Source organism: Cricetulus griseus, chromosome 2 (assembly GCF_003668045.3).
Source record: "Cricetulus griseus strain 17A/GY chromosome 2, alternate assembly CriGri-PICRH-1.0, whole genome shotgun sequence".
Taxonomy (NCBI): Eukaryota; Metazoa; Chordata; class Mammalia; order Rodentia; family Cricetidae; genus Cricetulus; species Cricetulus griseus.
In genome coordinates this window covers 288239460-288383638 of record NC_048595.1, presented here as the reverse complement: position 1 = coordinate 288383638, position 144179 = coordinate 288239460, and the positions used below count along the sequence as shown (strand labels likewise).

Below are 144179 nucleotides of genomic sequence, written 5' to 3'. Positions count from 1 at the left end.
AACACCTCATTATCATCCTATGCTGGCAGCAAGGTTCACCTGCTGATGGAGAAGCAAATACTGAAACATCCACATTCTGGAACACTTTTCAGGAAAGAACAAGGCATTGACAAACATGTTGAGGCAAATACAGCTCATCATAACTAGTGACAGAAGCCAGACAAAGGGCCACATGTCGTGACTTTTATTTGCTGGTGGTCCAGATGAGGCAAACGTATGTGGACAGAATGAGGCTACAAGAGGACTGCTGTGAAGAAGCATGAAGAAACTTGGTGGCAACAATGGGAATATGCTCTGTTTCGGTTGTGCCAAGAGTTAAAGAGTAATATACATAAACAAACGTACATGTGCGTGCTATACATTGGTCACCCAAGCTCATCAAACCGTATTTTAGAAAAAGCCAATTTCACTCTGCATATGTGAGATTTTAAGAAAAAAAACAAAAACAAAAAACAAAACAAAACAAAAACAAACCCACCCAAGTGTAGACAGCAAAAATAAAAGAGATGTTGGTTGGACTGTATGAAAACTTAAAACTTCTGTTCATCAAGGAAGCAATCCAGAGTGGGAAAGCAGAGTTTGGAATGGAAGGTGATTACATACAAGTCCAGGATCTAATGAGGGGCTGATATGCAGAACATATCAAAAACCATAACCCAACAACCACAGAGCCAATCACAGGAAAGCTACCTAACTACCATTTCTCCAAAGACAAGAAACTGAGCCACCACCAGCGGGCCTTAGTCTGACCCCACTTGCTGTTTACTCTCCACTTCCTGGCTGCCAAGGCAGTGTGACCAGCCAGCCTCCTACTCCGGCAAGCCACGCCTTCCCCACGTTGATGAACTGTACCCCCTTGAACTGTGAGCCAGAGTAAACCTTCCCTTTCTTAAATCACTTTGGCGAGGTATTTTGTTGCAGCAACGAAAGGAACTATTACAGTGACCCACCCTTGGAAGCATCTTCCAGAAATGTCTTAGAAACACTGCTCTCTGCCTAGCTGTCCAGAGGCTATTCCAGTGTCCGTTGCCATTTGTGGCCTCACCTGATGAATGTAGGGTACAGCTCAGCATTCACCAGGCAGATCATCTGCAACACAATGGTAGCTCCCATTCGGCCCAGACAAGAGAGAGTGACATTCAACCAATGCAGCTCTAGGAAGAAACAGAAAGATGGTTGGAGCAAGTATGCTCCCTATGTGAGCTGGAGTCAACAGGAGAGAAGCTGGACTGGGCTGAGCTGGGACCAACAATGCCCTAGCTCTGATAGGCAGCAAAGGATGGTCTTAGCCCTCTGCACTCCTCCTCCTGCCATCAATGTCATGCTGTTCAAGAATCTTACTCAGGATTCTAGAAATAGGGAAATGGGGGAGATGAGAGGTCTTATTTTAGAGGTACCATAGGGTTCTCCCGCTGATTGTACACATACAGACATATACACACATACACTCACCACATACACTCACACACATATACACATACACATACACAGATACCCACACATACACACACACACATACACACACACATACACACACATATATACACACATACACTCACACACACATACACACAGATATACACACATATATACACACACATACTCACAAACACAGATACACACACATACATACACACACAGATACACACATACACAAACACAGATACACATACATATATACACACACAGATAGACACACACTCACACACACAAACACGACAGATACATATATATATATATATATATATATATATATACACACACACACATACACTCACACACACATACACACACACAAACACAGATATACACACATACATACACACAGAGACAGAATCCCACACACACAAACACAGACACACACAAGTGCGCACGCATGCACACACACACATACACACACACACACACACACACACACACACACACACACACACACTACCAATCATGTCCTGCCCAATATGACTCTTGAGAAAAGACAAATACCTTCTGGTCTTTTCTGTAACACCCGGCATGATAGACTACCAAAGTGGCTCCCCAGGTGCACAATGCAGGACACAGCAATAAAAAGGGTAAAGAGCAGCTCAGCCTTTATAGGAGTTACTGTTTACAACATGAAAAGCCATTTACGAACTTAAATTAAGATTTCCTTGAGTAACTCTGCCTGGACCCTCTCTGCAGGTGTTTGTCTCGGATTGTAAGAATTATGAAGCAATGCTCACACCCACCACCTGACTGCCATTGGAGGTGGGACTGCTTGGGGAAGCAGAAAGTGGCCTGGTCATCTTTGGAAAGCTGTCAGGTGTCCACTGAAGCTAAACTCGAGTGTCCCTACGGATTCTGACAGTATGTTCACAGACATGTCTCCAAGGGAACAAAGAACCCATGTCTACCCAGAACTATGTAGCACAGCTCTACTCCCAATGGGCAACAAACACCACAAGCAATATCAGTAGGGAAGACCACATGGTATGATGTCTCTATAAGGAGCAATACAATGCTAAGGGGGAAAAAACAGTCTACACAGTCAGTCATGTGACAACATAGACAAGCCCCACCCGTATAATGGACAGGTCAGCAGGGTACATTCTAGGTGCTCTGTTTATCTACCTGGGCTAATCTGTGGCAACAGAGGTCAGGAGAGGTGGTTGGCAAAGCACTGGTATTGATCCTGAGGACTGCAAGGGACACTAAAGACTGGAAGTATCCTCAGACTCTGAGTTCTGCTACCTGATGTCTGTATGTTTAACACATTGAGTCATTCACTTAGAATGTGCCTAGTATATGTTTGCTACACTTCAGTCTAAAACTGTTTCAAGTCCAGCCAAGGAAACCCCCTGCCTTTGTTCTCATTCCAGAAGCTTATCAGAGAGTTACAACACATCCCGAAATTCAATGACCCGGGAAGTGATATTAAGATGGACTTACCATGTGGGATAAAGATCATGATGAGGCAGGCTGCCCCTGCCACCAGATTTGAGATGGCCATCGGGTAGATGCGGCCAACGCGGTCAATGGTGACAAGGATGATGAAGGCCGCAGGGAATTCCACCAGAGAAGAGTACAAGAAGTCTAGGTAGAGGTTCCCACCCGAGGCCCCCACATGCAAGATGAGGCCCTGGTACACCACAGCACAAGAGAACCTGCAGAAGAGACCACAAGTCAAAAGCCATCCCTAAGGACCCCAGCCAGCTGGACAGAAGGACGTGTCACTTGCTACAAGATGTGCTAGGGTAACATGGAAAGTGTCCTACGAGGGTCTCTGATAGGAAGCTGTGTCCCTGCCGATGTGACAGTGTATCTTACATATATCCCCAAGACACCTACTGTTAAAACTTCCCCCCCAGGATATCTGACACAGGAAGGGAGGGGGAGATTTCAGCTGGATACTCCTGCTTGCTACAAGCTCAGGTGTCTGGAACTGTGCTGAGCCCCACACAGAGTGACCTGGAACACTCCTGCAGGCCCACAAAGTAGAAAGCAGGTGCAGACAGCAAGTGAGTGTGTAGGGCCTGGTGTTGGGTCTCTTTATAAGCTGTGTGACTGTGGGGAAATTGAGTGACCAACAGCTCTTTGCTTCTCTTCTCGCCTGTGAGTAGGACAGTGCTGGCAGGTAGCATATCGCTCTGTTGTGACTATTTACTGAGATAACAGATAAAGGAGCCTAATATAGCTTCTGACACATAGCAAAGGTAGGAATATTGTCATGGGCACCAGCATAGTCCTTCCAAAGTCAAGGATCCACAGCTTGACTTGCTAGGTCTCTGGCTCCACAGCACTGTCTTTATCAGAAACATTCAGGTTCACCCACCATATCAGCTCCATCTATATTCAAGGAAAGGACAGCAACTCATGATCCATGTTGCATAGTCAATGAAGACATTAAATCAGGAGCTCAATCAAGTCCAAACTCGATGGATCTAGTATCACTAAGGGGAAATGATACTATTCTGGAAACTGACACCATTGCATCCAAATTGGCATTGCAATGGTAAGATTTTAATGCATAAGAAACTTGTTTTATCCCAGCCCCCGCCCCAAAAAATGGCTGTCAACCCCCACTGTCACATTTAAGAAAAAACTTGTCTAACTGGTCAACCAATCAGTGAATTAGTGCTGCCATCTTTTGGCAGACCCTGGAATTTAATATACATACATTAAAATGTGCTAAGAATTTCCAACAGCTATGTTCACCACTGTTCCAGGCCCTTTACACAGATCATCGCACTCATTTCCAGTTGCCTGTGATCTCCACATATTATTTCTCTTTTTTGTGTCTTTTTTTGTTTTTTGTTTTTTGTTTTTCGAGACAGGGTTTCTCTGTGTAGCTTTGGAGCCTATTCTGGCACTTGCTCTGGAGACCAGGCTGGCCTCGAACTCACAGAGATCCTCCTGCCATTGCCTCCCAAGTGCTGGGATTAAAGCTGTGTGCCACCAACATATTATTTCGCATGATAAGTTTCCTGTGTCACAGACTGGTGAAGGTACTCTCTTACGGCCACACAGCCAAGACGAGAGAGGTGAATGGCGCTAAGGCAGGCCTGGTGTCTAAAGGGATCAGCGGAATCCATGGAACTATAATTACTCACTCAGCATTCAGCAAACATTTGCCACAGGCCTACTATGTGCCAGGTAATACCCGACTACTCAGCTTTTTGTTCCACTAAAACAGCACAGAAAAGCAAATAGGTCAGCAGGGCAGTCCCTATGTAAGAGAGGGGGTCCAAAGCACAGCAGCTCAGCCATGGCTGCTCAGGGAGTAGCTTAAGATTCAAGTTGAAGGCCAGGTGGTAGTGGCACACCCCTTTAATCCCAGCACTCAGGAGGCAGAGGCAGGTGGATCTCTGTGAGTTCAAGGCCACCCTGGTCTACAGAGTGAGTTCCAGGACAGCCTCCAAAGCTACAGAGAAACCCTGTCTTGAAAAATCAAAATAATAATAATGAAGATTCAGGTTAAAGCAGGACTGTGTTGAAGATTGACTGATGTTCTGGGAGAACAGGTAGAATTCTTCCTCATGAAAACAATGAGGAGGCGCAAACTGCCATTGGTGGGCACAGGGACAAATACATCTATATGCTAAAAGGTCCTTGTCCATGAACCAAGTGTGCACAAGGACCCAGAGGTGGGCCACAAAGTTTTTAGATGTGAGGGAGGGTACTTCCTACTTAAAGGTGGCTCTGAGCTTTTGGAACCTTCTCCACTACCCCACACCAAGTCAACACTCAGCTGCCCCCAAGACATAAGACACTTAGACTGAGGTAGCCTCAGAAACCCTTCACGCTTCTTCACCCTTCTCGGCATTGACCTTGCACCCATTCTTTTTTGTTTGTTTGTTTGTTTGTTTGTTTGTTTGTTTGTTTGTTTTTTGGTTTTTCAAGACAGGGTTTCTCTTCGTAGCTTTGGAGCCTATCCTGGCACTCACTCTGGAGACCAGGCTGTCCTCGAACTCACAGAGATCTGCCTGCCTCTGCCTCCCAAGTGCTGGGATTAAAGGCATGCACCACCAACACCGGCTGCACCCATTCTTATTGAAACATGAGAAGACTCCAGCCCAATGACCACTCAGCTCCTCATCATGCTCTTTCTACAGGGTTATTGGTACCTGAATTTGGACAGCAACAGAGTAACCCCCCGGGGGGGGGGGGGTTAGGGGGGAGATGTGTAGGTAGAGCACTCACCACAAATACATCAGGATGAAGGTGTGCTTCCTCATGCTGGGAGTGCGAAACAGGTCTGCAAAGGAAGGACTCTGCTTTTCTGAGGCATCCTCCTTAACGCAGAGCATCTGGGAAGAGAGTCAGTCTTCACTACACTTGGTCTGTGTGCACACAACAGTCCCCCCGCAGGGAGGGGGTCCCATGTAGATCATGAGGCAGCCCCAAATCCACAAAGGGAAGAACCCCTTCTGAATTCCAGTACCTTCAGGTCAGCGGGGGGCACCTTCCCGTTCTTCTGAGCAATTTGCTCCATAACCCTTATGGCTTGTGTGGTTCTCTTCTGGGATAGCAGCCATCGAGGGGACTCTGGCACACACCTGCAGACACAGCTCATAACTGTAGTGCCTTCCCACAAGACCTCACCCCACCTTAGCCCTTGATGAGAGCGGTGCAGTGCATGACTCAGAGAGGCCAAGATCCTCAGGTAGAATAGTGATTCCCAGAGATGCTTGCAAAGGAAGGCCTGGGCTGTAGTGAGCAGTTGTGGCCCATGCCATGTGACCCTCTCTGGGTGGCCCATACATGATCTCTATAGGTCACTGTTACTTGGGGCCACTGGCTGAGATCCCCAAAGCTGAAGGGATCAAGGATGTCCTGCATCCTTCTTTTTTTGTGAAGTAGGGTCCCATCTCTCTTAGAAGTTGGGAGCCCTGTTCTACAGGCACTGAGTAGGTGCTTCACATACATATTACATGTATAGGTACAAGAACTGCTGACCAAGGCCCATGCTATTCCCAAACAAAGCTTTTACTCGCCCTAAAATCAAGTGAACAATGTACTATTTCTCCTTCCTTTCACGTTTACCTTTTTTCTTTTTTTTTTGTTTTTTTTTTGTTTTGAAACAGGGACTGTTGCTTCTGAGTTTTACGTTGAGATCGCGTGGAAACAGGGTCTTTGCATGTATTCCTGGACAGCTGGGTACTTCCTACATAGCCTGGATGGCCTTGAACCCCATGGCAATCCTCCTGCCTCAGCATCCTCCACGCCTACCCCCACCCTGAGAGCTGGGATTACAGGCATTCATCACCATATCCAGTTCAAGCCATTTCACACAGCACTGGGAAGTTGCAGCTCAGGGATTGAGACTGATGCGATGGCCTCCCATAACTTGGGTATGCCCTGGTTAAACATCCAAATGGAGCCAGGGTCGTTTCTCACAGAAAACCCCTTTTCACTCTGCAGAGAGAGGACAGGCTCCTCTCAGTCCCAACCACCCACCCAGGTACCAGCTTCCATGTAGAGGCTAAGCCTAGCCCAGTATCCCCTGAAGTAAGATTTGTCCTCAGTAAAACTGGCAAAAGCTGCATGGATGAGGTAGTTTCCCCTGCAGCGGCCTCTCCCCTGCACAATACTGCCTACCTCTGGGAGGTTGCTTATCCCTTGGACCTGCAAAGCACAGACAATAAGACTGACACTTCTGGCAGCAGCCAGCTGGGCCCTTCCATTCACTAACTCACTCGTAAGTTCTTTTAACGGAGATCAAGTGCCTGTGTAGTTAGATGAGAGGCAGGCAGAGCCTCTCTAATGGGCACATTGTGAAACATGAAGTGAGACAGAAGAGGAGGCAGGAGACTGAGGAAGGAAATCAGGCAACAAAGTGAGATGACCTGACTTGAAGTGATATCTCTAGAGGAACTCTGGGAACTGCAGGTTGTAGCGGCCATGGCAGTGAAGCGTCCACTCTCGTCTGTCTCCCCCATGCTACATACTGTATGAAGACTGTCTCCAAGTTTTCCCAGAGCCTCTGGGTAATAAGTGCTATTTGATACTGGCTCGGGGCTGACTCCTGAGGCCAGTCTCCCTGTGGCTGGCTTGCCTTGTGTTTCTAGAAGAAGGTGTACTTCCTTTGAGATGGGAAGGCAGCCTCTGGGCTTCCTTATAGTATCACCCCTGCCTATCTGAGGGTGAGGCAAATTTGGACATACTCTGTGTAAGGACAGCAGCCTACATTGTGAGGAGACCTGGGCACATCAGAAGAAAGACATGCATAGCATGCAAGCACCAGACCACAGAAGTGATAGCAAGGGCTCGTGCCTCTTGGAAGGTGACCTGTGTAGTAGCAGAGATCAGGACAGCCCTCCGTGCCCCCAGAGCCTAGCAGACACAGCATGAAGCAGGAATGTCACCTTGTCTCTGGCAGGGGGTGCATTACCAGTAATACAGCAAGAAGAAGAAGGTGGGCAGGGAGACCGCCAGCTGGAGCCAGCGCCAGTGTGGAATGGCATAGGCTATCCCGGGAAGCCCCACTAGCCCCACTGTGAAGGCCGTCTGGTACAGGATTGCCGTTGTTCTTCTGTAGCCAGAGCCGACAAACTCTGTGACTGAAACAGAGATGGTGGTCATGGGCAGTTTCCAGAGAAGAGAGCCCTAGAGGTGGGCTTGCTCCTGACTCTTGCTTCTTGCCAGCCACAGACCTCGCCTCACCACCCCTCCCCCCAGCTTTTTTCTGCATCTATACATTTTCCACCTCTCCTTCTCCTAAGCCCAGTCTTTATTGTCTGGCCTCTCGCTGGCCGAATGCCACTCTACCTGGTCCTACAGGTTTACCAGGCCAGTTTGTCACCAGGCTTTCTCTTGGTGCTCCTCTTTTGCCTTCTTCCTCACTGTATATATCTCCCTTGCCTTGCTTCAAGGCTCAAGTCTCTCCTCCCCAAATACTCATGGAATCTCCCAGCTGAGCTGGAAAGTCTCCTAGGGTTCTGGCACACTCACTAATTCTACAAGTATCTTAGCATGCCTTCTGTGAACCTGGTATGCAGTTCTTGGGGTTGGAAGGTAAATGAAGTCTCTTGTTCCCAGATGGAAGGCATTCTCTTTCCGAATAGGAGATAAATAAGTCAAACACAATTATATAAGCCAGTTGCTCACTTGAGGCTGCAAGTGCAGAGGGACTTCCGCTTTACACAAGATTGGTGGGCAGGTAAGTGGATGGGACAAAGTCACTGGGGAAGGGATTGGCTCAGCCTCTCAGATACTGGAGGAGCGCGTCCTGGGGGCAAAGGTACCATAAGGTGTGGTGAAGGAACTGTGTGGAGATCTAGGTGGGAAGAAGGGTGGGGTACAAAGGCAAAGGAGTAAGGCTGTGTTAGGGGTGCAACAAGAAACCCTGGGGGCTTGCAGGGCACTAAGGTGTGGTCACATTGACAGCAGAGTGCCACGAGTTTATGCCCACAAAGGCTTCCTCTGCTAAGGCGTTGAGAACCGAATATGCATGCAGTCAGGAAATATACATGGAGATGAGGTGATGGTAAGGCTAGGAGTAGTCAAGGCTGTGAAACCAGTGGGTTCCTATGGGCATATTTCAAAACTAAAGCTGATAACAGATTCATTGAGGGAATATGGGGATACAAGGCAGTGGTGGAATGGTCGGGTGGATAGTCTGAGCAGCTGGCAGGAGACTACTGTGTGTGACTAAGAAAGGTCTACAGCTGAAACAGTCTTGGGGTTGCAGCAGTACAATGTCCTGAGGTCCTCCATTCTAGGTAGTCAAGAAAGGAGACTGAGAAAGCCACTAGTGAGCAGGAGGGGGTGGAGCAGCGTGTCCCGGAGCCAACAGAATCACCAGGTGACAGAAGTCCTCTGAGACTCCTCCCACATCCAGCTAAACCCGAATTGGCATCTGTCAGTAGGCCCATCTCTAGCATTGAGATCTAAGCAGGCAAATCTACTGTGGCAAGCAAAGGGGACATCTTATCTACTGTGGAGCCCCTACACCCTACCACAGTGCCCACAGCAGCACCAGCCATCTTCACAGAGTTGGTTACATGCCCACCACTGCTCTGGGACCAATTGGATGCCCAGTGACATACCTATTTCTCACAACCCACAGGATGAAAGCAACAGTCATCCTCATTTCTAAAACACTAAGGCACAGAGAATGAATTAACATGCCTAAAATCCCACAACTGCTCAGACCTGGAATGTAGATTCAACCCTGAATCGCCCTTCTTAACCACTCATTACCACCGTACAGGTGTTTCAGGCTATCCTGCACTACCTGAACCTCAATAGTGAGTCACTACTTCTCAAGGCAGAACCTCTTTTTGTCTCTATATCTAGCTGTCAAATATCATCCTAGGTTTTCATTCAAGTCAGTAGTGTCTGTAGTCTGGCTTGGGGGGAGTTGTTGGTTCTTCTACAACATTAAAATATTCTTCTACGTACCTCACTTCCTGCACATCCCCCTACTACCCTCACCAATAGGACTGCTGAGAGAAAAGGAGCTCACACCTATACAATATCAGCCTCAGTCTCTGTCTCTGCCTCTCTCTCTCTCTCTCTCTCTCAACTAACTGCCTCCCTTTCCCTAGAGCCCACAAACATCCCCTGCTCTCTCACCCCTATCTTTCAGGGACCCAGGTACCCCCCAGCCCTGTGTAATTACTCAAGGTGTAGCCAGACACCCAGCTGCCCTTGCTGACCATGCCCTGAAGCAGGCGAAAGAGCAGCATGGATATGTAGTCTGGGGCCACAGCTGTCAGCACGCCCGACAGGGAAGTGACCAAAGTAGTCGCCAGGAGGCACAGCTTACGACCAAACCTGCAGAGACAGAAGGGTGCATGGGAGGGATTAGGAATCCGGGGTCAGGTATGCGTATACCCCACATGCCTACCTGACAGCCTTTATGAGTATCTCCTAGACCATTTAAACACACTTCCAAATTCCATGCATCTAAGTTAGAACATCTAACTCTGGCAGTAGTGCAGACCCATAAACAGCTGAGACTTGGCCATGGCCACCTCCCTGCTCAAAGCATAACATTCTATTTCTCTCAGCCATACTTCTCTTTCCCTTTTGCACACCCGTTCCACAACTGCCTGGCTTCTCTGCCATCAGTCCCAGCAGCCTGAAGCCCCTACTGTAACATTCTTTCTGCAGAACTCTTCACGATAGATTCTGACCAACAATACTCTCACCCTTGCCCACTCACCAAAGGCTGGCTCAAATGGACTGCCTTCACATACCTGTCTGCAATGTAACCCACAACCAGGGAGCCGAGGAAGAAGCCCAGGTTCACACAGGACTGAAAAAGGTCTACCTTCCAGGCGTCTCCACATACCAGGTTAAACTGCAGCAGTGGAAAGAGAAGGAAACTGAGACTCCTGGGAAAGCCAGAGCCCCACTCCCATCCTCTACCAGAGGAAACAAGCTAGCTGATCCACAGAAGTTGATCCCCTCAGGCTGGATCAGTTGTGCTTAACACACTTTTCCAAGATGCAGGAAACATCAACATAGGTCTAGCACCGCCATGCCCAGCTTCTTCTTGACGTCTTTGTGAAAGTGAAGGTGGTTGTTTTTGGCTTTGCCATTGGTTGTTGGCTTTGCCATTGGTAGTTGGCTGTTGATGGCTGTGCCATTGGTTGTTGGCTACCATTGGACAAAGTGTCGTTCTAAAAGGAGCAAGAGCAGTTAAACATCCTCAGAGGAGTTTGTAGCTGCCAAGAAAGTTCTACATAGAGAAATACAACCAAGAGCCAGGGTTGTGGCTCAGTGGGTAAGGTGGGCAAGTATGAAGACCAGAGTTCAGATCCCCAGCACCCATATAAAACAGCTGGGCACATGCTGGGCAGTGATGGCATGTGCCTTTAATCCCAGCACTGGGGAGGCAGAGGCAGGAAGATCTCAGACCTCAGAGTCCAAGGCCAGCCTGGTCTATCGAATGAGTTCCAGGACAGCCAGGGCTACACAGAGAAAAACAGGCTGTGACATCACTACTGGGAGAGTATAGACAGGAAGGCAGAGTCGAAAGGATTAGGCATTCAAGGTTATCTGCAGCTATATAGTAAGTTCAAGGCCAGTCTGGACTCCATGAGACCCTGTCTCAAAAAAAAAAAAAAAAAAATCTTGTTTTTCAGAGCATGAAGATATTGTATACTTAATTTAACTCTATTGCTAAAGGAGCTGTGGGAAGCAATGGAACAGAAGGGCTCAGATAGAGTCAAGACAGTGGAGGTAGAGTCTGAGAGAGAGGGGCAGTCCTACATGTCAAGCTCTAGGGATAGAATTAAGTTGGAGACAGAAAAAAAGAACAGGCCTAGACGTGACCTGTTTAGAGGCCTAGACATGGAGAAAGGCAGGGTAAGGACATTCCTGGCCAAAGCACAGGGCAGCAGGGAACATCCTGAGCAGGGCTCAAGGCCTGTGTCCAGCAGGTCACGTTCTCTGCACAGCTGAGTGGGGCAGACAGGAGAGACCCTAGGAGGCTGAGCACTAGGACTGAATGGGACCTCTCCTCCCCAGAGCTGGCATAGCTCTTCTTACCCTCCTGAAATCTTTGTTCCACTCTGCTCTGTGATGTGCAGCCATGGCTCTAGCAGCCTAGAGCAACACATGGGGTATGACAGCAGCAAGTCACTTAGCAACTTGAGACCCTGGTTTCCTGAAACATTCATACTGTGTCCCTCCAGGGTTGCTGTGAGGTTGGGAGGTAAGAAATTAGTCAATGATGAGCCGTTTTAGTTTAAATGCTAAGATCGTATTAGCTATCCAGTGATTCTAAAATTGGCATATGAGCTATATCCTTTACCTGTCACAAGGTCAAACACTCTGAGTCAAGTCTTAGAGAGGCTATGCTCAGCTGGCAGAGATCTATTGACCTGCCTAGGCATTCTTTGACCCAGTCCCTCATTTTTCTGAAAGATACATGAGATCACACATTGCCACTCAATACCAGAAAGAAATGGCCACCTTGACATCCACCAACCTGTGCCCAGACACTGCTCTGGGAGGTGACAAGCTCCTGAACAGTGTTGCTCTAATTCTCTCCACCTACCCCAGCCTAACACACCTTGTGAGGTACATGTCTCGCAGACACTTCAGTGTGCCCCTCTGAAGTCCTGAGTTCTCCAGTGTATCTGAAGAGGATACACTGGGACAGATCACTCCTGGGTGTCACCTGGGCATCCAAGGCTCTATATCTTCATCCACCCAGCTGTGCCTTTGTAGTTCCACTCTGTGTCCCATGACAATGTTCTGTCAGTAAAGTCACGTGGCAGGAAAGGCCCATGGGACTACTGCCCCTAGGCATCAATTTGATCCCTTCTTGGCCACTGTTGGTTTTCTGTGGTGATATAGTTTATGATTTATTAAAGTGTGGAGGTCAAAATAGCAAAGCAGCCACACTAGTTAGCCATAGAAGCCAGGCAGTAGCGGTACACAGGACTCAGGAGACAAAGGCAGATGGATCTCTCTGAGTTCAAGGCCACCCAGGGCCACAGGAGACTGAATCAGTCTAAAAGAGTAAGTGGAGACAGGAGGATATGTCTAGGCAGAGAAAGGAATAAAAGAAGGAAGAGACACGAACTGAATGACAGCTTTTGTCTCTGAGGATTTGTGGATTGCCATTTCAGCTGGGTAGAGGTGAGATCTACTGGCTTGGCTGCTTTGCTTCTTTGATCTTCAGCTTGAAGCTTGAGCCCCAACATCAGTCTTTGGGTCTTTTATTTTTCACGCTACAATTCTCAATCTGATCTTTGCAAGTTAGTGATGCTGTAGGATATTCTGTCCCCTTCTTCAAAGGTTGAAGACGGCCACTCTACCCTGGAACTATGTGTGGAGCCAGACAGCTGCCATAGCAGAGGAAGTCCAGCTATCTTGATTCAGTCTCACCTGCCAAGACCACTGCTCTCTGAGGATCAACACTCCCCAGACTTGTCCAGCATCAGTGGCTAGATCTCCCACTCTTCAACTCCACTCATCCTTTTATGCCCCTACCTGGGCCTGCAGAAAGGCAAGGAAGGAGGGGGTGGGGGTTCCTGGGCCTATCTGCTATGCCCACTAGAGTTGCACCAGAGCTAGGCAACTTTTCCAGTATACAAAACAATCTTCATAGTTTGCCTCATCAGAGTCACCCAAGGCTCTTATTCAAACACCCTTCCTCAGTGGATCGTGTATGCAAGTAAGTTTGGGAAGTATCCACGTGGCCACCTCGGCTCACCTCTGTCCAAAGGCTGCTCGCTATTGCTCAATGCTCACAGCTAGTAGGACGAGTGGCTCTCTCTAGCCTGGTGTGTGGGCTGTGGTGAAACTGAGGCTCACAGAACAGGTAAGGGCAACAAAAGCTAAGGAACATCTTATCCCTTCCCCAGGGGTTATTATGATCCCAGTCCCTAGTGTTGGGGTAGGACCTAAACAAAGGTCACCCATCTACCTCCCTAAAGGAAGTTCCAATGTCCAAGGTAATGATGAGTTAAAAATTAGTTCTGCAGAAATGAGTAACTACACTTAGCTCCTGATCTCTGGTTTAGGATAAGTGGTGAGGCAAGGGCGGTTTGAAAGCAGCTGGAGGGGAGAAATAAATGGGAGAGAGCACCTGTCTCTACTGCCTTCCTGCCCTGACACAGCTCAGTTTCTTTCGTATGTGCGCAGCATGTGCATGTCATATGTGCATGTGCTCGTTTGTATGTGTGCACATTTGTGTGTGCCTGTACACAGAGGTCAGAGGTCAACATTAAATATCTTCCTCTGTCAATTTCCATCTTATTTTTTCGTGTGTGTGTGTGTGTGTGTGTGTGTGTGTGTGTGTGTGTGTGTGTGTATGTAATGAGTGTATATGTGCATGGTGTGTGTACACGTGTGTGTATGATGAGTATATACATGTGTGTGATGGAAGGTATGCACATACCATGGTGTACATGTGGAAGTCAGACACCACCTTGAGTATCAGTCCTTACCTTCCACCTTGTTTAGGGCAAGGCCTCTCTCTTTTTTTAATATATTTACTGTGTGATACACATGCATTTGTGGATATCAGAGCTTGCCTGAGGATTCAGAAAGCAAAGTCAGCCACAGATCATAGAAGCCAGGCACACACCTTTAATCCCAGCAGCCAGAAGCTAGGAGGTGGTGGTATACACCTTTAATCCTAGGGTTCAGGATTAAGAGATAGATGGATCTCTGTGAGTCCAAGGCCACCCAGATCTACACAAGAATGAATCAGTCTAAAAGAGAATTATAGCTCATACCTTTAACCCCAGGACTCATGAGAGGTATACAAGTCAATATCAGAATTGAGTATCAGGCATTCATTCTCCAGCCACTCTGAGGAGAGGTTACAGTCTGAGGCTTGGTGAGAGCTCATGACATAGAACCAGCCCATTCAGCCTGAGGTAGAGGTAAGAAGCTAGTGGCCAGCTGCTTTACTTTTCTGATATTCAGCTTGAAGTTTGAACCCCAATATCAGTCTCTGAGTCATTTATTAATTCATGTTACAAGTTAGTTGGTCCTCTCCTGCCATCATATGAGTTGCAAGGACTGAACTCAGGTAGTCATGCTTGGTGGTGAGGACCTTTGCCAGCCAAACCATCTCATCAGCCCTCTCTGTTGGTTTACCATTGCGTATACCAGGCTAGCTGGTCCACAAGGTTTGGGGGAACCTTCTATTTCCACTTCCCATCTCTCCCCGGGAGCAATGGGGTTACAGTTATGCGCTACCATACCTAGCTTTTAACAGGAGTTCTGGGCATCTGAACTCAAAGTCTAGGTTTACACAACGGTCCCCATGATTACACAGTAAGTGGCTCACCAAATAAGCTACCTATTTTCCCTCACATCTGTGCTTCTTATTACCCTGGAATGTTTCCAGATAGATACCACTGACTTTCAAACTCAGACCGGTACAGTGCTCTTTCTTCTAAAGTCATTGTCCCTCTGAATACCACTATACAATTCACCAAGCTCTAGTTTAGGGTCATGGAAGCCTCCCTGTGTGTGTGGACAGTCATCTCTTCCTAAAATAGTCTCTGTCCTCTTGCATCTGTCCCTGACACTGCAGGGCACCATCCCTTCCCATGTGGCCACATCCTCCAGATTCCCATCCAGGGCTCCATAGCTCCCTATCCTACTCCCTAAGCCAGGAACCTTAAATTAGACACTACTCATAGACCCCACACACAGTGTCTCTTACATCCTGTCTTTCTGTCCCATAACACCCATGTTCAATGATGCTTCTCAAGTCACTTTACCTTTTTTGTCTTTTTTTGTGGGTTGTTTGGTTTTTTAACACAGAGTCTCATGTCTCCAAGACACATGATATAGATGTTAGCCAGGTATGTCGATTCAGACCTTCATTCCCAACACTTGGAAGGCTGAAGCAAGGGGATCAGTGTGAGTTTGAGGCCAGTTTGTGCTACATAGAAGCAGTTGTTGTTTATCTCAAATTTTAACTGGGAATGCCCCACTTTTATTGCTAAACATAGCAACCCTACTCTAACACCAAATGGAAGAGTTTGGTCCATTTAGATAGAGGTCCATCTAGATAGAGTTCTATCTAGACCTGGTGGGTGGCTCAGAATCCAGATGGAGGTAGGGTTTAAGGCTTCACAAGAGGTGGGGGATGACAAGGAGGCCAAGAAAGGAACTCAGGTGGGCCTAGGGAATATAACGCAGTTGGTAGAGTATTTGCCTAGTAAACATGAGGTCCTGAGTTCTAGTCCCAGGACAGCATAAGCTATGTGGTGGTATATAAACACCTGTAACCCCACTACTCAGGAGGTAGAGACTGGAGGATGAGAAGTTCAAGACCATCCTTGACTATATAGCATGCTGGAAGCCAGTCTGAGTCCAAGCAGAGGGAAGCCTGGGACCAAGGAGACAGTGTTGGTCAGTCCCTAGATTTCCCAGCAGCCCATCCTTGCAAGGTAAGCCGTCTGACTTGGTGTCTGTCACTGGAAGATGCCCCAAGAGCTGATATCCACATCCAAGCACATACATTAAGGTGTCCAGCAGACATTCTGCAGGTGGCCAGAGGGAGCACTGAGCAGGCCGAGGGGAAGGGACTCCTCTCAGGAGCAGTCCTACCTGTATTGACATTAAAACACTAAGTAAAGGGGAGGAAAGGGGAAGAAACCCCAGCAGTCTATGTGAGGGTGCAAGACATGGGTGAGGAGGACAATGGCCTCAACCTTTCAGGTCAGGTAAGCTGTGCTCTGGCCACAGGCAAGATATTGCTAAAACAGCTTCCAAGCCTGGGCCTGAGGCCTCTCCATGGGACAAACTGGCCCACACTCTCAGAGCAATCTACAAAAGGGAAAAACATCTAGTGGCACTTTTTCCTAAACTATCTTTCTGAGTGTGGTGATGCGCACGGTTAATCCCAGCACTCGGGAGGCAGAGGTAGGAGGAACTCTATGAGTTCAAGTTCAGCCTGATCTACAAAGAGGCTAATCAGGCTAACCAGGGCTACATAGTGAGACCCTGTCTCAAAACAAATAAACAAAAATAAAGACTCTCAAAGTCAAGTCACACCATCTAACACCCACAAACAGTGTATTTATGTTTGTGACCATCTGCCCAGTCCCTAGCTGATCCTTATAGTGGATGAAATTATTATAATCCTGCTTGCCTGCAGGGAGATCAAGGCTCAGAGAAACTGAGGAACTTACCCAGATATATTCAGCTAATAAGAGCTGGTGTCACACAGTCTGACTTGAGCCAAGGCAATTCCCATACTATCCCAATGGTCCTTGTTTAGACCACTCATCACCACCTGAGGAGATGGGGACATTCCACAACACCAAGGACAGGGAAGCTGAAATCTGTATATTCTGAGATGTGTCAACAAGTTACAGAGATTTGGCGATTCTTGAGTCATGAGGTCCTCAAAAGATAAAGGGGCCTGCTGCCAAGCCCAATAACCTGAGTTCAATCCCTGGGACCCACAGGGTTGGAGGAGAGGACTCCTACAAGCTGTCTTCTGACCTTAAAACACACACATACACATATACATACACACACAGATACCAGGACACAACACATACACATATCCACATACATGGGTACATGTAAAATAAATTTTAAAAAGAACAGGCTCTCCACATAGCAACTGTGCCTCAGTGGCCTCTCTGGTCCTTTGTGGGAAGAACACAGAGACCAGGGCAGGGCCTGCTACTGTACAGAATACAGGAAATTAGACCTCTCCTTCCTCCCTAGAAAGACACTGACCCATCCAGGAATTGCTCTCAATCTCTACATTACCCAAAATGCAGAGCCCATTAGTACCTCGGTGACGATGGAGGAGCCAGGAGTGTCGTACACCCAGCCGTGCTGGCAGGGGCTCAGTGGCAAGTGGCTCCTATTGGCAACCAGGCTGGACAGGGGGTCCACACAGTCAAGGGTGCTCTGGTTCCAGTCCACCTCATATTGCATGCACTGGCTGAGGAAGGAGGCCTCACCCGAAGACCCCAAGCCCGGCACGGTGTAGTTCAGCTCCTCTGCCAGGCTCCAGCCACATCGCTGGCTCAGCTCTGCCACTCCAGGACTCCGGCAATAATGGCCAGGAGTGAAGGCCAGGAAGATGATACCCACATAGACCGGAGCTAAGGAAACTGAGATCAGGCACAATAACAGGAAGGCCTGCTTCTGGAACCAGCCAAACTCCCCAACCTGCTCCAGGACATCATCCACAGACAGCATGGCTGGATGGTGCCCTCAGCAACTTAGCCAGACCTGCTCTTGACTGCCACCAGGGCTTCATACAGCGTCTTATTTAAAGTTCTTGGAACTGGGGTGGTTTGAAATCAAGCTGCTGTCCAAGCACAATACATCTGGAAGGCAACCAACCAGAAACAACCTTTTATCCCATGATACCAGTGTGAGGGTCAGGGCAGGGAGTACATCAGTCTTTCCCCAAGCCTTGTTTGCTCTTCTGGGAAGTGAGCCAGGGCTCAGTCCTGGGAGGAGGGAGCAGGCAAACAGGTTTGAGCTCCCCCTATCTCTCAGGACCTTCTGAGGAGCGCATGTACTGATGAGCCTTCTGTGGCCTAGGTTTGTCAGTGGTCCGGTGCTTGCTGGCACATATGAAGCCTGGGTGCCATCCCCAGCAGCACATAAACCAGATACGGGAGTGCACACCTGTAATCCCGGCAGCCAGAGGATCAGAAATCCAAGGTTATTCTTGGCTACACAACCAAGTTTGGGATCAGTCTGGGCTACATGAGATCTTGTCTCAAAAGTTCAAAAGGGACCGTCATTTTGCAGGGACAGCAGGTCACTGTTAAGTAGCCTTGAGCAGAAGCACTGATTCACCTAGAATAGATCAAGTGGCCAATGCCATTGATGAGGACTCTGTGATCACATCACATAGGATTGGTATCCCACCTACTGGGCTTCTCTCTCCTTTGTGGGCCTCCTCATGAAGCAAGTGGACTTGTGGAGAAGCACATGCAGCAAGAAGGTAAGAACGAGGGCAAACAGATGATGATGGGTGAGCAACTGAGACCCTCAGCCCTCAACCACAGGACCCAAATCCTGCCAGCAGTCAGGCAGGCTCAGAGCCTCATCTCTCCTTAAATGTTCAAATGCTTAAAAATTCAGTCTCACTAAAATGTCCAGGCTCCATGCTGAGGTACAGGACCTGTGCTGACTCAGGAGACCACATGGAGTCCAAGTTCTCTCTCCCAATGACTGTAACGGGTAAGGAAGCTGCTTCTGCAGGGGTATCGAGGACTGAAGACTCACAGTTGAGAAAGAAGGGACAGAGAAGGCTTCTATAAGATTTCCTACCCCTACCCCTCACCACCCCATCCTACTCCCAAAAAGTAACAGCCTAGACAGGAAGCCATCAAAGAGAACTCTTAAACAGTGTGATAAGGATGCTGAAGTATGGCCGTCCGCAGCTGATGGCTTCCGGCAGGGGTGCCAGTTGGGGTGGACTCAGCTTTCTTTAGTGGGGTGGCCACTAGAAATTTGACCATGTACCAGTGAGTGTATGGGCAACACAAATTGGACTTGTTTTTTGTTTGTTTGTTTCTTCTTTTCAAAGGGTCACAAGGTTTGGGGGAAACCTGGGAGGACTGAGAAGTATGATCAGGGCTCATGATGTGAAATTCCAAAATAACCAATAAAAATATGTTAAACACTAAATATCCAGTCTCTTTTAAAATCCAATGCCTCTCAACTGTGGGCTCCTGTAAAATAAAGAAATAAGTTAAATACTTTCTTATTTCAAGAGGGAAAACACCAGGGCACAGTCACAAACTGAACAAAGCAAAACCGAACACTATCTGTAAACAACTCAATGTCTAGTGTCTGGGGTCCACTCACTATATTCTGGGCTTCTCCAAAGGGCTTGGGTCACTTCTGGCTCCACCCTCTGCAGCACACACAGCTTGTCTTCTAGGCTCCAGCTGGCTCCACTCCACTGCTGCTGCTGCTCTTGGTAATCATCTGATAACACTGGCATCTCCAAAACACTGGGGTCTTCTGCTGCAACAGGGCTGCACTTTCACAAACAGCCTCTTCTGTGCTCTTTTCATGATGCCAAGCCTCAACTTCTCTCCATGACCCTTTCAATCCTGGGGCTTCAGATGCAACTGAGGCTGCACCTTCACCAGTGATCTATCCTGGTCTCTCACAGTGACAAGCCTCAGCTCTTCTTCAGACCCCTTCAAACCCAGAAAACCAGTACCACCTGGGTAACACTTGGATTACCAAGTTCAACTGCCAGCAAAAGGTATAGCCTTGACCTCATCAGGAACACAGCTGATTCTAAGAAGCACTTCCCAGAAGATTTCACCTCAGTGACTCTGGCCTCTCCTTAATCACTGCTAACTCCAGCTGGCCAGCATCCATTTTCCCAGTAAAATAAAGGTTTTGCTTTAATGGTTCTGATGTCTTGTTAATCACAGCCAATTCTTCAGCTCCACATAACCACAACTACAAAAGGCCTGGTAGAGTCTTTGCTTCCCTCTGAACTTTCACAAGCCAGGCCTCTGTTGTCTGAACTGCCCACACACGCTTTATCTTCTAAGCTCCTACAAACCAGCCCACTGAGCTCTCAACACTCAATGGCTTTTCTACCCAAAAGCTTTAAAGTCCTCCCAAAAACATGGCCAGGTCTGTCACAGCAATACCCCACTCTCCTGGTACCAACTTGTCTTAGTTAGGGTTACTTTTGCTGTGATGAAACACCATGATCAAAAGAAAAGTTGGGGAGGAGAGGAAGCCTTATACTTCCCCATCCATAGTCCATCCCTGAAGAAGTCAGGATAGGAACTCAAAAAGGGCAGGAACCTGGAGGCAGGAGCTGATGCAGAGGCCATGAAGGGGAGCTGTTTACTTACTGGCTTGCTCATCATGGCTTGCTTAGCCTGAGTTCTTATAGGACCCAGGACTACCAGCCAGGGGTGGCCACACCCACAATGGACTGAACCCTCTGACATCAACTACTAATAAGAAAATTATGGATTGCCTGCAGCCTGAAAATACAGAGGCATTTTCTCAATTGAGGCTCCCTCTTTTCAGATGACTGTAGCCTGTATCAGCTTGACATAAAACCAGCAAGTATGCATTGCTTACATTATGTAATTTACAAAATTGAAGGACTGAGTAAAACTTAGGGCTGGGGATGTACCTCAGCGAGTAGAGGGCTTGCCAAGCAAGTATGGAGTCCTGGGTCCAATCCCCAGTACCTCATGAATCAAGAGTGGGCACCCACACCTATAATCCCAGACCTAAAGAGGTGGAGGCAGAAATGATCAGAATTTCAAGGTCACTGTCCACTCTCAGCGCATTTGAGGTCAACCTGAGGCCTTTTCTCAAAAAGGGAAAACATTAAACAAAGCTTAAAATGTAAGTGAAAATTTAAAATTGTGTGTCTGTGCATGCATATGTACATATATAACACCCATGTACACATACATTTTGGGCTCTAGGAGGGCACATGACAGTAGAGCAGGGTCTGTGGGAGTTTAAATGAGAAACATCACCAAAGGATCATGCATTTGAATACTTGGTCACAGGGCTTCAGCTGGACTGGTTCTTGCCCCAAGGTGCTTTTTTTTCCCTACTGTGTCCATCAGAGGAGGCCTTTCCTCAGTGGTGCTATCTCAGGGTTAGAGCACGGCCTCTTTCTCAGCCTTGGGCTTCACTGCAGTCTTAAACTTCTAGTTGCACTTTTCACCTTCAAACCGAACATTGTCATTTCCTTCAGCCTCGTTCGTTGCCCTTTGTGGAGCTACATACAGATCATCGGTAATAACCACACTATAGATTCAGTCAGTGCCATGCTACCCTGAAAACTTCCTCATCAAAGAAATTAGACCATCACTGTCTAAACCAGCCTCATGCCAGTTCTCAGAACATGGGTAGAATGCAGCCAGATTCCTCCACAAATTATCACAGCAATGGCCTCTAGATCAGTTGCTAACAGTCCTTGTTCCCCTCTGAAACCTCATGAGCTGGGCCTCCACTGTCTGTACTAATGCCTTCCATGCTCCAACTAGAAAGCAACTACTCGATGGTTGGAGGTAGCCACTGCAACTGTTTGTCTCTTCGAGGAGGCACCAAGAAGCCATTGCCTGAAGCTGTAAAGGTGAAGCCTGGGTTGTGGTGGAGACCCCAAGATGTTGAAGATGCCAGAGCCATGAGACATCTGCCAATCAGAACTTGGTACAAGAAGTGCAACCAGCCCAAGGGAGATGTTTATTACAGGCTGCTTAGGAAGGAGCCATGTAAGCCCTTTGAAACTGAAGCCCTAGATAGTAGACACAGATGTCCAGGACTTGGGCATCTTTTATATTTTAGCCCTTATGTATTTTTGGTTTGCTTTGCTTTGGTCCAATCTTTCCTCACTATGTCCCCATTTCTCTCTAGTGGGAATATACATACATGCCACTGTCTGTTGGAAGTATATGTGTTGTTGGGTCCCTGCCCCCTATTTTATAGGGGATCACTATTCAGAAATTGCCTAAAGTCTCAGAAGGGACTTTGGACTTTTGAAGTGTTGAGATTGCTAATGACTATGGGACTTTTGAAGACTACCTGTATTTTGCATTAGGATATGACCATGAACCCATGGATGTCAGAGGCTAAATGTGGTGGTGGCTTAAATGAGAACTGTCCCCGATAGGGGCATGTATTTGAACACTTGTTTCCCTGCTGGTAGTGCTGCTTGGGGAAGGGATGGGACTTTCAAGAGGTGGAGCATTGCTAGAGAGAGTATGTCACTGGGGGTGGGTTTTAAGGGTCTATAGTCTCAACCCACTTCCTGTGTGCTTGCTCTGTCTCCCTGTCTCTGTCTCTCTGTGTCTCTGTCTCTGTCTCTCTCTCCAGGACTCTATCTCTTTACAACCATAAGCCACAATAACTCTTGCTTCCTTAAGTGGCTTTTGGTCACAGTATTCTACCACAGCAACAGAGAAGTGATACAGCATGTACACGCGCACACACACACACACACACACACACACACACACACACACACACACACACACACACACACGAACAAACAGCCCCACAGACTACTCAGTGAATCCCAGGTTTCCAAGTCTCTATGTTCTATGGAACTCAGAGTTGGTCCATCTTGCCCAGGTATCCACTGGCTGGCCTACTTAGAGCATACTCCACATAGGGGAGTGCCAACACTCCTTCCTCTCCACCATCTTTCTTCATCTTCAGAGGCTCTGCTGGAAAGACTGAGCTCATCCTGGGAGAAGGGAGAAAGGCAGGAGGACAGGAAGGTAGGCATGAAGAGGGTGGGGTACATGAAAGTCCCACTGCAAAGAAAGATCAAGTGATTAACTCTGAGGAGGGTACTTGTCTTTCCTGAGCCCCCAAGATGTTCCCTTCCCTCAGAGGTGCCCGTATATGTCTATGGACCAACCAAGGTCACAGGTCCCACTTGGAGCACACACCAAAAGAGAACAGAAACCAGCAACTCTCACTGTCCCCACTTGCCCTTCCACCACTCTGGGCCCCGTGCCCACCTGTGACATTTCCATGCTTGTTAGTTGTCCTGGTCTGAAAAGGAGCTGTGCTTCCCATCCATTCTGCTGATTCAGGCCTTCTTCTTCTGTGTGGACCAGGAACCAGGGGTTCCTTCTCAGCCTGTGTGGTTCTCTTTATCTTTACCCAGGCCCATGGCTCCAGTCCACATGCAAATGTTCAGATATCCAGGCAATTTAAATTGTAAGTCCTTCCTGAGAGGGACCCATGCGCTGATGAATTTCCAGGGTAACCCAATGCGTAGATGAGAACCCAGAGCCAGAAGGGCACATGCTACGGTTTGGATGTGTTCTTCTGCCAAAGCTCAGACCAAATTTTAACTGTTAATGCAATGGTATTGAGATGGGGCAGGACCTTTAAGACACAGTGGGCATTGGCTCTCCACCCTCACGAAGGAATTAAGGCAATGGTTCTCAACCTTCCTAATGCTTTGACGCTTTACAGTTCTGCATGCTGTGGTAACCACCAACCATAAAACTGTTGTTGCTATTTCAGAACTGTTACGAATAGCAATCTGTTTTCCAAGAATCTTAGGTGACCCCTGTGAAAGGGTCATTTGATGCCCCCCAAAGGGGTCTCAACCCACACGTTGAGAACCACCGGATTAAGGTCATTCCCAAGTGACAGGCTTAGTTACTCCAAGAACAAGCTATTACACAGCATCCAATACCTTTGTCCCCCTTTTTCACATGTGTCCATTGGCTCTTCTTTCTGGCATGAGTGGACAGCATGGGGCCACACCAGCTCAATATTCTTGAACTTTTCAGCCTCTACTGTGAGCTCAAATTAACTTGTTTCCTTTAGAAATTACTAGTCTCCAGTGTTCTATGCAAACAGAGCAAGATCACAGGTCACCTGCCCTGAGTGATGTCATGTCTCAATAAATCAATTCACCAGACCCGTTTTCCAAAACAGTCTATGCATCAGCTCAACTCACCTAACGTGCACCTAGACACATATTCCATGTGGGTGCTTTTTCCACCTGTAGGAAAGTGGACCCCAGGTGATGGTACCTGCTGGAGCCAAGGAAGGGATGAGGGTTGAAGCTATTACAGGGACAAGAACAAAGACAGGGGTCACCAGGAGGGAGAAGCAAGGATAGAGGGCAAGCCTGGGTCCTATGAAGTACTGGCTTCCTAGGGTCCTCTAGATGTGACCTAGGGAATCCAGGCAACCTTCCTAGGTCAGCCCCTAGTAAAATGGGGATGACCTAGTCCTGCTGAAAGGACTGGTAATAGGATCTGGGGGACACCTACACTAGGAAAAAAAGTCAGCAATGACTCAGCAGAAAATGGCAAACGGACCTCACTTCGGGCCTACCCAGTGATCCCCGGGGTGTGAAACAGTTTCGCTTTATCCTGCCATTTCTCTCCACATTTTCTGAGACTTCCCCAGAGCCTGCTTGACACCCCCAGGGCTACGTGCAAAGGCAGCTCCATTTTATACAAATCAGTGTGCACTGTGCCTCTAGTGAACATCTTGCCTGTTCCCTCAAGCCATGTGACTATGTGGTCTTGATCAGGTGTAACTACAGCCAGAACCTACAGAAGGCTCAGGTTTAGGGTGAGATGTCAGCAGAGGAGCCCTGACCAGACAAGCATACAACAGGGCAGGGGCAGCATAAGATCTAGGGCTCTTCAGAGGCTGAAAGAGGGTTTCTACAAAGTCGGTGTACTCTATACCATGTTCCCAACTGAGTCTGAGAGCCATGATTCCCAAGGGGGGGGCAGAAGAGACCAGTGACCCTGGGTTCTTGATCATCATCTGCAGGTATTCTCATGGGTGACCGCAGCCCTTCCCAAGGGCTTGGCTGTATAATGCTGTTTAGTGGCTGAAACCGGGACTTTAAGCACTTTACAAAGTCCCTGATAACCCATTCCTGTTTCTCCATGACTTCCTCAGCAAGGGTTTGCCTGCATCATCTTTAAATTCCCACTCATTCCATCAGCATTCAACACTCAAAACAGAGGCTCAGAAAACCTTGCTAAAAGCAAAATATGAAGGCAGCATTCTGATTAATAAAACCCTTTCACTGAAAAGAGTTGACTTCCTCCTGTTTGCTGTCAGGCAGACTTTGCTAAAAGATCCTGTAGCAACAGCAGGCAAGGATCACTGATCTATATTCTCAGAGGCTGGAGGAAAGGGGAGGCAGAGCAAAAGTATTCATACCTCTTAGCACCCCCATTTCCCAGCTGAGGGCCAGAGCTAAGCCCACAGGCCAGGAGCCAGCAAAGCCAACACTGCTCTCTGCTCCTGAGCTTACCAAGGGGCAACAGGCCTCTGCAATGCCCCTGTATATGGAGAGGGAGGAGAAATGGTTAGAACACCCCCCAGATAGAATGCCTGAGCAATGGGCTGGAGATTCAGCTCAGGGGTAGATCTTGTCAAACACACAAAGCCCTGGGTTGATCCCTAACACCACAAGAAATGGGCATGGTAACACATCTATAATCCCAGCACTCAGGTGGAGGCAGATACCAAAGAATCCAAAGTCCAAGGTCATCTGTGGCTACAGAGCAAGTTCTGTGCTGCACTAGACAGGCTGCTGTCTCAAAAGGGGTGTGGGGAGCAGTCTGTAAGCATCACAGCATGGGAGGGCATTGACTACAATGTGGGTGAGTACCGTGCAGAGGGCACATACATGAACACAGATGCTTCACTCGAGTGGGACACACAGGATTTTTTCCCTTCACAAACATACTACTTAAAACATGTGAATTATGTCTAGCATCTTCAATGGGTCAACAGAAACTTCAGACAGCAAAACAGTGACTATGAGGGGACAACTTATGTCAACTTTCTGCTGCCAAGTCAACTCTCACTTAAGATAAAAACTCAGGACTGGACTGGGCCACACACAAACAGGCCTCACTGGTCACTGGAAATGAGCGGCAGTTTTGCTTTGGTAGGTGGCGGTGCAGAGGCTTATGTGGGAGAGTGGAGCCCTCAGATCCAGGTAAAGCATAGCATACAAGTGGGCCAGCTCCGGGGAAAGGTAAGTAGCTGCTTTACAGGACACTCAGGGAAAACACAAATGCAAATGCCTTTTGAAATTTAGACAGAATAAAAAACCAGGCAGTCAGAATGGCCACTAGCTCAGTAAGTTATCATAACCAAGGGTGGGGGGAATCATTTACACCTAGTTAATAATTTATTTTTTATTGAAATCGAATACTTTATATTACAGTACAGTTGATTGAAAAAAATGAAGAGAGAAAAATCAATTTTTAAAAATACACTCATGTTGAAATCAAATTAAGCCAGCCAAATAGGCATAAAACCAAGAAATCTGCAGGGCGGTTTGCTTTTCGCTATGTAGATACCACCTATGTACAGTTCTACAATGTGAGAAGTCATTGAACATGTCAAGAAAAGTCCACAGCCAGTGGAAGAACACCAGGCCTGCCTTTCCATCCTGGGACACTGCCCAGGCACAGGTCCACACACAACACTGGCCCACCGTGTTTCACACGATGTCTGTAAGTCACCCTGTGCAAATTAAGGCTTCTTATAGGTCAAATTCGTGATAAACACTTTTTCCCCTTAAAAAAAGAAAAAAGCACAGTAAAGGTGGTATCATGAGAACCTGAAGAGATGAGACCTACAGCCCAAACCTGAAGTACAGCTACTCTCCATGACGCCTCAACTCCAGTCACATGTCCACCTCTGGGTGAGCTGCTGGGACTCACCAGCTGGCAAAAGCAACACCCATGAGGATGCTTGCAAAGAGCTGCAGCTACGAGATGAGGCATGGAGCAGGCGGGCCTTCCCAAACCTAGGCACTCGGGGACCTGTAGGTGTATGCCCTTACAAAATGGAAAGCAAAGAGGAATACTGCAGCTCACTAATGTGTGTGTCAAGGACCAGTTCAGGAGCCACACACAGCAATGGCCCCAGCACACTGCCAGCTTCATTCACACCCTAGGTGGCAGAAGAAACTGGCTTCTTTCTGTTTTGTTTTTTCGTTTTTCGCAAACCTGAGTAGTAATTGTCAAAGTCAATAAATAGGGGGAGAGAATTACAATGCTAAAAATATAAATGGTCAAACACCCTATAGGGTCTAAAGCAGCAAGGGTTTTTTTCAAACACAGCCCTCTGGGGTGAGATGCACGTGGCCTTGGCACCTGTTGGAAGCACACTGCAGCTATGCTTTAAGTGAGGACTTGGGGCAAAACCCTGGCACAAAGTACCGCCCTTTGGCCAATTCAAGCAACACTTGTTCCACTGACTGTAAACGATCATGAAGGAGTGGTGCCTACCTCCTTCACCCTCTCCCCCATCACAAAAACTCTTCCCTTTGAAGCAGTTTTTGTTAAAGGCAAAATGATAGAAGCATCATCGAGTTGAAGTCTTATTTGGTTGGAGGTGCTTGGCTGTCCCATGGCTCCACGTTCTCCTGTAGGCACCGCGGAGTTAGATGTGTAAGAGGTCCTCGTCGCTGTCGTCATGGAAGGACACCAGCTTGGTAGAGGTTGGAGACTTATGCTGTCCAGGTCTGGGCTTCCCTTTTCTGGCCTTCTCTCCTGGGACCAGCCCCACCCTGTCGTCCTCCCTTTCCTTAAGGACCTTGCGCTGTGGGTTTCTCATGGGCTGTGAGCTTTCTACCTCGGCTCCTCTGCCCGAGTGAACTTTCACCTCTGGGATGGTCAGGACTTCATCCTCACTGTCCTGGTCATCCCCATGCAGGGAAGTGAGAGCATCTGCTTTCACGGCCTTGGTGGTAATGTGGCCGTTCTCCTGTCCCTCTTTGCCTAGTTTTGGGGTTGGCAGCTGGATCTCTTCCATCAGCCATTCCGTTTCATTCTCATCGGTCTCCTCTTCCTTGTTGACCTGCCGGGAAACAACAGCAGAGACCTGGTGAGAGCCAGCAAAGACGCTCGTCTGCTGCTTGTGAGCTCTCTAGATACAGCACACCTCAGGGCCTCACTATGCTGGCATGAGGTGAGAACCTGCAAAGCAGAGTGACTGGCAAGAGCCTCACAAGGAAATGAGCACGTCAGGCAGATGGGACTTGGTGTGGCCCATGAATGCTAAGTAGTGCTGGCAGAGAGGGGCTCTCCTGGGCAGCTATGTGCTGGGGAGAGGGCATCAGGCGTGCAAGGGAAGGACGTTCATCCGAGAACAGAATTTTTAAATTTTATTTATGTGTATGTTCCAATGTGCACAGGTGCACATGTATGCATGTGTGTGCACACACAGGAAAATCACAAGCTATCCACCTCGGTTCTTTTGTTTTACAACAAGGTCTCACATTGGACTAGAGCTCACCAAGTAGACTGGGCTGACTGGCCAGTGAGGTCAGAGCTCTCTTTCCAATTCCCCCTGTGCTGGCATTCTAGTATGTGTCACCATGCCTCAGGATTTTTTTGTTTTTTGTTTTTGTTTTTTTAAGGGGGGGTGGGGGAGGTTTCCAGAGGACTGAACTATGGTCCTCATGCTGACAAGGCAAGCATTGTACCAGCTGAGACATCTTCCTAGCCTCAATTGAATTTTAAAAGGGATTTGGCACTATGTCTGTGGAATATTCCTTTACACTGTGTGAACATATGTTACTGTGATTGGCTTAATAAAGAAGCTAAATGGCCAACAGCTAGGCAGGATTTTTGGGGCAGTCTGAGGAGTAGGGAGGAGATACAGAAAGAAGCAATATGAACATGATGCCACGTGCAGAGGGTAGATAAGAAATACAGGTTACACAGCTAAACACTGAGCCATACTCCTGGAATCCAGCTGTAGAGAGGGAGGAGGGAGGAGCAAAGGAGCCAAAACCATGCTAGAGAAACCTGCACTAACAGTTGACTTGACCTAATGAGAGCATGGAGACCTTAGTCGTACAACTGGGGAACCAGCATTGGACCGAACCAAGCCCTCTGAATGTGGGTGCCAGCTAGGAGGCCTGGGCAGTCTATGGGACCTCTAACAGTGGAGCCAGTGTTTATCCCTATTGCAGTCCAGATACGTGAAAGAGGGTCTAGGCCCTCCCCCAAAGGATATGACAGACATTGATGATTCCCCCATGGAAGGCCTCACTATCCTTGGGGAGTGGGTAGGGGATGGGCTGGGGGGCCAGTGAGGGCATGGGAGGATGGGAGGGAGAGGGAACTGGGATTGATATGTAAAATAAGACTGTTTCTAAAATAATAATAGTAATAATAATAATAATAATAATAATAATAATAATAATAATAATAAGAAGAAGAAGAAGAAGAAGAAGAAGAAATATGGGTTGATTTAAGTTATAAGAGCTAGTTAGTAACAAGCCTAAGTAGGGGCCGAGAATTTAAAATTAATAATAATTCTCGATGTGGTTTTTTGGGAGAGGCTGGCGGGACAGGAAACCTCTACCTATGCATGTCTGAGGGCTACATACTTATCTGTGACCTTTGGCTTCTTTTGAAAGTCTGAGAGATGCTTGGCATACAGAGACTTCATCACGGGGCTTTTTCTAAGAGTTCCCAAAAATCTGGGAACAGACTATCAAACACTGTGAGGAAAACCAGCCACAGCCATACTGAGAGAAACTTGAAGACAGGAAATCCACAGAACTGGTGCAAGAATGAGGTTTCCCTCCCAATGCCAAGCTGCCAAGACACTTCCCAATACACAGGAAGGCTCAGGCAGCACTGGGCAGTGCTTGGGGGGTGGGGGTGGGGGCAGCTGCCGCCCGCACTCAGGGGACAATACCTTTGAGTACTTGTAGGATATGCCTGAGCTTCTTCTGCAGCAATTGGTCAGCTTGTTTATCACCGTTTCCCTGTCAGAATAGAAGCCACAGTAAACGGACGGAAGCATGAGCAGAAACAGGTTACCCCGCCAGCTGGCCACAAGCCCATTCTATATGACTCCTAAGGGCTATGTCCTACACACATGTCAGGGCAAGGCATTTGGAATGACTAACAACTAGCTGTGACAGCAAAACTGGAACCACTGGGCTAGGCAACAGGCAGAGAAATGCCATTCTTGCTCCACCTTGAGATCCACAGGGTCAATGTCAGGAAAACACTTTCTGTGTGCCCAGACTACTCTGATGGTGGCATCCACAAATGCATGTCCATTGCTCTGCCTGAGCCCTGTCCCTCCAAGTTCACTTCTGAGCATGGCTCGCTCCAGTCTGTACACCCTTCCTCTTGCCCAGGGCCTCTCTAATGTGTGACATGAAAATCTGACTTTAAAAAAAAAAAAAAGAAAAGGCCTTCACCTAGCAAAGCAAGGCCAACACAAGAGTGCACCTGACACACAGCAGGCGGCTAATAAATGCCCACTTTGTGTGATGTGGGGAAGGAGAGTCAGCTGATCAGTATTAAAATCGGCTCGTGAAAGATTCTTAATTTCATGAGAGTCTGCAGACTTCACATAAGGCCCACGTATCTTGGACCCACATGCACCAGCTGAGAAGCCTGCAATGTGCATATCCAGTGTGAACCAGAACCTGCTATGTACATACAAGTGTGAACCAGAACCTGTGGTGTGCACACCCAGTGTAAACCAAAACCTGCAGTGTATACCTAGTATGAATGAGAACCTGTGGGGTGCACACCCAGTGTGAACTAGAACCTGAAATGTGCATACCCAGTGGGAACTAGAACCTGCAATGTGCATACCCAGTGTGAACCAGAACCTGCAGTGTGCATGCCCAGTGTGAACAAGAACCTGCAGTGTGCACACCCAGTGTGAACTAGAACCTGAAATGTGCATACCCAGTGTGAACTTGTACCACACTGGCACCTATGAACAATGCCAAAGTTCTGGGCAATCGCATGTCGTGTCATGGAAATAAAAACATTTAAAGGCAATGGTATCCACGGCTTAGAATTTTGAATCTAGATGTTTGCTGTTGCCAGGCTCAAAACTCAAACCCATATCCAAGATTTGATGAACTGTTGGCCCAACTGTAGTCCCTCCTACCTCACTGCCCACTTTACCTTCTCTCCTTCTTGTAGAGCAGCAAGGCCAGCAAACAGCAAGTCAGTGCCACCAGGAGAAGGCTTAGGATCGCCCCAACGGCCTGACTCCTCTCTGAGAGTCCTTTATACTCTGGCCCAGCATTCTCACCATCAAAGGCCACACTAGAAAGATACCACACAGATAGGAAGCTTTGTCAGGAACAATACTCCAAGGACACATGATCCACTAGGCTTAGAAAACAGCATCTAGAGTGCTCTGAGAATGCATTTCCAGAAGGAACAGGCCTAATGACAGAAATACTGCTGTAGGTTATCAGGAAGTACCAGGAGTTGAAGACTTCGACCAGCCATGGACATCATCTCCTTTTGGGTCTGCCTGTCACTGAAGAACCCTGCAGGCCAGGCAAAGACAGGGCTTCTCCTATATGGGCCATCTTATGATCTAGCCCTGGGGCTTCTAGGTAGAGGGGCTATCTAAGACAGACTGGCTTAGGTACGAACAATGTGGAGCCTGCTGGCTCTAGCACAGCTGGATCAAGAACACTACTACAGATGGAGTAATTCCACCATGCCCACTCAATGGTGCCAGTCCCAAGGGAGGAAGCAGGACTTCCAGGAAGTTCAACACACAAGGGAAGCAGTAGCTGTACATAATGGACATGAGCTGACCTTCTCTTCTGCTCAGGAAGACTTATCTCAGGAAGACTTAGCACGAAAACCTGACACTTCAGAGCTCTTGGTCTCCTGTCACTCAAGACCACCAAACAACACAACACAATGACACAACCAGATCTTCTCCCTCAGAGAAAGCTGGGACAGTGATGAAAAGAGTGATGAGAAGCATCTGAATTCATAATAAAAGAAGAACTGCCTCCCAGGCCACACAGCTGCAAAGACATGAGTTTTGGGGGCAAACAGGCTGTTCATATAAGAAAGCCAATTACCATGAAAATTTGGCTCCAAACTAATTCAAATTAACTGGATGAGAGTATAACCAAGCAACAGCTCTGAATGACATTGCATCTTAAGCCAAACAATCTTGTTCTAACATCAGGAAGACAGGAAATGAAGGGCCTTATGTTCAACCAGCCCTAGCCCACACCTCTTAACCTGTGCTGGGGTGGGAATGTCACATATTAATGGCAGTGTGAGAGCCTGCAGGCCTCTTCCTCAAAGCCAGAGCTAGCACAAGCCACTCAGACAGACATTAAGATACTCTGGGACATTTTCATGGTTGTTCACCTCTGAAAATTCTTCAAATTCTAACTTTGATTTTTCCTTTAAACCAAGGATTACTTATAAATAAATGGGTTTTAGTTTCCACATGCAAATAACTATAATGGCCCCTGGACATGAGACCACTGTGAGTTTCTTCCGTCCCTGGACTGGAGTCCTCAGAACAGCAGCACAGTCCCCCTCCTGCCCATAAGACCCCAGACTCTGGAGCATATCCTAAGGACCTGCAGAGTGAGTGCCTTTCTTCCACCCCAATACAGAAAATGCTCCACTCCAACTGAACTGAAGCCCGCCATGTGCCATACACTGGAGCACACAGAGAATGCTGAAGGAACCACAGCCAGCCAGCTGCTGAGGAAAGGGAGATGATATGCATGAAGGAAGCACACTCCATACTACTTGGGACAGGGCAGAGGTGACAATGTCACAGACCAACAATAACAGCAAGTTGATACTTCCCAGCATAATGCTAAGGGAAAACACAGCAGCTTAGTCCTGAATGGTGATGGGAAAGGACATGGGCTGCCACACTCACCCCAGAGGACACACAGCCGCAGTGTACCAGGAGAACAGGTACTGGCAGTCAGCAGTCTCGTGGCTGAACTCTGGGATCCCATCCTTCACCAGAGGGTCACAGTGGAAGAAGATGGTGGATGAGACAGATTTGGTCTTATCTTTCCCGCACTTGGAGGATGAGGCAAACACCACATCCAGATCGCCATCTGTCACCCAGAGAAGGAGACAACCATAGCATCATTACCACCCACGAAGTGGACCCTTCAATGTCCCATGTGCACTGTCTTCATGGCTTTAAAAAACAACTTGGCATCCTAAGCAAGCAAAGAGTGTAACCTCATCTACCATGAGGTCTGGCTCTTGTCCTTGTGTGGCAATAGGATTTATGGTGGGCTGACCAGGAGGTCTCATTCTACCTAGCAAGTGAGAGCAACCACCCAGGCACCAAGCAATTGTGCCTAGACAATGGAATCCAGCAGAGGTCCCAAGCTCCAAGGTTCAGGGAGCATGCCTAGCTAGCAATGCTCCATGAAAGATATCACACATTGCTGTGGGGATGACAGCAATACATCCTGGTTCCACGGAAGAGGCCAGGGGAGGACCTGCACCTGGCTCCCGATCCTTCCCCATGAGCGTCCTGTCATGGGTGACAACAATCTAAACCCTCCACTGTAATCAATTGCAATGAGGACAACAACTTCCAGTGAATTACGAGAGTCCTCAACCAATCTTCCAGATGAGAGTGAATTGTGGGAAGCCACTAACCTCGCCCTTGGCGAGGAAGACTGTGTGGCGCCTGCTTTAACCTCACTCTATCAGCTCACATTCTCTTGATCATCTGGAAACACCATTTTAAAAGTTAACATAGTCACATAAAAGTTAACATAGTCACAAAAGCAAATTACAAAAAGGACATGGTGAAAGATGAGTTATTTCAAACAAAAAAAACTACACGTGACCTTCAGGAACATACTTGCCTGATATCAAAAATGACTCTGGTACCAGTCTACAACCTTCCCCATCTATTCTCACTCTGCTTGGTGCCATTCCTCCACCATTCCCACTATTTAATCTTCTTTTTTGTTTTGTTTTGTTTTGTTTAACATTGCTTGCTAATTATGTGTGACAATGTGCCTACAATGGCAAATGTCTGCAGATAAGAAGACAACTTAGGGGAGTTTGTCTCTCCTAACATGTGGGTCCTAGTAATCAAATCTGGGTCCTCAGGCTTGGCAACAGGCACCCTTACCCACTGACCCAGCTCCCTGGTGAAACCTGCTCTTCTCTAACTACTTAGAGTTTCTGAATAAGGAAGCAGCATGTATAATGCCAGGTCATAGTTGCACTGTTTGTCCCTGCCTTCCTCTGTCTTTGGCCACCAGGGCTTTGGTTCTGGAATCACTCTGGGATTTCCACAGTGGGTTTGTGGGTGAGCATGCAAAACTCTCCCTCTGAAAAGCTGCACAGGCAGCAGTGAGTTACCTTGGACATAGTACTTGGTCCTGTCAGAGGTGCCCACTTTCCTGCTGAAGTGCTGATCATTGGGCTTCACCTGGCAGATGTTGGCACCAGAGCATGCAGGGTTGGTAGAGCTGGTGATGGAGGAGAGCTGTATCTCATACAGGTAGTTGTCCCCATTGGTTCGCATGTCCCCAGAGGCACTGAACAGCCTGAGGCAGAGGAGAGCACAGTGACTTACAAGCCTTCACAACTCTCCTGCATACTCCAGTCAGGCAAGGCCTCAGTCATCTTCCTGTCCCACAGTGTCACCTCCATACACACTGTAGATAGTACATGCAATGCACTCTGCCCCCTTACAACCAAAGGATCCCAGGACAGCCCAATGACACTGCCAAGAGATGGACCTTTACTTTATCCAACACGTTGGTGAGCCCAGAAGGTCCCTTGTTCCCTTACACTTCCCAAGATCCTTGGCTACAACCCCTGGGCTCCCTAGTGGTGAGGGGAGAAGGAGCTGCTTTTTATAAAGACTCACCATCTGTGGTGCTGAACCATGAGAAACAGAACTATTCTTTGTTTTAGGCAGTACTTGGTTACTCTAGCAACAGTAACGGAAGCACACAAACTACTTGCCTTGTAACACTCCTGCTAGGGAAAGCCTCGCATTTTTTGTTCACTTTTGACTTACGTGTAAATGCCAAAGAGGCAATCTTCCACTTACTTAAAGTAAATTTCCCCGAGGCTGAAGCTCCTGCCGGTCACAGGGTTGGTGAGCGTTCCATTCACCATGCTCACCTCCTGAGGCCTCACGGCACAGGCAGCCCTTGAATCCCAGCGAAAGTAGTAGGTACAACTGTCACTGTCAAACCTGGGAGGGAGTAGACACGGCCACCACTGAGCTATGCACAGAAAAGCTGCCAGACACACAGCTGGGGAGGCCTGTTTCAAGAAGCTCTAGGCTGGGTACTGAAGGGTCCTTGGGAGTCACAGTTGTTGGTCCCCACAGCATACAGTGTGAATGACAGCTCCTGGGTAGGACCATTACCTTAATCACCATACTTCAGCACAGTAATAAAGATAACATCAGCAATATGGAAAAGTGGACATGGATTTGGTGCCTGCTGGCTCTGGGATTCCAGCCATTCAGGAGGCAGAGGCAGAAGGTAATAAGTGCCTGTCACAGCTACACAACAAATATCCAAGGCCAGCCTGGGTACCTTAGTGACAGCTTGTCTCAAAAACAACGAAAGGGAGCTGGAAACACAGCAAGAAGGGAGCACTTGCTTAGCCTGCATGAGGCCCTGGGTTCAAGCCTCTCTCTATAGATAGAAATACAGCTCAACAAAAATGTCTTAATAAGGCTGGAAATTCTACACCTAGACCTCAAAATCTCACTTTTTCAAGCACCTGAATCTCAAGTTAAAAAGCCCTTTGATAGTTTTATGGTTGCATTTTCAAAAGCACAGCTTCCAAAGCAGCAGTTCACATGCTCCCCCTGCTGGCTACACTCCCCCTAGGCACCCAACACTGCCTGGAATACTATGTAATCATTCAAGAACATCCCAGAACCTGCTTACCCAGAACCTGGGTAGGTTCTAGACAGGCTGCTTGTAGTGGCCCCTAGTTTCACCATGAAATGCAAGGGGAGCAGCTAGCCCTATACTCTTAGGTTAGCAAAGGCATCTCCAAAGCCAATTTGAAAGCATGTTTCTTAAGGCAAACCATGCTAAGGAGCTGAAGTGGCCTGGTTATGCTGTATCTTTGCACTCAAGTAGGGGGTGCAGTGCCTCCTGTGGGAAGAAACACTGCACAGGACAAGACGATCTGCAGCTCTGGCCTCTAGGCCCTCAGTCTCAGCTGCCACCTCTGCCTACAGTGACAGCCCCAAATACCCTGTCATCTGTGTACACATTTCCCAACTCCATGTGGAAACAGTGGAGGCATCAAAGAGCCACAGTGTGCTTGCACAGAGCACTGTCTCACCTCTTGAATGTAGGCCTGCCCACAGTCTTCGCACAGGACAACTCGATTACAGAGGATGCAGTCTTATTACCACCGCAAGGATAGCCTTTTGAGTAAGTAACAATGACCTTGTCATCTGAAAAAGAAAGCAATGAACTGGTGTTATTTCTAGGGCATTATGAAAACATCAGGAGTTTAAAAATCTACTGTAAAGACAAGTGCCAGCTCTAAAGGTGTCTACCATGCTCAAAGACAGCTACTGGCCCACACCACCATTGCCATGGCAACAGTATGACCATGAGCTTCCTGGCTCCTCGGGAATGCTAAACCTTCACAGCCAAACCCATACGACTCCCATCCTACTCCAAAGGACTCCCAGGTTTTTGGGAATAGGATTCCTAAGACGTAAGTGTGCCCACCACAGTTCGTATGTTGGGAATTTAATTCCCAGAGTGAGGCACCTCTGAGGACACTCCTGTATGGTGACTCTACCAATCTGTCAAACCTGGGTTTATGAATAAAGGTCATGGTGATTCCTTCAGAATTCACTCTCCATTTCAAAATCCATGTCATCTCGTAGCTCAATCAGCATGACTCAGAACCCCACTCTAGCCTGACAGGCAGGGCAAAACGTCCAAACACCCAACACAGCCTAACCATTCTTAGCCAAGAAGTATGACAGTCCTTTAGTAAGTAGATATACTGTCTCCTCAGTGACCAATGAGGTTGTATTCAAACTACTGAAAAGAGTCATGATTACTGTCCAAGTACTGAGGAAAGACATGCTAATCTGTACCAAGTCCTGGGAAACTGGATTTCTTACATGTGAGCAGACATAGATTTAGAGGCCACAACACAATCATCAGAGGGGCTTTAAACAGACAGGCTAGCCAGGCCTCAGAACAAGCATGCAGAATAGCATATAATTTCATGTTCCGGGAAGTGGGAAGAAATGCTTCAATTAATGCCGGAGTGAAGTCTCTACCAAAGCTCGGGTACTTTCCCCATCACACCAGGGACAGCCTCTCCTTGCCAGTCTTGATGCAGCAACTGAATCAAGGATGAGGACCCCAGAGCCTTACCTATGACATCCAGCTTCTGTGTATGAACAAGCCCCAGAACCTGGACTTGGCCAGATGCGCTCTTCTTGCAAACGCTGGCCCTTTCCGAGCAGTCCAGGGGTCCTTTATATACTCTTTGACACAGATTGATAAAGTACCTAAAGAATGACACAAAGGGGTGGGGAGAAAGGGAGTGAAACCTCTACCCTGAGATCCTCCATGCTGCCTTGGAAGGTGGCTCCTAGAGCAGCCTTGTCAGTGCAGGAGCTCAGAGTAGTTACAGAAGGTAGCTGACTGGACAGGCTCACATGCAGATACATGTCCCCATGTAGTCCTGGCACAGTGCAGAGAGGGGAGAGAAAGCTGTGGAGGTATAGCAGACACTCTCCTAAGTCCTCCAATTCACAGTCCGGATCTGCAGCAGGACCTGCAGGGCTCAGGGTGCCTGGCAGAGCAAGCACTCCTCACATGGAGCAGTCAGAGTAATTAGCTCAAAAGGCAAAGACAGCGCTGAAGACCCGGCAAAAATCTTAGAAACCCCATACTGCCCTCAGCCCTGCGCATCAAGAAGCCCCTCACAACCACCAGGGCTCCAGTATCCATGTGAGTTCACTATAACTCCCCACACACTATGATGTCAGAGTCACTCGGTGATTATGTGATGATATTCCTATCTGCAAACTTGAGGGGCCATGAGCAGGGGGACACTCACGAGGTTCCTTCGTGGACAAAGTCCCAGGACCCTGTGAGGGATGAGAGCAACCGCAAGTCATAGGTTTTATGCTTCTGAACGAACTTGCACTCCATCTTCTTCGGAGGGCAGACAACTTTTGTTTTCCACTCAAACGTCACCTCACAGCCACGAACTTCACTGAAGACTTCTGGCCTCCCAATGTCCTCATTTTCATCACATGTAAATATGATGGCAGACATCCGGTAGCTGTTGGCTGTAGAGCAGTGGCATGCAATGGTCAGACCTACGGTGGGTGTACACCTGGACGTCTCCCACCTCCTATCCCAGCCATGGTTTGTCCTGCAGGTCTATCCCAAGTCTCAGTTCCCACAACACCTCTAAGACTCCTCCTGGGAAAGCACTCAACATTTGACCACATAACTGATGATGACAAGAATTTAAAACTTCAGTGTCACTCATGGGCCACAAGTATTATCTGTCAACACAAGCCTTGGAGCTATCTCTCATAAACCAAACACTTTTCCTTGGTCACTCAAATAATTCCAGAGATTTTCAGGCATCCGTGTCATTCTTCCTCCATCCCTAAGTTGCAAAGGAGCCAAGGTGCTAAGTTTGGCTCTCCATAAACACCACCACCCCACAAGTGGTGTGTTCAGTGACTCAACACTCACTAACCACACTGCAGACCCAGAGAGGAGTCTAGCAGAGGAGTGAATCTGAACCAGAGCCAAATGCTGGTATATGAGCAGTCACTCCGACTACTGCGTGGACCGAGCTGGCCACTTCGTATGACCATTCTCAGCACAGCTCACCATGATTTAGTATATACTTGTGCTGTAGCTAACACTTTCTGTAGCTAACAAGAACAAAACTTACATGATAAAATCACGGGCTTAATTAACTTGGCCATCCCTAGAACAGCTGCTCCCCCACCCCCAAACTCAGCCCCCACTCACTCTGTCTGCAGAAGCCCCATTCATGGTCACGATCGTAATTTGCAGTTTTGCTACACCATAGTTTTGCCCGTCCCTCCAAAGCACATTCCTCATAGGTCTTCTCTTCGTAGATGAAGGGGAAGACGCAGGGATCACCATCCTCTGTTTCTGGAAGGAAAGAAACAGATCATTTAGACATATCAACGCCTTACTAGATGCCATTGCCCAAGGACACCCAACAAGGAGTCCCTAAGAAGCTGCCTATCTGCCTGACAGCCAGGGTTCCCCCAAACAAACAAGCGACAGACAGCATGCATGCTCCAGGCTTAGGCATTCACACCAGGGAGAGTGCTGTGGCAAAGTGTGGTACTCACAGATTTGCAGCTTCACGCCTCAAATATTTCCCTTCTGAGTCTAATCTATTTACCAGAAGATTTACCTGCAGGGCACGGATCACCATTCACATAGCTCAAAATGACTGCTTCGTCCTGGTGCCTGTAATCCAGCTGCATCGATGCTAGGCGCCCAAAGGATGCCCCTCTGCTCCCAGATAGCAGACAGACGCCACTGTCCTTGCAGCCTCCCTGGTCTAAGCCAGCTGCTGTGGTGCACACCCCTATACTGTACGTGTGAGAGTCCCGGGTAACCTGTATAGACAAACAGCACATTTGGCTGTGGACAATGTGAACAGAGCAGGGCTCCAAGTAAGGACAGAAACATTACTGCAGTTCATTTTCCTGTACCTGGATAGCACCATGGCTCCCTTGCTGTCTTCCTGGGCCCAAGACCAACTCCAGTGACAACCAGGAATGCCCTGATAACACTCTAAGCAGTTCCCTCTGGCCACTAGAAGAGGTCAAAATTCCCTCACCCCAGACCAGTCTTGGTTCCCTCTTGTCTTCTCCCCTGGCCCAGGCAGCCAGTGGGTGCTGCCCAGCTGTCCTGAGCCAGACCCTGATGCTCACATTTCCCCGCTCTCACAGGTGCCAACTCCTGGAGACAAGTTCAGAATTCACCACTCACCAGCTGCCAGGCACAAGCAGGTGCTGAGGTGTGGTAGTCCAGTCCATACACTGCAATGTCTTGGCAATAACCACACAGACTCACTGACAGCCCCCACCACCACCTCCTCCTACCCATAGGATCATGGCTGAAGAGCTTTGCACAACACCAAGTCACTCACTGTCTCTGTGGTTGGTAAACTGTGATCTCTTTACATTGAGCTCAGGCCGGCAATTAAGCAATTCTCTGTGGATTTCTGTAACCATACTAATCTTGCCCTGGCACAAGGCTATGTGGTCCAATGCATGTCCCCAAGCCTGTAATCCACCTGTGCCACAGAATTTCCTGCCCGTCTCACTAGTCAGAGCCCCTGGCTATGGAAGGCAGTCTTGCCTTGAAAGTGCTCGTAGAGAGGCTGGTCAGGTTGAAGCTGTAAAGTAGCTGTTCATCTGTGACAGAACAGCCCTGCGTCTTCACTTCGTCGGGACAGACGATTGGAGTCTCCCATTCAAACACAAAGTCGCAGTCATTGGTCCTTATCAGCTTAGGAGTTCCCTGTGGCCAAGAAGAGCACGAGTCTTAGAAACCATGGGGTGTGAGTACAAGATCCACCACACTCTTGCCTAGGAGCAGGGAGGAACTACATCCCTACCACACAAGACACAAGCAAGCACAGCCAAACCAAAGCAGGTCTGCATTCTACCATATCTGGGCACCAGGGATACTTATGAGGGAAAATGTAACACAGCCACACAGGACACAGGCTAATGGGCTTTGAATCAGAGCATTCTCTCTCCCTTATCCAACAGCAGCAAAAGACAGAGCAGCCAGTTGTTTTGGAATTCTGTTTACACTTGCTGATGAGATCTCTTTTGGGTGAGTTGTATGGGAAAGCACTTCCACTACAGACGGGAAAGACACTGGGAAGGAAACCTTTCAAAACCTCTCCCAGCACATCAACTGCCCAGGGCACTGGGAATGGCATGAGTGCCCTCAAGTGCATCCATTGCAGGGGTCAGCAGTCAGGGCTGAGAACAGTCCACTTACTAATCTGGTCCTGACAGATGACAAAGCTACAGGATGGATGATGGCAGGTGCCCTAAAGCCTGACTTTCTAATCAAAAGATGTTTCAACCTTTTGATGCATTCGGAATTAGTTAACTAGAGCATCCATGAGTGACAGAAAGTATCCATGTTAACTCCTGTCTCAGGTAATGTTTGAAGTGGTTTCAAGATACCACAGAAGGTGCTGTGAGTGGAGGTTAACAGGTGGCAGGACACTTACCATGCTGACCCCTCTCTTGCAGTGAAAGGCGATGAGCGAGGTGTAGTTCATGTGCTTGTCCGCTAAACAAGGAGTACTGCTTTCAAAGTTCAAGTAGACTTCATTCGCCACAGGGTTGAATATCGGAGGACCTGTGACTCGGCCAATGTCCTACAACAGAAGGAAGCAGATGGCGCTTCATGAGCAGCCCAAGGCTGGCAGATTAGGAACTGAGTCATCAGCCTTTCAAGCAGCAACTCCTGCTGCTCGTGAGTGTCAAACAAGCAGATCGCCAGCGTGTGCAATCTGTGTGAGACTGGAGAAGCTTGGGTGGGCACCAAGGGCGTTTCTACTCATGATCAGCTTTCAGAGTCCAAGCCCTAGGGATTTCTTTCCTCATTCACAGCAAGAATGCTACCATCCCCAGCCCCAGGAGGAGGAAGGCAAGAGCCCTGGCAATGCTCCTGCTGGTGTCCTGAGACTGCCCCTTACTCAGCTAAGCAGTACCTACTGGATACATTCACACAGGGGACAACTCTTGTTCAATATATATCATTGCTTAGGACAGTGGCTGACACACAGCAGCTCTTCAATAGGTACCTTTAAGTAAGTGAATGAAAGGCAGATGGACTGGAAACATGCCTGTACATATGTGCAGAGTGTGTGTGTCTAAGTGTGGAAGTATGTCTACACCAGTTACGAGCATGAGTGTGTGTACATGAGCGCGTATATGTTGAGAGTGTGCGTTCTCTCGGGCTTTGCTCTCAGCTGCAAAGGTCTTCAATCACCACTGTGGGTTATGTTGAGATCACACAACATAATACCTTCACCAGTGAAAGAACCTGAGGCAAATTTTTAATCTTACAAAGAATGACCAAGCAGAAAAACTCATCAGACTAGACCTCTGGGAAATGATTCACAATCAGAATGGCTTGACAGGATGTTATTCAAGAACTTCCTAGTAAAATGTGGTTCATGCCTTAGTCATCCTCTACACAATACCACACTTCACTTTTAAAGGACATCTGATGTCCCACAACAGAACTTACAACTGAAGTGAATTTAGAGTTTAAAACAGTGAAAGGGCTTTAGCAAGCCATGAATACAATTTGAAACACCCAAATGTACACCAAAAAGCTTTCAAGGCCACGTATTTAGTTATTAGCATAATTGTTCTGCCCTTAATTGTAACTCATTACTAAGGAAAGAGCCTGCATTTCTTGGGTGTTTTAATTACACAGGTATTTGAAACAAAAACACAAGCTACGCTGGTGCTCTCTTGCCATTCTGTATAAACACCTCAGGTTCAACCCTGAGGCTCCTGACACAATACACAGAAAACTCATCAGGGAGGCTGGAGAGAAGGCCCAGTGGTTACGAGTGCCCATTGTTCTAGCATAGGACCTGGATTCAGTTCCCAGCACACACCCCAGGCCGCTCATAGCCACCCGTAACGCCAGCTTCAGGGATCCAATCTCTCTGCCTCTGCTGGACTCCCACACCTACTTACATATACCCATACATGGATGCATACACATAATCAAAATAAAAATCTTAGAAGAAAAAAGTGTCTGGGGTCTGGAGAGATGGCTCTGTGGTGAATAATGCTGTTCACACTCATCAAAAGCACCCTGTAACACTTTCACCAGCTGCCCCTGTCATGTGACCACCAACCTGTACCTTCTTCCAGAGGATGCTCAAATTCATAGTCTAGTGCCAACATCTGGGAGGTCACAACTGCTTAGAACTCCTCCCAAGGGATCAAAACCCTATTCTAGCTCCACAGCACCTAAATACACGTGGCATACACTTACTTTTAAAAAGCCTATCAAAGCAACTGTTCAGTCTTCATGCAGCTCAGACTTCCTAGCCAGCACTACTGGTTAGCAGCTCCATACTCTTTTGCACCCATCTTCCTTAGCCATCTGAGCATACACTTGCTATCCTTTCTGCCTGAACACTCCTCTGGGAGCACAAGGCACAGCACATAGGCTACAACTAGAAACTTGCAAAGATTCCTAACCTTTGGCCTTACGCACTTACTATAGGGGGCCCGTTCACGGGAACTTTGCATACTGCAGCACCTGCAGGGCAGGGCACTCCATGCATGGGATTCAGTGGCTGGCAGATGTTGATGTAGAAGTCAGGGGTGGTATCAGAGGTGCCATCCTCACTTTCATCATATGCTTCATAGCCACCAGTACGATGGATGAGAGGGGACAGATCAATAATGGAACTTCCATTCCGCACAGTACATTCAGTCTGGGGGAAAAAAAAGAAAAAGACTACATTTGAGTCTGCAAGTAATTCCTCTACAGTGACTCCATGGTTATCCAAAAGAAATTAAGACGCTAAACCCAAGTATGACAGAACTTGTCTACAGTCCCAGCACACAAGAGGCTAAGGCAGGAGGATTGACAAAAGGGGAAGGCTGGCCTGGACTACACAGTGAGTTGAAGGCCAGCTTAGGATATAGTGTGAGACCTCTACCCACAAGAGAAGAAAAAAGGAAGATTAGCTAAGACCACCTAGCCTTGGGACTGCTAGGAACCCAGAAACTGAAGACCCAGGTGCAGCTGTGTGACACAGGCATGCTCAGTCTTCACTCACCACTTGCTCACAAGCCAGGGGCGTGTGCCAGGAGAAGAAGAGTGTGCACGTCTGCTTGTCCAAAGAGATGAGCATGGGCCTGTTGGTAGGTCCTGCCTCAGGCCGGCACACGAAACTGATGACACTCTTATACCTCAGGCCTGATTTGGAGGGACACAGGGACCCTTCTTCATACACCAGCTGCAAGACCTGATCCACGTAGCTCAGTCTCTTGCTGGCCTTGCCCACGCTGATCCTGGTCTGTCCAAAGCAGGCCCCTGCACCACGTGGAAGGACAGGAAAACACTGGTAAGGGGCCAATGGCTAATTTCCTGGGAAACTTTCTGCAGACCCAGTTAAATCTAGCATCACTTGTCATGCAGCCCCGTATCTCCTAACTACTGCAAGGGGTGGTAGCATAGGTCTTGGAAGTGGTGACAGAGCTGAGGCCAGCCCTTGGGACAGCAGGGAGGGACAACCGTCAGGCAAAAGAGGCTATGGCACTCACCCACACCAGCGCCACAGTTCTCATTCTCCCCACAGATGCTCATGTAGACCAACCCCTTCTCACTGTAGGAGACGGTGACGCCAGCTTTGCCACTTAAGGAACTCAGGTCAAACAGGTGGCCTGCACAGTAGACAGGAGATGGGAGCTGAGACTTAGGAAGGTGTCACCAGCAAACTCAAATTGCATCAGCGAGGGTCATTTTCATTCTTCCATATCTCTTCTGCACACACTAACCAAGCACTCCAACCAGCAGCACCTGTCCCTTGACCAGCAGTCTCCAGATTTATAAGAAGGCCTCTGTGTCCCACAGCAACCACTGGGGTTCCTGAGGGCCTGATCCATCTCTCCAACCATCAGCAGTCTGCCAACCACGTTCCTCTTGGCACTGAGCGAACAGGAAGGGCAGAAGCCTTCTAGTAGCTGTACCATTGGCTCTGAAATGTACCCAGCATATCTATAGACCCTAGCACCGATATAGCCAGCGGTACCAGCAAAGTTAGCCAGGACAGTGAAAAAACAAGATGGGACTGGCAAGGGACACGTAGTAGCTTCCTCCTAGAATGAGCGCAGGCTCAGAGAAAAGGCCAAAGATGCCCAAACATCATCAAATGTGCTTCCTCGCCTGTCCCTCACCTGTGCTGGGGTTGGTGACTTGGCAGTCATCATGTGTGCTGTTCTTCACAGGGCAGGCGGCAGGTGTGGGCCAGGAGAAGGTGTACTCACAGTCCTGCACAGCACTGATGAACAGAGGCCTGGAGCTCTAGGGCAAGCAAAGAAACCCCACATTAGAGTAGCTGGTGCAGTAGGGGTACCACCCATGCCCCAGGAAGGTTTCTTGACAAAGCCAAGCCAGAATAAATCTTGGGGTATCTCTATAGGGTAAGCATAGGTCAGGAAAAGTAAAGGTTAGGTACCTATGGGCCTCACACAAGCAAGTCAGCAAAATACCAGGGGCAGAAGCAGAGCCAGACATGTCCTAGGGATAGCCCCAGGGAGCCCAGGCAAAGGGACTCTGTGAGCAAACACTAACCAAATGCTTAGCTAGAGAACTAGTACCTGTTCCAGTGAAAACAAAAGGAGCCACCAAGAGAGTGGGTCACTAAAACCAATGCTTCTGGGGCAGCAGCTACAGCTCACTCCTGGCCTCAGGCGCTTCCCACCGTTACGGAGCTGAGACCACTCACTCACTCTTTGACTACACCCTCCTTCCTGTGCGGCTCTTAGCACTGATGCATGGCAGCCCCACTACCCTCCAGTGTATTGTGGCCATAAGGCATCTGCTCCCTCGGAGATGAGAAGGAACCAAGCAGGAGGCCTGAAGATTGCCCAGACCTCCACTCCTCACTCCCTTTGCCTGTACACACAGAAGGGGCTTCTCTAGCCAGACCCTACTTCCCCAATGCAGATGTGCCCCACCACAGACAGAAGCATAGGGGTTTCCTCCACGTCAAAAATTAGCAACCATGCCATCCACACCTGCTGGACACCAACGCTGGAGGCAACCAGGGAAGGAGGCCATTCAGAAGGCCAGCCCAGCGAGGCATGCCAACCAGCTGTAGATGTGACACGGACATTTCTGGTCTCCTTTCTACATCTTGCCCACAAACACAGGACAGACAGCCAAGTGCTAGCTGCCCTTCTGATCTTTAAGGAACCAGACCAGACTAACCCTGTGCCTGAAACTATCCAGGTAATTGCCTAAGGAGTCAACAAGGGGAGGCGCATTCCCAGATCACAGACCTTCACAACCAGCATGCACCAGACCATGAGCTCTTGCTCCTGTGCCCAAAGGAAGCCTGCTAGTGTCACTAGCTCATGGTCACACATTTTTCTGGAAGCCATTAACTCACCACTTGACTCTCACTGCAGGTGAAACGAATAATGGTTGACCTTTTCCGAATCTGGTCTGGACACAAGTCGCCATCCACATACTTCAGGACTGTCACACCACCTGTCCACTGAGGGCCATCCCTCACCTTGCCGAGGTTCAGAGGCTTGGAGCCATCCAGCAAGCACACAGCTGCCTCTGGAGGGCATGGCTCTGCAACACAGGACCAATCAGAGCCTCCTGGGGCGACTGCAGTGGAGACTGCTCCAGAGCTGCTCACCATCGCCACCACTCCAAAACAGCCAGCTGTTCTCCACCAGTCACAACGGTTTGACACCCATCTTTGTGCTCATTTAAATGCTGTATAACCATAAATGGGCTGGGGCAAATGTGAGGTACAGAATATCCAAGACCAAGCCCCTCCCTCCCATCATGTCTGAACATGGTGTATGGTAAGGCTAGGAGTCCTCGATGCAGTGCAACATTGTTAGAGCCTACGTTCTCACTCTTTAGTCAAGATATTACTAAGAACTCTACTGACTTCTTTTCTCCAAGCACCTGTGTCATGTACCCTGAGGAAGGGCTGGCCCTGTACCAGAGTCACAGGCTGCCCAGAACAACACAGCCAGGGAAAGTGGGCCATGGCCTCCATCATGCTAAGGGTGCAGTTAAAAAAGCATCACCTGAGGTGATACCATTTGTGCCATGGGTAAGACTGTACCTCACTCCCCCAAATAGGTGACTTTCACCTTCAGCATTCCAAGGAACTGTTGGGGAACTGTTGGTCACACAGTGTCCTCTAATCTCCATTCTCACCCCAGGCCCTGGGAGAACTCACCCTAAATGGTTCAAGTCCCCTACAGGATCAACAGTGGCCACCTAAGATCTCTAGTCCCCTCCCATCTCCCATCCTGCTTTTTTCCACCCACAGCCATGTTCTCACAATCAGACAGGTTACTGTGTTCCCTGAAGAGTCCTCGGCATCAACAGAGGATCACATGGGGATCCTGTCACCAAGGCCCTCGGCTCCTCTCCCTCCCATGGAGGCCTCTCCTGCTCTGTCTTCTGTCCCACAAGGTCCACCCTGGCCCACCTCCCTACCCCCAAGGGGAAAGGACTGCTTACCACCACCGCCAGCCCGTGGTGACAGAGACTTGCATATGTTGATGAGGTAGTGCTCGGTGGCCCCTGTCCTGGTCACAGCCTCCCAGTTATCACTATATCTCGACAGTGAGGAGAGGTCAATGGAGTTGCCAGCCCCATCCCTGCAAGGAACAGAACGCCATGGCCAGGATTCAGTGAATGCCAAGGACATGCTTGGCACTTTCCTCAGAAAAGCTCAAGCATCATCCCTGATGCCCTGTGAATCAGATGTCCTGGAGGACAGGACTTTCTCTCCATATTTACACAGAGTAAGCAAAATACAGCCTTTCAGCTTTGGTGAGTAAAGGTTCGCTTCAACAAAATGAACTATCTGAAAAGCCAAGTCTGAAAAAGACTGTCCACACACAGGCCAGTGAGAGGTGGAAATCAGTGGCCAACAGAAGTCACCACTGGCACTCAAGAGTATATGCACCCATAGCCATTCCCAGGAGCTGCCCACCAAGGGCCATCTGCTATCTAGACCTGAGGCCACCAATGACTGGAAATGAGTATGAGTTCACGTAGACCTTTTGCTGGATGACAGACCAGCACTACACGCCTAGACAACAGAAAGGTATGGAAAACTGGCCATGTGCCAAATGCAATACCAATGTAAGCAAGATAGGGCACAGGTGCCACAAGACACCGGGTCTAGTTCAGGTGAGGGCAGGTGAGCACAAGCTCAGGGGCCTCCACATTCAAAGGAGAATTGAAATAAATAAATAAATAAATAAATAAATAAATAAATAAATAAAAGCCTAGTCATCCAAAAGTAAAGGCTGAGCCAGGAGAGGTGACCAAACAAAATAGATTTAAAGGGGCCACTCCCATGGAGTTCCATAGGTTATTAGAGGAAAGGGCCGCAGATAAGATCTATTCTTTAACTATTAGAGCTAAATGGGGGTGGGGAGCAAGGAGAAGGGATGGGATGTAAGTTTGGAGTTAGTTGAAAGTTTAGACAGGGCAGCCAGGCAATGCCTGGGGGTGGGAGAAGTATGCCTGTTCACCCATGTTTGTGTTCACATAAATGTTTGCATGTACATGGAGACCACGGATTGGTAGTGGATGTCTTCCTGACTGTTTTCCATGTTCTTGAAGCAGGTCCTCTTGCTGAACCAGAGCTTACCAATTTGTATAGTCTAGTTAGCCAGCTTGCTCTGGGGACCATGCCTCTGCCTCACAAGCCACACCCACTTGACATGTAGAAAGGTACTTAGGATTCTAACTCAAGTCCTCAGGCTTGCCTCCCCAGTCCCCAGAGAATACTCTCTCGAGAGGGCGATCTCTGAATAAACCTGAAGCACACAGAGCAAGCAGTATCCCAAAAGTGCATCACAGCAGAGATGCAGCCAGAGCAGAGGCCCTGCAGCACTGAGAGCCTGTCAAGGCTGAAGAATGGGAAAACAAAACAAAACAAAACAGTGTGGTTGAGCTGAGTGAGGGTGAGACGGGAAACCAAACAACAGAAGTTGCGGTTACCACCAAAGCAGTATCATTGGGTGGGTCCTAGAGTCCCAGTAGGAACTTCAGCCTGCAGCTCCTAGTGAGATGGGCTGACTGCACGGCAGGGCAACCTCAGCCACAAGTCTGGCTGATTCTGTCAAAGGACTCTCCTGTTCTATACAGAGCCTAAAAAATGGTGTGTGGCAAGGACAGAAGCAATGGGGACACGGGGTGACTACACAGAGCCACAGACAGGAGTGGAAAAGAGCAAGAGCCAGCTAGAAAGTGAAGGGACAGCCAAGGAAAAGAACCAGAAACAGACCTAGGTGCACAATCTAACAGAGGTGACACGCCTGAGGCAAAGGGTCAAGTCAGTGGGTTACAGTCAGCTCTGGAGATCCACGAGCTCAACTTGATGTGAATTCAAGACATTCAGAAAGCAACCCTGTGGTTAACGGATTATTCTTCTTGTCACCAACCCCTAAACAAGGCAGTGAAACTGTTAGGAGAGGAATGTTTTCTCTGAGAGGTTCTGCATAGCCCAGGTTAGCCTTGAACACAGGAGTCTCCTGCCATGGTTACTCATGTGCTCACCATGCTACTCTTTAGAGTATAACTATTACTTAGCCAACATTATACTGTATAGAGTATCCTAAGTGATCTAGACATGGCTTAATGTATACAGGAGAAGTACACAAGTCAGGTACAGACCACAGTACTTCATATGAGACTTAACACATCCCCAGACACCACAGGGGTCTTGGAACCAGCCCCTGCCTGCCACATACAGAGCAGTGGATCACTGTACATTCTTCACCTACCAACACCACTGGAGGCTGACAACAGAGGCAAACACAGCATTCAGAGTTAGAGAACGTTCCCAGACAAGGCTATAAGTAGAGCAGGGTGAAGCTGAGGGGACGGATCTCACCGCATCCATTTTTGTGCTGGATGAATTTACTACTCTACATATGAACTGCTATTTTAATTATTAATGGGATTTCTTCTAATTTCATTTCTACAGCAATACCTTTAGGAAGAGTTTCATGTGCTCAGAAAAGAAATCTAAATTTTACCCCTGGAAAACTAAAGCCAACTTCAAATGGCAGTAAGAGAACAGGACAGTTCACATCTGTCAGAATACAGTGTTCCAATTTGGTTCACATGAGAACATTTTGCCATTAGCATTGCTAAAACAATTATTTACAGTCATACACAAAATTACTGAATGTGTGCGTTTACATATACTCTAAAGCAAATTACTACCTACATAAAACAGATGATACCCAGGGCAGGCGAGGGAAGTAGAGAGAGAGTCAGCCTGTGCCCCAGCGTGTGGGGATGATGCAGATCTTTACAATGTAGAATGGGAAGGACCCAATGTGTTCCTGAGTGAGCCTATAGAAATCCAGTTATGGGGGGAAACTTCCCCAATCACATGCTGGGGTCACAAGAAACCATGTGATAGGGACCAAGATGGGCAGTAAGAGCCAGCAGGATAGGGCTTCACTATAGGACACTCCCTCACCCACCATGCACCAATTTGTGTGGTTCCCTCCATCCACGACTTTAAGAGTTGGGGAAAGAGCCCACTATCACTATGGCCCTGGCTGCTAACATAAGCAGTGTCCTGAGGAGTTAGTATACAAAGGGCAGTGGACCACTCCATTTCTTACAGCCCCCAGAACCAGGAAGGCTTTGGGGACCGGCTTCTGTCCCTGTCACCTCTCCATGTGCACCATCGGAAGCCAACCGCCCCAGTGTGAAAAGACGTGAATGGACTAACCTACGCACTAGCTGTAAAACCAAATTTGACCAACGTACGCCGACTCAAAGAGCCAACAGGCACATGAACTTACTGGGTAGAGCACTCCGTCACGTTGAAAGGTGGGCAAGCATACTGTGTTCGCCACTCGAACAAATAGGAGCAGTCTGTAGTCTCCCTCAGAAACACTGGCTGGAAAGGTTAAGGTGAACATATATAAACATGGGAGCACAAATGAAGGAGGGTATGCAAACAGGTGTTCTGTAAATGATGCATGTTATTAGGCAAGTAGACCGGCACTAAAAGAACAGCAGCTGGAGTGGGGCTGGGCGTGGAAATGGAAGGCAGGAGACTCCCACAGGCTCACCTTCTGAGTACTCCGGTCACAGTAGAAATAGATGGTGGTGGAGCGCTGATACACCTGGTGGCAGGTGTCTCCCCCAGTGTAGTTCATTTTCAGCAGTCCATTTTCGTAAGTCAGCTTCTGAGTAAGCAGCCCTGTTCAAGAAGAAGCACGTCCATGGGATTCGTGACAAGTGCTCCTGGCTGTCACATCACATCACATCACATCACATCACATCACATCACACACACACACACACCCATGGTGCTGGACTACTCATCCTGTCCACATTACAGGATGGTGGAAGATGGCTGCCCACAGGTGCAGCCTAAGAGAAACCATGGATAAAGTGGTATGTTGTTCTCTACAACCTGAGAGATGCCACCTTCACTATAGTTCCCGTGAGTTCTCATGTTGCCCACAGTAGCCATCTCTGCCCCTTTTAAATATCAAGCTGATTTAAATCTCATCTACCTGCTGAAATGGCTTAAGTGACTTATTTTGTCAAATGGGGGCTAGGGGATTGTTGTTAACTGAGACACGGTCTCACTATGGAGCATAAGCAGGCCTCCAACTCAAGATCCTCACATGTCAACTCGGAGTGCTGGAGCGACAATGGCAAGTAGGCACCACCACGCCAAATAACTCATATCAGTTTTAGATTTATTTTTCAAGAGTGTTTTCATGTATGTCTGTGCACCACACACGTATCTGGTGCCTTCAAAGGTCAGAAGAGGGTATCAGATGCCCTGGGACTGTTACAGATGGTTGTCCACCACCAATGTGGGTGCTCAGAATCGAATCCTGGTCCTCTGCAAAGGCAGCCAGTATCTCTGCAGTACAACATTGTCAGTTTTCTAGCTAAGCCTTGTACTATCCATATCCTCTTTGATGCAGCCCTAGGATATACTGCCTACAGCTATCCAGTGCTGTCTAGATCAATGTGTCCCATAGCTGGCATAAAGAAAAAACTATGGGCTCAGAGTTAGAAATACCCTGGGCAAGTCCCACACAGAGCCTCCTTGCAGTTCATAGCCCACTCATCTGAGTCCTAACTCAGAAAAGCCTAGCTTTTACTTCTCCTTTATCTTTCAGAAACAGCTAACCCCAGGCATGCTTTCCCTGACACTCTGGGCTTCCTCACTCCCACTTCTGCCAAATCTCAATACCTGAGTTCAATCCCCAGGAGATACATGGTGCAAGGAGGGAACCAACACCTACAAACTGTCCTGACATCCACTTGTGCTCAGTGGATGTCAGGCAGATACCCACCCTGCCTCCACATAAAATAAACAGAAGATGAAGGGGAATGAGAGAGGGAGGGAGGGAGGGAGGGAGGGAGGGAGGGAGGGAGGGAGGGAGGGAGGGAGGGAGGATTTTCTTGTGTTATTCAGCATGTGCTCTGGTTGGAGATGGCTTATTCCTCCCATATTAGAGAAATGTGACCTTTGGCATTATGTCTTGACATTTTACAACTCAAGAAGAAGAAAAAACAATAGTACCTGCCACTTTCTGAAATCCCTGTGATCCTTTCTTTTCCTGGCATGACGAGACTACCTTGGATCCATCACGGACATGACAGACATTTGAGGATAGCTTCCCACAGACCCGGAAGTAGTAGGTGTACTCGCCAGCAGTGATGATGGTGTCACTGAGTGCCAGGGGCTTCAGGTCATAAAAATTGCCATGCCTGGGGTCTTTTACCTGGCAGTTGTCTCCTTCAAGAACAAACAGGAAGCCAAGAGAAAATTCTATCACACATGCATTCCTATTTCCAAGGCGTCAGAATTTCTTTTTAATTAAATTTCTTATTTACTTTGCAGTACTGAGAACTGAACCTAGGACCTAGCACACCCTACGCAAACATTTTATGACTGTGCTACATTCTTAGCTCTATTTACTGATTTTAGACTGTGTCTCATTAAGTTACCTGCACTGGCCTCAAACTCACAGTCCAAGGAGGCAAGCCTTGAATTTATGGTCCTCCTACTTCAGCTTCCTGAGAAGCTGAGACTATAGAGTTTGCATCACCAGCAAATTTCAGCAGAAATTTTGCCAGCATCACTGGCAAATTTCAAAAGTGGGTTACCTCCATGCTGATTTGTTTATGTGTAAGACAGATGATAGACATTATCAAATTTCAAGAAGCCAAACCCATACTGACTGCTTTACTGGTTTCAAGAGAAACCAAAAATCCAACATAAGTTGAGGAAAGAAAGACCAGTGGTAAAAATTAACAAAATGGTTAGTAAGGAAGTCAAGGAGAAACAGTGACGTGCCCACCGGCATCTCCTGACCCCGCCAGCAGCCACCAGGATGGGGCTTCCTGAGACACCACGCATTAGTGTCTACTACACTGCACATTTATAGCAACTCAGCGGCAGGAGCCTGGGGCTCACCTTCCTCCCTGACCACAGGACAGGCCTCCACTGTTCTCCACACAAACATGTATTCACAGTCTTTCACGAACTGGAACACGGGTGACCCCTGCAACAGAAGCCAATGGTTTGCTTTGTTTTCTACTTATTTAACAAAAACAAGAAAGAGCCCAGATTAATATCCAACTTTTCACTTGCTTAAGCCAAGTATTGAGTATTTTATGTAGTATCTCAGGCTAGAGGAAAACAGTATATTCTAGTCAAACACTAACAATGCCACCAAATCTATAAAAACACAGACAAACTTTAAACAACATAGAAGATGCAGAGATCAGGGGGAAGTGGGAATAGAAGAAATGCTGCCAGGCACACTCACCAACGTCTGGGCACATTCGAATATTATCCTGGTGGAGAAGCGCTGGTTTCCACACTTGTCACCATTGACATATAGGATGCTGAGGGATCCGTTTGCATCGGCTTGAGGACTGATCTGTACCACACCCAAGTTCAAACCTCTGTCTTCTGCGGGAAGAACCATGCAGGACCCCACTGCACTGCCTGAACGAACAAGAGAGTGGTGAGTGAGCAGGGCTGATCTTGATGCAAGTCAGACTCCAGGGATGCAACAAAGGGAGGGCTCCAGCACACCATGACATCCAGGAATGTAAGGGAGAGGAGTACAGACGCTCAGATAGAAACTTCTTTTCTTCCCGTCCACTGAGGTGTCCACGGCAGTCCACGGTTTCCCAGCCATGCTCAAGGCACTGAGGTCATACTCGTTCCCAGCTGGGTCTGGAACAGAAGGAAACACCATGGAAAATGTTTTTCCTGTGTGTTCTGGACCTCTTTCCCCACCATGTAGAGACTGCCAGGGTGCAGATGGAGCACCTGGCAAGACCCAAGGAAATACACAAGAAGCCTGGCCTACAGAAACATACCAGTGTTCCTGCTGGAAAAGCCATCACAGGATAGCACAGAGATTGAGGAATCAGGGGACACAGACAGGTCAGGGCACAACTAAGGAACTCTTAGATCTTATGTCTTTTTTCTTCCGTATATGAACCTCTGATATAACATCTGAATTTGATTTTCTTTTTTACTTGCGTTTTCTTCTCAATTATCAGGAGCACCTGACCCCCAAATTGTAATTTAAACCCTTAACTTTATTGGGGAGATGCCTCTTTAAAAGACACATTTATACCACCAAGAAGCACTTACAAACAGGCAACAATCATCATACTAGCTATGAAGCAAAGCATACAGGCCCCATTTACAAATGGTTATCTTGCATTCAAGCATGTAGACACTCACAGACAATATAGACACACACGCGAGCACGCGCACGCCACGCATTCTTACTCAAACCAAGCCTGCAAACTCCTAGACCTCACCAGTTACTTGGCAATCTACTCGAGAAGGAACACAAGCCAATGCAGTTTCAAACTCAAAGAAAGTGTTCCGTATCCCCCGTGTAGAGTCGATGTCCTGATGCAGAAATTTGGCAGTTCCTGGGTAAATGTCATCGTTGCAAATGAAACGGATGATGAATGCTGTGCCTGTGGAAGAAGAAAGCCACTATTCAGCAGGCATCTCAGACTCAGGACAACAAGGGCAGCAGGAGACCTCACAGCCATCCCTAAGACCACACAGCAGGGTAGCCAGCTGCCGAGGGGTCTGACCCAAACACAGCAAAGACATGCTCCCAGCAATACTGACTGACATGACAGACTTAGGACAGGGAACCAGAAAGCCTTCATATCTCACATAAGTTATCAGTCCATCAGAAGACAAGCAACTCTGACTTCCTGATTTTTTTTTCCAGCAAACCCTATATACGTTCTTCTCCCCTACAAGACTAAGGAGCAGAAGGCCACCCTAAGTACCCATACCAGGACTAGCATAAGGGAGATACCACAGCAGGCCTGCATTTTGCAAAATCATACAGGACAACAAGACCAGGCAAAGTAACGAGCCCACTCAGAGCTCACCACTTCTACTCCAGGCATAACATGGAGCCACAGGAATACTCTAGCTGGGAAGGAACTCATCTAATCAAACATTTTAAAAACATCATTGCTGCACTGAATGCAAACTCTTCTGTGAAAACCAAAGAAGCTGCTATGTCACGGCAGGTAGGGCTCTCCTTCCAGCATTCCAGAGCTATCAATCAATGCACCAAGTTCCCACAAAACTCACTTCAGTGTCTGGGAGCATCACCACCTCCACTTTACGCGGCTGAAGAGGTAAGAACAAAACTAAGGAAGCCCAAGTAAGTGGACTGAACCCAAAGCATTAACCCAGGCCTACAGTCTCCCAACAGTCATTAGATGCCCCCAGTGTTAATACAGCTAGTTCAGGAATAGTATTTTCACAATCCAAGCCACAAAAGGACATGATAGAAAAATGACTAGCAGTATTATTGTAAACCAGTGGTCTGCAACTGGAGAGTGAAGTAACTACCAAATGAGCCACACAGTGGATTCGTGGATACTGATGAGAAACATGCTCACATTCTAACAGCTTTCAGAGACTTCCCACTCTGAAGAGAACCATGATCCCTCCATACTTGCCCACCTGCGCTTCCCTCCCAGAAAACTTCAGTTTTCTTGCGAGGCACCCTAAAGCAGTGCTCGCTGGGAAATCCTGTGCTCACGCAGCCCTTCAAAACACCCACATGGAGGACAGTGAAGGCTGGCCTCACCACCCGCAAGGCAGCACGCATATCCACATACTTGGTCTAATTCTTAGCCTTTGCAACGCCAGCCATCTCTAGTCAATTTCCTTCTCTGGTGGAACCCCTTCCAGGCCAGGCACTCTCCAAAGTTTATGTGAAACATTTTCAATTAGGTTTCAATTTATTTTTATTTCTAACTGCCACACAGTAACTACACATTCACTGGATACATGGTCGAATTTCAATCCACGGATATGGCAGGCAGTCATCAGATCAGAGCAAACGGAGCACTCATCTCCTCCTCAATGGGTGCTGTCAACTCTAACTCTCCTCTGTGCTATGGAGAACATCACTCCTCCTAACCTGCTGATCAGATTCTGCCCATACCTCCCTCCTCCAGACTCTGATAACTACTACTCCACTCCCTGCTTCAAGAACAAGTGTTTACCACAGCTTCCGCACACAGGTGAAAACAGCAGGATTTGTCTGTGTCTGACTGACTTCACTAACAAGATTTCTAGTGCCATGCCAACTGCTTCAAATGAGAGATTTTTCACTCGTTTTTAGTAATAGTCCACTGTATACCCATCATGTATATGTATATGCATACGTATATGTTATGTATATGTACATCTCCACCCATCTTTCCAGGAAAACCTAAGTTGATTCCATACATGGGCTGTTAATAAATGCAAGTACCGCTATCTGATGCACTGAGTTCAATACCCCAGGTGTGTGTGTATGTGTGTGTGTGTGTATCACGGTGGGGCTAAAAGATAATAGAGACGCTGCTTCTACCTAACATTTTTTCCTGATTTTTGGTCTTGAGTTTAATTATTTGAGTGTATCCATGTGGCTGTGTACACCTGTTACGGCGAACACAGGGAGGGCAGAGGGTAACTTCATGGCATCAGTTTCCCCTTCTAGCCATACGTAGACTCCAGGGATCAAACTCAAGACATCAGATCCACAATTAATTATCTAACTAACTGAGCTAGCCCTCTCATTGGCTCAAGGTATTGGGTTTTCAGAACAAGATCTTACATGTATTCCAGGCTGGCCTCAAACTCGCAATCCTCTCCTCTTTACCTACCGAATGCACTGCAACCATGCACGGTGCTCCATTTGCAGCTTCTCAGAGATGTCCATACCGTTTCCCTTAACACCTGGACCAATCTACCCTTCCCTTGCTTTTCTGTCATGAGTACCAGTCCTGGCTGATGAGAGAATCTATCACTGTGCCTTTTGATTTGCATCCCCCCATGCTTATTAACATTTCAATGTCCTATTCTGATCCTCAACCATTTTTAATCAGATTGATTTCTGCTGCTTAGTTACTTGTATATTCTGAAGCCCCCTTTGTAGAAGTGGATTGCAAGTGTTCCCCTGAACTCAACTGGTTCTCCTAGCTCTATTAACTGGCTTTGTTGCATAACAATCTTTAAGTCTGATGTAATGAATTTATAGATTTCCCTTTGTTGCCTAAACTTTAGGGTTTTATCCCCCACTCCAAAAAAATCTTTGCCTAGGCCTGTGTTCTAAAGTGTGTCTCCTCCATTTTTTCCTCTTAGGTTTATGTTTCCAATTTGACACTGAAGTTTTTAGCTCATTTATTCTTGTATATAGTTAAGACTGGGGCCCAGACTCCTTCTTTGTATACAAATTAATAAAGAGACTGCCTGGTTTCTCTAATGTCTATGCTCAAACTGTCTCAGTGTAAACTCGGTTGACCATAAACATGTGGCTTTATGTGTGGGCTCTCTGCACCACTACTCTGCATGCCCCATATGTCCTGGCCCTGCGCTACTCTGATGCAGGATTTGTCATGCCTCCTGCATTGTTCCTTTTGCTCGACAGCTCTGGTTATTTGGGGTCTTTTGTGATCCAACCCAGCCTCCTTTTAATGCATGTGCCCACCTGATTGCTTACATCTATGCAACACAAGAATGCAAGTGCCCATAGAGGCCGAGAGGACATCAGATCCCTTGGAACTAGAATTACAAGTTGTTGTGAGTTTAGTTGGGAACTAAACTCAGGTATCTTCAAGAACAGCCATTACTCTTGAACCACTGGGCTATCTCTCCAGCCCCTTTTCCTTTGTTAAAAACACTGGAAATTATCCTGGATCTGTGGATCACTGGATAGAATGGTGGTCTTTGGTATTTCTCCTCCCAAGCCATGCATGTGTGGTGTCTTCTCACTTGTGTGTGTCCTCAATCTCTTTCATTAGTGCTTACAACTTCCACTGTAGAGGCCATGCACTTGTTTGGTTAAACTTATTCCCAGGTTTGGTTTTGTCATTTCATTTTTGTGCTGCTTATGAATAAAATTGCTTCCTGGTTCATACTGTCTGGCTATTTCTTCCAAGACGAAACATTTCCTACTGGAAAGGGTGGGGGCTCTTGAAACTCACCTTTAAGTTACAAGCCTCACACAGCCCTAGCTGGGGTTATAGAAACAGTAGCAATTGCTGGCAGAAGGTTCTTCTGTAGAGCTTCCTGCAAGCTGCACAGCATCTCCATCGATACAGCCTTCCCAGGTCCTGAGTCCATTCCTCAATCCCAATAGTTTTTGACAGCTTAAGTTTTCCCTATATAAAGTCACCCAATGTGCACAGTAACCTCAGATCTGACAGGTGGAACTGAATGCCAATACTGGGTAGTGTTATCTGACCATCTGTCTTAACTCCTGATTTTAGAGTGACTATTTCTGTTTTCCCTGTTCCATATGGTGTAGGTCATGCACACCTACCTTTATTTCTACTTTTAGGGGTTTTTTATCATGAAGATATGCTGAACTTTGCCATACATTGTCCTTCACTGAGATAACCATGTGTTCTTACATGTTAATTAACAATGTATCATAGTTCTCAAATGTGCACTGTGTTGGGCTAGACTTGAATTGTGATAAGTACATTGTTTTTAGGTGTTACCAGATTTGACTTGCTATTATGTTGTTGGAAATGTCTACATCTCATTATTTGTAATAGCCATCACCTGGAAACAATCTAGATGCCTCTCACCTGAAGAATGGATAAGGAAAGTGGTGCATTTACTGAGTTCTACTCAGTGGTTAAAAAGAAAAAATGACCTCTTGAAATTTTCAGGCAAATGGATGGAACTAGGAGAAAAAATAAACATCCTGAGTGAGGTAACTAACCCAGACTCAGAAAGACAAACACGGTATATATTCACTCATAAGTGGATATTAGATGTAAAGCAAAGGACAACCAGACTAGAATCCACAGCTCCGAAGAACAACTGTGGAAACTCCAGGGGACCAAACTAGGCCCTCTGTATGTGGGAGACAGTTGAAGTTTCGACTATCAGAGGGGCTGCTGGCAGTAGAACCACGATACAAACCTGGTACATGAGCTAGCTTATTGGAGCCCATTCCTTAGGGTGAGATGCCATGCTCAGTAGCAGTAGGACCACGATATAATCCCAGTACTTGAGCTAGCTTGTTGGAGCACATCACCTATGGTGGGATGCCATGTTTAGTCTCAATGCATGGGAGAGGGGCCTGGCCCTGACACAACCTATTGTGCCAGACTATGTTGACTCCTCGTGGGAGACCTTAGCTGTGAGGAGGAGTGGACTGGGGATGGGCTGGGGGGTGGCATAAAAGGAGGAGTGGGAGGGAGAACTGTGGTTGGAATGGAAAATGAAATCAAAAAAAATTTTTAAACGAGAGAAAAAAAGAAAATGTCCACATCTATGTTCATTGGGGATACTGGTCTGTAGTTCTTCTGCCTTCTGTTATGGTCTCTCTGGCTTTGTTGTTACTGTCATCATTTTTTCACACTGGGGACGCTGGCCTGGTACAGTGAACAGCACAGTGTCCTCCCCTTTCACTGAAGTAGCTTTAAAGTTTTCACAGTTCGGTAACATTCAGGATGGAGCAATCTGGCCCTCGCCTCCTATTTTCCAGAGACGACTTCTTGTTGATTTGATCCTGTCACCCATTGCTCTATTCAGGTTTTGTGCCTCATGGTCCAGAGCATACCCATTCCATCTGGAGTTCTGATGCTGGCACACAATTGGTCACAGCAGTCCTTAATGACCATTTGTCTTCCATGGCATAAGCTGTTGTTAGAATGTTACATTTCCAACATCTATTAACTTGAGATGTGAAGTAGAAAAAAGTAAGAGGACAAGCTATAGTCTTCAGTGCAGACAATCTAGGACGGCATACTGCGCTCCTTCCTGGTGCCCACTAAGTTGGCTGCAGTGTGTTGAGCAACCCAGCATACAAACATCACCTCAGTCCACTCAGACTCCAGTGATGGAAAGGCACTCCCCTGGGACCCCTCTCTTCATCTCTACAACAGACACTCAACAGGTGACAGAGCCAAGAACAGAACCCAAGACCCTCGGATCTCACTCTGATGCTATCCCTCTCATGGACCACAGGCTCTGTCCCAGGCACAAGACTTTTCTGCCTTCCAGTACTGCAAAAAAAACCTAGCAGCAATTAAGCACAAAAGGAGGTTAGGCCAGATGTGGTAGCCCAGGCCTTTGATCCTAGCAAGGTAGATGAAAGTAGATCTGAGTTTGAGGACAACCTACTTTACATAGCCAGTGCCAGGAAAGTCAAGGCCACACAGCAAGAGCCTGGCTCAAAAGGAAAAAAGAGAAACAGGGATGACTAACGGAACTGGCAGAATTGACCAGACAACACACATACAGCATCACAACCAGGTCCTAGTACACATCACCTGCCAGAGTCATCCACTGACACAGCTGCTGTAATTATGGGGGGGGCTCAGAATTGACCTGCACTTAACTAACAAAAGATGGTGACAAATAAGTATTAACAAGCTTAACATACCCAGACTGTCACACAGTAACCACAATGCCCAAGAGAAGAAACAGGAGAAACTTAGAAAAGTGAGTAATTTATGATCGTCACCCATCACTTCTTTAGTACCTAAAGAAATGCAATTAACGCCCCACCTCTGAAGAACTGGGGTGCAAGATAAAAAGAAGAGGTGGGAAATATGTGTGTACAAGTGCCCGCCAAGGGAGGAAGTTGGCAAACACTCTAGGAGAGAGAATGACAACAGAGCATTCGGGGCACACACTCAGCAGGACATGAATCTGCTCATTACAAAACCACAAGCCTCGCTCACCTTTGTCTGAGGGGGAAGACCCTTTGTAGGTCAGAGTGAGGAAGCCCTCAGTAGACAACTGGAGGCTCTTTTCCATTCCAACTGGCCTTTCTGGTTTCAGGCTCTCCAATTCTGTCTGGGTTCCTGCCTCACAGCCAAAGGCTGGATTTCCTGCAATCGTCCCACACTCAGGCATTGCACCACAGATATTGAACTGGAAGTCAAACAGGAAAAAAATAAATCACCCATTTAGATTCCAAGACTCACCACAAACAAGAACCCTAGAATCCAGTGTACCACTGGGTTAAATATCTGGTTATCACTAGTCAGTTTATCAACTTTGGAGCAGCTAGGTCCTAAAACTCAGAAAGCAAAACCTCAAGTCCAAATAACAAAACCTACACAGATCCCTCTAAAGTTTAGTGCATAGTGCCTTTATGGTCTTTTTATACAGCACTATATTTGTAAATGTAATTATTGCAAGTAATTAGGAGCTATATATTAGAGAGTAATACAAACTACTTTATAGTATCTTTAATGACATGGGGAAAGTGTATACAGTTGAGTCGTAACTGAAAACAAAGCAATGCCCTGATTTTTTAGAAATGCTAATCTATTTAAAGAGAGATTATGTTTTCTGTAGTTATGTAAAGAAAGCAGCTCTGGGGGAGAGGACACCAAATGCTCAGGGGGCTCAGGGTAGCTAAACCCAGCAGGACCAGGGGTGTGTGGGAGGCGCGATAATAAAGGGCAGGAGTCTATAGCCCTGGATGGGTTGCCAAGTAACTGGCTGGTGGGCAGTGGTGGCCTCGGCAGACAGGAGGTTCTCCCACAACATGAGTTCCAGACAGCTACACTTCTACTTGTGTTATGCACTGATCTGTCACCTGCAACCCAGAGCCACGACAACACACATGCTCCTAATGGTGTGGTTAGTGCATGAGGCAGGGCCTCACTGGTTTGCTTCTGGTGCATTCTTTATGTAGCTCATGATCGTCTCTCTTAGCACAGCCTCTATGTGGTTCAGCACCTGCCTCTCACACTAACACAGGCTCTGACCTGGTGGAATCCGAATCAATGTACCACCTGGTACAAACCACACACTCTGCAGCAGCTGAAAAGCAGGCTACACTAGAGCTAACACTGAGACCCGTCCATGTTTCTTATCTGACTGAGAGCCCTGTGGAAACATGCAAGAGCATGGGGAAGAGGACAGAGCCTAAAGAAAAAATCCTGCCCGGTTTTCCAGCTGAGGACAGTTGTCAGAAACCCCCTGTACATTAAAATATTGCAGGGCACTCTCATTTTCACCTTCCTGTTCCCAGAGCTACTCTACTATTCCAAAGAGGACTGCCAGATGAACTTAAAGAGCAAATGTTTTAGGGGCGTTCGTCCTTCTAGCAGCAGTCTAAATGATGTCTCTGTGAAGACTTTCCATCTCACAGTTCTAGGCATCCTCAGAACAACCTGTAAAGGAAGAATCTAGAACATAGTCCTCCAGGTAGCTTCCCTTTTACAGGGTTCAGTAGGCACCAAAATCATCTGATGGGCCTCCTGAAGCAAACCCCAAGCCCATCACAGAACTGAGTCAGGAGGCCTGCAATGGGGCCAGGAAGCTAGATTTTAACAAGGTCCCAATTGTCACTCTGCTGCTGCTTCTCAGGAACTTGTGGACACACAGCAAGCAAGGACTGGAAACTGCTCCCATCTAACTGTATCAGGACCTCACCCACCCCCAGCCTGAATTTCTTTATGCCCTGGACAAGCACTAAGGATGTAGCTGAGTGCCTTGCTTGAGTGCAGTTTGCCTTATTTAAAGCAAACTAGAAATGTAGTGCATCACTCTTACCACGAAATTCTTTCCAATGCCAGGGACCACATATCCTTGAGATCTGTTGAGTGGGCTAAGATTGAACACAAATCCACTGTTGGGGTCCCTTATAGAACAAGCCTATAAGAAACAAGAAAGAGAGAGAAATACATTCAGACCAACTGCAGAAGCAAAGCAAACACATAGGCCCTCCAGGAGCCCACATCTAACACTTGGCAAGCTGTACTCGCCACTCACTTTAAATCCCTATGGGAGCAACAGTGTGCCTGTGCCAATGTGGGATGTGTGTGCAGAAGAATGGAGCTCACCCCATGAGTACTAATATACTACAATACCCAAGTAAGACCACTGTTAAGCCTAAGGTAGGTAGAGCTATAGTGACCCAGCAGTCATTTTTACATTTGAAAAACAAATAAAACTTAAGAATTCTCTCTCATTGCCATGAATGCGCCTCTGGAAGTATAACTGAGTTAACTCACGAACAACATCCTCCCTTCTTTTAAGTGTGCCCTCAGCCTCCAATGTCCAGCAATGTTCACTGCTAGTCCAGGCTAGCAGTCAGAGCCCTGACCATGGACAGGGTGCCTGAGATAACTGCTGGCCCTGAGCTGAGGTCATCACTGTGAGTATCAGTCCAGGTATCTGCTGCCAGACTCTGCAGTCTGGTTAAGAAATCAGAAGGATGGGGAGGGAAACATGTCCCATCATAAAAAATGCACACACAGTGCCATAAAAACAAACTACCGCAGCAGCCCAAGAGGGCAGCAAAGAACTCAGAGAGCAGTGTTCTACTACACTGCTCAGGACAAGAGCAGCTAGCAGGGAGACATGCTGGACACAAAAAGCTAGGGCTTTTTTCTGTCGGGGAGGTCCAGGAATTACTGAGCTCCACACTGTGTGCAAAGTCACAGCAGACACGTGTGCTAACTAAACTAAGATCCATGGAGCACTGGATTCCTCCTAGTAGGTAAGGTCACAGAAGACACATGGGCTTTCCTGTCAATGAGATCACATGAAACCCTGGGCTCCATTCAGTGGGCAAGGTCACAGACTTCATGGGTTTCACTGTATCAGATACTGAAATGTTCTAGAATGGAGTAATGGGAATCCATCAGACTCCTGCCAGTGATGGAGAGCCCACTAAGATGCACTGGCATGGGGAAGGGACAAGAGGGTTGTAATGAGCTGGGCAGCTGTGGCACACGCCTTTAATCCCAGCACATGGGAGACAGAGGCAGGTGGATCTCTGTGAGTTCAAAGCCAGACTGGTCTAAGAGCAAGTTCCAGGGATAGCCAAAGCTGTTATATAGAGAAAACCTTGTCTCAGAAAATCAACAGAGGAAGACAGAGAGAGAGACTGAGAGGGAGAGGAGGAGGGAGGGAGGAAGGGAGGGAGGGAGGGATGTAAGTAAAGCTGGAGGTCCTGGAGATCTAGGTGCCAATGGGAGGGAGGGTGTAGAGGGTGTTGATGTGCAAATCAGAAAGTGGGGTAGAAGGCAATGCAAAGCCAGCCTGAGAGTGGGCAAGATGACAACACACATACCTGATCTGTATCTGTGATCGTCTGGATAGGGCAGGCAGCCTCTGTGTTCCACAGGAAACTGACCACACATTCCCAGTTGTAAGTGAATATGGGGTGGGTATTCTGGAAGTCACAGGGCAGAGAGAAATCAACAGGACATCAACATAGCAGGTCAGCACCTAACACACATTTCTTCCATATAGCACATCACCCTCATGACCCCATAAGAGAGGCCATCTTGCATGCCTGGGCATTAGCACATATGAGTTCATGCCAGCAGCAAATGGGAAAACTGAGATCCAGACAGCTTGAATCCAAGCCTGTACACCCAGAGTTGAAGCAACCAGAAAGCAACTACACAGAGTAGTAGACAGCAGCTAGAATAAGACAAAACTGGCTGTGTGTCAGGAAAAGGGCTGAGAAGCAAAGAGAAGAGGCACAAGAACTTCTAGGTAGGGCACATATCACATTTTGTGACTGGAGTCCTGATTCCACAGATATGCCAACTTGTGGCTATTACTGGCTCATAATTTGTGGGTTTCAATGAGAAGTCTCCTCCATGAGAGCCAGGTTTCATTTCTTGAGTGCTAACTCTACCACAGGAAGCAGTGGCTCACTCATTAGTTAGTGGGACAGCAACCAGAGGCTACCTGGAGAACTGTCCTGGTACTGCATAACTGATCTCAGCCCACACCCCACATACCTACACTCTTTATCTGAAGGCCCCACCCACACTCTCCTTCCTCATCAGCCCTAAGAGCAAAGGAGAAGTCATCTGGCTCCCCACGGTTAGGAAAGACCCAGGCTTTAGTCTGTTGTCACTCTGTGAACCTGACCTCCTCTGATCTCCTTCAGTAGTCTTACCTGGGCCCATACACCGTACACCAGGCCAGTACACCAGGCTAGTACGGTGTACTAGCCTGCCCAGCTCAGCCACTGTGGGAAAGTATTTGGAAAACTAAGGGTCTGAAAGAGTTTTCTGGAACAAAATGGCATTATTTAAATGACAACAAAAGGGAAAACAAGTAGTCTATGACAGGGTCCCACACACCCAGGACACAGGCTGCCAGGAGCAGCTGGAAATGAAACCAGCAGCACCTGTCCACCTATGTGACCAGAATTGTGTAGGCCAAGGCAGTGCGTCTGCAGCCCATGGATGGACACTATCTTCAGGGACCACAGGCCCAGGCCCAGCCAGTCTTTTCATACCCTCAGACATCTGAACACAGGACTAATTTCCTGTATGTGGGGTACCTGGAGGGTACCTGGACACCAGGCCTCACATCCACGGGGCTGGGCCCCAGCAGAATCCAGGAACATCCAATTCCAGTCAGCAAGTCAAACTCAGGACTCACCTGATTGATAGTTTAAAAACAAAAACAAACCAACATACAAAAAACACATAACACTAAACTCTTGCTAAAAAGCAACTGGGCCAGAGAATGGTGGCACACGCCTTTAATCCCAGCTGAGTTTGAAGCCAACATACTCTACATAGTGAGTTTCAGGCCAGCCTGAAACTGTCGCCACCACCCCCACCCCGCCAGGGAGGAGCAACAAGGTTGAGAAAATAAAAGTTATAGATGTAAGATAGACACCACAGCCCTCAAGAGGCAGAGCTGCGGGAGTTCAAGGCCAGTCTGACTAGCCAGAGGCGCAAACAAACGAAAACTGACCCCCAAAAAGTTCTCAACATTTGGTGACAAGTGTGCAGCACTAATGATGGACATAATGTTCATGGTAACTCAAAAAGGCCTAAAATGACCAATTTTATATCCTAGATATTTTGCTGCAACTTTTTTTTACAATTACAAAGTTGCACACGCTGGCCCCTAGTGCTTTTCTTCAGCTCTTGCTACACTCCACACAGCACTTACCAAGCTGCCCCGACCACAGACAAGATGGATCCTGGTGCTGTAGGTGGTTAACCGTCCATCACTGGTAGTACAAGCAGAGCCGTTCACATATTCTAAGAGGAGACTGCCACTCTCCTCTACCACAGGGCCTGTCTTTGCAACTCCCAAGTTACTGATGGATACAGTCTCAGCCAAGGAGCCCTGCAACACAGTGTGGGTTAGGCTTCTCCTGGAAACAGCTGGCTTTATTCCCCAGGAAGTCAACTTGCTACTCATAGTAATGAGAGCCTATAAAGTCACCTCTGACAACTGTGTGAGCAGAAGGGACAGCTACACTCTGAGGCTGCTGTTCTGGTAAAGAACATACAGCCTCAAACACCTCTGAGGCACCAGAGCACACCATTGCTCTGTGCTAACAAAAGCAAATCCTCACACAGCTTCTGCAGAAGTCAACTTCTGAGTCCGTGTACAACTTTCATGGCCACCACATGTGAGGACCACAAGAAAATGCACCAGAGCCCTGCTAGCAGTGAGAACGATGAACCAGACGATGAAGTGTTCAGCAGTCAGAGCACTGACCTATAGATCTGGGTCACTCCCTGCAACTCTTTTCAATCCATGTTTTACCTAGGTCATCCTGGAGACCTCTGAGCAGCTGGGGCTCTGAGCTATGGATGTCAGGCACCTGAATTCAGGCCAGACGTAACCACTAAGAACTTCCTCTGATATGTACTGAATCAAAAGTGGCCAGTGGACATTTCAAGATGGAACCAAGACTCAAAGCCTTGTAGGAGGCTCAGTCTGCAGCCATTCTCTCTCCTTAGAGGTGTCACCTGGCAGCAGGACTACCCTGATCAAGGGCTACAAAACAACTACCTTCACACACCAACCCCCACAATCAAGGAAGAAAACATGAGAATAACAGACACACCTCACTGTTTTCATATCTCATCTGGCAAGCAGCTGCGTATCGATCACAGCCTGGCACAGGATTCAGGGGCCGACAAACATTGATGTAGTATTTCCTCCGTGTGACATGTTCCCGGGAGTTTTCCATGGCGTACCAGTTTCCTCCACTTCGGCCTTCAGACTTCACTAAACTAAAGTGGCAACACAAAGGTATGCTTTTAAAAATCCAAACCACTATTAATGCTTAGTCATTAGAGAAATAAAGATGAAATTCTCAATGGAGACACTTGAAGCAAGATACATACAAAGAGTGACTGACCCACAGGACATGTCATAAGATTGACATTTGAAGCTCCACATGCAGAGGACCCTTCAAAATTCCTTACACTGAGCTATTGTTTTAAACAAGGAAGCTACACACTGAGTCTTTGCTATTCAAAAGATCAGCTGCTGTCACAAGGTGAGGAGATCAGACCACACCTGCCTCCTTTCTGCTCGATCTCTCCTGGTCCTGCACCCTGAGGCCAACACAATGCCCATCACCATCAGCTAAGCCATGTGCTCACCAATGACCACACCTGAGGAAGGCCCAAGGTCAGCTGCTGGCTCTGCTCACCTGGAAAGATCATACTGTTCCATCATGGAGGGGTCTGTCACCATGCACTCCAAGGGCTCTTCTGGGCAGGCATAACTGGTATACCACCGGAAGTTGTAGGTAGAGTTGTCCTCTTCCTAGTCCCAGGACGAGAAACAAACATGAAAGGATAGTGCTGGCATCTGTAACTGGAGCAGCCCCAAAGACCACAAGGGAATCCTGGTCCCTAGCTTAACACTATGGAGAAAGATGAAATTTCCAAGCATGTGCAGCACAGAGAACCACCGGAGATGTGGCTCAATGCAAAGTTCCTCCTTACTGTCTTGTGCTTCCTGGCTGTGAAGTTAATGGTAGTGCCCCACCATGCATTGGTAGGCCCAAAGCAATGATCCAACCAATCATGGAGTGAAAGCTGCAAGGCTGGGTGGCAAAATAACCCCTTTCTAAACTGATTACCTTGTATATTTGTCCTAGTAACAGAAAGCTGAGAATGGAAAAAGAAAAGGAGATGTTATGCACAAAGCTGTTTAAAAAATGGCTTTAAAGCCAGGCGGTGGTGGCACATGCCTTTAATCCCAGCAATTGGGAGGCAGAGGCAGGCAGATCTCTGTGAGACCAGAGTGGTCTACAAGAGCTAGTTCCAGGACAGACTCCAAAACCACAGAGAAACCCTGTCTCGGAAAAAAAAAAAAAAAAAAAAGAAAGAAAGAAAGAAAGAAAGAAAGAAAGAAAGAAGAAGGCTTTAAGTAAAAGCTGCATGAAAGAAAGTTTGCTTTCTCCATCTCCTTTCAAGGTACTAAAAAGATGGCCTCATCAAAAACTATAATGGAATCTGGCCTTGGGTAAGGGAAATAGGAGGGTGATTATTTTTTTTTTTTAAGCTTTTGCATGTTTTCTAACAGAATAAACAGGACGGTAGACTAGTATTAAGAGAGATGGGCCTTTGAATAAATAGCTTAACAAGTGACTAAATACTGCCTAGGCACCCTGAAAACTGAAGAACTAATTACATGACGGTTTGGCCAGAAAACCAAACTAATAATAGCTCAGTTTCTATAAAAAGGGCAGGTAACTGGCCCAGGTCTGCCCAGGCAAACTGCCCAAGACCTTTCCCACCTGATATTCTGGGAAGCCCACTCCAGCATCTCGGTCACATAGAAAGGTGATCAGCGTGGCTCTCGGTGTATGCTTTTCATTGTTATAGGGCGTGCCACCCCTGTAGCTCAGCTGGATCATCCCATCATAGTAAGAAAGTCTAGTATTATTCAGTCCCAGGTTCCAAGACTTCTTATCACTAAAATGAAAACAGAAATGTCACTGGGGAAGTGCCATGGAGCAGGAGCTCTCCAAAGCTGCACAACTGGGGGCAAATGCATGGTCAGGACCAAGACACACTGCAGTCCCTGGGACTCTCATATGCAGCTCTCTTGACGTTAGGAGAAGCAACACACACACACACACACACACACACACACACACACACACACACACACACACACACGGGGGGGGGGAGCCACAAGCGCTCTCTTGACTGTAGGAGAAAAAAGCAACACACACACACAGAGTGCTCTCTTGACTGTAGAAAGAATAAGCAGTAAAGCAACACACACACACCCAGGAGCCCAACTTTCTCTCAGCACTACTGGCTTATAGTGCAACTCAATTCACTGCAACTAATACTACTCAATAAGGAGAAATACATACATAAATATGCATGAACTGCAAAGCTCAAAGTTCACACAAAGTGGGTATCGAGTGAGCCCAGACCTCTCTCCACCCCATAGGATAAGGCTTGTCCCTTCTCTGGGAAGTTCAGTGCCTGGCATCCTGCAATTTTTCTGACCAGGTCTCCTCATTATTTAAATGCTTGTCAAACAATGATGTCTGAGGGAAATCTAACTCTTCCTTAATGAACACTCATTAGCACAGAGAACCAAAGACAAAGCCACAATGACAGGCCACTTGCCTTTTTGCTACCTGGCAGGCCCCTGAATTGGGCTGACAAAGGTCCACAGATACAGGGCCACAAACATTTATGTAGAAGTCATATTTCTCTGTCCCAACTTTATATGCACCATTCTTCTTTGTGAGAGGTGACAAATCAAAAGAAAACCCTGAAACAAAAACAAGGGGAGCATATTAGGTCAGTCAGGACACCAGAGACAGGTGACTGCACATGCTCCTCAGAGAGCAATCACTCCAGGGCAAAAAGACGCTAAAGAAGAAAGGTCATCACTCTGCCTTTACGCTGCCATTCCTGCAGTGACTGCCGTCTACTCCGTTGGACACAGGTCCTCGCCATTGCCCTTTTTTGTTGTGAGAACCCTACAACCCTATTGAAACCTGCAACTCCAAGTCTCACAAACATGGCATATCCAAGCAAGATATCCAGACTTACAATGGCCTTCTTGTAAAGTCCCCTAACAAGGGGTTCTGGCCTAGGATTCCTACAAAAGCCTTTCAAATGTATATGTGTGGATCCCCATTTGCTCAAGTAAATCCAGTGGGGCCACAGATTCAAGATAGGCAGGACCACAAGGAAACAACAAAAGATGCCTGGAATTCTACTCAAGTGGCATTAACAGAGTTCTAAAACAAGTTACCTCTAACAGTCATATAAAGTGTTTAGCAAAAGCTATCTGTGGTCCCAAGTTACACTAGATAACAGAAGCATTGCTTAGGCACCCACCTGCCTGGGCATCAAAGACCGTGCAGTTCTCTCCTTCTGTCTTCGATAACACACAGGCAGCAGCTGTGTGCCACTCAAATTCATAGAAGCAACCATCAGGTCCAGCAGTTCTCAACACCGGAGCACTTTCTAGATCACCTGTCAATAGGGAACAGGAGGGAGGTAGGGGAAAGATCAACCGCTAATCCATTGGTTCTAATAATTTTCCCTGTTCTGGCTGTTTTAAAAGCCCTGGTAAAGACAAGGTTACAAAATGGCCCTCAGAGCCAGGGATGTGGCTGATTTATTAGAGTGTCTGTCTAGCATGCACATAGCCCTGTGTTCAATCCCCACCCTGCATAAAGCAGGCCTGGTAGCACACACACCTATCTGTAATGCCAATACTCAGAAGGTGGAAATGTGGTCTACCAAAATAAAACAAGAAACAAAATATTCCTGGCATGTGACCTTTTCCCGAAGCTGGGAAGTTATACAAAGGAAACTTTACAGGATGGATATAGAGAGGATGTAAAGCATCCAAACTCCCCACAGTGAAATGTTTTAAAATAGTAAGACTGCCACGTCAATAAGGAAATCCCTAGAAATTATAAATAGATCTGTGAAGCATGGAATGCACAAATAGAGCATTCTGAGAACACGAAAGTACATGTACAGATGCAGATCTTAGGAAAAAGATCAAAAATTTATCAGTTCAGTGAGAGATAACCACATTTGAGATGGTGAGATCAAGGAAACATTTGAAGGCATTTATGACCCCCTGTGGGAGAAGGTCAGCATTCCACACCCCTTATCCTCTCTCAGACCTTAAGAACAGGATGTCATGCAGAGAGACTCACGACTCCTTTGGAAAATGTCAACACAACTCCCTGAGGACAGCATATGATTTCTCCATTTCTAGGCTGAAATCTAATTGACTTGATTCCCCTTAGCAGAGACTAGAACTAGTGGTGCTCAGGACTGCCCCTTCCATCCCGCCCCACTGCAGAGATGATGGAGACTGTGAGCCCCCCTCTTGTGTGACAGTACCTGGTTTGCACACAAGAGTGATGTTAGTTGTTATTTTCTTATCACTACCACAGTCATCACCATCAGAATAAGAGAGCTGTATGTATCCTTTCTCACTTGTAGGAGAAGAGACAAATTTTCCAAGGTTTTTACTTCCATTCTTATCTGGAAAAAAAGAGAGAAGGAAACAGAAGGTATGCTGAAGTCTCCTCGTTAGAAATTATACCAAAACTCAGGTAAATGCCAGCAGGGTACCATGACCTCTCCTCAGCCCATCTGACCTGGCTGGGACGGGAGCAGGTTTTCTTGAAAGAAAAAATAAGCACAGTCACCTAAGGCCACCTCCTGCCTTAGCAGGGACATGATGGGACTGACTCACGGGATCCCCAAAGGCACTATATGGGCAGGTTGGTATGTGTATCGTCACTGTCTGTAGGAAACACTATTCCATGCTCAGGGTCTCAACTGCCCTGAGATACAGGCTGTTGGGGAGCACAGAAATGCCACAGGCTTTATTCACAACAAAGCGGAAGCTCACATGTGGCACCCACACTGAATCACTGGTTCAGCTGCTTTTCAAAAATGTTTATGCAGGAGTCTTTAGTAAGACAAGAACAGACTCCACTAACTTTGAGACACATCTCTTGTTCTCAACGCCAGGGGAATCCCCAAAATCCAACTAAGCTTCATACTCTCCTCCTGGCATTTTCAAATTGTGCCTAAACTGACACACACTGAACCTCAATGTCTCTTAGACAAACACCTCTGTGTGATACACAAGACCAACAGTGACAGCAAGAAGAACCCCAAGATATGTTGCTCATCTGGAAGCTCCAGCAGATATTTGGCTTCCCCTAAGTGTGTGATCAAGGGCTGCTAAAAATTCAAAATTAATTTTACAAGTACTGGCAATATTATTCTTCAGGTTACAGAATGAAGACAGAAAGTCGGGCATTTAACAGGGCTCTTCCTGTCTGCTTACACCTCTGCCGACCCCAGGACTTCAGGGTACACTGGTTCTGACACTGAAAGTGTAGAATGCTTTATCATCCTTAATATCACATCCAAAGGCAGGAGGCTTAAGCAAACCTCAGTCTAAGTCTCTTCCGTCTGACATGACTCACCCACAGCACACACAGCAGCATCTTCAGGACAGCTCCTGGCCTTGCCCTCCTGAAGCACTCGGTGACAGACGTTAATGAAGAAATACTTCTTTTCAGATTCAGCCTGGTCACCATCCACTGCTTCCCAGTTCTTCTCTGATTCTGCAACCAAACACAAAGTCCTTTAGTCCTTAGTGACTTTTTTCTTGCGATCACCTTTTAAAACAGTGACTAAGCCAAGGTCAGACAATCTAGGGATAGCACTCCACAAAGTCATGGCATCTCTACTTTCTCAAGTGAGTGTGTCAGGGACAGACCATTCCCCAACCTGCTTTCTGAAGAATGAAACCACAAACTTCTCCCACATGCTACAGTACACAACTGTGCTGAACCACAAAGACTGAACCACATCAGATGGTCAAGCTGCTGCCCTGTGCCTGGTCACATGTTGTACTTCAGTTTCCCACAAGGGCATGTGCAGCTAAGAGAGCTACTACGTCTTCTACTCAGGTTGACTACAGCACAAAAGGTTTAGCTCACTGAAGGTGAGGAGGATTCCACCAAATCCAAAACCCAAGTGAATGGATGCTGATGGGAAATGGGGGAGGAAGGGTGGGGCGGGGGTGGGTTTTAAGGACATTATGCAAAGAAAAGAGCAGCCATGAGAATGTTCCTACCACCCTATAAACTGGCACTGCAGGATACATGAGGGACACATTCTTATCTGAAGGCCACAGCTTGCCAGTGACAACACACAAAGCTTCTGGAAAGCTAGGTTCCCAAGTCCATAGCCTTGAAAGACAGTGTGTGTGCCCAAGTTTTCCCCACAACACTGGGCACTGGCTGGGGGGTGGGGGGTGGGGGTGTAGGCTACAGTCTCCAGGCTGAGACTTTCTGAGCAGCAGGGGAAGATTTCAACTCTCAGCTCACAGCATCTTCTAGTCTACCTGGCTACAAATGCTACAAAAACACTCCAGATTCTTCAAGAGCCAGGCTGTGGTACAAAGTCTGCTAAGTGAACTGATGCAGCATCCCTCAAGATCCCAGGATGTCTTGTAACACTGATACTTAAAACTGAAAAAAATAAATAAATCAATTGTGCTCCCCTCTCTGCTTCCTGACTGCAGGTACAGTGTGAGCAGCCATCTATGCTCCTGTTGTCAGGCCTTCCTGAGGAACTGTTGTCGCCATGAGGAACTGTATTCCTTCTCAAACTATAAGTCAATATACCCCCTTCCCTTTAAAAAAAAAAAAAAAAATAACAAACCCAGAAAAGTTCATGTCGCTACAGGTGACTCAGAAGTACAACACATGAGATGGAGGAAGGGGAGGAGTGTTGACAAGACACCTCCCACAACTCACGCTTCCTTTAAGATCCCAGAGCCTGGCAATCTTTCTGAAGTCCTCCTTGTTGGCTAGAGCTACACCAGTCTTATTAGGGTTCTACTCAGATATTAGAACTCTTTCCACATTGCAGAAACTCACCTTTTCATTAGCACTGTGGGATTCAACCACAGCTTCCTGCAGCTATTTTAACTCCTATAGAAATTTCCTGTGTTCCTACAGCTTCCAGGATGCTTAACTACTAAACCACGAAGATGACTTGCTGCTGAAGTAACACAGATCATTTACTGTGGACCCTGCATTCCTCCAACAGCACTTTTCAAACAGATGGGCCTCCAAAGACAATGGGACAGCAGCAGCTACAGCTGGTACTGATGCAAGTTAATTCTATCTTAGGAGATGCAAGGGTCCTACAAACCTACTCCAGAAATCCCCTAGAGAGGCCAGGTATTTCTGGGCATAAGCTCTCACCTACCTCATCCATTTTCAGCAAAATGCCACCCATGAAGGCAGTTGACATGTGGGGCTTCAACAGAGGTAAGTCACCTAGAACCTATCACGTAACATACACTCCACCAGTCTCTAGGATGAACACCCTCACACTGACACATAGTACCATCCATGCTGGACAACCCTCCCAGATCTAGGGACCATACGAAAGGGCAGAAGCACAGGGTGTAGACATGATAGAGACCCAGAACCACCAGCCCCCTCGGTCCCTGTGCTAAATGCAATTACTGCCCTTAAAGGATGCCGGAGAAAACCGTCTATAAGCATGGAGCACAAGGCCTGGCACAGTTGGTCCCTGGAAGTTCTAAGTGAACTGGTAAGGTGAGGCAAGACAACTCAACTAGAAAAAGTGGGACTGAGAAGAAGCAGTGTACTTCTTAATTCAATGTTCCTTACTAGTGTGTACTACTGCTAGAAGGGAAGAGGGTCATGACTCAGCTGGCAACTAAAAACGTTTCCCCAAACTACTGGGATCAACTGTTCTGTGGTCCCCAAGAAGGACAGAAATACCTGAGTGTCGAGCCAACACAGACAGGTCATAACGTTTTTTGCCGTCGCTGACCCCGCAGAGGAGATCTTCCTTCTCTTTGACACAGGCATATCTGGTGTCCCATGTGAAGAAGTAGGTACAGTCCACTTCACCTGTGAACACAGGCTCTCCTCTCCCGTCGTTACCTACACATACAATACCACAGGAAAGCATACAACTCAGTGGTGTGACCCAAACCCAGGAACTTCTTGAGAGCCAGTGAAGAGGCAGAAATCAAAACCAATGCCAGCTCTCCAGCTAGAGCAGAGATCAGAATAATTTCAGGAAAGCTGGCAGCCACGTCGGCCTCTCATCCTAGTGGAGTGGTCCTCTGCCGGCTTTGCAGGTTTTTGCTTTCACAGTTATCTATCTCAACGAGAGGGTAGAAAGAGAACTAATGAGGGCCGTGGCGCAGAGGACAGGGACCAGAGCCCCAGTCCCAAGAGTACGGGCTAATGATGAGCAAGACCTGAGGTTCCCCCAACGTCCACACCATGGAGGCAAAAGTAGAGATCCGATGCAGTGACTTGAGCTAAAGCATGGCAGGAGCTCGCATTACTCTCCCACAAAGTTAGAGACACCTCCCAGTGCTGTCAGAACATGTGCCTGTAAGCTCCCACCAGAGTCAACACCACCCCCTCCCTGACCCAGAGAGGCCCCATCGACTGCCCAGAACAGCACAGCCTTGGCTCTGCTCTTCACAAGCCACTTCTTCCAGTGGCTCTGCTCTGCCTAGGCTTGGGACTGGGCAAAGCACTGCCCCCGCTCTAGAAACCCTATCCCTTGGCCTTTCCCAGCTGGTGGGCCACTGGCACAAAGCTGCCCTTTTTCCACCCTTGGTGGTTTCACAATCCCAGCTGGTTGCACCTCCCACGCGTCTGCCTGTATCCTTCAGGTGTCTGGGCAGTCTCACATTCTAGGGAAAGGGGAAGTTAGGATTTATAGCCAGAAGCAAACGAGTCCTCAAGTGTAATTTCTAAAAAATCTTGTGTTAATTCAATAGGATTTGTAAGACCAAAAGCTAATCCATCTCAAATGCAATCTGAGCCAGGAACTATGTTAAAGCAAAACAAATTTGGAAAAACATTAATGATTGTTATAGAACAGTGGTTCTCAAACCTTCCTAATGCTGCAACCCTTTATTTAATACAGTTACTCATGTTGTGGTGACCCCCAACCATAAAATTATTTCATTGCTACTCCATTTGCTACTGTTATGAGTCGTAATGTAAATATCTGATATGTGACCCCTACTGGGGTCTCTGATCCATGGGTTGAGAATCATAGTTATAGAGGCAGCTATATAAAATTTCATTAAAATGTTCTTCCTACATGCACACCTGAAAACTTTTGTAATAAAAAGGAAAGATGAAAAAGAAATGGCTTTGGGCAATAAATTCCAATCTATATAGTCAGAACCTTAGAAGGAAGTCCAGGACCCCTCCATCCTCCTCTGTCCTATGCTGACTCCACCTTCCCAGCGTCCCACAGTGAACGCAGCCTGCGCCCTAAGACCTCTGTTCAGCTGTAGTGAGGGCCTGAGCAGGACTACAGGGGGAATCGGAGCACCTGATTTGGTATAATTCAAGCCAGAGAAGAGACCAGAGAAGCTAGTACCAGCTTGGTGTCTGCTGGCTGAGGACACAGAAGCAACAGCAGCCTTTGTGCCCCAAGGACCAGGGACAGAATAGGAGCGAGTTGGCTAAGGCCCATTCCAATGCAGACAGAGAGCAGAGGAGAATGGATATGGGTGTGGAGAGGCACCCAACAACCACTATTTCTGTCACTCGGCCAGAGACACATCACAGCCCTTCTGAGATTCTTCGTGACTTCACCTGCCTTCCCAGGCTCCTATTCAGCTCCCTAGTCCAAGTCTTTGAGACCCCACATCCTGGGTCCTGAAGCCATCCAGGCACCAGGCTCGCTGTCCTCATCCTGAAACCTTTCCTCTGGATGCCTATCCCTTAGTTGTCCCAGAAGCAACTATACCCGCTGCTGTACCCCTACTGGTGTGGACAAGCTGGAGCCTTCCTGAGGAAGGGCAGATAACAAGGCTCTACAGACAGTGGGTCAGCTCTAGCACTTTACCCTCTATTCAGCCATAAAAACCCTTATCTCTGTTTTTAGTCTGTGAACTCCCAGAAAACCATCTGTCACCCTCAGGCCCCTTGTGGAGAGAGCCTTGGCAAACAGGCATGGAAACATGCAAGCACTGTGAGTGATAAGAAAGAGTCAATGAAAGACTCCAGTGGAGGAAGAGTGCCCCAGTGAGCCACAGCCCTTAGGGCCCTTTACTAGCAAGTTTATGAGAACTTAACTCCAGGCACAGTGGTTGCTCCCAGATCCTACTGTGAATCATGCAGGAACTGGACCCAGATCAAACCACCCAAGACTGACCATAGAAACATACAAAACAAACACTCTCAAGGAGCAGCCATGAGAGCTTGGGCCAGCTGCACACAGATGAGAATGGAACCCAGGCCCAGGCTCAGGATGAGAGCCCACCGTGGAAGCAGGCCAGCCAGGGGTGCCCGGGGCATAGCCAGAGCTGCTTGAACAAGACAGATCTCTAATGATAGAACCTTATCGTCTCTCTACAGGAATGCCTGAAGCCAGGACATGAAGAGCAGACAAGCCATTGAGACTCAGGCTCCCTCTAGTCACCCTTCAGCTCATGCCTTCAGCTAGGACTCTTCCATTGGCATCCCAAAATTCCCAAATTCAAACTCTACCAATCTATCCTCTGTAAAAATTCTTATGACATGAAAGAAGTGGCACACACTTGAAGCTTCTGGGCCTGCTCTGTTGAGTATGCCTGAGAAAGAATTCAAGACACAAACTCTCTCCAGCCAGGCCAGCACTGGGCAGATTCCCAAAACAAACATGGAGTGCAGAGGAAGATGGAAACAGGATGTATGTATGCCTCCTAGAGGAGAGTGGGGGCAGGGAGGATAGACTGTAACAGAAAAACCTGGGGACTGGAAGTGAACATGCCCAAAGGTAGCCAACTCACTCCCTGATTCAGCACCCTGCTTTCCAGAAACATGTGTACACACGCAAGCTCCTTAACATGAAGCGGGCGTGGGCTGTGCATACTCACTCACCTGCGGTTTTGTTGCACTCAAAGTTGATAACACTCATTCGCTGGAAGCCGGAGCTGCATTCGTCACCTCCAGAATAGATCAGGGTGAGGTCTCCATCCGAGTAGCTAGTTTTTGTGAACACACAGTGTTTTACAGAAACTGAAGGTTTCAAAAACGGCTTTGTTAAGTCTCCTGCACACCACCCACAAATCACTACTGACATAAAACAACAGGCTCTCCAGCCAGCTGGGCAAGCGTCCTGAGGAAATGAGTTCCGAATGTTCAGGCTGGTGGCCTCTTGCTATATAGTAGTAAGGGACCAGAGGGAGGGAGGCCACTTTGCTGGCAGCAATGTTACTCCAGGACTTTATACACCATGAATAATGCCCACACATTAAACATCCTCGAGAGCAACTTCCAAAGGCATCATCTTTATCTACAAGTCCCAGTATAGGACTCAATTTCAAAAAACAGCCTCCTCTCACTGCTTTTAGGAAGCCAACTGCCAAGTTAAGATCCTGAGAATTACACCAAGGGAGGTTTTTAGCTATTTAAAACTTGTATATAATGCTAATGGTATTTCAGGTTCTCAAACTGCCAAAGGAAATTTAAAAAAAGAAAGGAAGAAAGGAAGGAAGGAGGGAAGAGAGAGGGGGGGGGAGGAGGAGGAGGAGGAGGGAGAGGAGGAGGAGGAGGAGGAGGAGGAGGAGGAGGAGGAGGAAGAAGAAGAAGAAGAAGAAGAAGAAGAAGAAGAAGAAGAAGAAGAAGAAGAAGAAGAAGACTTATCAGAAACACAATAGCCATATAAACTGCTAACTACCTAAATTCCTTACAATATGGTTCTTAGAAACAATACATTTACAAACCAATAGTTCTAACAGATGTACTCTTATCATAAAAGTCAGGAAGCTGCCCAACTGCTCAGGGACAAATGGCAACTTGCCCAAGTCCCTCAGGAAGGTACACTAGGCTCTGACTTTCTTGTTCTCAGAGCAAATGGGAAGGAGAAGGGGGAGGGTAGAGCCACAGCCCACAAGTACACACAATGCCCTTGACAATCACCCACCGGAGTGTCTGGTTCTGGTGTCTTCCTGCTATTTTGACTTGAGTAGAATCTGCCTTCTTCACTTGACAAACAGCAGACTCTTTAAGGTTACAGAGTGGGACCGTTGCGTTCCCACAGACATTTATATAAAATGTATACTCTCTTCCATCAGAAACATAAGAGGACCCTAGAGAAAGGACCAGCAAGAAGTGTGAGTGTTCACACCTGTTCTTTTAAGCAAACCCAAGCCCATCCATCTCTCCCCTCTCCCACTAGGCTCCCCCTGTGAAGCAAGACAGAAGAGAGAGAGGCACCCACACATACCTCCCTGTTGGGCCAAGGGACTGAGGTCAATGGCGATGTCATGCTGCTCACTGCTCAGTGAGCAGGTTTCACTCTCCAAGTAATCTCTGTGGCAGGCATACTCGGTGATCCACTCAACCTCGTAACGACAGTTGGAACTGGCAGTGAGTTTCGGGATGGTGCCCTATAGAGACCATCAGAGAGTTTTAGATGCAGTTCATATACACACTCCCATGTTCTAACAAAGCCCAGAGACAGGCTGCTGGAACTTTATTGTTTTCTGTTCCTTGTCCCTGGCACATTTTGATTGTCTAATTCTATTTACTCTTACTAAAACTCAGGGGTGTGTGTGTGTGTGTGTGTGTGTGTGTGTGTGTGTGAGAGAGAGAGAGAGAGAGAGAGAGACAGAGACAGACAGAGAGAGAGAGAGAGAGAGAGAGAGAGAGAGAGAGAGAGAGAGAGAAGAGAGAGAGAGGGAGAGAGACAGAGACAGACAGAGGAGAGAGGAGAGAGAGACAGACAGAGACAGTGAGGGAGGGAGGGAGGGAGGGAGGAGGGAGGAGGGAGGGAGGGAGGGAGGGAGGGGAAAGCCCGTGTGTGAGCAGATGTGCTCACCTGTGCATGTTTGGGAGGCCACAAGGTCAACTTCAGATGTCTTCCTCTATCTCCTCCCACCTTGCTTTCTGTGGGTTTTGCAGACAGCATATCAGATGCCCCTGGAGAGTGCTGCTGGGTAGAGTGGCTGCTCAATGAGACCCAGGGCCTGCCTGCCTCCTGGAACACCCAGCACTAAGGTCACAGGAACGGGTATCTGGGGTTCAAACTAAGATCCTTGTGCACAGAAAGCACTCTGCCCACTGGGCCACCTCAGTATAATCATCTAAGACTTCTTTTTAACCTTTTTTCTCCATTTGTACTCACTCATTACCCTACATCCTCTCTGATCACCGTGAGTGACACACAAGGTTCAGTTAGCAAGTCCACTCTAAAACTCTGTCATTGGAGAATCAGTAGAATCTGAAAAGCATTGTGGGTGGCTCCAAACCTGAAGGCATGCAAGAGCACCACTCTCCCTTGCCCTCAAAACTCCTGGGCCAGGGTGGTCACACACACCTGTTATGCCAGCACCTGAAAGGCTACAGCAGGAGCACTGCAGGTTCGAGGTCTTCCTGAGCTGACCTACATAGCGAGACTCTCACAAAAGATCAAAACATGGGCTGGGAAATTGCTAAGTCAGTGAAGTGTTTGCTGTACAAGCATGAAGACCCCAGGTGAATGCCCTGACCCATGTAACAAGTCATGTGTGATAGTACACACTCTAATCACAGTGCTGAGGAGGAAGCATGCCCAAGGCTCTATGGTTGGCTAACCTGGATGAATGTGGCAAGCCTCAGGTCCCAGTGAGACCCTTTCTCCAAATATCAGGGTAGACAGCTCCTGAAGAACAACACCCAGGGTCCTCTGGCCATCATACACAACCTGCACATCCATGCACATCACATGTATGCCAACACACACACACACACACAGAGAGAGAGAGAGAGAGAGAGAGAGAGAGAGAGAGAGAGAGAGAGAGAGAGAGAGAGAGAGCGCTCTCGAAATGTACACCTAAATAAAAAGTTCTTCTGGGGCAGGTGGGATGGCTCAGCAGGTAAAGGTGCCTGCTGCTAAGCTTGGCAGATGACCTGAGTTCCATCTCTAGGACACACATGGTAGAAGAGAATCAAGCTGTCCTCTGACCTCTTCCTGTGACCCTTACACATGCATGTATAATTAAACAAATGAAACTTTAAAAATTCTTTTACAAAGCTGCTCTGGATGAAGCTAGGGTTTTCCCAGCTGCAGCAAATGCTGTCTTGTGCTTTGATCTTTGGTGGGAACCACGGAGGGTGCTGGCAGGTCCCCAGCTCATGAGTCACACCTCCTTCTTACCCTTAGAGAAACTGGTCCTTGTACCAGAAGAACAATGATGCTCTAGGTACCTTAACTCCTCAGTGTTTTCTGCACACCTGCTGGAGGCCAGTCACAGTTCACACAGATCACACCATGAGCTGGCAGAACTGCAGCCACAACCCTCCTCTGCTTGACTACAACTTGATGTTTCTGCCCAGCATTGGGCAACCTGCCAAGGAGCTGCAGAGCTGAATGCTGAGGGTCAACACCAAAGACCTACATACTACACAGTTTCATTCATATCCAAAAAGGGCAAATCCGATGACAAAAAAGAAGACTCATATGGTTTGTATGTTGTGAGAAGACGAGGGAGAAAATAATTGACTGCTAACAGGCAAAAGCATTCCTGGAGAGGGGGGGTCTCTACAATTAGATTATGGTAAAGGATACACAATTATGCAAAAATGCTAGACCCATTGAACTGTATAACAAAACAGGTGAATTTTACAGTACATAAATTCAATGATCTTTTTTTTAAAGAACATAACAAGACAAATATTTATCAGATAACAGCTGCCAAAGCATACAACAAGTCAACAAAGATTACATAAACAAACTTCTCAAAGGCAACACAAGCACACACTCTGTCCAAGCAATAGATTGAAGAAGACCCCCAAAACCCACAAACAGCACCAAGAAATGTCTTAGATCTCTTGTGGTATGAAGGAGGCAAGCAGACTTCCAGTAGTTAGTCATTCTGGTGACACAGATGCCTGGAGAATCTCAGAAGAAGAGTCCATGTCTACAGACATGACCCTTTCTCAGCATGCTGCACTCAGAATGCCAGAAAGAGGTCCATCAAGCAGATAGCAGTATGAAAACTAGATAGAGGTGCTCAGTGGCAAGCTGACTCTCAATGGCTTGCTTGTATCCCTTTGACTACCACACATGTACCAAACAGGCCAGTGACTGGCCTAAAATCAGGGCAAACACCACGTCTGTTCAGCAACAGAATTCAGCCCTCTTATTTCTACTACAAAAGGGAAGAAAAATTCAAAGGAGGTCACACGTCTTTAATTCCAGCCCTCAGGAGGCAGAGGCAGGAGGATCTCTGTGAGTTTGAGGCCAGCCTAATCTACAGAATGAGTTCCTGTACAGCTAAGGCTGTTAGAAATCCTGTCTTGAGCCGGGCGGTGGTGGCACACACCTTTAATCCCAGCACTCGGGAGGCAGAGGCAGGAGGATCTCTGTGAGTTCAAGATCAGCCTGGTCTACAAGAGCTAGTAACAGGACAGCCTCCAAAGCCACAGAGAAATCCTGTCTCGGGAAAAAAAAAAAAAAAAAAAAAATCCTGTCTTGAAAAACAAACAAACAAACAGAAAACAAAGGAAAGCCCTGCTTTTCTCACTTGATTGGCAGACCAACCCAGACAGGCACCTGACTCACTGTCCTGACATCAGGATGTGCTGACAGCAACACCCTGGATCAGGTGACCCACACCAGTCAGGGCAGACGCCAAAAGGTCTACAAAGACAAGAAAAGCCTCGGGGCTGGAGAGATGGCTCAGAGGTTAAGAGCATTGACTGCTCTTCCAGAGGCCCTAAGTTCAATTCCCAGCAACCACATGGTGGCTCACAACCATTTACAATTCAATCTGGTGCCCTCTTCTGGCATGTAGGTAGAACAGTGTATATGAAATAACCAAATCTTAAAAAAAAAAAAAAAAAAGAAAAGAAAAAAGGAAGAAGAAAGAAAGAAAGAAAGAAAGAAAGAAAAGAAAGAAAGGCCTCAGAAGGCTCATAAAAACCCAGGCTCCAAGAGACTCAGCAGATGCTGGTCTCCAACGTACCTCAGCACACAAGAGCCATGCAGGTACCCTGTCAACAAGAGACCCTTCAGGTAACTACATCTCCCCAGATCTCTTGCGGATGTCCTGACTCTGATGCTATGGGTGCTGAATGTCTGGCACCCCAGCTGACCTGACTAAGCATAACTGAGGCTGTGTCAGTTAGTCTCCAACGCCCTCAAGGAACATCTGCAGTGGAGCCAGCATCCACTCACTGTCCTTCCCAAGGTAGGTGTGGGCATGGGGGTTTGTTGGGCACTGGGCCTTCAGACTTGTAACCTAATTGGTGCCACTACTTCTACCAACTTTCCATGAGTGAACTCTGCCTCTAGATATCGGTGTCATCACTTAGAGCTAAATTGTTAGGTTGTTAGATTTATTTCATGTGAATTGTTCCCCTCTTTTATGATATAGGACAATTAACTATGCATTGGGGAAAAGACACCTGACTGCCTCTCTCCAAGATTTAAAAGCATCTCACCAGTACAATAGCTGCTGGCATGCCCAAAGCCCTGGTTCTCAACCCCAGTCACAAGCAAGTAAATAAATAAAATGGAAATTAAATGCAGCCAAGAGACAGAGTTATAAATCTGCCTATGGCTGTGAGTGAGAGGCATGGCAAGCAGGAGACAAAGAAAGACGGAGACAGGAGGGACTTCCTCCCTTCAAGAATCTCAGGCTTCAGGGCTGGGAAGACAGCTCAGTATGTAAAGTTATTCCCATGTAATTTTGATCTCCAGAACCCACTTTTTAAAAAGCCAGACCCTGGTGCACACCTGCAACCCCAGCACTTGGGAAGCTGAGGGTCCACAAAGAGACCCTATCTCTAAACTAACACACACAAGGAGCTGAAGCTCTTAGAAGCTGTCTCCCAACCCAGAGCGCAAGGTCCTTTAGTTTGCCACCCTTGCATGCCTCAAACACAGACACATGATCATTTGGGCAAGTCTGCCTGAGGATCACATCTTTAAAGTAACTTAGAGACAAGTCACTCACCTCTCTCCGCTCAGACGGGCACACAAATGTTATCGTCACTGCAGGGCTGTGACCATTACAGAAGTCTGGCTTTTCTGCCTCTTCCTTCACGTAACTCAGAACAAGCCTGCAAAAGCCATGTGGAAAAACTGCATTACATAAGTGTAGATTACATTCAAATTGATGCACTGACCTGAGCAGTCAGTACATTTGGGGAGTGGACTAGCAGAGGAAAATAAAACAAGATTGTTATATTTCCATTTTTAAAAAAGTATAAAAGAGTATCTTCCTATCGAAAGTCAAGTAAATACGATCAGTATGCACACTAAAAATACTAACGGAGGCTTGTTGCAGAAAGAGAATTTGTAAGGACCTAATAAAACAAGCTCAACACAACTGAGTACACCTAATTCATTTTCCCCACAAGGTCACATGATCTTCCCCTAACATCCAAGTGCAAACCGAAGAGCTTTATATCAACCTGTCACCCTACCGCAGGCACAGCAGCCACAGGCTAGGGCTGCTGCACCCAAAGTCCAACACATGTCCCTGCCAGGAAGCACTCATACTAGTCAGCAGGCTCCTGCCTCACCTGTGGGACCTGCCCATACCTCCCATGCTCCACCAATCAAGCGCTAACAATAGACAAGCCACGGTCTCCATGGTACCCTACATTCACTGAGCCCTCAGCCACCAGCTGTGGTCTCCATCACCAACTTGTCCTCTGGACAATCCCTCCCAGCTCCCAAAGGTGCAGCCCTGACAGACATGCTCCATCAGTCACCTACTAGACCACAAGGACATTAAAGAGGTGAATAAACAGGACCTCACACAACAGTGCTACTGTTGAGAGGACATGAGAACACAGACCAGAGAAGACTGTGTCAAGACACAGAGGAAAGATGGCCTCTAACAAGACAAGGGGATAGGCCACACAAGAAACCAACCTGAATTCAAGGCCAGCCTGGTCTTCAGAACAAGTTCCAGGATAGCCAGAGCTGTTACACAGAGAAATCCTGTCTTGGGGACACCTGTCTGGAGCTCTGTCTTAGTCTCTGAAATTGTGGTTGAGGAAATAAATTTCTCCTGTTCGAAGGCCCCACTCTGGGTATTTGCTTATGGCAGTGTGAGCAAGTTAACACAGACACAGAAAACTCCCAGCCTCTTCCAGTTCAGGCCCTGCTCTAACGGTACAAGCTTACAGTCTAGTACTGCATCAGTTCCAACTTGAGGCCCATAGGCAATACAGGGACCTGTGTACACAAGAGAGTGGTTGGGAAGCGTGCGCACCATGTCCCAACTAGAAAGAAAATGCATGCCAGAAGACCACCAGCAAACTGCCCCGCCTCTCTCTCCAAAAGAAAGGCTAAAGAAAACCCGACAAGTGACACGAAATAAAAAACTGAGCAGGATCAAGGATTCCAAGCTACTCTGAGCTACACAGCAAGACTGTCTCACAGCCAAATGAATGTCACCTATAAATAAGTGAGCACCATGTACACCAGCATGACACAGGACAAGGACACAGCCTGCTGGAAAGGGCTGTGCTTCCCTGGCTTCTAGAAGTCAAATCCCTTCTTTTTCTCATCTTTTACCAGTATTAACTGTACAGAACAATGGATCTCACGATGACATTTTCACACATACACACAGCACACTTTGATGCTGCCATTCTCTTCTCTTCTCCATTAGTCCCCCTAAAGGGCAGACTCCCTTGCTGAGGACCTTACAAGCCACCAAGGTGGCCCCAGACTGACCTGTCCTTGCTCACTAGCTTCAGCCCTTCCTTAGGCCGTCCAACATCAAATGCCTGGTCTCCCTTCAGCAGACAGGCGGCAGTGCCAGCAGGACAGGCTCTCAGCTGTGTGCTTGGGTCCCGAAGGGAGTCTGCAAAACAACACAGATGACTTTAAAGTAAAGCAGGTGACACACAAGTAGAACTCATGCAAATCCTTGTGTCCGGGTCTCTATAAACAAATGGATTGTCACAATCCATCCATTAGATTCTGTGTGAGCCTCTCACCTTTCCACATAACATGTGGGCCAAGAAGCACTACTCTGCCCAGCACATAAGGGGCCCAAGTGACAGACATTCCTATGTCACAGGTGGTTACAAATGTTTATATCTGCCCTTAACTCTAACTAGCATTGTCCCTTTGAGTTTGAAACGCTAGAAAACGGGGCATTCTGGGGACAAGTTAAAAGACTCTCTGTCAATGGGAAGAAGCCCTAGACAGGTGTGGGCTCACATCCTAGAGAACGACTCCGTCCTTCCCTTCCTCCCTTCCTCTCTGTTTCCCTTGCCCTCTCTCCCCACTAGACCCTGGATCATACAGTGTCTAATCCTCCATTAGGTTCGTCCTCCTCCCCAGCCCTAAGCTCCAAGACAGAGACTTCAGGGTGATGAAGGCTACGCTCAAACCACTGAAGTAGCCAAGAGACAGTGTTAAACACCACTGCACATGTAAGGAACCAGCCACAGCTCCCTAAGATGCCAACGGCCACCTCAGTCACAGTGGGAGGGACACCCTGCCACCTGTCAGCCAGCCAGAAACCCAGATGACTAGACACTTCCATACACAGCAACTGCTGTGCTGGACTACTATATCACATGGGCTCAATGCTGGAGACTATGCCTCCTGCCAGCTCCCCAAACCCAACTGGAGTCCAAACAGTTGCCTGCTTCCACCCAAGGCAACTGCCATGAGCTTTGATGACAGGCAAAGCACCTGGTTCCCAAAGGAGAAGGAAAGGCAAGTCAGTAAACAGCAGCCACACGTAAAGCAGACATGAGGCTTTAGGGACCCTCAAAGTTAGTGCGGGGCAATTTCCTGCGGCTAAAGAAGGAACAGCAGAGGACACAGGACCACCTTTAAAGACAATAAAGGCTTATCTCTCCTAAACTGCCAGAAAATTGGAGAAAAAAACAAAATACTTACTGAATTAAAATAATACTCAAAAGGATTTGTTTTTAATGAACGTAATTTTGTTTTCCAAGTAGAACTTAAGGACTAGAAATTTCAATATTTTCCAAACCAAAACATCACACTTTTGCAGAAGTTTACGATCAAACTTAAGTTATTGTAATCTCACATGAAAAACCTTAAATCACCACTGATTACTGGCAGTCCTGGATGGAGTATAATTATTATTTTAAATTGTTAGTTAGAATATACAAATAAGATGGAATGTGTTTATATACAACTCACTAAGAGTCATATACTGAACTGCTTTTCCCCTCAATTTTTTTTAAATATTTATTTATTTATATTTATGTATGAGTGCCCTGCATGTATGCCTGCATGCCAGAAGAGGGCACCAGATCTCATTACAGATGGTTGTGAGCCACCATGTGGGTGCTGGGAATTGAACTCAGGACTTCTGAAAGAACAGCAGCAAGTGTTCTTATCCACTGAGCCATCTCTCCAGCCACCCCCCCCCAATTTTTTCTAACACCAACATCTCATATATATTAAGAAAGAAACATAAGGAAAACAGAGAACTATGGCCTCTTTCCTTCTTTCTTTGCTTTTTATTACTTGGCAGTACAATTTCTTTATTTATGGCACAACTGTAGCTAGCACAGCAGAGAGAGCAGTCCTGGTCTACAGGGCTCCAGTGCTGAGCCCATGAGGGAAGCATAAGCATGAAGGAGCTCAGCAAGTAATAAATAAGAACACAGTAAAACCAGACAGCCCTTCTGAGATAAAGGCCTTCATTTACAGCCTTTGGTTATCAAGGAAAGATATGCTGGCCTCTTCCAGTTCTACAAAGGAAGCTAGAGCCAGCCTCATCCCAAACACACAGCACAGTCATATTCTGAAAGCCTTTGTCATCCCTCAGTCCCTTTTACCCTCCACTCAAAGCCACAGGGTTGGGCAAACACAACAAACTGAAACAAACCTCACCATGGACCCCCAAATCCCAAAGTATCTGTCAGAGAAAACCAACACAAGCAAGAGCTAGAATAGAATGTGTTTGGGGTTGGCAGAGGGAAGGACTAGATTTGCTGAGACGGACAGATGCAGCTGTCCAGAGAACACCCTCAGGACAACACCTTTCTTAGAGAAGGAATGGCAATGTGCATGTCAAAAGGGCCAGGGCAAGTAATGACCACTCCCCACCCTTCCTCCTGAAAAGACGTACCTATGTCTCGACACACGTTGATGAACAGAGATGTTTCAGGGTCAGAATCATCTACCAGGTAGCCACCACTCAGCTTGATCAGTGGGTTTAAATCATGCTTCTTTAACTTGTCATCAAATGCATAGCATGGCACCTGGGGAAGCAGAACACAAGTGAGCCAGCCTTCCTGCATCCCACAGCGGGAGGCTGTGAGACAATAGACTTGTGATGGGTACCACACAACGATCATCTTCTATCCCTTAAGAACACCTGGTTCTATCAGGGATGGTGGCACACCCCTTTAATCCCCTTGAACTCCATGAATTCAAGGTCAACCTGGCCAGCTGAGACCTTGTCTCAAAAAAAAAAACAAAAAAAACAAAAAAAACAAAAAAAAAAAAACAAAAAAAACAGTTCAGTCTTCTATACCATTTCTAAGGTCTTTGTCTCCTTCTTAAGGCTGTGTGTCTGTAATCACTTCCTACTCTCACCTATCTCACTTATCTTTCACTGGTCCCGGACCAGTTCCTTCAGTATGCTACAAAATCCACTACCTTACAAGTATATTTCCTTATTCCCGAATCCCCCTCAGCTACCCTCGCATATCTGCAACTTAAGAGAAAAATTCCTGAACCGCCCCTGTCCTTTATCCCCTTTTCCTAAAACTGTTATATTGGGTGCCTGCCCCTCACCCCACCCAGAACCATACCTTCCAGATGAGTTTGCCTGTTGCCAGATCTGAAGCTCATTTCTTAGGCCTGTGATGGAATGGCCACAGCCTAAAGCCCTTCATTCCCCTTTCCCTTTGATTCCTGTCTGGAGGAACCTGTTTCCTGCTGCCCTGGTTGCATCCTGGAAACCTCACTATCTTCTGATTCTAAATGCAAACATCATTCTAGCAGGAAGGCTGAGCAGGTGAAGGTGCTACCACACCAGCCTGGTCAGAGACCTGTATTTAATTCCCAGAACCCTCATAAAGGTGGAAGGTGAGAACCAACTCCACAAAGTGTCCTCTCTGATCTCCGCAAGTGCAACCCACACATCATGCACATGCAATAAACAAAACTTAAAATAATCATAAATACAGAGGTGCTCCAAAATATACACCTGACCCTACTCTCCTGTGCCGGCTCATCCTTGTTGCCCTTGTGAATGGCTCAGATACCTGCCAGATCATCCAGATCTGAAGGATCCCCTGCTCTTACCACCACCATCACCACCACCACCCACACCTACAACCACTACCAACTCCCACCAACACCACCAACACCACAACCTGGCACACAAAACCATTTCACAATATTCAAGTGAGCATATGTTTTCTCCCAACAGCATGCTGTCCCCATCTCAGTCAATGGGGGGGAAGAACATAATCAGCAAGTGGCCTGGGGTCAAAACCATGACATCTGGCTATGGCCAAGTACCCACACATTCCACATCCAAATGCTGGGTCTGTTCAGTCAGTCCCTGAGTCACTTCCTGTCACCTTCACCATCACTTTTGTTCAAACTACCAGAACCCAACAGTCTCCGACAGGTTCCCCAATTCCAGCTTTGATCCCGCCTACACACACCCCTAGCCCATGACTTCACAACAACAGGATCCATAGCTCTAAAAGGTCCCTACTACTCAAGGAGCAGAAGCCAAATTCCACAAGGCTGCCAGCTGAAAGGGCAGGATAAAGAAGACCCCCTCAGCAGACAAAATAAGGCCTAGGACATAGGGTGGCTAGCCGGTTCAGCAACTCTGTTCCAGGAAAAGGCTAGCCATAAAAAGTTAGATTAGAATCTTACAAACGATCTTAAGGAATAGGAAGTAGCCAAACAGCCTCCCTGACACCGCTCCACCCAGCTCTCCATGCCACTCTGGTCTTCAATCAAACACCATGACTCTACGCCTTTCCTAAGGCCCCCAACTCTCTCCCAAGGACTAAGACACATGGCGCCAGACGTTGTTCCTGAGACAGGGCCCCAAGCAAAGAGTATGGAAGATCGACCAATACCCACTCAATAAAATAAGGAGGGGAGGTGTTGTGGTTTGAAAGAAAAATGGCCCCTAAAAGGAGTGGCACTATTAGGAGGTGTGGCTTTGTTAGAGCAGGTGTGGCCTTGTTGGAGGAAGTGTGTTACTGTGGAACAGGCTTTAAGGGTTGTTTTTTTTTTTTTTTTTTGCTCAAGCATCGCTCAGTGTCACACTGAGACCATTTCCTGTTGCCTTATGATCAAGAGATAGCCAGCACTATGTCTACCTGCAAGACACCATGCTCCCTGTCATAACAATAATGGTCTGAATCTTTGAAATTGTAAGCAAGCCACACCAATTAAATGTTTTCCTTATAAGTAAGAGATGCTATGGTCCTGGTGTCTCTGCACAGCAATAAAAACCCTAAGCCAGGAGGCTTGAAGGATCCTTACACCATTCTCATTTATGACCATTCTTTCATCTCTGTGAACTAATGGCTATTTATAATATTGTCAGCAAAATGCTGCGCTTTAGAGTTTTGACTCTTGCATAATCAAAAATATGCAAGTCCAAAGATGTACCCAGGAGTAAAAAGGCCCTCGTCACCAATGGAACAGTAGCTATTAATAAAATTTTACTTGAAATTGCACAATAAGAATGTATCTCGCTCTCTGCTTCCTCTCTTTATATCGCTTCTCTACTCTCTCTGTTTCTTCTTGGCTCTCTCTCACCTACGCGCTCTCTCTGACTCTCTATGGTGACCGGCTATGGCGGTCAGCCATTACCCCTGTTCCTCCTCTCTCTTAGTCTCCCTACTCTGCCAGGCCATATAATAAACTAGTTAACATGTCTTATCTTGCAGCTTTCTCTTTTCCTCCTTTTAAATAAAAACATAACATTGGCGCCTGACTTGGTTTAGGCTCTCTCCATAAACTCTCTCGCTGCTTGCTGGCGGGATAGGCTTTCTCTCTAACCTCTCCTGCCAGGGGCACAGGAAATTCCGTGGATCCTAAAATCTGAATTCATAACCCACTTCCATCTCGGCTTTTCCTGGCACTTCCTCCTGCCTGCAGCAGCCTGAGATGCCGGAACTCTGTACACTTCAACTCGCCACTTTTCAAACTAAGGATCCCTGGAACTCACTCATCTGCCTGTTCACTGCCATCCAGTAAGATATCCCTTTTCCCACGGGGCAGATCCAGCACTCCATTTTGGAGTTCACTGCCTTTTGGTCTACTGGGTACATTTTTTCCACATTTGGACTGCTGAGCCTCTTTCAGGCTTTCTGCCAGGTGCTCTCAGACAGAGCAACCTGTGCCATTTTTGGCCTCAACCACGAGAAATACAGTACCATCCGGTTACTGCCAGTGAGTAGGTAAATGAGCAGAGTTCTGCCTCCCAGTGGCCATGTGGTCTGAGCTGCCATCCTGACCATGTGACCTAGCTTATGCCTGCCCACTCAGTTCAGTGACTTGCACAGGCAAGCACTGCTGCCAGATTTTTTGTCTCTGATTTCTTTCACTTGTTGGGTGCATCTCCCATAGGTCAGGCTTGGGATTCCAGCCTTGGGAGCGGTGCTTTTTTGCTTTTTGCTTTTTCAGTTCGGACCACTGGGTCCTTTTTCGGTTTCGGGACAGCTGTGTCCCTCCGGGGCCAGGCCCCTGGCAACTCCCACGGGCAGACGTGCATCCGGAGAGGAGCTTTTTGCCGGTTTTCCAGTTGCCTTACCCATGGGAAATGCATAGAGGAACCTTTCTGGTTGCAGCCAACAAGCAGGTAAACAGACAAAAAAGTGGCTTATGGTCGCCGCCATCTTGGCCATATGGACTGACCTGGGGGCGGCCATCTTGGTCATGTGACCTACCTGTAGACACGCCCACTCCAGCTGTACCTGTAATTTAACTTTATACTTATCTAACTCTATATGGAACTTAAACTGTGCTAAGTCTCATATTTCTAAATTGCTATGTATCTTTAAATGATGGTAAACATTTAAATTCATAAAGGTCTAATTTAACTATACTTAAAATATAAGCTAAGTCTATACAACTTAAATTTAACTCATGAATCTTTAAATGATGATGAAAGTTTAAAATCACAAAGATCTATTTCAAATTAACAAAATATTTATACTACTCAGTTCATCCTGTAAGCTGTTTACAAAGGTACACCTTCTTTATTACAAAAAGGGATTTTTCTCTAACTAAAGGCAAACTTTTAACTGCTGAGATACTAAACAGACAGTCCTCAAATACTCAAAGATCTAGAGAATATGGCATTTAAAACGTTTTGTTAAAAAGCTTTTTATAACAGACAGAAGAGATAGGCCAGCTGCTGGCCTCACCCCTTTTCCTCAAAAAGACTGATGGGCACAGAAGAAACTTCATCTCAAGTCAGTGACAACACTAGTCACTGAGCAATCCTGCCCTTCACCTCAACTGCTACAAAGTACTCTAGACCGTGGACAAGATGACAGTGGAATCGACTTTCCCCGCGTTGCTTGGGTCAACGGTAGGCGAGTCTTCCTATAGTCTGTAATCCACAGGTCACATGCTATCAGCAAAAAAGCAGGTGTCCTGCAGCCCGCTATTATGGATGGAGGACCTTGCGGGTGGCTGTCCATGCACCCTGCTGGCAAGTCTTTGTTATTCTTTAATCACTGATTCAGGTAAAATATTATCCTTCTCAAGAACTCTGATGCTTTTGACAACTGGTAGTCTTGCCAGCTTAAAGCAAAACAGATTTCAGGAACAGGTATTTTAGGGTTTATCTATGTGAAGACAGGAAAGTGTAAGTTATGAAGGTCTGGGAATGTAGTTACAAAGGTCTGAGAATGTACTTACAAAGGTCTGAGGATGGAAAGGTCTAACATGGTGGATAAATGGAAGTTATGAAGGTCTGGGAATGTAGTTACGAAGGTCTGAGGATGGAAAGGTCTAACACGGTAGATAAATGCAAGTTATGAAGGTCTGAGAATGGAAGGTCTAAGATGGTAATGTAAAGTGTACGAATTAAAGTTATAAAAGTCCAAGGATAAAAAGGCTTAAGTGATGATAAAGTGAATTGAGACATTAAAAAGAATGAAGTATGTTCCTGATTTCTCTATTTCTCATGCTATTGTTCATCGTCAGTTCTATAATACGACTGTACAATCATAACTACTAGGTCAAGATTAAGATGCTTTTCATTGTCCTAAAAAAAAAAAATGTCAATTTTAAAATGTTAATGCTTTCAGCCAAGTTGCTTCTAACAAGAATATGCTGCTAATGTGTCTTGGAGCTGAATTGGATCCAAACAAACAGGTCTAAGAGGGGCCAGGGAGTTCCATACAGCCTGGACTGCAATGAAACAACCAGCTACCCCAGGACGTGGCAGCACCCCAACCTTCTCAGGTCCCCCAAAGATGGTCAACGCCCCCCACATCAGCAGGAAGCAGTCTTGAGAATTCGATGCCCTTATTACTTAACCTGCCATGTCTAACACCCCACCTTTTTTAATAATAAGTAGAGGTGCAAATAAAAGGTTCAGGCTTTGATGCTGATAGGCTCTACCTCTTTAAGAGACAGACCCTGCCCCCTGACAACAGTCAGGGAACGCACAAGAAAACGTGCTACGTCATCACCACGTCACCTGCCATGCATGAGGACTCTGAGCATGCGTGGAACCTCAGTGCGCATGCGCAGTCTTCCCTTTAAAAGCTCCAACTTTCCTGCTCCACGCTCTCTCTGCTTCCTCTCTTTATGCCACTTCTCTCTCACTCTCTGCTTCTTCTTGGCTCTCTCTCACTTATGCGTTCTCTCTGCTTCTCTATGGCAACCGGCTATGGTGGTCAGCCATTACCCGTTCCTCTTCTCTCTTAGTCTCCCTACTCTGCCAGGCCATATAATAAACTAGTTAACATGAAAAAGAAGAAGGAGGAGGAGGAGGAGGAGGAGGAAGAGGAGGAGGAGGAGGAGGAGGAGGAGGTATCTCAACTCTGCTATTAGTCACGGTGGCAAACTACCACACTGTCCAATAAAATATTCTTAGAATTCACATTCTCTACAACCATTTCAAAGTACCTTGCCTATAACAAAACTTTCTAAAACTTTATCTCTTAGATGACAGATGCAGGTACAATAGTTAATTGTGTAACTCAGGTCTCAAATGTCTCTTAGAAAGACACTATCAAACCTGCAGGAAGGTTCTGTCCACTGATCTTTTCCCTAGACTTGACTTCCGAGATTTCACAAAGAGCTAAGAGATCATATCAAACCCCACACTCCTCTACCTCACCTCGAAGAAGAGTGGCAAACTCTAGCCAAAGATATTCTTAAGCAGCCTCCCATAGCTGCCCTGCTTCTCAGACCCAGGACTCTGATAAAGGGATGGGGTGAAGAAGCCTGTGACAGGAAGGAACAGGCATAGGGGAACTCCAGCTGAACACCACATTCCCCTAGAAGAAATGGCAAGAAGTTGGACTAACTAACTGGGTTGCAGTCAAATGCAACCAAGGTGCTGACATCCCTGTGTTCAGAGGGCAGAGTCAAAAGAAGTACCGCAAATGTAAAGACGGCCTGAGCTATAGAATGAGCCAGAAAGAACAGCAATCCTAAGTGTTTCAAATCCCACAAATCAGTGTCACCACACAAGCAAGAGGACACAGAAACATTCACTCGGAGGGCAACAAGCCATCGGCTGTGCAACAGGAAACAAGCAGCAGCCCTCCAGCCAGGCGAAAGGAACAAGGTAGCAGTGAGAAGACTGAAAGGCAGAGGCCAAGCTGGGAAAACCTGTCCCCAGAAGCCTTGGGGGAGCTCTATTCAAGAGGCTCTCCAGGCTCCCATCAGGGGAGCCAGCTACCACTGCACCAAGGCAGAGAAGACAGCTAACAGTGCTCCCCAAAACTGGAGCATGGCCAGAAAAGCAGTCTGTTGAGGAACGTCTTCTACCTATTACTACACTGTGTGGAGTGACAGAGACATGCTAATGCTAATGCATGCAAAGTCATCACGCAACCCGGGAAAGAGATGGTTTGCAGGCTTAACACTGAGTTAACATGTTTGGTGTTGTTTTATGTCTAGTCACCTCTCTTTCCTAATGTTGGCCAGGTATCAACATGCCACCTCTGCAGTTTATATGTCTCCCAAGGTACTAGGATAGGGGACAGAGACACAGTACTTTAAAACTGTCTTAAAGCCCCTACCAGAACCTACTGGATTAAGCACTGGTTTAAAAGGCACCATTTGGACCAGCCACCCCCTGGCTGAGGAGATAGCTCTAACAATGAGAACACAGCCAGGCATAGTGACTCATATCTGCAATCCCAGCACTCATGAGATACAGTGTTTTAGTTACTTTCCTCACCTTTGAGGCAACTTAAAGAAGGGGGGATCTATTTGGCACTCATTTCATCACGGTAGAGAACAGGAGTGTGTGCCCATTGTCACATTTAATCCACAACAAGGAAGCAGAGGAAGAGAGATGCTGGCTCAGTTCACACTCTACTGTACGCTCACTCAGGACCTGAGTCTAAGATATGCTCCCGCTCACATTCACGTCTTTCCCACTTCAACTAATTCAATCTAGAAACCCCCAAGACATACCCATTAGGCTTGTTCCCATGGGAATTCTACATACATCAAGCAGACAATCACGTTTAGCCATCACATGAAGGCAAAAGGATTAGAAGGTTATGGTCATCCTCAGCCAGCCTGGGTTACAAGAGACTGACAATGAAAACTGGTAGGAAAGCAATCATTGACATGAGATCCACCATGGGAAGAGAGCAGGCGCAAAGGAAGATGAAGCAGTCAGATCCCCGAGGACTCCAGAGATGCAGGACAAAACCTAAACCCAAGCCTGACTCTGTGTGTGATGTATACCACCAGAAGCCAGCCTGGAAGATTACAATTAAATCTCATAGTGTCTCTATGCAAATGGACCCTGACATCCAAAAAATAGCTTTCACCCCAAGTATTTGAAATCTCTGGCAGCCCTAGTCACAACCTTCTATGAAGTTGTTTTTATTTTTTTTACTGAAAAAACATTTTTATGTTTGTGTGAAACATTCTGATTATGGTTTCCTGATGGGGAATGTACTTCTTTGTATGTTTATCTTATTGATTGTTGAATAAAATACTGTTTGGCCAATGGCAAGCAAGGACTAGGAGTCAAAGAGGATTCTGGGAAATGTAGTAGAGAAGTGATGATCCAGACAGGAAGTGACATGGCAAGGAGACTCATATCTAAGCGAGGAAACAGGAAGTATGCCCTCTTTCCCCTCCGCTCCTGCTCCTGTGGCACAATGTGATCCACCGACAAGGAGGGACGCCATTAAGGCGTCCGATAAGATAAGTCTTATAACATATATAGATTTATGATAATTAAGACTGAGCTAGCAGATGAGGAATCCTAGTCATTGGCCAAGCAGCATTGTACCTAATATGTCTCTGTATTATTTTGTCCATCCACGTGGCCGGCACAACTCGGGCTGCTGGTGGAGACCGCCCACATGGCGGTAGGGCTTGGGCAGCTTTTGGCAGAAAGATTTATCATAACAGTTTCCCCTCCCGCAACTCCTCCAAACTTCTCCCACCTCCTCTCCGAATTCACACCCTTTCTGTCTTCAAGGTCCACAGAGTAGATTTCATAACCAAATAGTCCCCGACCCCATTACCTCTTTGTCAGCCTTAAATATGTCTTTCTTGCAGGCCGCAGTAGTTCTCCACTCAAAGTAATGCACACAGTCTGTGGCCGTCACAAACTCAGGAGTCCCCTATTCAAAAAAAAAGTTACTGTACCACTTAATAATACAAGTTTGTTTCTAAACTTGCAACACTGTAAAATCTAGTGAAACTAAAGGTGTAACAAGAAGCATAACTGCTTTACATCAACAAGGTTACCAAGGACTTCCCCAAGAGAAAAAGTGGGAGCTGAGATCCTGTCTACTGACTGTCCAGCTGCCCCAAATCCACAAGCAGAGTAAACTCATAGGAAGTTAGCTTTCATCTTCCTCCCAAGAGCCCAATGTTCTCTAACCAAAAATCAGCAAAATCAAAGCCAGAAAGTGCAACCTCATACATCCTGTGAGGAGATGTGAGCCCACACATGAGACTCAGCAGACCCCACCCCAGGCAGCCAGGGATGACTCTAGACCAGTTTACTCTAGGTAACCCTGCAGGTCATTAATGGACTTCTACCTCCCCAACCCATGTACAAAACCCGAGGTTCACCTTCAAGCCTGTTTTTTGTACAGTGAACGCCAAACCCTTATGAGTAAGTCAGCAGCTAGCTCACCCTGCAACATTACTTCCGCGGTTTATGCTATCACACAGAGATTTTAAGATCTCAATGTGTACAACGAGCAGTCACGGGTTGGTCCAAAATTACGATTCACCCTAACTCATTTCACTTCAGGTCTAACAGTGTTTAAGATGGCTCTGGACGGTGGTGTGATGTGAGTGTGAACTGCAGTCTGTATGTTCATTTTGGCTGTTTATTCCTCCAGGATCACGACGTCTCTAACAAGAACACTCCCAAAAAGGAGCTCAGAGGGCCCCACTCACCAGGGTCTTCCCACACAGAAATGTAATACTGGTCTGGGTTCTATGCTGAGAATCTGAAGGCTGGCAGTCCGTAGTGGTGTTGAATTCCAGAAGGGATCTGGATGAACTTCTCAAAAGTGAATCACCTATTAGGAGAGGAAGAGGATGAACATACAGTGAACACACCAGTGGCATGTAGGGCCTCCTGCTCACAGATAAGCACTAAGCAAACCAGGAGCGCTAAACATGCAAGGTTGTCTCTTCAAATGGAGACATATAACCTGCTTCTGGCCCAGAAGGCTAGGTAGTTAATAGCTGACGACCTCTGCACTATCTTTATGGCCAGGCCACACCAGCTGCCCACACCCTTATCCTCAGCATTGTTTACCTGGAGCCTGCTTCCTTACCTTTATGGAGGATGCTATCTGCACTTTACAAGAGTTTCAGTAAAGCCATGTCTTAAGCTTTGTTGTACACACAGGACTGTGCACCAGGAAACTTTTTTTCCAAATTGTGCCTTGTTTAAATGTGCCTAAATTAACTGTAAGACTTTCCAAGTTGAACCAACACCAGCTTCTGCCTAAACTTTTCTGGTCTTTCCCCAAATCTTTCCTGACCAGCTCAGCAGGCAATTTACATAAATGCTTCCAAATGATGTGGGAAAGCCTTGGAAGTCCACCAACATTACCAGGCTCCAGGCCAGGGCAAGAGGTGTAGGGAAAAAGGGCCAGCCAAATAAACACACCCTGACCCTGAGACCAGAGCCAAAAGGTTAAAAAGGGCCAGTGAAAGAAACACACTTTGGCCCTGAGACCAGAGCCAAAGAAATACACTCTGCCCCTGACCAAGTCAGCACAAAAAAACAACCAATTCCTGAGCATGAAGTCCAGCCAATCTCTGAGTTTGTCTAAACTCAGGGATTGAAATCCAACCAATTTCCACCCTGAAAATCTCCACCTTGGAAAAACTCTGCCTCTAAAAAGCCCTATTTATAAGCTCTGTACCGGTTCAGTTGGCTGCTGCCTTTTCCACCATGGCAGAGACAGCCACTATCCTGGATTCTTTCCTCCTGAAAACTCTCTTGAATGAGGTTTGAGTGACCACCTTCATTTCGCCAGCAGAGAGAAGTAACAACTTTTATCTAGATGGAGGAGAAAAGTTTGGAGCAGAACTGTAACACTTTGGGGAACCCTTCCCCTGGTAGAGCAGAGCTGGTACATGGAGCAGGAATATATGCTGCTAAGCTTACAGTGACTTTGTGGTGTACCTTGGCTCCCAACTGCCAGGATCCCTCTCCATCTGAGCCTCAAGCTTACAGCTGGTATCGTGACACGCATAGGCTGTCCTGGTTCCTGGGCTCCTCATTGTGGTCTGAGCAACACTGGGAACCTGTCCTTCATCTCCAGTCTGCCTGCAACAAACTAACCTTCCAGATGGCTCACAGACTGCTCAGCAACCCATCGACTAGTGGCAAGTAAGTAAGTTTCCCCTTTGGTTGGTATATGTTTCCCTGAGTCCAAGGAAGTCACCATTGAGTGCACGGCACCCCCCAGTACTCTTGGAGGCAGAGGTAGCCCCAGCTATCGTCTTTAAGGCTATGGCTGGCCCCCTTCAACCTGACCCATCCCTCCAGTCTAAGAACTGCAACCCTGCAGTTTCGTTAGGTCCAACGGGGTTACTGCACCCCTTCCTGCCCTCTTCTCCCATCTCCCCTCAGGAGCTACCTGTAATCCCACAGCTCTTCTAGGCGCTTGTGGCTTTTGCAACCCCATTCCTGACCCTTTCCTGTGGATGAGACTTCTCTTACAGCTCGGTTTTCACCTTCACATTCTGGCTTCCACAAAAGCCCTGGTACCAGGCATAGAGTCTCTCTGGTGTAGCCAGACTAAGCCCCTGATGAACCACTCAATGACGTGTTCTTCGTTCGGTCCTCCCTGAGTCCTGGGGACACTCATGACACTTTCCTTCCCCTCTCTTATACATGGAAACTGTGTCTTCCATACCCTCCCATTCCCCCTTGGGATGCCTCTTAGAAAACCTCCAGCCTCTACACCTAGCACCCGACCTGAAGGGCCCTAAACCTATTCGCCGTTACAGTCAAATTTGGCCTCAATACCCCTTAGATAAGCCAGATGGCTATGTACCAACACCCTAGACCACATTATTATTCAGGACCTTTACAACTACTGTGAGCAATCAGGGAAATGGAAAGAGATTCCCCTTTTCCTACATTCAACCTTTCTCTTTTCTCCACTTCAAGACCAGTTTGGTTTTAATCTGGTGTGTATACACACACACACAGTAAACGTCCTGTCTTTCGCTGGGCGTTGGTGGCACATGCCTTTAATCCCAGCACTCGGGAGGCAGAGGCAGGCGAATCTCTGTGAGTTCGAGGCCAGCCTGGTCTCCACAGCGAGTGCCAGGATAGGCTCCAAAGCTACACAGAGAAACCCTGTCTCAAAAAACAAAAAAAAAAAAAAAAAGAAGTCCTGAAAGTAGACATACTTGCACACACTCCTCCCCTACTGGTCCATCTCTCAGCCCCTTCCTGGAGTGTCCTCTATCTGCATCTAGGGCTCAAAATTTTTCTATCTTTAAAGCCTTCCTTGTTCTTAGCTTACTGGATTCAGTTTTATAGGGCTTCAGATATCTTTTAGGTATGAATGGCATTGGCGATCTTACTGCGGAACCACACTGGAATAGCCACTCAGAGCTATGCTGTGCCAGAGCCGAGCTCTGGCGTGAGGGGTCCAAGTTGAGCTGCAGCCAAGACGAGCTTGAACTCACCGCACGAGGAGACTGGGCAAAGCCGAGCTGAGCCAAACAAAACAGAGCCATGCCTCAAGAACCCGCGGGAACCGGGAACCCAAAGCTGCACCACAGGAATTCACGCCACGGGAATTCGAACTGCGAGAATCCGAACCCGAAGCTGCACCGCGGGAATCTAAACCCGAAGCTGCGCCGATGCAGGAATCCGAACCCGAAGCTGCACTGCGGGAACCAGGAACCCGGAACCCAAAGCTGCGCCACGGGAATTCGAACCGCAAGAATCTGAACCTGAAGCTGCACCGCGGGAATCTAAACCGGAAGCTGCGCAGACGCAGGAATCCGAACCTGAAACTGTGCTGCGGGAACCGGGAACCCAAAGCTGCTGCGGAAACCGGGAACCCAAAGCTGCTCCGCTGAACCGAAAGAGAAGCCAGGGAACCGGAAACCCGAAGTCACGGAACCGGAATCCGAAGCCGTGGAACCAGAACCCAAAGCCAAGCCGGCAGGACCATGAACCCAACACTGATGCAAGAAACGAAGCCCCGGGAATCTGAAGCCAAGCAAGCGGTACTCCTGAACCCAAAGCACTGCTGTGAGATCCAAAGCCCAGAGAACCAGGAACCCGAAGCTGAGCCAGCAAGCCCCCACCCCTCCCCAAACCCAAAGGGCTGCAGTGAGAACCCGAAACGGCACAGCGAGAACCCAAACCCAAAGCTGCGGAAACAGGGAACCTGAACCACCTGAACCCGCGAACACATGGACAAAATAATCTTTTAGAAAATGCCAATTAGACATTATATTAACGATATATATTTTAAACATACAATTGTGTACACCGCTATAGCCTTATAATATGTTTACATTTAACAGAACTTTACTTACCCACTGATCGACAGGTTTTTGTCTTTACGTCGCACATACAAACGGCACTTGTTGGCCCACATCCGGGAAGATCCACATTTCCACAGATGTTGAATTTATAAATTCCATCGTTTCTGGAATTAACAGCCTCCCATGTGTAGCTAGAAAGGAAGAAAGACATTTGTCACTGTCGTTGATCTGACAATTAACTTCTCTCTGGTTTGACATTCTAACTATATTTGCTTCAACTACTATAAACAAGAAGGCATTTCCATTAACCAAAAACACCAAGTCAAATGTGGCAAATGTTTTAAAAGTCGCCAGGGCAGAATCCCCACTCCTACCCCCTGTGCCTACTACCTGGCCAAGTAAACTTTAGAATACTCAAGTCCATCCTTATTCTAAGAACACCAACTCCGGTGAGCAACTTCTTAGTCATACTGTGTGAGGTGGGGCCAAGCCAGTCACCCAGTCCAGAGTGCTGAAGACCCAAAGCCTGCCGTTTCATTTCGTTCTGAATTATTTTATGTGTATGGGTGTTTTACTAGCACATGTATCTGTGCATCACATATATACAGTGCCCAAGGAGGCCAGAAGAGGATGTCAGTTCCTCTGGAACTAGAGTTACAGACATTGGTGAGCTGCCATGGGGTGCTAGGGTCAAACCCAGGCCCTGTAGTTTTGGAAGCCTTTATCATTTATTACAGAAGTAGCAATTAATATTCTAGGTACCAACTCCAGAATATTTGTTACTATGAATTTAGTATATTGACTATATACTGGGTGCTTTCTCAAACAGGCCCCAGAGAAAGGCATTCCTTCTCACCAGTAAGAGCTGCAGCCTAGGGATCTCACACTACATAGCCTTACTTTTCCCTTTGATATAGCACTAAGAAGCCCCCTTTAATCAGTTAACAGCATTGCAAGTTACACCCCCACTGAAACTTAAGTTTGCCAGAATGATTTGCAAGTCACATGCAGGGGAGAGAGGCACCTGCTTTTCTCAAGATCCTACTACCCTCATAGTGCTGAGAGGTATGCATGCCCTATTGTCAGAGAGTTGTTAAATGAGCCTGTGGTATAAAAAGAAGAAGCCTTGTGGGATAGAAAAAGAAAGCCTCAGGAGAACTTTTAGAAGACCTTTTAGGTACTTTTTAAAATGACCTTTAGAGAATTTTTTTAAGAACTTTTATAAAGAAATCTTAAAGAGAGCTTTAGAAAGAGAACTTTTTTGGGAGGCTCCATCTTTGAAGAATAGAGAGCCATGAGGGAGGAATGTGTGTGAGAGCCAATTTATTTCCCTCTCACCCTCAGACTCCTTTTAGAAAACCCCTCCCAGCCTGCTGTCTAGCCCCTAGCCTAGACCCTGAGAGAGTATCAAGACTGGAACTTGAATGCTCTCATTACCCTAGAACAGCAGCCAGGCTCTTTAACTGCTGAACCATCTCTCCAGTCTCTCCAAGGGACTGTTTTAACTCCCAAACTTCTCACTTTTTTTTTTTTTTTTGAGCTATCTCCTGAGTGCTGAGATCACAGACTTGCACCACCACACCTAGACTTAAAGTGGGGGTGATGGGGGGACACAAACCCCAGGCCTTAGTTGCATATTAGGCAAGCACTCTACCAATTGAGCTCTATCCCAACCTCAAGTTTTTTATTGTTTTTTTTTTAAACTAGCTATGATATGTAAAGCAGGCCTGCTGCTTCTGGCACAGACTACTGTTTGGACCTGAACTGACTTGATAACTCTGCTAAGAGCTGTTGTCTGCTCCACAATGAGACCAGGTCTTCTGCAGGCTGATTGCTACCATCAACCTGAACACCTAGAACAAAATCACTGGGGTTTTTTGGTTCTGCCCCAAATAATTATCCTCAATCTTCTACTCTTCCCTGGGAGAATTTTTTGCCCATTTTATAATCTGGGGTTCATTTCCTCAGCAAGGGTAAAAAGAGAGTGGGTAAGAAGTTTCTTGAGAATGTGCTTTAAACACACACACACACACACCCTGGTTAACTCTCAACAGTTCTGATGAAAGGAGTGGGGGAAAAGCTAAATCAGACTTGCTGGGATAAGCCGACCCAGAGGTAGAAGAGGTTCAGAAGTGAGACAGCTCCCACCCATTTCCAGGTGATCATGTGACCCTATGAATGAATACTGCCCCAAGGGCTTCCCATCCCCAGGCACCAGGGCAAAGGCTACCCCAAAGCTACCAAATCCTGTCCGTGCCCTTCCCAGGCTAGAATTTACTGCCCAGGTGTCCCCACTAGCATCATAGGCAAGTAACTCACTGAATGTGGGTCAGGAGTCCAACCAGAGCCCCCTGCCCAAAAGCAAGGGTGTGTAAGCCTCTGGCAGGTGACAGAGTGTCCTGGGAATTTGTGGCTACTAAGCTACTACAAACCTGAAAAACTGGTTACTTGAGTGCCAGGCCTTTGGGGGTGACGTCAGGCTTTGAAGTAGTGACTATTCAACAGACAGATTAGTTACCCAGAGCCAGAAGGATCAAGCACTCAAGCATTCTACCTTGCCCAGAGAAAATCATCCATAAAGCCTGTTTCTTCTTCCTCTGGCCGGGGGGGGGGGGGGGGCTTAATTTGTTTCATAGTGCGTATTTTTTTTATTCTGGGGGGGGGGGGCGTTCCAAACTTGTAGGCATTCTTCTGCCCATGTGTCCCCTATCCCCAGTCCTGGGATTACAGAGGTCCAGCCACAGGGTTTCCTAAATACTCAATGAAAAAGGCAACAAGGTACAGAATGACAAAAGTTCCCAGGCCTCCTGGAGGACCCATTTCAGTAGGAAGGAAAATAAGTGAACAGTGCACAATACAAGCTCTGATAGAAACTGAGTCAGTGGGGACAAACAGTGGATCACTAAAGACTATATACACAGCTGTGTCAGGCTGGGGAATTACTCTGAACCCTGACTGACACAAACAGCAGCAACTTCAGGGGTGGAGAGCGGGGAAAGGAGAGCAACTTGGACAAAGCTGGAGATTAACAGGTCAGCACCAGGGGAGGCCACAGAGGCAGGGACAGCCACGCCTATCCTGCAGTTAGCAGTTTTGATTCTATTTGAAGAAAGTGAGGGCCACAGCACACTTTCTTTTTAGCTAGTAATTTGCAGGATGTTAATACATTTCTGTTATTATGGTGAGCTACAGCGAAAATGCTAATCTCTTGTTTGGGAGCTGTGATGTGTTTTTCCAAGGTGGCAAGCAGGAAGTTCACTGGAAACCTTAGCCTGACATCATTACAGCTCCTCACAGCTCAGTAACTGAAGTACCTATGGTAGGCACCACAGAAAAGAAGTCTGCAATGAGAATCAAATCTAAAGAAACCCAGACAGAGAGAAATGGAGAAGGTGACATGAGCTACACACGAGCAGAGGAAACGGCTTTCTGAAGGCACACATTTTTGTGTGTCTTACAATTTTATCAAGATGAAAGTGACGATGTAAGGGGGGGCAGACCCTATTACCTACTCCAGTCTTTAAACATAGTTTATCGGAATTGATTTACGGGCTAACAGGCGGTCCTCCCCAGGCAGAAGCCCTCACTCAGCCCACAGCTCCTGAGGGGGTGTGCTAGCTCAGCTCTTAGTCACATCACTTAAGAGCAAACAGGTCACAGTGTCTTCCAAACTGAACCCTAACGATCTGCAGGCTGTTAGCACTTGAGAAGGTCCAATCCCAATCCCAGTGAACATCACAGTTGCTTTAAAACAATCCAACAGGCCTGGCACCTGTGCACTGTTACTCACCTGAAATAACATGTCAGGAAACTCATAGGAGACTATGAGTTCTGCAGTGTAGTGAAAGTGAGCTAACATGAGGGAGGATACATACTTGTGCCCTGCTACTATTCAAAACTACTTTATAATAAGACCAAGAGTGGTAGAAATACATGGCAGCACTTTTAAAGAAATGCCATGTCTAACAAAGGGGGTTGGGGGCTGCATGTTTGAAGCCAAGTTTGATAATGGTGCAGTGATGCACACCAGGGCAGCCAAGGAAGGAGGAGCAATAGCTCAAGGACAAACTAGCTACATGGTGAAGCCAAGTCCAGCCTAGACTAGCTAAGAATCCGTTTCAAGCCCAGCATAGTGGTTTGTGCCTTTAATCCCAGTACTCAGGAGGCAGATCTCTGTTGAGTTTGAAACCAGCCTGGTCTACATTGAGAGTTCCAGGACAGCTTGGGCTATACAGTGAAACCTTGCATCAAGGAAGAAAAAGAGAAAGCAAAAACTAAACAGTACAAGTTCTCACATTTAAAATTATACACAAGATGACTGTAAATTTTCTGGCAGAACAAGCAGCTAAAATGGCCTAGGATGCAACCATTCTTAAAATGGATCTGTAAGAAGCTGAAAAGTCAGTGTGGTTGTATCTAACACCTGAGAATGAGGGCACTGGAGACTAAAGATGAAGTTGCATCTTTGAGGGACAACTAGAAAAAAATTCTCTATTGGAAACAAATCTGGGTAGCCAAAATTAAAATTCCATCCCACAGGAAGAGTTCACTGCTAAACAAGGAAGGTACCATCAGTTGAGAGGTCCTGAGCCCACCCTTTACCAAGTTTACAAAGGTGAAGACAGGGCAAAGGCAGGCAGGGCAGACAGTTCATTAGCTCAAAGGAAAAGCAAAGCCTTAACTCTAAATCTTTTAATGCTAACAAGAAGCCACGTTCTGAAGAAACCACCAGCAGTTGTGTGAATGTGATGTCTCTGCTCACACCTGAGTAGTATAGACTTGCTACAGCAGCGCATCTATAGCACAGGAGTGAAGTCCATTGGGCATGCTCACAACTCTGCTATTTACTCAAAGTCACTGGCTCCTGGTTGAGTTCCATCTCATTTGAGGGACTACAAGGGGCAGTGAGGAGGTGGGGTAGGAAGAAACAGCAAGGCCAGGGATGCAACTGGTTAACTTAAAACACAGCCTGACCATTGTCCCACCCTTGCAAAATTCAATCTCTCTCCTCATATGAGGACACCCAATTGTAAGGAGAACTGCCGTTTGGGGCACTAAACTACCTGGGAAAATGCTGATTTTGAAAATCAGCAACAGTGCCTGAAGTAGTGCACACCTATATCTCAGTACTCAGGAGGCGGAAGCAAGGGCACCACCACAATTGGAGGCTAGTCCCAGCTAAAGAGCAAGACACCAGCTCATAAAGAAAAAGAAGGCAAAAAGGTTAAGAAAAGCAAGCTAAATCCCAATTTCCCATCCCACTGTAAAACTAGTTCAGAGATTCACTCATCTCTGAAAGTTCCACCCCCAGATACCACAGTGGCAACGCTAAGCCATGGGATGTGAGTATGCTCCTTAGCACAGGTATGCAGTGTGGCCTGACACATGTCCTCTGGAATATAACTCCTGCCTCCACCATTCCAAATAGAGGAATACTCCCTGAGCCAAGACACACGGGGGTGGGCCTAGGCCCTATCCCAAAGGTCACAACAGACTCTGATGACACCCTATGGAAGGCCTCACCATCCAGGGGGAGCAGAAAGGATATGTGATAGGTAGGGTTTTAGTTGGGGAGGGGGATGGTAGGGGAGGACAGGAGAGAGAAGGGAACTGGGATTGTCATGTAAAACAATCTTGTTTCTAATTCAAATATGAAAATCTGCAAAAATAAAATAAAATGATATTAAAATGTGAAAAAAAGAAAATAAAACAAACAAACAAAAAAAAAAACTCCTGCCTCCAAAAGCCCAGCCAGTAGGGACACATAATCCCTTTTCCCAATGCAGTCAGTATTTATCTCTTGTACAGAGAAAAAAAAAGTCTCAGCTGAGGCCATCACTCAGAGGGTACAGCGCTCACCTAGCATACTTGATTGAGGCTGTGGTGGTTTGAATGAAAAATGTCCCCCACAGGCACATGCATTTGAACATGTGATTCCTAGTTAGTGGTGCTCTTGGGTGGGTTATGAAACACTAGGAGGTGGAGCCGTGCTGAAGGAAACATGTCACTGGGGGGAGCGGGGACAGGCTTTGACAGCCACACCCACCTTCCAGTTTGTTCTCAGAGCTCCCTGCCTGTGGATGGAAATGTCTCTCCGCTTTTTGCTCCAGCCGTCCACTGCCATCCTCTTCCACCATTACAGAGCATCCTCGAACTCTAAGCCAAATAAACTCTTCCTTCTCTAAGTTGCCTTGGTTCTTACAGCAACAGAAAGTAACTGGTTTAGAGGCCCTGAGTTTCATACCAAGTATCATATATAAACCTGTACACGACTGTTAACTCCAGTTCCATATATAAACCAGGAACAGTGCCTGTTAACCCAGCAAGTGGGAGAAAGAGTCAGGAATTCAAGGTCACCAATGGATACATTACAAAACAGGGGGATTCTGGGACACAAAAACTGCTCTCTTCAGCTAAGTTCTTCAGGCTAAGTCTACTTTTCTGGCCACTGTCACCTGAAGGTCACCTACACTTCAGTTCCAGGGAACTACTACTATTTACTACTACCAAAACCTTAGGAAGACCACCAGGGGCTGAGGAGATAGCTAAGGATGTTCCGTACTAGCATGAATGAGACCCTCATTCCAATCCTCAGTACCAGTGAACCATAGGGAGAGGAGGACACCAGGCCACTGGGATATGTGTGTCTCAGTACAAGGCTCCTCCCAGCATCAACCCCTAGGTGGCACCCACCCCAGCAACTGATCTATCTTCAACTCTGTCGAGTTCCTCAGCTTAGGAGGCAAAGCACCAAGGCTCAGAAAAAGTATAACTTTGCCCAGTGCCACCTAGCTATGAGGTGGCTAAGCCACCAGATCTAGTCCTCTCCTCCACCATGTCCTCACATTTGACCACGCCTGTTAGGTGCTACAGTGCTACAGATGTGGGCAGAGTGGATATCTCACTACAGAACGTGTCAATGGAAACACCTTCAACAGGAGTGGTTAACAAGCTAAGGGCTGAGTCCGCCCCTCACTAGAAAAACTGAGCACAGTTCAGACTGAGGGCAACAGCCCCCTCCTGAACTTGCCACCTGTGCCTCAGCGGTGGCTCTGAGGTTCCACTTCAATTTCAGAACAGCCTCAAAGATGTTGCCAACTTACAGACTGTTAAGCAAGGCAAAGACAGCAAAGTGCTCCTACTACTCTGACAAGTGCCACCCACAAAACCCACCAAATGGTGGCCAGGCAGCCAAAGGCACCAAATCTACCCAGTTGGCACTTGAACCAACTCCACATGCCTGCCCAAGGAGCAGGAGGGACACAAAGGCAAGTCTTGATGATGCTCTGAAACCCTGGTGGTAGGACCACGACAGGACACCAACAGATGCAACAACAGATGTTTTCGACAAATGCCTACAACTGGTAATGCCCTGCCAGACTTCGATAGTCTAAATAAAGATGCCCCCCATAGGTTCAGAGGGAGTGGCACTGTTAGGAGGTGTGACCTTCTTAGAGAAAGTGTGTCACTGAGTGTGAGCTCTGATGTTTCAGAAGTTCACGCCAGGCCCAGTGCCGCTCTCTCTTCCTGCTCCCTGCAGATCCATATGTACAACTCTCACCTACTTCTCCAGCACTTCTGCCTGTATGCCACCATGCTTCTGGCCATAATGACAATGGACTAAACCTCTGAATTGTAAGCCAGCCCCAATTAAATGTTTTCCTTTATAAGAGTTGCTGTAGTCATGGTGTCTCTTTCACATCAACAGAAACCCTAACCTGAGACACAGATATACCTGAAGGGTTTTCATTTTTAGAACATTAACGTCTGTGACACTGTATGAGGTCAGAACAGTGAGTGTGCATATGTTATCATCCCAGCACTGCAGAGGCGGAGGCAGGAGGATCAGGAGAATTCCAAGCAGCCTGGCCACATAGCCAAGATTCTGTCTCCAGGTGTTTTGTTTTGTTTTGTTTTGGGGGGGAGCATAAAGTGCATACAGTAGCACATCCTAATGTTTTGGGGGTAAGGAGGCACCTAAGACAGGAGGGTCATCACAAATTCAAAAGAAGAAAAGTAAAAGAGAAAAACAAAATGGAGCAGGTAGCAGGATGGCTCATTGGGCTAAAACGCTTGCTGTCAAGCCTGACACAGTGAGTTCCCTGGGATCCACATGGTAAAAAGAAGCAGTTTCTACATGTTATCATCTGACCTCCACACATGTGCCATGGTAAACACACATCACACACACAATAAACAATAATAAATTGTTTTATGTATTTTAAAAATTACACAGAAAACCACACACATATACTATTAGGAAAAAAATCCCAGAACCAACCTAACAGGCACACTCAGAAGTGTGTCAGTTCAGAGCCTCTACAATTATCAGAGGCCTAGTAGACACAACAGAGAAACACAAGAACACCGGGGGTCTCTCCTGAACTTCCCATTTACACGCCTTCACACACACACACACACACACACACACACACACACACACACACGCACGCACGCACGCACGCACGCACGCACGCACGCACGCACGCACGCACGCACGCACGCACGCACACGCACACACCGGGGTAGCTAGTATGCATGCACACAGATGCTTCTATAGTCAAGTTGTCTGAACACCAATGCCTTAATGAAAAATACCTTAGAAAACTATTGGGTCTCTTTCTGCCTTCTAACTGGTACCATCTCCATGAACTCAGTCTCTTTCTCATTCACAGTTGTGTATCCTCCTAGCTCCCCAACTGGCTATGAGTCTTGAGATGACAGTGACAGCTGACAGTCATGTAGCTGGTCACCAGCTTGTTAAGTATCAGCACATAAAGCAGATATGACAGAATCGGTCATAAAATTAACAAGCACATATGAATCTGTAATTAGTCTTCCTTTAAAAAAAAAGGGGGGGGGGCTGGAGAGATGGCTCAGCAATTAAGAGCCATTTGTTCTTCCAAAGGTCCTGAGTTCAATTCCCAGCAACCACATGGTGGCTCACAACCACCTTGAATGAGATCCGGTGCCCTCTGCTGGCATGCAGGCAGAAGACTGTATAGACTGTATTCATAATAAATAAATAAAATCTTAAAAAAAAAAAAAGTTGGTTATCCACACACAGCAAGATACACACCCAGTGCTCAGTGGGGGTGCTTTTTTTAATCCACAGTGGGCACAAGGCTGACTCATGGAGACAAAAAGAATAGTGAGTCTTTCCAACCTGAACTCCCAAGTGTGACTATGCTTTGGAGGCATGTACTCGAATCCTCCAACAGAGTGTGAAGATTGTCACCTGACTCACCATTCCTTAGCACCAGTGTCTCAGCTCACACATGGAGCACGCCAGCTCCAAAAGCCACACCAGTCTGTACTGAGAGATCAGGAAGACAGGGTCCCTAGTGGGCCTGCAGCAAGCAGCTAGCTACCTGTGGGCTGGGTACTAGAAGAGACAATATCTGGCCTGGCAGAATGACTCAACCCTGACCAGGGGATGAAACTGGGAAACACATGAGTTTGACACAGCAAGACCCAGGATTATATAGGAAGTACTTCACTTCCTATTCTAACTAACCACAAGACTGTGGATAAAGATATGAAGCCTGCTCAAAAAGAAAGAGAAGGTGCTCATGGAGTGTCAGCCATTAGCCAGCCTTCCCAGAGAGCTACACAGGATCTAGAAGCAGGAAATCAACTAGATAAGGAAGGAACCCCTAAGTCAACCCCTAAAGCCTCCATTTCAGAGGCTAAGGGACCAGTGCTGGCAGGCAACCAGGACCCAAGAGTGTCTTTGAACCATGTCGTAAGTGATTTATAGCAGAGGCAGGGTGGGAGAGAGGAGACTCTGAAAAGAAACCATGGTAACAGTAGAAGACCTCACAGACCGGGGATCAAATCGTGCCCCTGCGACCCAGCCTATAGGCAGAATGGAATTCATATACTCTCTGAACCCCAACTTCCTTGTCCACAAACCAAGCAAACTCAAAAGGTCACAAATAGGGAGGGACCTAGATGAGGAACACACTTGAGAGCTGTGACATAAGAGGAGCATTCAGATTGCTTAAGAACTGAGTTCACACGCACCAAGAAGGGCAACTGCCACATGACACTGGCAAGGAGCTAAAGAGGGAAGGGAAGGGAAGGGCAGACCCTTGTCTGGGCCACACCCACCATGGTGCTGAAGAATCTAAACCTCCAGACAGAACTCCATGGGTGCTGAGACATGGCAAATACACACATGCACACACAATACCAGTCAGCCTCGGCGTGGCTGTGACAAACATGAGAGGCAATTTTAGAGGAAAGATCTACTTTGGCTCTTAAGGTCTCAGTACATGGTCAGCTACCCCACTACTATGGCCTACACTGAGACCAAACATCACAGCCACAGGAATATGAGATGGGAGAAACCATTCACTCACCTCATGGCAGTCACAAAACACAGGGAGGGGAAGTGGGGAAGGGGGGGGAAACACAGGCAGGCCTGGGACCAGATGGCCTCCAAGTGTGTCACTAGAGACACACTTTCTCCAACTAGGCACCACCACTGAAAGTCCCAATCCTCCCCCAATCATGCAATGAAATTATGTGTGTGTCTGTGAATTAATCCTTTGATGGTGAGGTCAAAGCCCTAATGTAGGTGGAGTTTCTGTGTCCCAGAAGCCTCCCAAATAACCACTCAGAGACTTAATTATAAATGCTCAGTCGATAGCTCAGACTTATTACTAGCTAGCTCTTACAATTTAAATTAATCCATTTCTGTTCATCTATGTGCTCTGCCCTGAGACTCATGGCTTTTACCTCTCCAATGTATCCTGCTTCCTCTATCTGGCTCCTCTGACTCCACCCTTCTTCCCAGCAGTCTCTGCCTTGAAAATCCTGCCTAGCCATCAGCTAATCAGCTTTTTATTAATAATGAGAGTAACACATATTTACAGTGTACAAAGACTGGTCTACAGCACCCTGATGAACCAGCCACCTCTCAGTGACTTCATCTACCACTAGAGACCAAGGTTTCAAAAACGTAAGCCTTTGGGGTATGAAGTGTATCATACCCAAACCACACACACACACACACACACACACACACACACACACACACACACACACACACACACACACACACACACACTGCATTTGGCAGGAAGCAGGGCGCACATAGACAACAAGACACTAAGCCAGAGACAGACAGCTTCCCCCTAGTTGTCTCCTCAAGACAGACCAGCAGCTGAGCCTCCCAACCCTCCACTGTCTAAATCTAAGCACTAGCAGCTGCCACCACAGAGTGGCCAGCTAAACCTGAAATGGCCAGTAGCACAGGGACTAGAACTCTCATCCTCCAAAATTTCCCTACAGCAAATGACACCTGCCCTCCAAGACACAAAGTCACCAGGAATCACCCAGAACGTGGGTTTGCACAGCTCAACTCCACCATATCGGTTGCAGGCCAGGGTTTGAGTCCTCAGCCCTACTCCAAATGGGTGTCCTGTGTCTATAAATTGGTGGGTTCACCTGTAACCAGGATTACGTTCTCCTCAACAGTAAAAATCGGGATGCCCTCTTGCTTTACTCCTAACTTCAAGGAAGAAAGAAAAGTACACCAGAGCTGGATTAAAGCTCAGTGGTACAGTATTTCCCACAATGTGTGATAGCCTAGGTTCTTCCTCACTACCAAAAATAAAATAAAAGATCTGTGATGGGAAACAGTACACAGGACCCCAGTTCGAGAAAGAGTCTAGGGCTGTTGCTCAGTTGTCGGGTGCTTGACTACCAAGCTCAAAGCCCTGGGTTAGGTAATGCCCAGAACAGTATAAACAGGAGTAGTGGTGTGCTGCTGTAATTCTAGAATTGGGCAAGAGGGTCAGATGTTCAGGGTGACAACAGACTGTCCCAAAATGACACACCTGGGGCATGCCCTTCAAGGCTTCTGAACATAATCACTTAATCCCCACTGTCTCAAGGAGCACGAAATCTCCGCCACCTTAGAGACATGAAACTACAGAGCACGGATGTAAGCTGGCCTGCCGGCAGTCTCAGATCGGAAGGTGACCAACACCAGCAGGAACTTGCTATGTCCTCAGCCCCAAGCACAGGCTACTTCCCGCTGTATCCTGTCAGCGAAACTGTCACCAGCCTCAGGGACCTGATAGACAAGAAGCCACTCTGCACAAAAGCAAACCAATGAGAACTTTGGGGGCTTGAGGTTTGTTTTTGAGTCTCACTCCTTGAAAGGTTCAGGCATTATGCTGGCCTGCCTCTGTTACCTGGCAGAATGCACTCAGGCACTGCCCTGGTCAGACCAGGGTTCCATGAGTACTAGTCTGCACAGACCCCTTTAAAAGACAGACCCCCTGCCCACTTATGCTCTCTTCCTCTCTTGCTCCTCTCGCTCTCTCGCCCTTCGTCTCTCTCTCTTCTGCCCCTCTCGCTCTCTCTGCCTGTAATAAACTCTATGATTAATGTATCTCCTGTTCTCGTTCCATCTCCATAGCGCGACTTTCTTTTTAACTTAAACAAAAGAACACTCCTTTCAGTTCAGGCTGATCTGGAACTCAGGGCTATCCTCCTGCCTGAGCCTGCCAAGTGCTAGGACTACAAATATGAGCCACTGTGCCCAGCTTCTTAATTTCCACATGTTCTTGATCCCCCAATAGCTCCGAAGTCAATACAGTCACCTCTGGGACCCAGCCCCAGGTTAATTCTTGACCTCCCTCCTGTGCCCACCTACATGGGGGTGAGCAGGCTGCTCCCACCACACTGACCCCTTTGGTATAACAGGTGGAGTCCTGCAGGGCTCTTCCTGTTGGATGCAGAGTTTACCCCTCACTTCGTTCAGGCTCCCTTTACTTCATCACCTGACTGAAGAGCCTAGACCCTCGTCCTGAGCCCTGCCATCCTCTCTCACATTCCTAAGAAACGCCAAACCCCACAACACTACTGGCTCACACTGCCTCCTCTAAGAGTCAACAGGAAGAGATGTTGGCTTTCGCTTCAGAATGGAAAGTAACACATCTACAGCTGGTCAGGTGAGAGGAGGAGACCAGAGGAACAATGATGATGACTCAGTGGGTGCTGCCCTAGTCACTTCTAAGAAACCCTCTTCTGTGTCATTTCTGGTCTGGTGACTTGTTCTATTTGCAGGCCAGGCGGAGGAGTGGGGAGTTTTTCCACACAAAACATCTGCTTTAAAATGTGCAGCTGACAGCCAGGCCTGTTGGCACAGACTTGTAAGACCAACTGCAATGGAGGCTAAGGTAGGGAGATCACAAGCTGGAGGGTTGTCTTAGGCAACTCAGTGAGACCCTGTCTCATAGCTTTTTGTTGTTTTACTAGAGATACAGCTCAAGGGCACAGTTTTCCTACCTTATAAGCCAAGGACCTAACTTCAAACCCCAGTATTGCCCAAAACGCAGAGTGAAGACTGGTTTTGGAGTCAGCCGGAATTTGAACAACCTTACATCCGGTCAAACCTTAGTAACCACACAAAAGCTCTGTGACAGCTCATACACAAAGGTTCAGCCTAAAAGGCCACCTCTGAGACTTACCTCCCAGGCAAAGCAAGTTGGAGGCCACTGTTGACTGATTGCACACTGCCTAACTTTCCCTGGTGTCTCCTACCCTAAACCACAGCTAGGGTCAACTGCTCTACAACACCTACAGGACCAGTCAGGCCCTGAGGAACTTAGCCTTCAGCAACAACTCAGCAAGGGAAACTCCTGCCAATGGCCAATGGCTGGCTGATCTGGAGGGCAAGTTTCACACCCATGGGGACAGGACAGTGGGATTTTCCTCCACTGCGATGGCTATCAGAGACCAAAATAGAACATGACAGTCTTTGGAACCTCAAAACCCTTGCCAACAATAGCTGAGTTGCAGTTGTAGAGCAAGGTGCAGCGATCCAACATTTTCTCACTAAACTCTGAGGCTCTACCTACAGCAGACAATCCCAACCCCCAGGGAGCCAGGGAAGTCCTGCTGATGGCAGGAGCCACTGGTAGGCACCTGTGTGTCAGCTAGGCCTTCCTGCCTCCCACTAGAGATAAACAACTAGTTTACCTAGGAAAATCACAGCACTTGGGAAGCAGACGCAGGCTACCCTGGTCTACATAGAGAGACACTAATTAAAATAATAATAATAATAATAATAAAACCACCACCTCCTTCTGCTTCCAGGAAGTAGGATTGTAGAGCCACAGGGCCCAGCCCAACGTGGGGCACCTGGACCTGGCACCTTCCCAAACCCCACACCTACTGTGCCAGGGGAGATTATGTTGGAAGAAAAAAAAAAAAAAAAAAACTTGCAATTTGCTACTCAGAACTCGGAGTGTGAAATGGGACTGCAGAACCACAGACCCACAGCTTCAAACTTTTTCAGAAAAGACCCTTTCCTTCCACACAAGGAAATCTCAACCAGCATGCACTCACTGAGGCAGAAACTCCCAGTCCAACAAGGGGTAACAACGAGACAGTGATTTCTAAAAGTGGCTTCCAGTCAAGCATGGTAGCACCTGCCTGTAAGCCCAGCAAGACTCAGATGCTGAGGCAGGAGGACCACACATCTGGGATTACAGAGACAGCCAGTCTCAATGGTGTGGAAGAGGGAAAACCCGGAGACAGCTTGACACCAGCTCCATCATCCTGACCTGTCTCAGGCAGGACTTGCACAGACTGACGTCGGGCTGCACCAGTGCTCTGCCAACAACTGTCAACAGGGGCCAGCAGCTGCCTGCTGCAGGAACAGTGCTGCTGGCTGGTTATCCAATGGCAGAATAAGACAAGACCTCAGACTCAAAGACCAGCCTCTGGCATGTTCTCTACCCATCTCCCATCTCCCCCAAAGCAATTTATAGCCAAGTTCCAACAACAGCTTCCAGCCCTGCCCTGAGCAGCTGCACAGGGCAACAGATGTCCAGGGTAAGATTTACCACAAGGAGTGCAATCAGGGGCCACTGGGGTCAGGGCAACAGGGACACAAGATAACAACGAAAGAAAAGGCCCAGGGGAACAAAAAGATAGAGCTAGGCAAACCAGGCATGGTACTCCTTGCTTGTAACCCCAACATTCAAGAGCTGAGGTAGGAGGATCATGAGTTCAAGGACAGTATGAGTAAAACCAAGTCTCAACAAAAACAAAAATAGCTGAGTGATGGTGGCACACACCTTTAATGCCAACACTTGGAGGCAGAGATTTTTGAGTTCAAGGTCAATCTGACACACAGTGAAACCCTGTCTCAAAAATAATAATAATAATAATAAACAAATAAATAAATAGATAAATGGGACATTCAGGAGGCAGAAGCAAGTGGATCTCTGTAGGTTCGAGGCTAGCCTGACCTACACAGTGAATTCCAGGACAGCCAGGGCTATGTAAAGTGATCCTGTCTCAAAAGGCAGGGGAGGAGAATGAGGTGAGGGCAAAGATGGGGAAACAGCTAGGTTGGTACAGTACTCCCCCAGTGTGAGCAAAGCCCCAGGCGTCAACTCCAGCCCAGCTTAAAGCCATAAACTAGGTGTGGTGGCAAATGCCTATAGGTAGAGCCAAGACGATTAGAAGACTTTAGCTCATCCTTGCTACATACCAAGTTTAAAGCTAGACTGGGTACCCCAGACTTCATCAAGGACATGAAGCTGGGGTTCTACATCAGCAAGGAAGTTGCAGAGCCCATAGCAGACAGGCAAACACACCCCATCCAAATCCAGAGCCATGAATAAGATGTAAACAAGGATCAAGGGCTGGAATAACTGAGGGCAGAAGACGCTGGGCAGCACAACTAACAACTCTGACCAGCACTCACTGGCCCCAGTGGAAAAGATAGATAAACCCCCTAAAGTTTATCTATGGATTTGTCAGCACGGTTTACCATAAAGAAATGACAGAGACAAGCCATGTTCTGGCTCTCACTTCTGAAGACCTGAGGTCAGCGCACCCCAGGTGATGTTGGTTTCCAGGACATGTAGTGTCACTCATCAAGGTATGGGAATACAAGGGCACTTGTGTTGTGTCTGTGTCGACTGTGTGTGTTGGTCTCTGTGTTCCTGTAAAGCCTCTGGGACTCAGTCACAGGCTCCATACTAATGATCTCATCTAATCCTAATCACCTCCCAGAGCCCTCACCTCTGAACCCCAATTGGGATTAAATGTCCACCTTCCTACCCCTCACAATGGGGATTTAACTTCCAACAATGACGCTTTGGGGACCTCCACCATATACATCCATACCGAGGCACTTGGAAGACTGCATGCTTTAGTGGGTCCAGGAGGTTAGATACTAGAAAACACTAGAAAGTGGAATCATTAGTGTAAAGCCTTGTAAGAGCACTGGGAGCCTCAGAGGAAGGGGACACCAGACTTTAAAGACAGGTCTTTCTGTTGTTAACATGTTTTAAGTTTACTATTTAGCTGCATGTGGGCACACCTGCAAGTGCAGGTACAGGCGCAGATGCCACACTGGAACCCCTGGAACTGGAGATACAGAACTGGTTGTGAGTTTGCCTGCTGTGAATACTGGGTGCCAAACCCACATCCTCTGGGAGAGCAGCACGAGCCCTTAAACAGCGATCTCCGAAAAGCCTAAAGACATTCCTTAATACAATTTGCAAATTCATTTTAAAGGTTTAAGCTTTCAACACTGAAAAATTAGTAGTAAGTGGGTACAGTAAAACAGAAAAAGAAGGTGTAACAGTGGGGCCTCCAAAGACATTAAACACATGGTGTACAGACATATATGCAGGCAAGACACTCATACACATAAAACTTTTAAAAACATCTCAAAAAAAAAAAAGAAAGAAAGAAACCAAGTGTGATGATAAAAACCACTGACTGACAGTACTTGAAGTAAGCTTGAGAACATAATTTGGAGCTCCAGAGCCCACATTAAAAAGCCAGCAGAACATACTTATCATCCATAGATGAAGAGGTTGGGGGGGGGGGGGCGGCGCAGGCAGATCCCTGGACACAGAAGCCAGCAGTCTGGGTGAGTCCCTCTCAGTGAGAGATCTTGTCTCAGAGAAAAGGTGGTACATGAGGTTGCTCTCTGACAACACATATACACATAGACACCATAAAGAGGCACACATATACACACAATATAGACACACATACACACAGGCACCATAGACAGACACACAACACACACACAGGCACCATAGACACGACACAACACACACACACACACACACACACACACACCACAGAATCACAGAAACACACACACACATGCACACCTGCGCTCACTCTCCCTCTCCCTCCCCACCTCCTCCCTGAAAACAAAGATTATCAAAACTGGCTCAAGAAAAGACAGGAAATCTTTATAGACAAGAATGTAAACCTGAAACCTGAAATGTTGGGTAAGATGACAAATGCTTGTGACTACAGAGACTGAGGCAGAAGGACCCCAAGTTTAAGGCTTGCTACTCTATACAGGAGACCCTGTGTCAATATTGGATGGATGGATGGATGGATAGATAGATAGATAGATAGATAGATAGATGACACCATATTTAAGTTCCTCCCCCATTCTACCTCCTCCCGCCAAAGCACCAGGTTACTAGACCACTACTACTAAGTTCTACCAAAATATACTTAACAGAAAATATCTAGTTCACACAAAAACTGATCCCAATCATTTTTAAAAAAAAAAGTTGACTCATTCCACAAAACTGTCATATTACTGATAACAAAAATGAGTTGAGAAGACAGCAAAGAAAAATTACAGCATGGTACCAGTTAAAAACTCAGCTGCTGCCTGGCAGTGGTAGCACATGCTTTTAATCCCAGCACTTGGGAGGTAGAGGCAGACAGACCTCTGTGAGTTCGAGGCCAGCCTGGTCTACAAAGAGTTCCATGACAGCCAGGGCTGTTACATAGAAAATCCCTGCTGGGGGGGGGGGGGGGCGGGGCATGACACCCAGCAAGCCAACCACATCCAGGACAGCAAATAAAACATGTTCAGGGGGAAATGAGCCTCACAATACACAAAAAAAAATTAACTAAGAGGATAAAATCGCTGTGACCTTTGGGTACTCAGTGATTCCCAAAGGGAGAACTTTTCATGGTTGGGGGTTCATCTGAAATATCTGGGGACGTTTTCCTCTGTCACCCAGGTGAGGGGCATGCAGTGAAGAGCCTTGGCACTGCTGGGGGAAGACCAGGAGCGCTGCCTAACACCCTGCAATGCACAGGAAGGCCTTCCAACAATGAGATTCTGACACAAGCAAAAGATTTCTTAGATTTGTGATTAGAATAAGAATGGCTCCCACAGGCTCCCATAATTGAACACTTGGTCCCCAGCTGGTGGTGATATTTGGAAGGTTTAGAAGGCATGGCCTCCCTATGGCCTCGCTAGAGAAAGTAAGGCAGGCTTTCCTTCATGCTGCAGTTAAAGCTGCCACTTGCTACCATGCTAACCCAGCCAAGATAAACTCTTTCGGCTATAAACTGCCATAGCCAAGGTGTTTTATCACAGCAACAGAAATGGGAGGGAGGGAGAGAGGGAGGGAGGGAGGGAGGGAGGGAAACCATGGTACACATACCTAAGAAAGGACTTGACCCTGAAAACATTAGAAATTCATAAATTTCTGCAAGTATATAATAAAAAAAATTGCTAAAGGGTTAATAGACAAATTATTATTATTTACAAAAAAAAGGTGCTGTTTTAAGAGCTGACAGAAAGTAGAGACAAGAGGACCAAGAATTCAAGGTAACTCTCAACTACAATACAGTGAGCTATAGTGAGAGTATGAGAGACCCTGTCAAAAAAGAAAAACAAAAACCATAATGTTACCATAATTAACAATCCCAGGCTAACACACACTTAAGGTTAAAAGAAATGCATGCACACAAATGGATGTGATCCAGGCTAACATGTGGCCCAAATTAAGCATATAAGCATTGTTCTTTTGGAAAAACTGCAGGAGAAAAAAAAATCTCCCTAGAGATAGCAACTAAACTGACTGCAACTCCCAGCTGGCTTCATTATTCTCTTGTCCTCAATATAATAAAAACTCTCCAGCATTCATACCCAAACAATTTGGAGAAAACTTGTCCTGTATAAATTTCAAAGTAGTTAACCACCAGACCAAGCATTTTATAATCAGTTCCAACTGTTATGCCTTCCACCATGAAGGATAATGCAAACACCTAAAATCAAAGGTGGAAATATGCATTTAACATACGTAACATGACATTCTGCAAAGTTTAAAGTAGTAAGTTACTCCAGTGAATGACTATGCAAAAGCATCACTTAGCCCCTTCTGGTTCTGCATTGCCTGGCCTCTGCTCCTCTCTTGTTCTCACTTACCCTGCGCCACTGACCTTCACATGTTCCCTATCCAGGTCAGTGCCACCAACAGGCTCACAGCCTCACAAAGTAAGATCTTTACATGAGCTCTGTACTAGCACAGCACATCCTGAAAGACCTCTGAGTAACTTCTTCCACAGCACATTGTCCTCCAGACATTAGACAAATCAAATAGTACCTGGAATCCTGGCTACAACAGAGACTAGGGCAGGAGGATGGCAAAGTTCAAGACCAGCTTAGGCTACTTAGCAAGCCTTTGTCTCAGAAAAGTAAAAGGTAAGAGAGAAGGGATGCAGTTGGCAGGTAAACCATGCATGAAGCCCTAGGTTCAGTCGGTGCCCAGTATCTGTGTGGGGGGGGGGGTGTCTGTCTGTCTGTCTGTCTGTCTGTCTATGTACGGTCTCTTCAAAGACCAAGCGGTTCTTTACAGTGCTGTAGTGTACACTTGCCTCTGCCAGGTCTGCTGTACATACACATCTCCCAGAGCAGGCCTCTCCACTGTGCAAATATCCTAAGACCCGCTGCTGAAATATCCCCTCCACTTGGGCTCCTTCTACCCTCCCCAAGCCTAAATGAAGTAGGAACTGCACCCCTAATTCAGTGGCCAGAGCCCTAGCTCATCTCAAAGCTCTGCACCAACTTGAAGTCCCCACAGGAAGCTGACACCCCAGAAACAGGCCAGAACTCCCCTCCTGTGTTCTGGAAATAAGCCTCTCTTGGGAGAGGCTGTCTGAGAACCTATGGCTTGAGTTTAGGAAAGCCCCATGGTGCCCAGACATGCCATGTTACAGAAATAACAACTTTCCGGAACTGCCCTAGGCATCAAACCATACCATGTCCATTTGGTTTTTTTGTTTGTTTCAGCAAGGAAAAAAGTAGTCCGTTTCCGTTGGTTTACAAATACCTGGAATGGTCCTTGTCACACAAGAAACTACCTCCATGTGACCAGGTAGCAAAAACAAACACAAAGAGTACCAACTACAGGAGCCTACTGTTAACACCCAGGAGTCCCATGTGGGCCATCAGCATCTCAGCCATGGAGCCTATGAAGAGACTAAACAGGCGGCCAAGTACACCATGCTCCCTAGATACCGCCGGGACTTACACTGGATTTAGAAGGAATTACTAGCCTCCTTCCATGTTCATATGATCATCTTAAGGGACTTGAAGGTGGCTTTATCTAATAGTACTCAGATAACTGCCCACATTTCCAAGGAAGTGGTTAAAAGCATGAAGCGATTCTGAACTCAAGTGCTGCAGGTCTAGCCCTGTAAGAAAACAGCTGCCTAGCTTTGGCCTGGGCCTGGTTTGAGCTCCCAGAACACAAAACTAAACAGGAACACACATGACAAACTACACTCTGCAGATACTAAGTTTGGAAGGGACATTAAAATTGGTTCCAAGAAAGTTTCTATGTACAAATAGAGCATAATGACAAGTGGGGGACAGGTGTGAAGGACTGGCAAGTTCAACGTCCCTGAGGAAATCCAGAGGAACAACCTTAGAGATAGTCAGAGACTAAGCAGGAACCTCTAACAACACCGGAGATGCTCTCTAGCACTGGCAGTCATACCACATGTGATGTTGGCCCCAGTGAATGCAGTCACAAAGGTCATTCTACCAGGGTAAGTACCAGCATTTCCCCCACCCAGATGAGGTGAACTGCCGCAAGTTCAAGACAGTGAGATGACCATGCACAAAGACACCAGTGTTTTATCACTTCTCCTTGAGAACTTTTAACCTATTAAGAAATAAACTCTAAGCCAGGTGGTGGTGGTGCACACCTTCAATTCCAACACTCAGGAGGCAGAGGCAGGCAGATCTCTTGAGTTCCAGGCCAGCCTGATCTATAGAGTGAGTTCCAGGACAGTCAGGGCTACACAGAGAAACCCTGTATTGAAAACAAAACAAAACAAGGAGGGAGGGAGGGAAGGAGGGAGAAAGGGAGGGAGGGAGGGAGGGAAACTAATTTACCCACTCACTCACTCACTCCAGGGGGCTGGAGAAATGGCTCAGCTGTTACAAGCACTTGCTGCTCTTGCACAAGTTCAATGCCCAGCACCCACATGGTGCCACAAAGCCATTTATAACTCCAGTTCCAGGGAACCTGACAGCCTCCAAGGACACCATGAAGGCATGTGGTCAAAAGACATACATACAAACAAAATACTAATGCACACAGAATAAAATAAAAATAATTTTATTTTTTTTAAAGAAATGAATTATACTACAGCTGGAGAGTGGTCTGTCAAGGGGGACCCAAGCTCAACTCTCTAGCACCCAGACAGGCTGCTCATAACCTATAACTCCAGCTCCAAAGGCTCTGGAGATCCTGTTCTGGCCCCTGCATGGCAGATACACCACACACACACACACACACACACACACACACACACACACACACACACACACTTTCTCTCTTTAAAAATAATAATGTAAAAAATAGAATCCTAAGGAAAGGGCTGTAGGTCAGTGATAGACTATTTGCTTAGCATGCCTGACCTAAGTTCGATCCCCAGTACCATCCCCCTCAAAAGAAACAAATTCCAATTAACTAAAAAAGGCCACAGCACTAGCCCAGCTGTGTTAATTCTAGGTCACAGCAGTCCTTAATCCAAAATTTCCTGTTCTAAATGCCCCCCCCTTTTGTTTAAGGGGCACTGTTTCCCCGTATTATGAAGTTACTGGGGCAGTGATTTCTCTTCGGGCAGCTAATTGGTCTATAAATTGCAGCGCAGCAGACTCTCCCTCCAGATACTCTCCAAAATGGGAAATAGAAGTCTGGCCGCTTCGTTCCTATTACAATGATTCCTACAAGTTGTGAGCTCTGGGTGAGAACAAAACTCTCTGACACAAGCGGGGAAAGAGGTGCCTGCAACCACCATCAGAAACATGAAGTTTGGCTCAGAAAGTCCAGGGTAAGGCTGGCTTCAAGATTTTCATCCTGCTTCCTTCTTATCCAAGTTTTAAAAACAAGAAAAGGTTTGACTTCCCATCACCCTAAAGAGTCCGGAGGAGGCCAGTCCCCAAACTCCTGGTATTAGAAGTTCCCTCAGCCCACGAGTCTGTGTCCAACACCAACAAACTTCAATGGGACTGGAGATTATACAACCTTGGTTCCCAGAGCAGAAGACTCCACTCTGGAGACAATGACATCATGTGAGCAACCAGACAGGAAGCTGACTGGGAGAACTGAAGGGTAAAGTCTTGAAAACCAACACGGATGACCACCCCTCAAGCCCCCCACCCCCCACCCCGTCAAAAGAAGAAAAAGCTTCACCCACTGACAACCAGCTACTTTAAATAAGGAAAGAGGGGAACTGCCGTAGACGGGTTCAATCTGCAATCGAAACCACCACTACCCAACTCCAAAGCCACCGTAGGCTCGCACTCCCTGGAGAGAGTCTTGCACACTAGAGGGGACGCCTGTAAAGCCCCGCGGCTGGAACTTCCATGAAAAACGTGCAGTGGGACAAAAGCCCAGCCGTAGCTCTCTGCCCACTGCAACTTCCGACGGGCACACCCGGCCGCGGGACTCGCACAAAGCCGCCCGGACTTATGACAGCCACAAGTGGCCGGGCACGGGGCTCCGTGGGCCGAGCGCCTCGGCGGCGAGTCCCCCGCGCGTCCCCTGCGCCGCCGCCGCCGCCACCACGCGGGCAACTTTCCCGCGGGGCGGGGCGGGGCAAGGCGGGGCGGGACGGGCGTCTGCGTGTCCCCGGCCCGCGCCCCCACGCAGGACACCCACCTGCACAGAGCGGCCAAGTCCGCGGCCTGGGCCTGCGCGGAGCCCGGGGCCGCCACGAGCAGCAGCAGCAGCAGCAGCAGCAGCGGCGGCGGCGGCAGGAGCGCGACGAGCTGCCCGGAGGGCACAGGTCCCGGCTGAACAGCCCGCATCGCGCGTGGCGTGGGGCTCACGGCCGTTCGAGGCCGCGCCTGGGACACGGTCGCACCGCGACAGCGGAGGCGAAGCTGCAGCCGGAGCCGGAGAGCGAGAGCCCAGAGCCTGGGGGGTGGGGGGGGTGGGGAGTGCGGCGAGAAGGCGCTCGGCGGTCGCCCCGGACCGTCACGTGACCGGAGACGCCCCGCCCCTGCCCCGCCTCCCGTTCACGTGACGCCCTTATTCAGGTGATCTCCGCCCAGCCCCGGGTCACGTGAGCGCCGCACCCGCGCGGGACAGGAAGTGTTGCGGGCCGGGCGCGAGCGCCAGGTACGCACTCGAGGTTTGGGTCCCTGAGCGTCCTCTCTCGGCGGAAACGGTGTCGCTTCAGCGCCCAGGCCTCAGTTTCCCCGTCCAGCATCGTGGTTGCGTCGGCGCGCGGGCGCTTCCTAACTAATCCCTTCTTCTGTCTGGACCAGTACGGTGGCCGAGATGGAGTTAGGTGGAAAGGCCCAGGGTGATGCTTAGTATGGCATGGGATGCGGGGTAACAGGTCGGTTTTTCTAGAATCCTGCACGGGAGATTCCGACCCATGCCCTGGAGGGTCTCACAAGGAACTCTGTGGAAATGTGATTTCTCCAGCAGCAAGTTAGGCGACAGCAATGGACCAGCGTACAGTAGTAAACCCAAGGGTAACAAGCAAGTTGACACTCGAAAGTTTTTGTTTTGAGACTGCTGCTTCACTATGTAGCTCAGGCAGGACTGGAATTTGGATCCTTCTACTTAAGCCTCCTGAGTGCTGGGTTTACAAGCCTGTACAAAGTTTTATTGTTATGTTCAGCCATGTCTGTCCATATTATGTTCGGCGGTGACCTAGTGAACGTAGAATAAACGCGGGGCTTAAGAAATGGCTCAGACTGTAAAGTGCTGCACCCGTATAAATAAGTCTGCGGCTGCAAACACGTGTAACCTCGGTGGGGAGACAGGGACAAGAGGATCCCTAGAGTTTGCCGGGCAGAGGGTCCAGCTGAATCTGGCGTACAGTGAGAGGCTGTCTCGATAAGATGGAAAAGCAAACAGAACATAGTCCTCTGGCCTCCATGTTAGTGTGCAAGCATACACACAGGAAATACTAAGATAAATCTGCTGGCTGTGGTGGGATACACGTTTAATTTAATCCCAACAGTGTGAAGGCGTATAGATCACCGTATGACCAAGATTAGCCACAGCTACATAGTGAGACCCTGTCTCAAAAGAAAGAAAAATAAGCCGGGCGTTGGTGGCGCACGCCTTTAATCCCAGCACTCGGGAGGCAGAGGCAGGCGGATTTCTGTGAGTTTGAGGCCAGCCTGGTCTCCAGAGCGAGTGCCAGGATAGGCTCCAAAGCTACACAGAGAAACCCTGTCTCGAAAAACGAAAGGAAGGAAGGAAGGAAGGAAGGAAGGAAGGAAGGAAGGAAGAATTTTATGGCCCAAAGAAAGAAAGAAAGAAAGAAAGAAAGAAAGAAAGAAAGAAAGAAAGAATTGTATGGCCCAAACATATTTGGTTATCAAGAGGTGGGCCTGCACAGAGCTAGTTGACCTGAGGTTGTTGGAGCTCATGGACTCTGAGTTAAGGGGTCTCCAGGGGACCCACCTAGCCCCTCTGCATGTGTGTGACAGTTGCCTCGCTTGGTCTCTTTGTAAGGCTCCTAGCAGTGAGATCAGGACCTGTCCCTGATGCTTAGCTGGCTTTGGGGAAACTGTTCCCCATGCTGGATGACTTGGCCCAGCGTTGACACAAAGAGAGGAGCTTGGTCCTGCCTCAGCTTGGTGTGCCATGCTTTGTACAAGTCCATAGGAGGCCTGTCCCTTTCTGAATGGAGCCAGAGGAGGAGGGGGAGTGGGTATATGGAAGATGGAGGGCAACTGGAAGGAGAGGAGAGAGGGAAAGCTTTGGGCAGTATGGAAAAGTTATTTAAATATTTTTTTTTTAAGTGGGCCCTCGCTGGAAAGACTTTCTGGGCATTGACCACCAGGGCTGGTCAGCTGATCTGGCTAACTAGGCAAATAACCCCTTCCTTCTACACTTCCATGTGTATCTCTCCTGGAGCTACCTGCTGGGTGGAAGAGGATGACCTGTCCCTAATCAAGAAGGACCTATCTTGGGTCAAGGGTACAGGAGTAGTCGCCTTCCCCTGCTAGGAGCCGAAGTTCATGTTTTGCATCTCTAGTGTTATAATTGATGCAGAAAAGGGTGAGCCCAGAAAAAAATGTTAAGTGAAAGGTTACTTTGAACCAGAAGGTGTACTTCCTCTCAAAGTGTCACTCCAAAATACATTTTCTTTGGATGGCTTAGAAATGGAGCACCCCATAAAGGCTCTGGTGATGAAGGCTTGGTCCCCAGGTGACAGTACTACTAATAGGTGATTGGGTTGTGAAGGCTGTAACTTAATCAATGGAGTGATCTTACCACAGCTTCAGTTCTCCTTAGACCATCTCAGATTAAGAATATTAAATGGAAAGTTCCAGAATTAATAATTCAAAAGCTTTCAATAACTTATTGACATACTGTTAGAGTTGTTTTAATTTATAGGTATACTGAGTTCTTGTGCCTGTTTTATAAAATAAACATGGGGGCTGAAGAGATGGCCCATGGTTAAGAGCACCTACTCCTACAAAGGACCCAGGTTCAGTTCCCAGTACCCATAGCAGGTGGCTCACAATCATCAAGTCTTTTTTTGAGGGGGGGTGGAAACAGAGTTTCTCTATGTAGCCCTGGTTGTCCTGGAACATGCTCTGTAGACCAGGCAGGCCTCTAACTGAGAGATCTGCCTGCTTCTGCCTCCTGAGTGCTGGGATTAAAGGTATGTACCACCATGCCTAGCCCAAAACTAAATATTGTTTTTTAAAAGACAAACATTATTTTAAACCCAATTTTGGTGGCACACACTTGTAATTCCAGCACTGGAGAGGCAGGGGCAGCAGGCCAGTTTGAGATACATGCAAGACCCTGTCTAAAAACTCCAGATGTGCCCAGGCGTTGGTGGCACACGCCTTTAATCCCAGCAGTGGGGAGGCAGAGGCAGGCAGATCTCTGTGAGTTCAAGGCCAACCTGGCCTACAGAGCAAGTGCCAGGATAGGCTCCAGAGCTACACAAAGAAACCCTGTCTCAAAAAACGAGACAAAAGAAAAGAAGTAGGGAAGAAGAGACACACAATGAGAACAAACTGACGATGTCACTCTAAGGGAGGGCTGATGCCTCAGATTGCTGGTGACCCAAGAAACTCAGAGAACAGTCTGGGACCAGTATCTCCTGAACCTTCGTTTTGAACTCCTGGCCTCCAAACCATGAGAAAATAAATCTGTCTTGTTAAACCTCCCCTCTCCCAATGGTACTTTGCTGTTACAGCCCTGGGATAATAGACAGAATCCAGGCTCAGAATCCAGGTGGCCCAACCACTTTATCATTATGCTGGCTCAATCTTTTTGGCCTGACTTTAGGAGCACAACTCAAGTGGCAGATCACCCCAGTTTCATGTGGGGAGCAGTAGCAGGAGCAGGCAAAACTAACAGTTGCCTCTGTGGAACACTACAGCCCCAAGCTGTCAAATTGACAGTGTCCAGAGGACCCTGTGAATCTCAAGCAGATGCTTAATGGAAATTCCAGACACTTCCGAGAACACCCAGGAGGAACCTGATTCTACCAAGATTCTCAGGCACTTTTTGCCTTTTGTCATCCCTTGCCTATGGTGATAAATGAACTGTTTCTCAAAACACAATTGGAGGGCTAGTGGCATAGCTCAATAGTACAGTGCTTGACTGGCATAAATCTCTGGGATCAATACCCAACCTTGGGCTGGAGAGATGGCTCAGAGGTTAAGAGCATCAACTGTTCTTCCAGGGGTCATGAGTTCAATTCCCAGCAACCACATAGTGGCTCACAACCATCCGTTATGAGATCTGGTGCCCTCTTCTGGTGTGCAGATATACATGGAAGGAGAATGTTGTATACATAATAATAAATAAATTCTTTTAAAAAATACCCAACCTTGCCATGAAAATCATATAGTAGGTAATATTTAATCAATGTTAGTGTCCAGGGTGAGATATTTAGCTATGCCTAAGAATGGCCATGTTCTTAGGTGATGCTCACTGAGTATGAGGGACCAAACATTGGCAACTTTTGAATGCTTTAGGAAACACACATAGACAGAAAGCAGACCTTAAAAATGCTTAGAGTTTGGGCTAGAGAGATGGCTCAGAGGTTTAGAGCACTGACAACTCTTCCAGAGGACCCGAGTTCATTTCCCAGCAACCACATGGTGGCTCACAACCAGGCCTGCACGCAGGCAGAATACTATATAGATAATAAATAAATAAATCTTTTTTAAAAAAATGCTTAGAGTTCAATGGAGGAGAAACTATATTGGTGACCTTGTACTATCATGTTGTTGTTTCTGAAGGTTTGACTTTTTATTTTTTCAAATGAAATTGAGAAGAAAAAAGAAATCTTAGTATAGAAGTGATAGCTTTGGAGATGAGCCCAGGAGAGCAGGTTGAAAGGACATTGCAGGTGAGTACAAAGTCACAGGGGGAAAAAAAAAAACATGAAAGATGTGTCTTTTATACAAGGCCTTTAACTTGAGAGACATCACGTGGGACTAGAGGGAACTATTTTTGGCTGAAAACAGCGCTAAATCCTGAGCTAATAAAACATAATCCTTCCTCAAGCCGATCAGGTTCAGACGATAGTCCATTTAATATAAATTTGGGGAAAATGTATCCTAGCTATCCCTACAGGCTCTAGTTCTTTACTAGAGGTGCATTTAATTAACCATAAAGTGGATCCACTGGCAGATGACAGTAATACCTGCTGAAGGCTCACTGTCAAAGCCTCTGTGATATCATCACTGCTTCTCACAGTAGTCCAGCAGCATAGATCCTTTCATTCTCTTCATTTAACTTCAACCTGAGTTGGTGTGAGGTTTGAAGAAGCTGACTACCTGGCCAAGGGCATGCAGTCGGAAAATGACAGTTTTCTGCAACTCACCCAGAAGTTCTTTTGCTGGGTCTATGCACACACCTTTAATCCTAATCTGAGTTCAAGGCTAGCCTGGTCTCTTTACTCCTAGCACTCAGAAAGCAGAGGCAGCCAGATCTCTGAAAGTTCAAGGCCAACCTGGTCTATATATCCAGGTCACCCAGGGCAACAAAATCAGAACCTGCTAGAAAAAAAGAAAGCAAAAGGGAAAGGAAAAAGAAAAAGTTGAGAGAGATGCAGAGCAAAGAGAGAAATGGTCCCTGGGATGTAAAGTCATCTTGTTGCAGAATTGACTAAAAGCTGCTTCATTAAACAGATCAGGATTAGCTAGGTAGACGTGGCAGGCACTCCTATAATCTAAGTCCCAGGGTGGAGGGTGGAGGATTGCCTTGATTAAAAAAAAAAAAAAAAAAAAAAGTCACCTTGTGTTACACGGGGAATTCCAGACAAGACTATGGTACAGTGTAAAACCCTGTCTCAAAACAAAATCCCAGGAGGGAGATGGAAGCAAGAGGAGCAAAGGCTCAAGATTATCCTTGGGCACACAGTGAGTTCAAAGCCAGCCTGAGATACATGAGACACTATCTTTGGTAAAAAAGAAAAAGAAAGAAATTTCTGGGTGTAGTGGTACATGCCTTTAATCCCAGCACATGGGAAGCAGAGGCAGGCAGATCTCTATGAGTTTGAGACTAGCCTGAACTCCACAGAGTTCTAGGTCAGTTGGGGCTACATAGTGAGACACTGTCGAAAAACAGTATAAGATTCTTTTAAGGTGTGTGTGGGGGTGGTGTCTGTGCACGAGCACACTTGTGTATATGCCATGCTGTGCACATGGAGGTCAGATAACAATTCAGTTCTCTCTCTCCTCTATGGGTTCCTCAGATCAAACGCAAGTTATCAGGCTTTCAAAACAAGTGGTTTTACTGGCTTATGTATTTTGTCTGTCCAAAACTATCAGAATGAATATGACAAAATGGAAGCCAGGTATGCCGACAGTTTTGTGTCAACTAGACACAAGCTAGAGTTATCTGAAAGGAGGAACCTCAACTGAGAAAACGCTTCCAGAAGATCTGACTGCTGGGCACTTTCTAATTGGTGATTGATTGGGGGACCCAGCCCATTGTGGGTGGTGCCCTGCCTGGGCTGGTGGTCCTGGGTTCTATAAGAAAATAGTCTGAGCAAGTCATGATAAACAAGTCAGTAAACAGCATCACTCCTTGTCCTCCACATCAGCTCCAGCCTCCAGGTTCCTGCCCTGTTTGAGTTGCTGACCCTGACTGCCTTTAATGATGAACAGTGATGTAGAAGTGTAAGCCAAATAACCCTTTCCTCCCCAAGTTACTTTTTGGTCATGGTGTTCTGTTTCATCGAAGCAATAGAAATTCTACCTAAGTCACCAGGCATGGTGGCTCACACTTGTAACACCAGCTTTTGGGAAGCTGAGGCAGGAAGATTTCATCAGGTTCCCAGGATAACATGAACTACATAGTTCTAGACCAACCAAGGATACAAAGTGAGACTCTCTCAAAGGGAGAAAATGTGACAGAATAGAGAGCCAACAGCCTTTCCTCCTCGAACAGCATCCATTTCCTAAGTTGGTAAACCTCTGGCTAGGACTGGAATCCTGGCATATAACATGGAGCAGAGAGGGGAATGGGCAGGAGCAGCTTGCTGTCTTCTTGCAGAACCCCTTATCCCCTCTACAAAGGGCACCTCCAGATGAACAATGTGAGGTCCTTGCTTCACAGCCATGCTTATAACCAGTAACCAGGTCACTGCCCCATCTTCTTAACAGAAGGACTTGATGGCAGTGACCTGGGGCCTTCTGTCAAATGCTGTTTTTTCTCTAATAAGATACAAGATAAGCCAGGCGTTGGTGGCGCATGCCTTTAATCCTAGCACTTGGGAAGCAGAAGCAGGCAGATCTCTGTGAGTTCGAGGCCAGTCTGGTCTCCAGAGCAACTGCCAGGATAGGCTCCAAAGCTACACAGAGAAACCCTGTCTCGAAAAACCAAAAAAAAACAACAAGATAGTGTATTATTTATACTAAAGAATTGCCTTGATCAGATTGGCCTGTGGGCATGTCCCTGCAGGCATTTTCTTGACTGTTAGTTGACTGTGGGCAGTACCATCCCTAAGGAAATCAGCCTGCACTATACTAGACAGAGGAGTGAGCCAGTAAGCAGTGTTCATCCATGGTTTCTGCTTCAGGCTCCTGGCCTTGAGTTCCTGCCCTGATTTCCCTCAGTGATGAGCTGTGACCTGGAAGTGTAAGACAAAACCTTCCTCCCCAAATTGCATTTGGTCATGGTTTATCATATCAACAAAACCAGAACTAGAATGGCAGCCAACTAAGTGGGAACAAAATGGAAAACATGAAGGTCCTGGACCACACTGCAGACCACTTCCCTCAAACCCTGAAACCTCAGACCAATATGTATATTTTTTTCCTTACAGGATAATCAGTACATTTGCACAGGCCACATGTGCCATTAATCAGCTGCAAATACTCCCCTCGTGGCAGATAGCACTCTTGCCTTTAGTTCGCCTGTTAAAGGAACCTATCATTAAGCTTTCTAGCTTTCCAAGGACAATGTGAAGTGGATCTCCTGCAGTGCCGTGCACACCCATACATACCATGTGTGCTAGTCAGTGGCTGTTGTGTGACTTTTCCTGAGGAGATGTGAGCAAATGCCAACTCACCCCATATAGTGCCAGAGGACAGACCAAAGACATTATTCCACCTGAGTACCTCTTGGAGAGCCAGTGACTTTATAGCAGGGTTACCCACAGTAAGAGAGTCAAAGGGAGAGTCAAGCAGCTGTATCACCAAGCTCACTCCAACATGAAAGCCCTGGATCTACGGGAACAACATGGAGGCAGCCCCACTGGACGATCCTCTTCCTGAGTCTGCCCCACTGCTCGGAGGACCTGGGGGGGTGGCTTATGAACTGGCAAGGACCTGAGCTTCCTGGATCTTAGGAGGCCCCCTCCTTCTTCTAAGAGGGAGTGTGTCAATGGAAGAAACTCACTGACAGCTGTGTCTACAGTGTCTACTGCAACCACAGACCAGCTCCAGCACAGCTGATGCAAGGCACTTCTGAAGTTCCACAATGGGCTGAGCTACAGCTTCCTGTGATCTGAGCCCCTTCTAAACTGTGCATTCCTGGGCCACCTCTCTGAGCTGTATCGGGGACCCACATGAATCTCCTTTGTATCTTCATACATACTGTTAGTTTCTTTATTAATGATTTATTTGTTTTTATTTTATGTACACTGGTGTTGTACCTGCATGTGTGTCTGTGTGAAGGTATTGGATCTCCTGGAACTGGAGTTACAGACAGTTGCGAGCTGCCATACAGGTGCTGGGGATTGAGCCTGGATCCTTTGGAAGGGCAGCCAGTGCTCTTAACCGCTGAGCCATATCTTCAGCCCTCTCCTGTTAGTTAATAATTCTCTCCTTGGGGATTTTAAGTTTGAAATGAAACACTGACTTTGATCCAGTTTTCTACTCAGGGTTCAGTTAGGTCATATGGTAGAAAATTCTCATTCAAGCTCTCTGAGGTATGAGGAGACAGTTTGCATCTTTTTCATATCTAAAAATGTAGTATGTAAAGTCAATCATTTGTTATTAAACTTTCCTCTGGAAGTTTTCATATACCCTTTACCCTTCTCCTAATGTTACGAATTCACAAAATTATATTATAACCACAGTATGGAGCATGGATACTAATAACATGTACAGATCTTTTTCAAATCCCCCAATTTGTTTATATGTATGTAAGTGTGTGTGTGTGTGTGTGTGTGTGTGTGTGTGTGTGTGTGTGTGTGTGTGTTTCTGACAATTGCTCTCCTGGACTTCCAGCACTTTTGAGCCTTAGGCAGGAAGATCAAGAGTTCAAAGCCATCCTTGACTATGTAGTGAATTTGAGGCCAACCTGGGATTTCTGAGACTCTGTCCCAAACAAAGCAAAACAAAAAATAGTTGAAACTTTTCAAGGATCCCTATATAACCACTTCCTGCTCAATCTCCTGCCACATCTCAAACCACTGCTCATCACTTATCTGCTCTCCAAATCTAAGGCTCAGTTTTCTGAAAACCATTATACAGGGCAAGCAGTGCATACACACAGTCCCAGCTACTCAGGAGTGAAAGACGAGGGGATTCACTCCATCCCACAAGTTTGAGGCTAGCCTGGGCAACACATAGTAAGAGTCTGTAAAAATACAGATATACCAGTAGGATCATAGCACTTTCAGTTTACCTTCTCAGGCTTGCTTTTCCCTCCCAGGAGAATTCTCTTCAGAGTCACACGAGTTTTCACATGTATCAGTAACTCTCTATTATTGCTAAGTAAATGTTCCATGGTGTGGATGTATGGTAATTTATTCATCGTGTTCGATCTTGCCATTACAAACGAAGCTCCATGAATATTCATGTGCAAGTTTTTGTAGATACATAAGACTTTCTTGCCCTGGGACACCCAAGAATCACGTGGTACATATGTCTTTTATTTACTTATTTGTTTGTTTATTTTTTGAGAAAGCACCTTATGCAGCCAAGGCTGAAGTGGAACTTACTACATAGCCCAAGCTAGCCTCAAACCTGTGACCCTCCTGTTTTGGCCTTGGCATAGGATTACAGGCATGCATGCCCACATTTGAAATGAATTTTGTTTTATAAGAAATTGCAATTTTTTTATTTATGCCACTCATTATGGCTCAATCCTACAACCCCAGCACTGAGGAGATGGAAACAGAAGAGTCAGAAGTTCAAGGTCATACTCAGCTATATAACCTGTTTAAGGCTAGCTTGAGGTACCCGAGACCTGTCTCAAAGCACTCCCACAAAAGAAATTGCAAATCTTCAGGGCATAGTGGTATGTGCCTTTAATCCAAGCACTTGGGAGGCAGATACAGGTGGATCTCTGTGAATTAGAGGTCAAGGGCCATCCGGATCTACACAGTAAGTGCCAGGATAGCCAGGGCTATGTAGAGAGGCCCTGTCTCAAAAAAAAAAAAAAAAAAAAAAAAAAGAAAGAAAGAAAGAAAGAAAAGAAATTAATTGCAAATCTATAATCAAATACACATAAATTAAGACCTTGTATATCTAACACACTGTGTTATCCCTGTACAAATGAAAAAATAAGTTTAATATTTCTAGGCCAATAAAATTATGGTATAATACTAAATCATCATGGCAAATTAGGAGACTTTTTTCCAAAATTGACAGCTTGGCTAAAGTTTCTAGAAAAATCTGTTTCTCAGAGTAGCAGTTCTGACATTTATCCTGAGAAGCAGTGTAGCAGTGTACGGCATACTCAGTTTTTCACATCCTTATAGGTACTAGGTATGGGGTTTTTGTTTGTTTGTTTGTTTGTTTGTTTGCTTTGAATTTTTGTGATTCCTCTGTTTGTAAAACTCCCCATCATGGAGTCTAGGAGCTCCCAAGGGCAGATTTGGGGAAGATAGCACCTGAGAAAACTCACTCACAAACTTTAGCAAGAGATAGGTGGTGTGTTAGCTCTCCATACTCCCCACTCCCATCTCCTTTATTTACACAACACCAAAGGTCATTCAGTGAGAGAAGAAGACAGGGTGGAAGGCAGGGACTAACACTAGGGATTGTCCTCTGTCTTCTCCATGCTGTGACATGCACACCATACACTACACACACACACACACACACACACACACACACACACACACACACACACACACACACACACACGATTCATGAAGACAGGACTGGTGCCTGTGACAGGCCTAGAAAGTATACTGGGTCTGGTGTAGTTAAAACACATACAAGAGTGGGGGCAGGGGAACTTGAAGTTTTGTTAAAGGAAGTGAAACCCTGGACCCTTTGAGTCAAGTCACCACATAATCTAATTTTCATCATAAGTAGATCACAGTGGCTTTGGGCTCTTTCCTCAACCTACTAGCTCAGTTAGTCTCAGGGGCTTTTTTTCCTAGAGTATTTCCCCCTGAGATGTTATAAAAGTTCCACTGACCCTCAAGTGATAGTGAGGTTCTGAGCCCTGTGACATCAGAATGTGACTGAATCAGTCGTGGCTGTGGTTGGTACGTATCCTGACCAAAAGCAACTTGATAGGGGAAGGGCTTATTAAAATAAAGCTCACACTTCCATGTAACACTCCATCACTGAGGGACTTTGGCAGAAACGAAAACAGCACAGGAACCCAAAGGCTGGAACTGAAGCAGAGGCCATGGAGGGTGCTGCTTACTGGCTTGCTCCCCACGGCTTGTTCAGCTTGCCTTTTTGTTGTTTTGTTGTTGTCGTTTGTATGTTTGCGTGTTTGTTTTGGTGTGTTTTGGTTTTGGTTTTTTGAGACAGGATTTCTCTGTGTAGCTCTGGCTGTCCTAGAACTAACTCTGTAAACCAGGCTGGCCTCAAACTCAGAGATTGCCTGCCTCTGCCTTCTGAGTGCTGGGATTAAAGGCATGCATTAATAAAAACTCAGGACAACTTGCCCAGGGGCGGTACCACCCACAGTGGACTGGGCCCTCCCACATCAATCACTATTAAGAAAATGTCCCACATGCTTACTAAAAGGGCAATCTGGTGGGGACATGTTAGCTGAGGTGCTTTTTACTAGATGGTTTTAGCTTGTGTAAGTTGACAAGTAGTAATGATGATAACAATAACAATAAATTCTTTACAAACTAACCAGCACAGTGGCCTTATTTGGAAACATTCACTAGCATGAGCAAAGATCCAAACTCAGTTCAAAGTATGGTAGGGTTTGGCAGTCCATATCTGTGAACCCGGCACTCAGGAGGCTGAGACAGGAAGATCTTGAGTTTGGCACCAGCCTGGGCTATATAGCCAGATCCTGTCTTTAAAAACAAATAAAGAGGGGCTGGGGAGATGGCTCAGTAGATAAGAGTACTTGTTGTGAAAGCAATAGGACCCAAGTTCAAATCCCCAGCATGCATGTAAAAGCCTAATACAATCACATGTGCCTATAACCCAAGAGCTGGGAAGTAGAGATAAAAGGATGTTGGGAGCTTGATGGCCATCCAGCATAGAAGAATAGACAAGAGATAGGTATAAAATAATTGAAAAAAATACTAGATCTCCTCTTCCTACCTCTTTGTGTATGAGTATACACTCATCATGTACACACACACATATATGCACACAAATAAAAAACAAAAATTGTAAGTCACACCTAATCTCCACACTTAGGAGGCAGAAGATGGAATTCAGTGAACTCAAGGCCAGCCCGATCTACATAGTGAGGTCCTGTCTCAAAAGAATTTTTTGGAAATGTGATTAATACTGAATACATATTATTTTAATACCAGCAAAATAAATATGGATTAACATTCTGTTTATCCACATATAAAATAAAAATTTTGTATGTGCACATCATTGTCTTACAATGTAGTAGCCTTGGCTGCTCTAAAACACTCTACAGACCAGGGGCCTCAAACTTGAGAGTTACCCTCCTACCTCTGACTCCCAGGAACCAGCATTACGGGCGTGTGCCACCACCTAGATAAAGTCATTTTTTTAATGTTTCATTTTATCTCACTGGTTATTGAAATGTTCTGACATTCCAGTTGGCATTTGTGTCTCTTGAAAATGGGGTGTCAGTATTACCATGCCCCAGCCATTAGTTTAGACAGCGATGTCCTTTCTCTGAACCCTGCTCTTGAGAACCAGGCACACATGAGCCTGTGTGTATGTGTTACTAGCATTCTTCCCACCAGCCTGGGCCCACTGACAAGGCAGTTCCAAATGAACAAGCAGACACTGTATTAGTTATGAAACTGTTGGCCATTGTCTGGGGTTTCTTATTGGCTAGCTCTGTCTTAATTATTAACCAATTTCTATCAATCTAAGTATTTCCACGTGATCTTATCTTACCCGAGAAAGAGTTGGGACCTGTTACTCCTCTCACTCCTACATGGTAGCTCACTCTGCCTACGTTTCCCAGAATCCTCCTTGTCTCCTAATCCCACCTATCATCCTGCCTCATTGGCCACAGTGCTTTATTCATCAGCCAATAAGAGAAACAAATGTACAGAAGACATCACCATCAGAAGGACAACCCCATCATGTATGGAATGAGGGAGAACATTACTGAGGCTGTGAGTCAGAGTAGACATCCTTTCCCTTTTCTCTTGCCCTCTTCTCAGCCTCCCTCTTTTATATTTATTTATGTTATGTGTTTGAATGTTTTGCCTGCATGTATATAAGTATCCCCTGAGAAGGTCAGAAGGCATCAGATCCCCTGAAACTGGCATAGTTATGGATAGTTGTGAGCTACCATGTGGATGCTGGGAACTGAACCTGAGTCCTCTGCAAGAGCAACAAGTGCCCTTAACCACTGAGTCATCTCTCCAGCCCCTTTTCATAGTCACATGATTTTTTTTTCTTTTTGGTGTATGAATGTTTTGCCTGCGTGTATGTCTGTGTACCATGTGCATACCTGGTGCCTGAAAAGGCCTGAAGATGCCCCTGGAATTCGAGCTACAGCTGCCATGTAGGTACTAGAAATTGAACTCAGGCCCTCCAGAGGAACAGCAAGCACTCTTAAACACTGAGCCATCTCTCCAGCGCCTGAAATGGTTGTTTCTAAACTGGATCAGCTGTCACAGACATTTATTTCAGCAGGTTTAGGTCAACATCATTCTATTTGTAAAGCACTATTGGTAGATGTGGTAAAAATGCCAGCTCAGTCAAAGAAAGTCTTCTGGCAGACCTGGAACTGTGGGTATCTGGGCTCCCATCTGTGCCCTGGCAGACCTGGGGACAGTGGTTTTCTGGACTCCCATCTCTGCCTCCTAACAGCCCTTTGACTTTGGACTGGTTGTTTAACCTTAATCCCACTTTCTTCATCCAGAGCAAAGGTCAACAAATGCACCAAAGGGTCAGACCATAAATTGTTTAGGCTGTATGGGTCATATGACTTTTTTGTCATAGCTACTCAGCTCTGCCCCTGTGGCATGAGAGCTGCCATCAGCAATGTGTAAGTGTATGTGTGTGGCTGTGTGCCAAGAAAACTTCACTTTTGAAAACAGCCAGCCTGACAGATATGCTCCAATGTCTATAGCTTGCCAACCCCTGATCAGATGAGGCCCCCAGCCCCATGGAAGAATGTAAGGATATTATGGTTGACTGTTCAATGTCTGTCACACTCCAGCTGATAGCCTGATCCAAGTGAAGATGTTCCAACCCCTGGGCACACTTAAGCCTGTCTGTAAGAGATGTGGGGAGAGGGTTACTATGGTCTTCTGGGAAGATAGCATCCATGCTGCCATAGGAGACTGGCCTCTCCCAAGACAGGGGAGGGCAGGAAGCTGACAGGGTTGTAGGGTCTGGCACTGCCATCAGCCTTAGGACACTTTGATCACAAGGCTAGTAGAGCAGAATCTCCCTGGACCTCTTTTCATGTGAGCTAGAAAATCTTCTGCCTTCTCTTTATTAACTCAGAACTGGGTCATCTGTTATTTCAGCTAACAGCCTCCCTGGTGGAAACCACATTGAAAGAGTAGTGATGAGCTCCGACGGGAAAGTGTGTGACTGTGGCATGCTAATTACAAAGCCTGCCCCTGAAATATCAGCAGGCTCCTCACCATTGGGGTCACGCACACGTGCCTCTGACACAGACACATGTACTCCACTGAAATGGAGGCCTTTCATCTGTCTTCCATAAATTGCAAATTCTTGGTTCTCTTTGCCTGGAATTCCCAAGCCACATAAGAAATAACTTAGTGGGAAGAAAACAATAATGATTGCTGTAAGGAAAGAGCACTGACCACCACAGGCTACCACAGGTCTATTCCTCCCTCACACCCTCTTTCCTCCCTCCCACAGCCCCAGATTGGCCTGTAGCTTACAGTGAGTCTCCAGTCGCCACTTCCTGGGTGCTGGGGTTACAGGCATGAGCCACTGCATCCAAGTTTGACCATCAAATTTCTGCTTCTGAATAGTCTAACAGAGTGTTGGTTCTTTCGAGATTTCTTTTCACTGGATGCTATCGTGGATGACACCATGGCAAGACTGGCTAGACAGGAAGCCTAAGAGAGGGACAGGTTCAGGCCTGTCCCTTCATAATTACACTCTCTCAAGAGCCAAACAGGGTATCCTGAACCCTACATAAATTCCTTCCTTGAGTGCTGGCCTGCATGGCAAGGTTTAGCCTCCTACAGATTTCCACCACATCTTAAAACTGAAGGGACCAGCTTCCCTTTTGGCAGCCATAACGGCTGAACACATGCTTCTATGACCTTGTCCTAGACACTAGAAATTCAGATGCCTGTCTCGTGACAAGGAACCAATCGAAAGTTAGTTGGTCACTAGAAAGTCAGATGCCTGCCTCGTGACAAGGAACCAATCAGAAGCTAGCTGGTGGCGCTATGCTTTATGACTCTGGGTGTGCTTTACCAACAAGCACACAGCAATGACGTAGAGAGCATAGCAACCACCCTGGGAGGGCCTATGGGCCATAACAACCAGTTGACCAATCAACACAGGGCAAGCCCTCCAAGCCTGGAGACACACCAATCGTGAGCCTGTGCGTACCCCTAGACACTCCCTTTATGCTGTCCTATAAGATCTCTTGGGAGGCCCTAGGAGCCGTCTTTTGCTAGCCATCCGCCATGGCGGGTGGGTGAAAGACCTGAGTTAACATGGGGTTAGCTCATTAAATTACAATAAAGCCTCATGCAGTTTTCAGCAAGCTCTCGAATCTGCCTGGTGATTGGGGTGACCGAGAACATGGCCTGGGACCCTGGATACTTGAGTTTTCCGGGGGTCTAACAAAAACCACCACACTAAGGACCAAACTCCCAACATGTGAGCCCTTCAGGGACAAATCAAATCCAAAACACAGGATACTGAGGTTGCATATTAAACTAAAAAGGTTAGGTAAGCCAGGCCTGGAGGCCCGTTGCTATAACTACAGTCCTTGCAAGATTGAGGCAGGAGAAGGGTTTCAAGTTTGAAGCCAGCCTGGCCTATATAACAAGCAGCACGATAACTAGGGCTATAACTCTGGGGTTTATTGTTTGTTTTTGAGACAGGGTTTCTCTGTGGCTTTGGAGGCTGTCCTAGAACTCGATTTGTAGACCAGGCTGCTCTCCAACTCAGAGAGATCCACCTGTCTCTGCCTCCTGAGTGCTAGGGTTAAAGGTATATGACACCACTGCCTGGCTTTGTTTTTTTTTTTTTTTTAGAAGAAAAAAAAAACAATAAAACATGCTAAGTATAAAACAAAACTTTATAGCCCCACCCCAGAGAGGTTTAGCAGGAAAAAAAAACAAACTATTTTTCCACCTATTTTAAATCTTTCCATGAAGACCTAGATCCACAGTGGTTTAAATTTTTAAACAAGGAAAAATCCAATATAATACTTCATAACTTGCATTGTTTGCAGTTATGTTGAACAGGTCCGATAAACGGGGATGAAAAACAAAATCGCAACTTCAGTTTATCAAAGTCTGTGAGGTAATGGCTGTTATTCTTTTGTTTAAAAAGAAGAAAAGAGAAATGCTGAGACATGAGACATGTTGACTATAAGTTTATTATAAGGCCCGGCAGAGTAGGGAGACTAAGAAGAGAGGAACAGGGTAAATGGCTGACTGCCATGGCTGGTCGCCATAGAGAGGCAGGGAGAGTGTAGATGAGAGACAGAGTAGAGAGGAAGCAGAGAGCGTAAATGGGCAGGGATCTGTCTTTTTAAAGGGGTCCTCTGCACCTGCATGCAGACTTAGTTCCCATGGAACCTTGGGCTGACCAGGGTACTGCCTGTTCCACCAGGTAACAGGGGCAGGCCAGCATAATGCCTGAACTTTTCAATGGCCACCTGGGAGCTCCGGTGATTGACAGTTTGTGATACCTGCCAGAGATCATGACCTTCATCAATGACATCTCCAGCAAGTTTGAGCCACTTGCCTAAGGACACAGAATAAGGAAGTGGAGGGGTTTGGAGTCACATCCAGGACTGTGAAACTTCAAAAGCGTCAGAAAGCTCATCTCAGAGCAGAAATTTTGAGAAGTGGGGAGCCTACCAGCTGGTCTTGTTTACAAAGCTCTGTCAGCTGATGAACTCAGTTCAAGGGTTGGGCAGGGTGTAGGAATCTAGAGATGCAGTGCTGACCCTTGAGTAGGCAAAGCAACTAGCCACCCAGCCAGTGAGACTGCAGGAAGAGCTAGGATCGTGTTGGTACCCAGAGAGGGGTGGTACCAAGTTCCAGTTCACCCATGTTTAATTATCAACAGAATGGGGGCTCAATGGAATCCTACATTTAGACTCACATTTTCTTCCCTCGAGGCCCAGCACCAAAGGCTCCTACTCCACTTTACACCCATAAGCCCAAAGTGCTCATCTCCATCCGTTGTCAGCCACACTTGCCACACAAGGGTTAAGAAGCTCAAATAAACCACCCAGGCACCCGACTCCAGTGTAGGAGAACAGGGTTTCTAACCAGGAGGCAAAAATAATCGTTTCCTCCTTTGGATTTGGCCCTGGTATTTTTTCCAGAGCAACAAAACCTGGACAAAGCAACTTGGTATTAACCTTGTTTTCTGAGAACCTTGAAACTTGTTTAAAATTTTTTTTGGGGGGGTAACGGGTTCGAGACAGGGTTTCTCTGTGTAGCTTTGGAGCCTGTCTGGAACTCGCTCTGTAGACCAGGCTGGCCTTGGACGCACTGAGATTCACCTGCCTCTGCCTCCTGAGTGCCAGATTAAAGGCGTGAGCCACCACCACCTAGCAAGACTTGTTTAACCAATGTGAACAGGAATTTACTTCTTTTCTGTGTTGTTCACAATCTCACCTTTGGATTTCTTTCTTTCATTCTGTTTTCTTTTTTAGATAGACTCTCAAGTAGCCTAGACTGGCCTCAAACTCACTCTGTAGTGAGAATAACCCTGAACTTCTGAGCCTCCTGTCTCTATTTCCCAAGTGCTGGCATTTTAGGCATGCTCACCATTCCTGGTGTCTGTGGTACTGGGGATCAAGCCCAGAGTCTTACACATGCCCAGTTAACACTCTACCAGTAGAACTTCATCCATAAGCCTTATAATACATTCTTCTGGTGGGTCTAGGTAAGTCAAGCCTGTCTTCATCCCTCCTAAAATTAGTTGTTAAACGAGCAAGGATGGAGGATTTTTCATCTGGACAGACCTACAGACACTATCATGGAAAAAACAATGTTCTCTTTAATGTTTTAAGTAACTAGTGTGTGTGTGTGTGTGTGTGTGTGTGTGTGTGTGTGTGTGTGTGTGTGTGTTTGAGCCTGTGTGAGTTTATGTGCATCACATTTGTGCAGTGCCCATGGAGACCCGAAGAGGACTTCAGAGTCCCTGGAACTGGGGTGCAGGCCACTGAGAGCCACTACTTGGGTGCTGAGAATCTAATGTAAGTTCTCTTAACCGCCGAGCTATCTCTCCATCCCCAAGATTTTTCTTACATATAAGACGCCAACAAAATGGTCCCTGCAAGCAGCTATTGCCCATTGCCTCTCTGTTCTGAACCTGGAAGCTGCGCTTTGCTGTTAAGCAATTCTTTCCTAGGGCTGGTGAAACACTCCAGTGTAACCACACAGCAATCCTTCAGAGTTCCTGTTTCCCAAGAGTGTGCAATAGGGGTGGTGGTTACAGCTCATACAGGACTGGGGCAGGCAGCTGATGACCCATGTCCCCAGTTTTTTCTGTCCACATACTCCATGCAGATGGTGAGGTTGTTCTCACAGCAGATCTGCCACCAAGGGGATAGGAAATCTTGGCAGGAGGCACTAGAGCACAAGGGGAGAGTCTCCCAGGGACCTTGGCCTCCAGCCAACCCTTCCCCTCTACTGAATGAAGAAGGCATCTTCCGCAGACCCTGTCAAGATTGGGGAGACTCAGGCCTTCTCAGCACTGGAGCTTTGGGTGAAAAAAAGCAAGCAGACACATTTTAACAACTGCAACCAAACCGGCTTTGATGCTGTTTAAATATTGACAAGGGAATCTCCTTCCTGGAGGCTCCTATCACAAAGGAGATCAGAGTTCCTGGGTATGTTTACTGAAGGCGTTCACTTTCTCTGGCAAGATGCTATCCTTAACCAAGATTTCCATGGAATGAACGGTCCTTGGCAGATAAAAAACAGAAGCAAGATGACCCCAAAATATTGAAAAAGACTCATGGGGCTGGCATGGAGTTAATCGCTTGCACAAATATGCAGAACTGGCTCCAGTGGGGCCCAGAAGCAATAACAGATGAAGTCCCTGATTTAGAGGTGTGTGTGGTACAGCGGGGTCCACACAGGCAGGGCAAAGTATCAGGACAGCCGTTGTTGGTCTTGGCCTCCAGACTAGACCACCTGAAGCCACTAGAGATGTCTTAGGGAGCCTGACCCACTTAGAGATGGGGGTATAGCTCAGGTGGTAGACTGTTTTCCTAGTGTTCGTGGGGCCCTGGGCTTGAGCCTCAGTACTGTATAAACCGGCTGTGGTAGCTCATACCTGTAATTCCAGCAGCCGTAAGTATCCCAGGCTGGCTTCAAACTCCCTAATGGA

The 144179-nt window shown here is 47.1% G+C and overlaps 2 protein-coding genes across 2 annotated transcripts in view; both read right to left on the bottom strand.

The window, feature by feature from the left end:
- Slc22a1 (solute carrier family 22 member 1) overlaps positions 1 to 18126 on the bottom strand; it is a 24096-nt gene extending 5970 nt beyond the window's left edge. Inside the window, exons 1-8 of the mRNA XM_027401096.2 lie at positions 17713 to 18126; positions 10680 to 10783; positions 10100 to 10254; positions 7868 to 8036; positions 5918 to 6032; positions 5677 to 5783; positions 2926 to 3140; positions 1046 to 1154 (exon numbers count right to left, since the gene is read on the bottom strand). Coding sequence (XP_027256897.1) covers positions 1046 to 1154; positions 2926 to 3140; positions 5677 to 5783; positions 5918 to 6032; positions 7868 to 8036; positions 10100 to 10254; positions 10680 to 10783; positions 17713 to 18126 — 1388 coding nt within the window. The remainder of the gene's footprint in view (positions 1 to 1045; positions 1155 to 2925; positions 3141 to 5676; positions 5784 to 5917; positions 6033 to 7867; positions 8037 to 10099; positions 10255 to 10679; positions 10784 to 17712) is intronic.
- Positions 18127 to 26579: 8453 nt separating this feature from the next.
- On the bottom strand, positions 26580 to 124759 carry Igf2r (insulin like growth factor 2 receptor). Its single transcript, XM_027401095.2, has 48 exons — positions 124492 to 124759; positions 101555 to 101694; positions 97925 to 98049; positions 97036 to 97134; positions 88437 to 88569; positions 86048 to 86177; positions 84312 to 84417; positions 79598 to 79760; positions 79295 to 79460; positions 78250 to 78353; positions 75127 to 75291; positions 72784 to 72924; positions 71681 to 71824; positions 70655 to 70792; positions 69932 to 70079; positions 69082 to 69259; positions 67987 to 68102; positions 67393 to 67561; positions 66483 to 66662; positions 64627 to 64728; positions 63102 to 63203; positions 61274 to 61466; positions 54860 to 55024; positions 54117 to 54260; positions 53845 to 54026; positions 53490 to 53577; positions 52593 to 52808; positions 51115 to 51245; positions 50842 to 50939; positions 47522 to 47661; positions 46419 to 46609; positions 45202 to 45328; positions 44569 to 44688; positions 44082 to 44338; positions 43515 to 43733; positions 41493 to 41642; positions 40601 to 40762; positions 39645 to 39852; positions 39227 to 39373; positions 38289 to 38523; positions 37598 to 37734; positions 36537 to 36651; positions 35275 to 35421; positions 34575 to 34762; positions 33112 to 33298; positions 31359 to 31502; positions 30121 to 30190; positions 26580 to 28266 (listed from the first exon to the last, which is right to left on the bottom strand). The coding sequence occupies exons 1-48, from the start codon at positions 124638 to 124640 to the stop codon at positions 27850 to 27852; spliced, it is 7476 nt and encodes a 2491-aa protein (XP_027256896.1). The 5' UTR covers positions 124641 to 124759; the 3' UTR covers positions 26580 to 27849.
- Between the last annotated feature and the right edge of the window lie 19420 nt (positions 124760 to 144179).

What these genes read in the sequence shown, in the direction of transcription:
- Igf2r (XM_027401095.2), bottom strand. Translation starts at nt 124,640, where the DNA reads ATGCGGGCTGTTCAGCCGGGACCTGTGCCCTCCGGGCAGCTCGTCGCG. An exon ending in AAAAACCTGTCGATCAGTGG is followed by an intron (nt 98,050 to 101,554) that starts GTAAGTAAAGTT and finishes CTCTCCTAATAG; the next exon opens with GTGATTCACTTTTGAGAAGT. An exon ending in TGGTGATCCGTGCCCTGCAG is followed by an intron (nt 39,374 to 39,644) that starts GTAAATCTTCTG and finishes CTTTCCTTCCAG; the next exon opens with AAACAGAGGATGGTGATCCC.